Here is a 144179-nt window from a genome sequence, read left to right as displayed (position 1 = left end):
ACAGAGGATGAGATGGTTAGATGGAATCATCAACTCAATGGACATGAGTTTGGGTAAACTCCAGGAACTGGTGATGGTCAGGGAGGCCTGGCATGCTGCAGTTCATGGGTTGCAAAGAGTCGGACACACCTGAGCGACTGAACTGAAATGAACTGAATACATGTTGATGGAGCTTCCCAGGTGGTGTAGTCATAAAGCCAATGTAGGAGACATAAGAGATGCAGGTTCGATCCCTGGGTCAGGAAGATCCCCTGGAGGTGGATATGGCAACCCATTCCAGTATCGTTGCCTGGAGAATCCCATGGACAGAGGAGCCTGGTGGGCTACAGTCCAAACGGTCACAAAGAGTTGGACCCGACTGAAGCAACCTAGCATAGCACAGCATACATGTTGATAATACACATTATTTAGCTTGTGTCTATGTGTGCCTCCAACTGATGGACAATCCTAATTCTCATCAGGTTCCCTTTTTCTATGCTTGTAGGTAGCCAATCCATTTTGCAACTTGTACCAGGAAAGTGTGAAGTTCTGACAACCTTTCAAAACCAGCTTTTTAGCTTCCCAAAAACATAGTAACAAAAAAAATTATACAAGATGCATACTCAGACAACAAAAATAAGAATTTTCATGCAGGTTCTCATTTAAAGAATTTTTTATATCGTCTTTATAAGAAAAAGCTACATTAAAGAGAAAGTCTCTCTTTAGAGACAGAGAAATAGATGTTTGCTGGCATATCTATTTTTTTTTGTTGTTGTAAATATAATACTTTGCATTATAGTACTTGAAGTGAAGAACTGAGTTCCTGAATTCCAAATCAAAATTTAACATAGTAATGAGACATTATATTAGCTTCAAAGTATTGAGTATAAAAATGGGGGAGGAACCAAGGACACTCAAAAGATTATAAAGCAGTTCAGAAGACCAATAAATAATTAAAAATGAATAAACAAACAAGAAGAGTAAACAAATGAGGCATATGCAGCCCTAAAGCTTTGAATTTTCGAAAGTAAACCTAGTCCCCAAAATAAAATACACGAAGAAGCCGACTACCCACAGAAGGTGGTCTCTTCCTCTGGAAGGCAACTTCACTGAGTGATTTTCAAAGTTATTTTTTAATGAATGATGCTACAGTTAAGTCAGGAATTAGTAGTTATTTATAGCAATTTACTAGAAAGAATAAATAATCCTTGGAATAAAGAAGATTCTATGGTCTTAAATGGGCTTCCCTGGTAGCTTAGCAGTAAAGATAAGATGGAGATGCAGGAGACTTGGGTTCCATCCCTGGACTGGGAAGATTCCCCTGGAGAAGGAAATGGCAACCCATTCCAGTATTCTTGCCTGGAAAATCTCATAGACAGAAGGGGCTGACAGACTCAATGCATGGGGTCACAAAGAGTCAGACACAACTTAGTGATTAAACAACAACAAAAGGTTTTAAATATACAATAGCACTTGAGTATCTCAATTCTAGAAATTAAGAAGAACTAAGCAAATGAAACATTTTCAATGAAATATTTCATTTCAGTGAAACATTACAGAAGAGAAATGGTATTGAAAATGATTTACTGGCTCTGGTTTAGTCAAGCAAGACTAGATAATATATGGTTGTAATAACATATTATCTAGCATTATATCTTTTCAAGATGAATTATATAATAATTACAAAACCTATGATTTTTAATATATGGTAAAATTCTTAAGGTATAATATGTTTTAACGGTATGTTAGTGGTGAATATAAAAAGAGAATGTGAAGTAATTGATTTAGAACCTCCAAATAATCCTTTCAAACTTCTGATATGTAAGTACATCTGTGTCCTGCCTTTTCTGAAATAGTTTCATTAATTCTCTTTCCTCAAGATAGAACTTGTTCATATAAAATCTATTTCAGAGACAAAGCTCCTTTTGTTGGGGATTTGGAGGGAGGACATTTCTTATGCCACTAATCATGATTTTTTTCAAATGTCTATAAGCTTCTATTTCTTCTCCTTAAGGTGCTTGGCTAGGATAAGTCTTTTAAAGCTATAGAGTAGCACCAGTGGGAAGACTATTGAACATGAATTCAAATAATCTAAAGCTTTGGGCACTTATACAACTTTTTAAAAGTTTAACAAGACCTCAATTTCTAATTGATAACATTTGCCTTCCAGAATTTTCACAAGGTTTAACATTTTTTAAATAAATGAGAAAGTGCTTAATAAAATACCACATGACACATGTGTCTTAACATTAGTATCATCATGATCAATAATAGATATTGATGTCAATGATGATATATAAATAGCTTGTTGTAGTGAAAGGGACCAGGGAGATGAGGAAGATGATATTTTCCATAAACTACTAAAAGCTGAAGGTCAAAGGAACTGAGAAACAGACATGGAATAATAACAATGTTCTACAACCTTGTCCTTGTTGTTAGCACAGTCAAAAATGAGTTCATTGTCAGACTTAAAATCTGCAGAAATTAACAACTTTTCACTTAGTATTAAGGCTCCTAGGGCTTCCTTGATAGCTCAGTTGGTAAAGAATCTGCCTGCAATGCACGAGACTGGGGTTTGATCCCTGGGTTGGGAAGATCCCTTAAAGAAGGGAAGGGCTACCCACTCCAGTATTCTGGCTTGGAAAATTCCATGGAGTGTATAAGCCATGGGGTTGCAGAGTCCGAGGCACCTGAGCAACTTTCACTTTCCTTTCAGTTCAGTTCAGTTCAGTTCAGTTCAGTCGCTCAGTCGTGTCCAACTCTTTGTGACCCCATGAATCGCAGCACGCCAGGCCTCCCTGTCCATCACCAACTCCCAGAGTTCACTCAGGCTCACGTCCATTGAGTCGGTGATGCCATCCAACCATCTTATCCTTTGCTGTCCCCTCTTCCTCCTGCCCCCAATCCCTCCCAGCATCAGAGTCTTTCCCAGTGAGTCAACTCTTCACATGAGGTGGCCAAAATACTGGAGTTTCAGCTTTAGCATCATTCCTTCCAAAGAACACGCAGGGCTGATCTCCTTCAGAATGGACTGGTTGGATCTCCTTGCAGTCCAAGGGACTCTCAAGAGTCTTCTCCAACACCACAGTTCAAAAGCATCAATTCTTCGGCACTCAGCCTTCTTCACAGTCCAACTCTCACATCCATAATGATCACAGGAAAAACCATAGCCTTGACTAGACGGACCTTGAAAGACTAGCGATCTCTTCAAGAAAATTAGAGATACCACGGTAATATTTCATGCGAAGATGGGCTCGATAAAGGACAGAAATGGTCTGGACCTAACAGAAGCAGAAGATATTAAGAAGAGGTGGCAAGAATACACTTTCCTTTAAGGCCCATAAACTCCCAAAGGCAAAATCTAAATTTTCTGTACCATAGAATAAATGATGTAGGCAATCTCAGTGACCCAGTGAGATTTCTTGTTGTGGTTTGAAGTAGATAGAGAGGACAGTAGAAGCCATGAATCCAGAACCTCTGTCTCTACAGACAAGTTTTACTGAATTTTTTACTTTAATGAGCACTGTTTAGATTGGATGCCTTAGCAACAACAGTGAAAATAAAAATGTAGGGAATGTAGTAAATGGTTTTCTTTTGTTGTTGTTGCTGTTGTTTTTGTCTCCCAATGTTGATTTTTGACACCCACCATTCCCCTAGTTTTAGCCCATGAACGCAGATAAGACTGAGCCAGTCCTCAGTTCCTGGAGCATGTGACTTAAGATTTAAGCCAACTGGAATATCATTCCAATCCATGATCATCAGTTCAGAGGTGGACTTACTCCCAGTCGAACTAACAGTAGGCAATGAAATTTGATCAGAAACTTCTAGGGAAGACTAACTTAACTGCTGGTATTTAGTGCAGAACTACAAAGGCTGTCTTGCTTCCAAAGGAAGATATTTTATCCAAATGATAATAGAGCCGGGTCAACAAGATGAATGTCAGGAAGAGGAAAAGAGAGAAACTAAATTCTGCAGCAAACTGTTCCTAAGACTTGTCATTACCCCTGAAATTTTCAAGTAAGCTCACCTTTGTATAAGCCAGAGTACATCAAGTTTTCTTTGGCTTGCAATGAGAAAAAAGGCATAAGTGATAGAGAAATACAAAATTTGATTATGAGAGCCAGAAAGTTGTGAATAATCAAAATTAACAGATTTAATAGAGATTGAAATTAATCAAATGCCATCAAAAGTCTCTCATGTACTCTCAGGCAAAGCCACAGTAAGAAATTAAACTAACCATGGAAACTGAGAGAAGAAATCAGATGCTACCAAGAATCCAAATTTGCAGATGATCAAAAACTAAGCAAGCAAGCAGATGAAAACCAGATAGATTTAGTTAATCAAGGGCAAGACCAAATCAGAGTAGCAGTTTAACATATATTTGTTTGATGATTTTTATTAAGAGTAATTAAGTGATCAAGAATCTATTGATTCATGTGAATCAAAAAGGACATGAAAGAGCTAATAATATAAAAATAATAAATGTGCAACATGACAAACGATAATAAAAGCCACCATTGATTGTTCATAATGCCAGATATTATTCTCTGCAGTATATAGATAAATTATCTCATTTTATCTTCACTGCATCTCCATGAGATAAATGCTGTCACCCACATTTTAGATAGATAAAGCCATGCCATAAGAATGTGGGCTTTGGAGTAAATCCTTGGCTTATAAAAACTGTTTCCCCATCATTCTCATTTATTCATTCCCTATGTTAGAATAATATATCATGCCTTTGACATGGAGGTTTGCAGTGTCTCTACTACGATGGGGAATACATTCCCATGCCACTGACAGCAGTCTGCTTTGCTCTGTGGAATGTGGGTAGAAGTGACAGTGGGCCGATTCTGGACTGAGCATGTATGAGCATCCCGTGTCACTGTTCTCCCTCTTACACTCCTGAGAAGATCCACCATGAGAAGAATATGTCCCGGGTAGTGAAGACACAGACTTGAATGCAGTCAAAAGTAGAGAGTCCAGCCAGGGCCAGCTGAGTCCTGCCTTGGTCAACCAAACCACATGCACATCCCAAGAATCAAGTAAATGTTTATTGTTGGAAGCCACCAAGATGTTGAGATTATTTTTATCACAGGACAATAAAAAAGACATTGAAGCACATAACTGCTCACAGCAGAAAGTGTCTTAAGGACGTAACCATTAATCCAAAGGCAAATCAGATGTAACTGACAGGTGAGATCAAGAAAGTCTTTGCATATGGTTGGGAAGAATGCTGGTTCTAAACCACTGACCCTCTTCATGTCACCAATAAACTGTGAATAGATCTGCTATCAGGCATATTTGAAAAGTGATTCAGATTGCTGTTGGGAAGCATTAGAGTAAAACCTGGGTCTTATTACCCATGGAAATTCAAAATGAAATCCAGAATCTGCCCCTTCTTGGTTAGACTATCCTGTCATACTTTTTTTTTGCACCTTCAGAATATGACAAATAACATCTAACTCTTTGGGCTGCTGTGAGGCTCTGTTCATACAACATTTATCAAAATCTGTCGGACCCAGAGCTAACACTTAGCAAAAACAGACTCTTTCTAGGATAGTTGTGTCTGTCAGTGTTGTTTGTCCAAATCCTTCCCAAACAATCAAACTGACCTATTTTGGCAATGGGGACCATCAGTGTAGTAAAGTGTATTTGAGCTGGAAAATACATTTGGCAAACATAAATCAGTTCAGAGATTTTGTTATTAGGTAAAAATTACATTTCTGCCTTTTCTTTATTCCTTTCTTTAGATATCAGCATCACTCCTAATTACCAAGCCAAATTTCCACTGCTTTCTACAAGCATAACCTGACCACAAAGGTTGAAAGAGAAAGTCTTTAATTGTAGTTAATAGAACTTTAAGTCTTTAATTACGAGGATATATGAACTAAAGATATTTTTAACTGCTTTATATTGAGGTATAGCCGATTAACAATGTTGTGATAACTTCAGGTGAACAGCAAAGGTACTCAACCATTCATATACATGTATCCATCCTCCCCTAAACTCACCTCTCATCCAGGCTGCCACATAACATTGAACAGAGTTCCCTGTGCTATACAGTAAATCCTTGTTGGTCATCCACTTTAAATATAGCTGTGTGTACAGAAAACCATAAGTTCCTTCTCTACGTCTGTGAAGATTGTTCTGTGTTTTCTTTGCAAAGAAAGATGCAAAATAAAGAGGCCATTACTCATCTGGCAGCAGTAGTAAATTTCTTCATTTCAAAAACTCAAGTTTCTTCTTGAAGACGTTGACTTTAAATGGATTTAAAAGATTTATTTTCTTTTAGTTTTATTCATTCCTTGATTTGCTTTCAGTGGCAAAAAAGCCAACAAGGTCAGGCTATATCTTTGATAATTTTAATCAATGGCTTAGTAAATTGGGATATGCATCACAGAGGTAAAATATCTCACAACAGTTTGGCTATTAAAAAAATAAACAAACACTACATTATGAGCCCAGATGACAGGTGGTTATGTCATTAAAATGTCCTTGGAGAAGGGAGCGTGGGTGACAGTGTGCCCTTCTCTGCTGAGAGGAGGGGTCAGTGCCCTGATGCTCTTGAAGTAAAGATGCAGATCCTAAATGCAGCAAGCGGAGCAGCAGTAGCATCACTGTGTGAGCATTTGTTACTAGTAAACGCTTTGATACACTCTTTATCTTATAAATCATTGAATGCCTACAACTGGCCTATGAAATCAGCATTATTGAATTCTCTTGCAGAGAAATGCTTTTCCCATGATTACATGGCTACTTGATCCACATATTTACACCAAAGACGATGTTTTCAAACACGTCACTAACATCTTTACTTTTATTTGTTTATTTATTCTTTCAATAATTACTTATTACACTCCTATGTGCTAAACAAAAATTCTTGCTCTCATGGAATTTATATTCTAAGAGGCATGAGGGAGACAGATAGTAGATGAATAAATAGGTAAATTCAGGTCATAAATGCTACAGACAGGGAGCACAGCAGAGGGTGGTGCTATTTAAGGAGGTGATCACCTTAATGAAGGCTTCATTGATAACCTGACAGGGGAGCAGCTGCTAAGGAAGATGTTCCCTCCAGTCATGCAAAACAAAAGCATTAGTCACCCCATGGACTACAGCCCGCCAGACTTCCCTGTCTCCAGGCAAGAATACTGGAGTGGCCATTCCCTTCTCTAGAGGATCTTCCTGACCCAGGGATCAAATCCCAGTCTCCTGCACTGCAGGCAGATTCTTTACCAGCTGACCCACCAGGGGAAAAGATCATCCCAGCCAGAGAAAGTAACATGTGGAAAGGATCTAAAGCAGGGCTCTATGTTTGACATCTAAGGAACAGCAGAAAATCCAGAGGGGCAAATGCGGTATGAAAGTGTTAGTTTCTTAGTTGTGTCTGACTCTTTGTGACCCCATGAACTGCAGTCCGCCAGGCTCCTCTGTCCATAGGATTTCCCAGGCAAGAATACTAGTGTAGGTAGCCATTCACTTCTTCAGGGGATATTCCCAACCCAGGGATTGAACCCAGCTCTCCTGCATTGCAGGTGGATACTTTACCACCAGTGGCAGGGGATAAGATTAGAGAAATAGTGGGAAAGCATAGTACATGAGGACCTATACACCACTGTCCTCTGAGTGATATGAGAGGTCACTGACAAGTCTACAGAAAAGCCATGGCATGAGCTGATTTACATCCTAAAAGGTTTGTTTGGGACTCTATACTAACAATAGTGAGTAAGTATAGTGGCAGGGACATCAATTTGGAGACTATTGTGATAATCCAGGTGAGAAATAACAATATCTTGTATCACTGTGATTGCCATGGAAAAATGCGAACATAAAATTTAGTGATGGGCTGGATGTGAGATACAATAAAAGGAGAGGATTTGAGGATTATGCTAAGTTGTATGGTTTAAACAACTGAATTGAGTACATTAAACCTGGTATAGAGCATGGAATTCTCCAGGCAAGAATACTGGCATGGGTAGCCATTCCCTTTTTCAGGGAATCTCCCCAACCCAGGGATTAAACCTGGGTCTTCCACATTTCAGGCAGATTCTTTACCATTTGAGCCACCAGGGAAGCCCACAGTGTTAAGAGATGGATTTAATATAGAAGCACCTAAACAGCCTAAGAGGTGGAAAGAATAAAGAGATAAGGAGATGGTGGATGAAGATGGTGGATGGACAAAAAGAGAGAAGGATACTGAAACACCAAGGTAAATATATCTTAACACTGAGTTTGAAGATAAGGTGGTAATATTTTTCGGGGCAACACAAAAATTCTGAAAACATTCTATTTACCTGGAACTTTGACAATTATTACCAAGAGCAACTTTAGAGCTAGAAATAAATAAAATGGCATTATTCCATTCAAAAGGTGAATAGAATAGAGTGTGAGTGAAGATTTTCATTTATTTTTTGCCTTTCTCCCAAGTGCACTTAAGCCGATGGTGTTCAGTTGTTTCCTAAAGACATGGTTCCACAGATGTCTGCCATGGTGAAGCATATGTGTCTTTAGGACTTATAAACAATTACCTATGACAAATTTCATTACGGATCATCACTGTTACTGCAGATTGTAAAACTTTTTTCTCATTGTTGCATGTATTTTAACTTTTACCAACATTCCAAGCTGATTTGGAGGCTGCCTTCATGTCAAGGTCATTCAGATCATGATGGGGGATGAGAATCGAAAAACGAGATGCCTATTAAACAATAGAACTCCTTGTGTGGCTCAGAAATTATTTTCATGCACATCTTAAGCAACAAAATATCAAGACAATCAGCCAGTCTCACAGTATGATCTCTTTAGATGATACTGCTACTCAGTATATCAATTAATGTGTTATTTAATAGGCTTGACAAGATAGTTATAAGTTTAATGAAGTATTGGCAATAAAAGGTGGTAAATTAATTGGTATGAACTCTTAATTTTATTTCTTGATTTATTTTGATGAGTCTCTTGTGTAGTATTTTTAAGTGGATAGAGGCAATAATAAAGCATCCTTTAGTAGCTAGGAAATGTCTGAGAATTCTGGTTTAATCTTGGATTCAGGAAATTACTCTTCACTTAGCCTAAAAAAGATTTACAAAAGAAAATGAAGAAAAAGAAGACCCAGTGCCAGCCAAACTCAGATTGGCTTTTCACTCCTTTTTAAAAAGGATGTTTTCTTCCTCTGTCTTGTGTTTCCTCTTTATTTCCCTGGAAGAAATAGTATGAGAAAAACACATTACTCACAATAAGCCTGTGACTGAAAGAAAATAATAAAATCGAGTGATAGGTTACAAATGAGAAAAAAGTCCAGCAAATGAAATATCTAATGACAATGAAGATAAAGAGAATGTGTAGGAGCAGACAAAAAGAAAAGGTGGTGGGAGGGAAGACATATAGATTCAATCACAGACAGGGCCTGAAAATTAAATGCCCCTAACAAAAATCAGCTTGCTGACAGATAAAAAGAAAACGGGGATTGCAGACAGGAGGAATAAGTAATGAAGTCTTTTCCTTCACAGAGTAAAATCTGGCTTAGAGGGAAGAGGCCATTAATAAAGCTTATCCACTCACACAGCATTGAGAGAAATCAATCCAACATGGTCCTTCAGGGAAAGCAAAGCCCAGTGTTTACACAGCTGGCCATGTGTCCCACTATAAAGCCAACATGTGGAAAGAGCTCTGGATTGACAAACAGGAAACCTAGAATCTAATTCCAGGTCACAACTCACTAGTGTCCTGTAGGAAATCCCTGGCCCTCAGCATCATCATCTATAAAATGGGAAAATCAAACTAAATGGTTTCTAAGACTGCTTCTGGCTCTAGTATTTAATGATTTAGGCAATGTGTTCCATTAAATGCCTGAAATTTGAATCAAAAATGGTAGAAGTATAAACTAATCAAAGCCAGACCTCTTAATCTTTTTTTTTTTTTTAATTTCTCTTCACTTTTATTCCTGGAAATCAATCTTTAAAAGCTTTTCTAAAAAATTCTCGCTACCTTACTAACTTTTCCATTTTTCATGTCTCATGATTTATTAAATCCCATCAGCCTGGAAATACCCATAATGAAAAGATAATGATTCTCCCTTGTGACTCTCTAGAATGGGATCACAAGATGTACAGAATTATCACTTACTAGAGCAGTATCTGGTGTTGAAGCTGAAGCTCCAATACTTTGGCCACCTGATAGGAAGAACTGACTCATTGGAAAAGACCCCGATGCTGGGAAAGATTGAAGGCAGAAGGAGAAGAGGGCAACAGAGGATGAGATAGTTGAATGGCATCACCGACTCAATGGACATGAGTTTGAGTAAGCTCTGGGAGTTGGTGATGGACAGGGAAGTCTGGAGTGCTACAATCCATGAGGTCTCAAAGAGTCCAACACGACTGAGCAACTGAACTGAGAGCAATATCTATGAAATTCCAGAGTTCTCTACATCGGGAACTTTTTTTATTCCATAAGATGTCAGTACTAAAACAGATCTGAGAAAACTGATCACTTGGCAAAGGAAGGATCAAATAATCTTTTGTAAAGAGCCACTTTCTTTAGTACATTTAAGACATGCTGCATTTTACAGATTAAAAGTGACTTTTTAAAAACAATCCTTAAAAATTCAGTTTATCTGTAACTTTTCTATTTCATCAGTTACTTAAAAAAAATTTACACTTTCTACTCACATATTTCACCAAAATTACTTATACTTGTCACTTAAAGCCATTTACTGTTAAAAAGATGATGATTTGTTTATGCGTATAGAACTCTAGTGGTTATAAGAAAATGCAGTAGTACAGTGAAGAGAGTCTAGAAATATATTGGTCATTAGTCAGCTTTATTTTCATTTGGTGGACTTTTTTAAACACAAAATATCGAAAACCCAAGCACCCACAGAGGTAAATTTTTCCCTTGTCATACACACTAACCATCGTGCTATAATTTATTGAGGTGTCAGATGCGTGTGTATACAATGTGCTATATACAAAATGTAAAGAACAATAAGAATAACTGAAAGAAGCTGAATGTTTATATGGATAACTTTAAACCAGAAAGTGTTTTACAAAATGTCAGAACTTAGAAAATAGTTTCTGTTACCTGGAAAATTCACCTATTACCATGTCTCATTCTGACATGAGACCCACCCTGACCCTGCTCCCAAGGTCCCACCAAAGTAAGCAAGAAAAATGATGTTTTGTGCAGTACTTCCTTTAAACTTCGAGGAAAGTTCTCTACTTTTCATAATTGTGGTTTGATGATTACATGGATCTTAAAGAAATTATTGACACTGAAGTTCTTATCAGAAATGCAGTCTATAGAAAATTGTTCTAAAGAAACAATCATAGTTTGCTGCAAATACTAACACATAGTGATATATACACCTTATGTATAATTTAAAAGTTTTAAGTAACTATATATCAAAAGAGAATAAACTTAGATATAGAAATAGATATAATTTATATCATGTAACAGTATGTAAGGAAATGGTCTCGGATTTTAATGAAGATGCTCATAAATCAAAAAGTGCCCAGAAAATACTGTTTAAGGGGATTAGCAAATTGCAATTGGAACAGTATCAATCCATTGTTTTGTTTTTAACTGCATATGGACTAAATACATAGCACCCTGTTAGCAGAGGATATCATACTGTGTCTGCTTGAATATTCCTCTTCCACAGATCTCATCTGGAGATGGAAATGGCAACCCACTCCAGTATTCTTGCATGGAGAATCTCATGGACAGAGGAGCCTGGCAGGCTAGAGTCCATGGGGTTGCACGAGTTGGACACGACTTAGCAACTAAACCACCACCACCACCACAGATCTCATCATCTGATTCAGCTGGCCTTTCTGTTCTCCAAGCCAGGTCAAGCATTTCAAACACATTATCTGGCTACAGCAAAAGTATACCTGTCCATTTTAGTGTCAATATTTTTTTTATCTTTCTATAAGAAAACAAATTCAACTTCAAATAGATTGAAGAAATTGAGGTCACATACCACTCATTTGATCAGTCCTCTTTTTCTCAAACTGTCCATTGATTTTAAATATTTAAAACCTCAAGCACTTACTTCATAAGATCAGACTAACATAAGGACAGTCATTTCAGGCCCAGTGCCAATCAATTTGGAAGATACCCTGACATAGGTCAGAAAAAGACAGGACAGAACACTTTAGTATTCCAATAGTCATAAACATTCATAACATTTAAAGCCACCAACATTTCTGAACATGGAAAATTTAAACATAAGTAACTTCTAGAAAAGGAGGAAAAACATTAAAAAGAAATAGCATGGAAAGTTTAAGTGTGACATTATGTGGAAAGAGTAATGGCATTTGCATTGATACCCATGATGCTTAAATACCAGCGGACTTTAATTTTTCAAAGTCAAAATTTCCTCAACTCGATAGAAATAATACTGCCAGTTTCATAGGATTATGGTAAACTGTAAATATGCTAATGGTTCTATAGCACCTAACAAGTACAAGAGAAGAGCAAACACTTAGATGGTAGGTAAAGGTGACAGTACCTGGAATGATGATGTTAAAGGAATGGCAGTAATCCCAGTGCTATTTTCTGTAGTCATGGTGGTGTTGTTTAGTCACTAAGTCATGTCTGACTCTTTCTGACCCCCAAGGATCATAGTCCACCAGGTTCTTTTGCCCATGGGATTTCCCAGGCAAGAATACTGGAGTAGATTGCTACTCTCTCCAGGAAACCCAACCCAGGGATCAAACTGCATCGGCAGGAGGATTCTTTACCACTGAGTCACCACAGAAGCCCAATAAATTATTAAGTTATAAATATTAGAAAATACAGAAGGAATATATATTTAGAAACACGATACTAACTCTATCATTTAGAGAAGTGATTATAAACATTTTGGTATGTTTTCAGTTCAGTTCAGTTCAGTCACTCAGTCATGTCCAACTCTTTGCGACCCCATGAATCGCAGCACACCAGGCCTCCCTGTCCATCACCAAATCCCAGAGTTCACTCAGACTCATGTTCATCGAGTCTGTGATGCCATCCAGCCATCTCATCCTCTGTCGTCCCCTTCTCCTCCTGCCCCCAATCCCTCCCAGCATCAGAGTCTTTTCCAATGAGTCAACTCTTCACACGAGGTGGCCAAAGTACTGGAGTTTCAGCTTCAGCATCATTCCTTCCAAAGAATACCCAGGGCTGATCTCCTTCAGAATGGACTGGTTGGATCTCCTTGCAGTCCAAGGGACTCTCAAGAGTCTTCTCCAACACCACACTTCAAAAGCATCAGTTCTTCAGCTCTCAGCTTTCTTCAGAGTCCAACTCTCATATCCATACATGACCACTGGAAAAACCATAGCCTTGACTAGATGGACCTTTGTTGGCAAAGTAGTGTCTCTGCTTTTCAACAGGCTATCTAGGTTGGTCAAACTTTCCTTCCAAGGAGTAAGTGTCTTTTAATTTCATGGCTGCAATCACCATCTGCAGTGATTTTGGAGCCCCCCAAAATAAAGTCTGACACTGTTTCCACTGTTTCCCCATCTATTTCCCATGAAGTGATGGGACCGGATGCCATGATCTTCGTTTTCTGAATGTTGAGCTTTAAGCCAACTTTTTCACTCTCCTCTTTCACTTTCATCAAGAGGCTTTTTAGTTCCTCTTCACTTTCTGCCACAAGGGTGGTGTCATCTCCATATCTGAGGTTATTGATATTTCTCCCGGCAATCTTGATTCCAGCTTGTGCTTCTTCCAGCCCAGCGTTTCTCATGATGTACTCTGCGTGTAAGTTAAATAAGCAGGGTGAAAATATACAGCCTTGATGTACTGCTTTTCCTATTTGGAACCAGTCTGTTGTTACATGTCCAGTTCTAACTGTTGCCTCCTGACCTGCATATAGGTTTCTCAAGAGATAGGTCAGGTGGTCTGGTATTCCCATCTCTTTCAGAATTTCCCACAGTTTATTGTAATCCACACAGTCAAAGGCTTTGTCATAGTCAATAAAGCAAAAATAGATGTTTTTCTGGAACTCTCTTGCTTTTTCAATGATCCAACGTATGTTGCCACTTTGATCTCTGGTTCCTCTGCCTTTTCTAAAACCAGCTTAAACATCTGGAAGTTCACAGTTCACGTATTGCTGAAGCCGTATGTTTTATTATCCTCCATTTAATTATAAATATATGTGTGTATATATACACAAAATTGAGGCTTTTACATATACAATATTCTGTCCTGACTTTCTATCTCACATTTTATCATAAGAATTTTATAAAAAATGTTTAACTGCCATATAATAATTCTGTTTTATAAGCACCATAACTTATTTTACCATTCTCTTACTGTTAGATATTCAAGACAGCTATTTCTAAATTTTCACAACTTCAAAAATATCTAAAAACTCCTTTCACATAATACTATGGTTGTTTATTTATGACAAATCACAGTATATTGAAGCTTTTGATATATACAATCAAATTAACCTTTATAAAATTTGTGGTAATTAATATTCCTTTAAAAAAAATCTGAAAATTTAGATTTCAGTACACCTTTGGTGGTCCAAACCTCTTCATTTGTTTAAAATAATTCCAAATAATATAGATGAAAAATTCTATCTCATTATTGTTTTAAAGAAAATATTTTTATTAAGAATGAAATTGATCAGTTGTCCACATGTTTTGAGACCAATTCTTAAGTCCATGCTTTGCCCAACACTTTTAACTCTTGGGCAAAGCATCTGTCCTGGAAGCATGAATTCTGCCTCTACAGTAAGCAAGAAATCACTTTAATTTTATTCATTAGAACTGATCTCTTACTAAGCAACTCTTCATCATTCTTTTTCTAATTTTGACCTGACCCAGTGCTGTCTTGCAATTGATCCAGTCAACACTTAATTAAGGAGGTGTGTATTGATGGTAAACAGCCACACTATAATTTATAATGACTTTATTTCAAGAATTGTTTACCTCTGGGAAAGTGAGGTTCCTTCTCTGTGAATTCAAACAGTGTCTATCAGAATCTCCCAATCAACCTAAATGAATTTGCCACAAGTGTTTTACATCTCATATTTCCTCAAGGCAACAGACCAAAAGCACAATTTATGCGTAGGCATAATAAACTGTTACTTGTTTCAGTGTGATTTGCAGGCCACTGTTAAATCTTTCCTAACCAAAATAATTTATTTAACTTACCTTCTACAGTGTCTTAAATTTTACCATTATAGAGACCCTTTGGCTAATGAATTTCAGCACTATCAAGTGTAAATTTATGATGCCAAGAACAAGCGTTAAAACATGAGGTTATTTTTAACTCACCGCCAGCCCAAGCCTTTTTGATCCATCTCTGAAGAAACTGTGTGACTGAAGAAACTGTAAGTTGTAAGAAAGGATACCTCAGAATACAAAGCATTATTCTAGAGAAAGTAAGTTTCAGTGAGATTCCAAAGTTAAGGATGAAAAATTGGAAGTATACTCTGATATTAACACTCTACTAGGAAATACATTTGTAGTGCCTGCTAAAGAGCTATAATAAAACATATGCCTGGACTAGACCTAAATATAGTAGGAAATACTATGGAAATGGAAATAGTAACCCACTCCAGTACTCTTGCCTGGAAAATTCCATGGCTGGAGGAGCCTGGTGGGCTACAGTCCTGCTACTGCTAAGTCGCTTCATTCGTGTCCGACTCTGTGCGACCCCATAGATGGCCTCCTACCAGGCTCCCCTGTCCCTGAGATTCTCCAGGCAAGAACACTGGAGTGGGTTGCCATGTCTTTCTCCAATGCATGAAAGTGAAAAGTGAAAGTGAAGTCGCTCAGTCGTGTCCGACTTTTAGCAACCCCATGGACTGCAGCCTACCAGGCTCCTCTGTCCACGGGATTTTCCAGGCAAGAGTACTGGAGTGGGGTGCCATTGCCTTCTCCAGGGCTACAGTCCATGGGGTCGCAAATTGTCGGACATGACTGAGCGGCTTCACTTTCACTTTCACTATAGTCATAAATGAAACTTCCGGCATGGGTGGAGAATAGGAAGTAACATTATGGGTGTTCTATATTTTGCTACAATAGGGCATTGGTTCTCAAACTCCAGCGTGCACTAGAAATTCCTGGAGGGTTTGTTAAAACATATTTCTTAACCCAGAAGGTCTGAGTAGGGCTTGAATATTTTTATTTCCAACAAGTTTCCAGGTAGTGCTGATGCTGCTAGGCAGGGACCACACTTTTAGAGCCATTGGTCTAGAGTGTAAGGTGTCATTCCCTTATCATTGGATTGAAGAAACCTTGCATACAAACATGGAATTTCAGAAGTCTATTATCTTTCATATCTTTAATGTTTGGAAGATTACATGCATTCAAACTGTTCTTAGACCTCTACAGCATAAGGCCTCATATAATACTGCTGTAGCACAAGAAGTTCTTAGAGAAACTCTCCTGAACTCCTCAGACTAGAGTTGTCAGATTTAGCAAAATAAAAATCATATATATAGACATATGTATGCATACATAAACATATGTGTGTACATATACACATACTCCCTTATGCATTTATATTCTTATATATCCAAGACACAATTAAATTTGAATTTCATATAAGTAATAATATTTTTAATATTAGGCCCCATGCAATATTTACCTGAAATTCAAATTTGACTAGATATTCTGTGTATTTTCTGGCAAACCTATTCCTGAAAAGCCAATGTGGGAAAGCTTCTAGAAAAGTAAAATGCAGTAATTCCATCTCCTAAACCAGAGACATAGAGAAAATTTAAAAGATGATTCCAGAAACACCATAGTACTGATTATGAGTACTTTGTGTTTTAAGTATTTATTTATTCCTTTATTTATTTTTGGCTGTGCTGGGTCTTCATTGTTGCATGTAGGCTTTCTCTAGTTGCACTATTAGAGAAACTGCATGCATTATTTTCTCTAGTAGTGAGCAGGGACTACTCTGTAGCTATGGTGCACAGGCTTCTCACTGCAGTGGAGCACAGGGTCTTGGGCATACATGCTCAGTAGGTGTGTGCACAGGTTTAGTTGCTTCATGGCATGTGGAATCTTCCTAGACCATGGATAGAACCCATGTCCCCACATTGGCAGGTGAATTCTTAACCACTGGACTACCAGGGAAGTCTCTGATTATGAATACTTTGAGTTAGTGATCCATCTCTCAAAGGGATGGTGCTTGGTACTTAGCAAGCTGCAGAAGTAACATGGCAAAAGGAATAGAGGCCTAGAATTGAGTAGAAAAAAGCCCAGAAAATGAGTTGGATGAGACTAAATCTGTGCAACACTCCCCACTCTATCATTTGACCTTGTTCTCTCATAGTCTTAAGTACTCCAAACAGCACAAGGAGGGAAAGCTGAAAGCAGTGTGAGGCTAAGTCAGTCCATACCCAATAAGGAATACTCCAGGGGCTTTTAAAAACTGAACTTAATGAAAAGATTTTGTTAAAAGTATATAGAAGATCTGGAGGAGTAAAAGAAGAAGACAAGTATATCCCAAAATTCATAATGGAAAGTGGCTGCTAAACGCTGAAGAAACAAGGGTCTACTCCCACCCTGAGCCCATGATCTCTGTTCCTTGAAACTGCTGTGTATTAAATCTAGAAAAATGGCATAGATAATCTTATCTGCAAAACAGAGATAGAGACATAGAGGTGCAGAACAAACATATGAACACCAGGGGTAGGGGGAGGGGAGGATGAGTTGTTGACATATATATACTATTGATGCTATGCATAAAATAGATAACTAATGAGAACCTACTATATAGCTCAGGGAACTCTATTCAATACTCTGTAGTGACCCAAATAGGAAGGAAATCCAAAAAAGAGGGGATGTATGTATATGTATGGCTGATTCACTTTCCTGTATAGTAGAAACTAACAAATATTGTAAAGCAACTGTACACCAACAAAATTTTTAAAAATAAAATAAAATAGAAACTGCTGTGATTGGATGTGAGTTACCTTATCTGAAATCAATACACACAGCCCACCAGTAACCATTGCTAATATCTCCACTTTTTCTGACAATGCAGAAACTAGGAGAAAGAAAATGTCTTTCCCTTTCTCTTGACTTCCATTCTCACTCCAAGATTTCCCATTGGCTGAACGTAACAGGAGGTCAGCTGGCAAGAGAATCTGGAAAGAAATGGTTTATTCTTCTAGCCCTCTCAGGCAAGGGAAGAGACTAGACAGGTTAATACGTAGCTGAGAGAATGGTGTCTAGGCACCATTTGGCATGGCCCACTCCTAGCAGCACGTTTTCATGCCCACCAATCTTCCCTCATTTCAACTTCCATACAACTTCCTTCAAAATATCAGTTTTCCACACAAAAAGCAGTTAACACTTATAAATATGAATATACACTCATTCCTTTCATTTCCCCATTAAGGCAAGCAATAAGTACATATTAGTAGATTAATCATTTCTCTCTGCAAAGGTGTGCAATGTGCCCACCATGGTAGATGCAAAATAAGCCCACTCTTATCTATGTACTATTTAAGAAACTTCAAATGTGAGGTATTAGGCAACTTTCTCTTCTGCTCTGTACCAAAGAAAGAGCTATCAGAATCCAAGTTCTGTATTTTAGAAGGGAGAAGGAAGAAACTTACCAACTCTCTTAAGGAAACTAGACAAGGTTACCAGGCTACAAAGCCCGAAAGATATTATACTGACATTTTGTGAGGTCAGACACCATGGAAGCAATATATCAGGGAGTCCTAAGCAAGGGTTTGACTTTTGGTGCCCTCTCTAAAGTCTTGAACACACTTTAATTATCTTTGAGTTATGAATAATATTGAAGCCAATTAGAATAAGGTTATAGTTTCAAGGGTGGACCCATAAAAAGGAGCCTCTTATTCTTACAGCAAACACCAAGAGAGTCTTTAGACATAAGATTTCCTGGTCCAGGACCTATATATAATCGAGAGCCCTGCTTCTCCTTGTCCTTAGCTAATAGAAATTGAAATTATAATGTGGGCATTATTATCCCTCCATGAAAAAAATTAATGGATGTCCTCATTGTCCTTCATCCTAGAAATGTATCTGGGCCAAAATAAAAGACAAAGGAGTCCTCTGATAAAATTGGTAAGATGGAATCAATGTCCCAAAGGGTCCCATCTTCAAGTTATTATTTTTTTGTTGTTTTCTGCCATTCTTCTTTTCTGCAACTCCCATTCCCCCTTTATGCTCCCACTCATTCACTGCAAGACCACTTTACTCCTGCCATTAGTAAGAAGTTGTTGAGGATACATCCTTAACTATGACTTTGGTCCCATTTTCTACCATGCCTCATCAAAAACCTTCGTGCACTGGTCCTGTGCTCCTCATCCCCAACCCTAATGGAGACAGGTGGGTCCTTGTGGAATTCTCTTGGAAAATGACTTTTAATATGCCACCAAATCCCTCTTTCACTATTCTTTCTCTGTTCCTTAAGATACAAAAAATTCAGACTGAGTGTCTAGTCTTACTCCTTTCATCTGCAGAAACCCTTACTTTGTTGACCAGTAATCCAGGTGGTGATCTTCTGATTTATTCCCTGAAATATCCATGTTTTGATATTTTTTAATGAAATCTGAAGATACACCCTTCACACCTAAACTACCAGCTGCATCCCCACAGCAGGCATCTCCTTAATGTGACAGGCAAGCACATTATGCTAAGTAGATAATCACAACAATTAACTGAAAAGGTTATAATTTCATCCTGTTGGGTACAGTAGGCCTGTCAAAAATAATTAGGTTAAAATAGATCTCAAGGCTCCCTCTGCAAAACTGAGAGGAAAAAAAAAGGAAAGAAAAAGAAGACAGTTAAGAACTTTTAAGTTGGCCAAATTAAATGTTCTGTAATTTCACTGCTGGCTGATGCTAGAGAGATATTTAATAGAAGAGTCCAACTCAGTTGGAAGTGTTTTATTTCTGTTTCAGTGATTCACAACATAAATATTGGGGAAAAAAGCTATATGGCAGAATTTCAAGGCAGAGGGCTGGACAAAAAGATAATCTCTCAACATTCACAAGCAAATGAGAAAAGAATATAAAAAATAGTTTTCTGAACAGTTCTGAATTCTACCTTCAATTTTGTTTGCCCTTATAGTTGCCATTTAAATTGATCAAGAGCCAGCTGTTTATATCCCGGCCTCTTGCCTCCTCTGACAGTCTAATTATCTGTGGGATTTGGAGCTCTTTAATTTGTCTCTTTAGTCTCTACTTTCAATACTAATAAAATTAAAAGCTCAAACTGAAGTGCAAAAGTATTACCTAGATTCATTATTCTTTAGTTCTACTAAAAGTCTCTACACCAAAGATGAATGAACAAACTTTAGTGACAGAAATTTGATGCAATCACAGCAGGATCACTGCCACAAGAAGAGAGGTTTTCTATTGATGCCATTTCTTTTCATTTCCTTCAATTCCTACTTTATTTCCTACTATTACAGGTAGAATATAGATCATCATTATCTTCAAACACTTGCCCTCAGAAAACTCTCAATATAGTTAATGAAGCAAAATTGAAACACATGATACATTTAGGGAAATAAAATAGAGTAGACAAGATATGTGAAAGTAAATACTACTATATCTAATTCTGAATAGTCTAGAAAATGGAAGATCACTGTGACATCATTGACCACTTGGAAATTTCATTAAATGTTTTTTATATCCTAAAACAAACCATGTACATTGCATTTAAATAATTTGGACCCTTACATAGTGAAAGATCACAGAATTTCAAGAAGAAAAGTATAGAAACAAATTTATAAATGATGCTTCTTTTCACAGATGCTATTTTTACATGTTTTCTTCTTTTATGTTTTTTTAATATTGATAAAATGTCCATCCCAATTTTTCTTCCAGAATGAATCTGAGGATGTGCTCTCTATCTTTTGAATTTACTTCTCTTGAAAAATTTCTCCATCAAAATTTTTATCTTTTGCCAAGTCATGATGACCAAAACATGATAAATTTCCTATTTTCAACTTCTAAATCTATGTTTTTGACCTTTCTTTTTTTCAACTGTTATTCATGCTTACTATCAAAGAAATCTATTGTAAGTCTGAGACATACCAAGTCACTCTGCATGATATGTTCTTTATTCATGGGCCCTGCCTGCCAGTAAACTAGGACTGCCATAAACACAAGAATTCTGCCATATTCATCTTTAAACCCAAGTACCTATCCAGTGTTTGCCAGATAGTAAATATTAACAGCAGACACTATTGGTTTCCTACCTAAGAAATATTCTTCCCGCTTTGGCACTTTTAACAGAACTTAGACTTGATTTAAGCACCCACCCTTTTCTACATTATCATAGGCTTTGAGAAGTGAGCCATCACCCCAGTCCCAGTGAGTAAATCACATTCAAAAAGGAACAATGGTCTTGTTCCTTTTTCTGATAATTGAGGTCAGATGATAATTGGAAAGGACCTTTTATCTCACATGATAATAATTTTCAAGGTATGCTATTTCTAAGGCCAGTTAACTGAGCAATGCAGTGAGGTCATCAAGGACTCAGGTTCTTTCTATTTTCCTCTACTGTCCTCAGCAGGTCGACTTTATCCTCAAACTAGATTTGTCTCTTTGTAAGATGTCAGCTCCCAGTTCCTGATCTCCCCTACAAACAGGAAAATGAAGGAAAGAAATTTTAACTAAAGTGTTGTTAGGAAAAGTCTTTTGGCATATTGTTAAAAGATTTTTCTTGCCAATCAAAATAGACACAGAAAGCTAAGGTCATTCTCCTCAGTTAGGTATTTGTGTTCTTCTTCTGGACTTTGGAACCATGGCTGCCATTTTGCAACCCCAAGCAGATCTAACTTGAAGACAAATCCCACATGTTGAGAAAAACAGAGTAGAAAGATCTTATAATCCGTGCTGATTTAATCAAGCTTGGCAACTGCCAACCACAGGACCTAACTGTGTAAGATAAATATTCTTTTTATTTCATTGTCTAATATTTTTATCTTAGTTACTGTCAAAATCGCCAGAAGAAAGATAATATTTTATTAATGAATGAATAATTTCAGTACTGTAAAAGTCATTGGCATGTATAAAGGAATCCAGATATTTGATCTAAACCAGAGTTTCTCAACTGCAGCACTATTAGCATTTGGAGCCAGAAATCCTTTGTCATGGGGTGATGGGATGCATTGTATGATGTTTACCAGCATCACTGGCCTCTACCTATAGAGGCCAGTAGCTACCCACCACTTGAGTGTGATAATCAAAATGTTTCGAGAAATTGCCAATAGTCCTCAAGGGGGAATATTTGACCTCAGTACAGAACCACTGGGGCTTCCCAGGTAGCAATGCAGGAAACATAAGAGATGCAGGTTTGACCCCTCGGTTGGGAAGATCCCCTGAAGGAGGGTGTGACAACCCACTCCAATATTTTTGCCTTGGGAATCCCATGAACAGTGGAGCCTGGCAGTCTATAGTCTATAGTGTCACCAAGAGTTGGATACAACTGAAGTGACTTGCAAGCAAGCAGAGAACCATTGGTCTAACCCTGTTATTTTATATATATATATATACATATATATATATATATATATATATATATATAAACTTAGATTTGTAGGATGAAGTTTCTTTCTTCAAGAAACTCTTTCAAGATTACACAACTATAAAGTAACAGGAATAGAAACCCACATGGACTAATTTTCAATGGATAGTCATCAAGTGGCTACTCCTTTCATTTGTGGGTCACTATGTTTAATGAATTTAGCAATAGTGTGTGAATGAAATAGTAGAGTTGTATTAGTATTAGCTTTGGATAAGGCAATGGCAACCCACTCCAGTGTTCTTGCCTGGAGAATCCCAGGGATGGGGAAGCCTGGTGGGCTGCCATCTATGGGGTCGCACAGAGTTGGACACTACTGAAGCGACTTAGCAGCCACAGCAGCAGTATTAGCTTTATTGTTGGTGACCAGAATAAGACTTTCAAACAAGATGTTTTTTTTTTATCATATAGACTCAGGTCTGTTAGGAAGAATCTGTTACAAGTATCCTGGTTTCTTCTATCTTCTTGTCTTACTAACCTAAAAATACAGCTTCTGGTTCAAACACCAGAAGTTCAAGATAGTTGTTCTAGCACTGACCATACTATCCTCATTTGAGTCAGTAGGAAATCAAACCTGTATATTCACTGGAAGGACTGATGCTGAAGCTGAAGCTCCAATACTTTGGCCACCTGATGTGAAGAGCTGACTCATTGGAAAAGACCCTGATGCTGAGAAAGATTGAAAGCAGGAGGAGAAGGGGAGGACAGAGGATGAGATGGTTGGATGGCATCACCGGCTTGATGGACATGAATTTGAACAAGCTCTGGGAGTTGGTGATGGACTGGGAAGCATGGTGTGCTAAGTCCTGCCTAAAACCTAGTAGATTCTCAATAAATGAGTTCTCTTTCTGCTTCCAATCCTCATTTTAAATTAATTAAGAACTATAGCTAGCTGTTCTGTTAATAATAGGAAGAATTCAATTATTCAAAATGTAGCAAATCCTAAATGCAACTAAACTAAGTTATAATTGAATGCAATGTTTCTGGTATTTTTATTAACAGAACTAGGGGTTTTATCTTTTTATCCTATTTCTGACAGCACTTCCATGTGACATGTCATTATTATTAATTTGTTTAATTCTAGAGTTGTATCCTGCTGCTTTCTGACACTAATCCATCATATCTGCTGTGCTTACAGCCTTTACTTCTAAGCTGGTTCCCCCTCAAAGCTGTAGGAACACAATACATTATTATTTTTTTAACCTCATGCTTATTTCATAGCAGATGGGGTAGGAAATATGTTTCATGACAGATGGTTATTAAAGAAGCTTGCTGGTCAATCACAATCCATGTGGACTTTTTGCTTATAAGTCTGATCATGCACTGGAAGGTTACATTTAGGGAATTCTCAGAATAATTTACATCATTTTCAACAACTAAAACTTGAGGCTGAATTACTTTTTAGTTTCATATTTCTAATGAATAATGTCATTTAAGTTTTTGGTGCTTAGGAAACTATGTTATCAAGAAAAAATACTTCATTATTCTATTTATTCAGAAAGTTTTCACTTAGTATCAGATGTTGTTCTAAATGCTCAGGAATATTGCATCTTATTGGGCCAAATGAAAGGTAAGGCTATCAGATATGCATCATCTCCTACAGAAGGTCTTTCAGACACATAGTCTGAGGTCGGCACCCTTCCTCTGCACTCCCACAGCAATCTGCCCAAAACACTCTCATGAAACTCTCCACGCAGAATCATAGTGCTCTTGCTTGTCCTCTTCTTAGTTTGCAAGCTCCTTAAACAGAGGAATCATCTTAGTCACCTCTCAATACTTGTACTTAGCAAGTTAGTTGGATGAATAAAGAAAAAAATCACAAACAAAATTTACAACTCATATCTTTTAAAGTCTTTCTTGAATTTATTTCAGTATTGCTTCTGTTTTTTACATTTTGGTATTTTGGCCTTGAGTCATGTGGGATCTTAGCTCCCCAAACAGGGATTGAACCCATACCTCCTGCATTGGAAGGTAAAGTCAACCACTGGACTACCAGGGAAGTCCTGGCAACTCATATTTTATTTAATTCAACAAAAATGCAAACTATAGGAATATACACTCAAAATTATACAAAGAAACAAGGAATGATGTAGATTAGAAAAGCCAGGAAAGGCTTCAAGAAAAAAAGTAATGAAAATCTTTATCCAAATAAAAGCATTGGCTCTGTCTCACAAGGAATCATTCTCACTACTCAAATAAGCTTCAACTCTGTAACTTGTACTGTCAAAGGAAGAAACAGCTCTGAGATAGTCAACTCCATTTTCAGCTAGTGAAATTCTACCACATTTGCAACTCTTGAGAGCTACTTCTTGAAAAGTTGCCATTTTCTAAAGAAATGGCCATGTAAGAGATATTTGTTTGAGTGGCTAATGCTTTCTCTTTACTCTTTTGGCTACATTGTCCTGGGATGGCTGGATTCACACTGGCTGACAGGCTGGCAGCTCTGCAACTGCAAATGTCACCAAGAGACAGATCTGGTCAGGTGAGACTTCACAGTGCCCTGGTAGGAGATGAATGAAGAATGATGGAATGATAAACTACTTTGTTTTATAACAAAAAATTTAAACCAAGTGAACTATTATGCAACTTAGCACATTTTGCAGACATTAAATTTTGATATTGTAAATAACTAAAATGACTTCAAAAACTTGGTGATTTTTCTCTAGAATTCCATATTATGTTCTACTCAACATTTATTTCTAATATAATGCTATGAAAAACACCCAGAATTTGGGAAACAGTATTGTGCACTGTGATTGCACTGATAGATTGTGGAGTGCTTTATAGGCAGGTGGCAGAGCACTAGAGCAACCAGTAAAAATGTGTGCCTCCTTTCCTTCTCTCCATCATATCCTTCATTACTTTATTTGCAATTGACTGTAAGATGTACTTTGTAGTTTTACGCATCTAACTTTAAGTGACACTTTGGAAGAAAATTATTTTGCATTTTTCTATAAAACAATATGACCAAAGCACAGACCTATGTTTCCTTCATTTCCTTTCCCTCTTTCTTTCCTACCAGTCATTTTTTATTCAGTGGGCGTTTATGACACTTACCCTGTGTACAACACCAGGATGAGTCATGCAAAAGGCAAAGTAAACATATACATTCCTTTTAGGTCAATCTCACTTGAAATGTTAACTGAAGGATTTCCTGTTGCTCCAAAATTGGTGACTAAAAACCAACGGTGAAGAAAGGCATGAAATGTTCATTATTCCAAAGAGAAACCCAAACAACCAGTGGGAAATGCCATGTTTTAAGTATTTGGAAAGGCCGTTAAATAAATTGTGCTGCTCCATCTCAGTTACTGCCCATCTTCTATCTCATTTTGTATTTGAAGATTGGGAGAGCTAGAGAGAGGATAGGAGCATTATTGCTATGGGATATTGCCTATTTGTGACTGCTCTTTCTTGCCTTCCCACATAGGACAGGAAAAGGTGCTTCCTTTGCAGGAAAGTGGAGGAACAAATCTCTTAAGAAAAGAAGACTGAGCAAATCTCTAAGGTTTGAGGTGCTAAAGAGATGACCGTTAAATGCAATGTAGGGTTTTGGATTGAATCCTAGAACTGAAAAAGACATTGATGGAAAAGTGGTAAAATTTGAATACAGAATGTATGATTAAAAGTAATGTACAAACTTCCTACTTTGACCATTTCATTATTCTTATAAAACATATTAAGATTAGGGGGACTGGGATAGCATGTATACCAAAGTTCTCTGTGTTAATGTTCATCTTCTCTGAAGTCTAAAATTAAGTCTAATGTCAATTGAAAATGAAAATAATTTATTTCAATTCAGCTCAGTCGCTCATTCATGTACGACTCTTTGTGACCCCATGGACTGCAGCATGTCAGGCCTCCTTGTCCATCACCAACCCCCTGGGAGTTTACTCAAACTCATATCCACTGAGTCTATGATGCCATCCAACAATCCCATCCTCTGTCATGCCCTTCTCCTTCCACCTTCAATCTTTCCCATAATGAGGGTCTTTTCAAAATGAGTCAGTTCTTCTCGTAGGTGGCCAAAATATTGTAGTTTCAGCTTCAACATCAGTCCTTCTAAAGAACACTCAGGACTGATCTCCTTTAGGATGGACCGGTTGGATCTCTTTGCAGTCCATGGGACTCTCAAGAGTCTTCTCCGACACCACAGTTCAAAAGCATCAGTTCTTTAGCACTCAGATTTCTTTATAGTCCAACACTCACATCTATACATAACTGCTGGAAAAACCATAGACTTGATGAGATGGGCCTTTGTTAACAAAGTAATGTCTCTGCTTTTGAATATGCTGTCTATCTAGGTTGGTCATAACTTTCCTTCTAAAGAGAAAGTGTCTTTTAATTTAATGGCTTCAGTCACCATCTGCAGTGATTTTGAAGCCCAAAAACATAAAGTCAGCCACTGTTTCCCCTTCTATTTGCCATGAAGTGATGGGACCGGATGCCATAATCTTCGTTTTCTGAATGTTGAGCTTTAAGCCAACTTTTTCACTCTCTTCTTTCACTTTCATCAAGAGGCTCTTTAGTTCTTCTTCACTTTCTGCCATAAAGGTGGTGTCATCTGCATATCTGAGGTTATTGATATTTCTCCTGGCAATCTTGATTCCATCTTGTGCTTCTTCCAGCCCAACATTTCTCATGATGTACTCTGCATATAAGTTAAATAAGCAGGGTGACAATAGACAGCCTTGACATACTCCTTTCCCAATTTGGAACCAGTCTGTTCCATGTCCAGTTCTAACTGTTGCTTCCTGACCTGCATACAGGTTTCTCAAGAGGCAAGTCAGGTAGTCTGGTATTCCCATCTCTTCCAGAATTGTCCACATTTTGTTGTGAGCCACACAGTCAAAGGCTTTGGCATAGTCAATAAAGCATAAATAGATATTTTTCTGGAATTTTCTGCTTTTTCAATGATCCAGCAGTGGTTCACAATTTAACCTCTGGTTCCTCTGCCTTTGTAAAACCAGCTTGAACATCTAAAAGTTCATGGTTCATGTATTGCTGAAGCCAGGCTTGGAGAATTTTGAGCATTACTTTGCTAATGTGTGAGCCAATTGTATGGTAGTTTGAGCATTCTTTGGCATTGCCTTTCTTTGGGACTAGAATAAAAACTGAGCTTTTCCAGTCCTGTGGCCACTGTTGAGTTTTCCATATTTGCTGGCATATTGAGTGCAGCACTTTCTTAGCATCATCTTTTAGGATTTGAAATAGCTCAACTGGAATTCCATCACCTCCACTAGCTTTGTCTATAGTGATGCTTCCTAAGGCCCACTTGACTTCACATTCCAGGATGTCTGGCTCTAGGTGAGTGATCACAACATCATGATTATCTTGGTCGTGAAGATCTTTTTTGTATAGTTCTGTGTATTCTTGCCACCTTGTCTTAATATCTTCTACTTCTGTTAGGTACATACCATTTCTGTCCTTTATCGAGCCCATCTTTGCATGAAATGATCCCTTGGTATCTCTAATTTTCTTGAAGAGATCTCTAGTCTTTCCATTTGATTGTTTTCTTCTATGTCTTCCCATTGATCATTGAAGAAGGCTTTCTTATCTCTCCTTGCTATTCTTTGGAACTCTGCATTCAAATGGGTATATCTTTCCTTTTCTCCTTTGCTTTTTGCTTCTCTTCTTTTCACAGCTCTTTGTAAGGCCTCCTCAGACAGCCATTTTGCTTTTTCGAATTTCTTTTTCCTGGAGATGATCTTGTTCCCTGTTTCATGTACAGTGTCACAAACCTCTGTCCATAGTTCATCAGATACTCTATCAGATCTAGTCTCTTAAATCTATTTCTTACTTCCACTGTATAATCATAATGGATTTAATTTAAGTCATACCTGAATGGTCTAGCGGTTTTCCCTACTTTATTCAATTTAAGTCTGAATTTGGCAATAAGGAGTTCACGATCTGAGTCACAATCAGCTCCCAGTCTTGTTTTTGCTGACTGTATAGATCTTCTCCATCTTTGGCTGCAAAGAATATAATCAATCTTATTTCGGCACTGGCCATCTGGTAATGTCCATGTGTAGAGTCTTCTCTTATGTTGTTGGAAGAGGGTCTTTGCTATGACCACTGCATTTTCTTGGCAAAACTCTGAGCCTTTGTCCTGCTTCATTCTGTACCCCAAGGCCAAATTTACCTGTTACTCCAGGTGTTTCTTGAATTCTTACTTTTTCATTCCAGTCCCCAAAATTAAAATGATATCTTTTTGTGTGTTAGTTCTAAAACGTCTTGTAGGTCTTCATAGAACCATTCAATTTCAGCTTCTTCAGCATTACTGGTTGGAGCATAGACTTGAATTACTGTGATATTGAATGGTTTGCCTTGGAAATGAAGAGAGATCATTCTGTCATTTTTGAGATTGTATCCAAGTACTGCATTTCAGACTCTTCTGTTAACTTTTATGGCTAATCCATTGCTTCTAAGGGGAAATAGATGGGAAAACAGTGGAAACAGTGTCAGACTTTATTTTGGGGGCTCCAAAATCACTGCAGATGGTGACTGCAGCCATGAAATTAAAAGACGTTTACTCCTTGGAAGGAAAGTTATGACCAACCTAGTCAGCATATTAAAAAGCAGAGACATTTTGTCAACAAAAGTCTATCTAGTCAGGGCTATGGTTTTTCCAGTGGTCATGTATGGATGTGAGAATTAGACTGTGAAGACGGCTGAGCGCCAAAGAATTGATGCTTTTGAACTGTGGTGTTGGAGAAGACTCTTGTGAGTCCCTTGGACTGCAAGGAGATCCAAACAGTCCATTCTAAAGGAGATCAGTCCTGAGTGTTCATTGGAAGGACTGATGCTGAAGCCAAAACTCCAATACTTTGGCCACCTCATGCAAAGACTTGACTCATTGGAAAAGTCTCTGATGATGGAAGGGATTGGGGGCAGGAGGAGAAGGGGACTACAGAAGATGAGATGGCTGGATGGCATCACCGACTTAATGGACATGAGTTTGGGTGAACTCCGGGAGTAGGTGATGGACAAGTAGGCCTGGCATGCTGCAGTTCAGGAGGTTGCAAAGAGTTAGACACGAATGAGCGACTGAATGACTGAACTGAGCTTAACTGAACTGAATTGAAGGGGTTTTTGCCCACAGTAGTAGATATGATGATCATCTGAGTTAAATTCACCCATTCCAGTCCATGTTAGTTCACTGATTCCTAAAACGTTGACATTCACTCTTGCCATCTCCTGTTTGACCACTTCCAATTTTCCTTGATTCATGGACCTAACATTCCAGGTTCCTATGCAGTATAGCTCTTTACAGCATTAGACCTTTCTTGCATCACCAGTCATATCCACAACTGGGTGTTGTTTTTCTTTGGCTCCGTCTCTTCATTCTTTCTGGAGTTATTTCTCCACTGATCTCCAGTAGCATATTGGGCACCTAACAACCTGGGGAGTTCATCTTTCAGTGTCCTATCTTTTTGCCTTTTCATACTGTTCATGGAGTTCTCAAGGCAAGAATACTGAAGTGGTTTGCCATTCCCTTCTCCAGTGGACCACATTTTGTCAGAACTCTCCACCATTACCCATCTGTTTTGGGTGGCCCTACACAGCATAGCTCATAGTTTCATTGAGTTAGACAAGGCTGTGGGCCATGTGATTAGATTATGTAGAAAACTATTTTTAAAATAATTAAAAATAGGTAATACAATAAGGATATATAATATTGAAATATATAAGTATGTACTTCTATACAGTAAATTCTTTTTCTAAGACACACGCACATGCATGTACCATGCTGAATACAATTTTGCTACAAATCACATCAAAAATCGATATAAAATGCAACATCATTTCTCTAAGAAGAAGCTGAAAATCAGAATGATAAGCGTGAAGTATACTGATAGGCCAGCTTTTCTAAGAGAATTTGCTGATCTCTATCATCAAGAGCAGTAGTTCTCAAACATCAGCGTGCATCAGAATCACCTGGAGAATGTTGATTAAGACATGGCTGGCACTCATCGTCAAGGTGTCTGACTCACAAGTCTCGGCGAGGCCCCAGAAATGTGTATTTGTAACAAGTTCCATGGGGACACAGATGCTGCCAATCCAGAAGAGACCCACCGAGAGCCAGTGAGTTGAGAAATAAGGAACTTAGAGAGGGAGTTGCCACAAGGCTTATAACCTACAACTTGACCAACACAGTCTTGTCAAGGTTACTATGATCTCTACACTTAAAAAAAATGAAACCAAAGGATCAATTCTATTCCTTACCTTACTTGAGCTATCAGTAATTGATAGATCAAAACTACCTTCTTCATCACACACACACACACACACAATGAAGACATCAAAGATGAAACCAACACATAAGCCCTCTATATCTTTGCATACTGTATTTTCTTATTTCATTTGCCTTTATGCTTGCAATGGCTCTAGGCCATTTCTTCTGCCCTTCTGCACCCAATTTGTGTTGTTGCATCATTTCTTTATTGTCAGATCAAATTATACCTTTATTCTGTTCTGCATTCTAATCCTTACATTTGTCTTGCTCTTATTTTCAATATTTTCAATGCTCCTTAGCTGTTCTTTTTCTCTAGTTCCCCTGTTTACTTAGCATAAAAGCTTATTTAAATTTATTTCTGTCTCTTTTCTGATCTGCATTTATCTCAACTCTCATTTCCAATTTACCCATATTAAATTTAATACACTATTTTATTTATTTCAAACCAAACTGCCTATTTAAGTGTTATGTTTTTAAAGCTTTTAAAAACTAAAACTGTAACCAAATCATATTTAAGCAAGTCCCAAAATAATGTTCATAACAGTTGACCCATAAAATACAAGTCACTTTATTTGACGCTTTTGGGAGAACAAATGTATAATAATAAAAGATTAAATAGATAAAACTCACCCAGTGATTGTTTAAAAAATACAATAAATTTAACATTTGGTTTTTATATTTAGTTAAATTTAGTTTTATAATATTTTATTAGTTAAATTTAGTTTTATAATATTTTATTCTACATGATATTCTCTGTTGATAGTATTTAAATAAAGTTATTTGAAAAGAAAGTGCTAGTTATTTGAAAAGAATTTAGTTTTATAATATTTAAATTTAGTTTTATAATATTTTATTCTACATGATATTCTCTGTTGATAGTGTTTAAATAAAGTTATTTGAAAAGAAAGTGCTAGTTATTTGAAAAGAAAACAAGTTTCAATCTACAGTTAGGAGAACTCTGGAAGGAAACCTGTATCTAGACAAATACTATATAAGTAATAAGTTAGAAACCATTCACAGAAACATGTTTTTCAGATTTTTCTACTCTTTTTACCTTTTAAACATTATATTCAAATACAAACCTAGATTTTTTAATATAAACATATATTGGCTAAGTGGCTGGGTGTGCTGCAGCACTCTGAATTCTAACAAGCCCCCTGGATAATTCTGAGACACTGGAGTAGATTACACATTCTCAACAGGGGGATATGGTCTAGAAAGATGTAAAAATTGCTTCTTGGGAGAGATAAAAACCTTTGATATTAAAATGTGTATGCCAAACCTTTCCCCTACTGAACAAAATCTTATTTCTTAGTATTTAACTTTGTGGGAAAAAAAAATTGCAAAAATGTTTCCTATGAGAGCCTAAGAAAACAAGTTAAGAAATACAATGGTTAATCAATGAAGATAAGGGAGCCATGAAAACTTTTAGATGAAAAGAATCCTGATCTGAGCCCTTAAAAAATGAGTAGCACTGAGAAAAGCAATGCAAAAGAGGAGGGGAGGTCCAATCAAGATCTACACCCACTTCTCAAATGAACTGACCAGAGCAACTCTAATACGAAAACAGGGTCAGGACAAACCCAAGAGCAAAACCTTTAATTCAAAATTTATTAAATTGGATCATTATCTCAAATGTGAAGAAGTTATTGGTATCTCAAGAGTGAGTAAGGTAAAACCCTAGTTAAAACCGCCAGATGTCAAGAACATTCAGAATCAGATGGCATTCAGAATCAGATCCAAAAGGGTTTGTGAATCCCACTATTGGAATCAAGACATTAATAGTTTAGAATCAAGGAAATCAAAACAAATTTTAGAAATGAGGTCCAAGATATATAAAGAGAAAAGATTTAGAACTTATAAGGTGAATAATAAAGAGGGAAAGAGGTTTACTTTAGGTACTAGTTGCCTGGTAAAATGAGAGAGTGTGTGTGTGTGTGTGTGTGTGTGTGTGTGAGTGATATATGCAGTGATTGCATAAATGAATATGCAATCTGTTATTATCAGTCTATTCCCTTTATTAGTGTAGAAATCACATTTTACTGATTTACTACTATATCTCCATCATCAGCACATAATACATGTTCAGTAAATATGTGTTGAAGGGATAAATCTAGGACTCGGTAGGACTGTAACTGCTGTCCTTGAAAATCTAGCTTTGTGTTTTAAGACTATATATAGAAACTTTATGAGACAGGGAACATTTCAGAATCTAATGAAATCTGTGCCTGTGCATGTACACCTGTTTGTGCACAATTTCTAGGGCCCCCTAGTTGCCTGGTATCCTTCTATAAAAGAGCATCTATGGCAAGCACTCAGGGACTTTGACAGTATTTGAATAATGATTTCTAGTTGAGAAACATGAAAATTTCTTTTAACAAGGTGGAAAAATCACAAGGCATTTAAACTTGGTGTTCTTCAAGACATTTCCTTGCCTTTCCGTTGGCACGGTGTTTCCTATACTACCCAAAATCTTACACTCAGAATTTCACACTAAGAATCCAGGAGGAAGTCAGAGTTTTTTTTCCAATTAGTGATCACTCTCAAACTAGATCAATTTTATAATCATGACCAAAATCTAAAATCAAGCCTATCTCTCCTCTAAAATTAATATGAAAATCTCAGATCCTTCCCTGTGAAATTTCTATTCTGGAGTTTTTACACCATGTGTTTTTAAATAATTTAAAACAGATGAAATAATAGAAATTTCCATCAAAGCCAAAGAAAATTTTCTCTAGAAATCACAATAAAACTTCTCTAGGTACACAATATTTTCACTAATTACAACCACCTAATAGGATTTAGTAGCATTTCTGACTGGATAGCATGTCAAAATGATGCATATCAGGCTCAACAATCTTTTCAGATAACTCTTGAAAGAGCCACCACAAGATGAGAATGGAAAGCACATATCACAAAGCTTTCCTTCTCCTTCACTTTCTTCTCTTGTTTAGTTACCTTTCATACTGGCTAAATCTTTTCAGAAAGAGTAACTTAAGGACTTAGAGCTGCAGAGGTGTAAAGCCAACTGCACTCTGTTTAAAGAAAGAGTGAGTCTAAGTACTGCACTCCACACACGTGGGCACCAGGGCAGGACAGAAGTTCGTAAATTTCATGCTGGTCTAAGGACTTAAGGCTCTGGTGCATGATGGATGTGTAACAAGCTACTCCTGAAGCCCTTTCTGGAGGCACGTGTCTATTTATAAGAGCAAGAGGCCCAGGGCTGTGCGATACAGCACTTGGTCATGCGTTCAACAAGCTTATTTAGCATCATCTGTATGCAAGTCACTTTGTGTAATCTGGATGATTTAGAACATAGAGTTACTAAGGGCTGCTCCTGAATTGATCCTATGTGTAGACAGAGGCAGTGGCTGTTAATATATCATGATTTAAAAGATACTAGATGGTCTCCTTTATCTAAAACTACCACTTCTCAGGGCCTGGTATGGTTTGAATGAAAAACAGGGAACTCTGATTTTGACCAGGGAAATTTCTAACTCTGTACAAAGCTGAGGACCTTAACCTTAGCAGCACCTCCTTTAGAAACCAAGGGATGGATAACAGACCACCACATAGATTTCATGTGTATTCTCTTGCATTATTTTTTTGATGATTAAGTTAAACAAATGAAAATAATTTCAGTTAAGACTGAGTCATCGTTCTCCTAGATTTTGAAAAGGGTAAGCATTCTAGTCTAGCCTAACTCAGTACAGGAAATGTGAAATTCCACCTTAGAAGCCTGCCCTCTTAGTCAGAGTGTAGTACCTGGATTCTTTCCAGGAAGCTATGGAGCACAATCCCCCAAGCTGTTTTCAAATGGTGCATTGTCCCCAGAGCAGAACCACTGTTGGATACATGAAACAGGGTGCTCAGGGTTGGTGCACTGGGATGACCCTGAAGGATGGGATGAGGAGGGAGAAGGGAGGGGGCTCAGGATGGGGAACACATGTACACCCATGGCTGATTCATGTCAATGTATGGCAAAAACCACTAAAATATTGTAAAGTAATTAGCCTCCAATTGAAATAAATACATTTAAAAGAAAGAAAATTCAAATCACTATAGATAGATGACTTTGTCACAAAGAGAAGAAGAGTGAGATTCACTAAAGGATAGAAGAAGCAGGCCAAGATATTTAATATATGATTTTATGGAAATTAAAGGAAAAAAATTAACTGTAATCGAAAACTTCAGGCAGATATTTCCAGGGTTTTATTGTATAGAATGTCAATTCCCAAGGCTTAAATTTTGGCAGAATACTATAGTAAAAAGAACATGAGCTCTGATAACTGGCAGATCCAGTTTGAAGCTTAGTAATGTAACTTATTCTCTTATTTTCTCATTCATGCTACATCTATTTATTAGTTTACATGGATCTGTGAGAAGTACAGATTTAAATAAAACAAACACAGCCCCTCTCTTAAGGGAACACACTATCTAGTTGGTAGAGAAAACAACAGATGTTTTTAAATAAGGCCCAAATACATAAATATAATGCAGAGTACATCATGCAAAATGCTGGGTGGTTGAAGCACAAGCTGGAATGAAGTTTGCCAGGAGAAACATCAATAACCTCAGATATGCAGATGATACCACCCTTATGGCAGAAAGTGAAGAGGAACTAAACAGCCTCTTGATGAAGGTGAAAGAGGAGAGTGAAAAAGCTGGCTTAAAGCTCAACATTCAGAAAACTAAGATCTTGGCATCTGGTCCCATCACTTCGTGGCAAATAGATGGGGAAACAATGGAAACAGTGAGAGACTTTATTTTGGGGGTGCTCCAAAATCACTTCAGATGGTGACTGCAACCATTAAGTTAAAAGATGCTTATTTCTTGGAAGAAAAGCTATGATCAACCTAGACAGCATATTCAAAGGCAGAGACATTATTTTGCCAACAAAGGTCCATCTAGTCAAAGCTATGGTTTTTCCAGTAGTCATGTATGGATATGAGAGTTGGACTATAAAGAAAGCTGAGTGCTGAAGAATTGATGCTTTTGAAATGTGGTGTTGGAGAAGACTCTTGAGAGTCTCTTGGACTGCAAGGAGATCCAACCAGTCAATCCTAAAGGACTGATGCTTCAGCATCAGTCCTGAATATTCATCAGAAGGACTGATGCTGAAGCTGAAACTCCAATACTTTGGCCACCTGATGCAAAGAACTGACTCACCAGAAAGGACCCTGATGCTGGGAAAGATGGAAGGCAGGAGGAGAAGGGAATGACAGAGGATGAGATGGCTGGATGGCATCACTGACTCGATGGACATGAGTTTGAGTAAGCTCCAGAGTTGGTGACAGATGGGGAAGCCTGATGTGCTGCAGTCCATAGAGTGGGAAAAAGTTGGACATGACTGAGTGACTGAACTGAACTGAACATAAATATAAACATTTGTGACACATAATAAAGAAAATACATTATGCCCTATGTGTGTTAATGGGGGATCACCTGATTTAGAGATTTAAAGAATCTCTGAGACTGGAAGGATAACAAATTAATTAAGCAAGTCTTGGTGTGTGGAAAAGAACTCCAGACAGAGAGAACTATCTTTGCAAAATACTCTGGATATTTTTCATCTGATTAGTAAATATTGCAAAAGTTTGATGATATCCACTTCAACGAAGTCATAGAGAAGAATTTATCTTCTACATTGCTCATGTAAATTGATAAAACACCTTTAAAAAGAAATTTGGGGAAATCAATGTAAATTATTAACTTTTTTTTCAACATACTTTTTGATTCGTTAACTTAGTGTCTATGACTGTGGTCTATTCATGTGTACACATGGAAATATGACAAATGTATTCATAATAACATTTTGGGTTGATAATTCAAAAATATTGGAAACTGGAGACTTCCTTGTGATTCAGTGGTTAAGAATCTGCTGACCAATGCAGGAGACACAGATTTGATCCCTGGTCCAGGAGGATTCCACATGCCATGGACAAACTAAGCCTGTGTGCTGCAATTACTGAAGCCTGGGCACCTAGAGCCTGTGCTCCATAACAAGAGAAACCACTGTAATGAGAAACCCATGCACTGGAATGAAGGCCCATTAGAGCCATAAATAAATAAATAAAATATTGGAAATCACCCAATATTTACCAGTTGGGGCCCTATCAATACCAAAAATATGTGCACTGCAGTCCATGGGGTCACAAAGAGTTGGACACAACTTAGCAACTAAACAACAATACATTTATTATGTGTATAAATATGCATATAATACATTTATTCAAAGGAATACCATGATTAAACAAAAATCACATTATTATAAAAAAGAATGATATAGTGTTAAGGTATCAATCAATCGTTTCTTGCCTGGGTCCTGCCCAGAGCCTCTTCATTGGGCTTGTGAACATACTAATTATGATGAGAGCCACCTGCTAACCAATCACAAATGCAACCTTCCTGGAGAAACTCCTTCTGCCAATGAGAGGTTCCACTTCAAACAGAGATGCCTGGGAGATTACACACTCTCTGAGAGCCTGAGGGATAGTTGTCTACAGCCAACATCTGAGTGATACAAGGGCATAAAATCCAGCTCTCTTTCCTCAAGGTATTGAATAAAAGAATTTGTGGTGTGATTACTACTTGGAGCTTCTTGTGGAAACAAACTGAAGCATGACTTCAGGAGAAGCCCAGTGGTATCCATCTTCTCCTGCTCTACCCCATCCCTCACTTATATGTTTCCCACTTGAGAGAACTTACTCAATAACTCACTAGAACAAAAATAACCATTTCAGCATCAGCTTAAAAAGAACCTGACCTAAGAGAATTTTATTTTTGCTTTGCTTTGTTTTGCTTTCAAGATCTCCCCAACCATGAAATATATAAAACCACATTTCATAAGATCAAAAGTAATTGAGAAAGAGGAGGTAGTGGTTTGATCTGTGAATGGCTGAATGAAGAAAAAAAAATCTATCCACTTTTCCTAAAGTGTCAAAAGCAATTCAGTTTATCCTTCAAGCTAAAAAAAACTATTTTAATACTTAAATGCTCAAATCAACTGATCTCTACTACCTCAAAACTATGATCAAATTTTCTATAGCAGTTCTTAACAACCTGACACCCACTTTGGGGAAAATGTATTCCTAGAGCCTCTTAAAGGATATAAATAGATCTACATGCTCCCTAACAGAGTACACAACTGGGATTGATGAGAAAACAATCCAAAATTAACTGAAACAGAAGCAAACAAACCAAAATCTCACCCCTGAAATAATCACCACTGACTATACTCAGAAACAAGTAGCTAGAGATACACTGTATACTTTTTCCCATCAATTCTCTTCTGATTCCCATTCCATTGTGAAGTCATCTTTCATCCATCATTATAAGCCTCCAAGTCATGTTGTTCTGGAATGGTTACTTCAAGCTTAACATGAAACATGAATTATTCATTCTTTCCCATTGGGAACCTATAACTGAAATGATCATCTCAACAGCTCCCTTTAGTTTGCATTTATCTAATGAAATTGAGTCATCATATGTATAGTTCATCATTTCTGGTGCAAATTTGACAATTACAAACCATACTGGAAGGTATTGGAAGGTCTATTCTCTTATCTGTGTTTGAAAAACATACTTTGTAAAAAGTTCAGAAATAGCCTCTCATAACCATTTAATATTTTGGGTCTCTAAACAATGGAGATTGATTTTCTTTGGTCTGGCAAACACAAATTATCCCAAAATCATTTTAGCCTGCCAGCCATGCTTATGTTGACTTGTTCATGCTTTAGAGAAGAAAAAATGCAGTGACTGTCATGAAAAATGGAAAGGATTAGAGGCAAATAAAATATTTCTCTATGCTGAGGAAAAATGCAGGTACTTTAATTTTCTACACCAAATGGATTTCGTTTTACATCAAAATAAAGTGAATTTGAAAATAGAAAAGGGCACTTCAGTTTTCAAGTAAACTGGTCCTTTAGGCATCCATTATGAATTTTTGTTTCACATGCTCACTCCATGCAAAAAATAAAAACCAGACACTAAATTGCATGACAGTTTCTACTTTTCCCATTCCAAAAGTACTGCTGCTTATAATGACACCACAAAAATTCAATAATGGGTTTATATTATATAAAATAATATTATATGGATATATATTCATATATATTATATATATATTCATATATATATATCAGAGGGAAGAGAAAAAAAGGGAGAAGAAAGGAACAGAGGGAAAAAAGAAAAGAGGAAAAGAAGGAAAGAAAAAAATAATCTTTGTGTTTGCATAGCTGACTCAATGTCATTCTACATTACATAAAGGATAGTGAAATACAGTGAAAACAGTAGGCTTCCTTAAACCACTAAATACCTCTAAGACATTGTGAAAGTCAATAACCTTTTCTAGGTATCAGTTTCCCTAACTGAAAAGGAGCAAGCAAGACTACTTCTTCTCTAAGTCTCCTCCTATTGTTGACCCTCTATGATTTTAAAGTAAGTTCTGCAACAGCAGGCATTTGATAAATCTCCTCAAAGTACCAGCTGGAAGGTTGATAAAAGTCAAAAGGAACCAGGTTTCCAGATAACTGTGCAAAGTTCAAAAAGTAAGAGTCACTGAAATGTTCCAACAAAGAAAAGTGTCAAGTCAGCAATGTGGAAATACCCTTTTGGGTAAAATAAGAAACAATTATCCTCCATCAGGCATTTCTGAGCAGTCACCTTGAAGGTCTTTGCCATTTCAGGTTTGTCTCTGAAGCATACACCTCCCATATTAGATCTAATTGCTCTTCACTTTGGATACCCTAAGTTCCTCTGATTTAGCTTAAATGCAGAGTATCGTCTACTGTCACAATGTTCATTTTCACTGGACTCATCCTTCATTTAGAGATGGGGATAGTATGGCTAATTATTCAGGTCGTTACTAACTCTTTATAATAAAGTAAAACCAACAAAGCAAAAATACTAATGCATTCCAGATTCTTTTAGTGTTGGCTGCTGTTGAGATCATTTCAGAAACTGAATCTGGGTAGACATGGGGTCGCGACTGAGAGACTTTACTTTCACTTTCCACTTTCATGTATTGGAGAAGGAAATGGCAACCCACTCCAGTGTTCTTGCCTGGAGAATCCCAGGGATGGCAGAGCCTGGTGGGCTGCCGTGTATGGGGTCGCACAGAGTCGGACACTACTGAAGCGACTTAGCAGCAGCAGCAGCAACATCATTCCCTATAGCCCTTTAAAGGTATATAAATATTATTGTAAGTATTATGCAAGCATTATTATCCCTAATAACATAAAAGACAGTAAACCCCATCTGAATCTCCTTCAGGTCTGTGTGTCCATTCAAATTAATTCAACACTTATTAAGCACTTCATTTGCAACTAAGACCCTTTTATATGTATAAGGATCTCACAGAGAAATTATGGAATAGAATGATGTGGAGGATAGCAAAAACCAATGTATAGGATTCAAATTTCAATGCAATTATAATTTTCCACACTTTACTCTCAAAGGTAAGCCATGCTGCTGCTAAGTCGCTTCAGTCGTGTTCGACTCTGTGCGACCCCATAAACGGCAGCCCAACAGGCTCCCCCGTCCCTGGGATTCTCCAGGCAAGAACACTGGAAAGGGTTGCCATTTCCTTCTCCAATGCATGAAAGTGAAAAGTGAAAGTGAAGTCGCTCAGTCATGTCCGACTCTTCGCAACCCCATGGACTGCAGCCTACCAGGCTCCTCCGACGGTGGGATTTTCCAGGCGAGAGTACTGGAGTGGGGTGCCATCACCTTCTCCGAAGGTAAGCCATATACATCATCTATTTTGGTCCTGTGGTCTTAAAGGTCCTTTGGATCTTTCATGGTAAGAAGGGCAGGGATTCTCTCTTTCCATAAACATAAAAAAACTAGATGATTAATGACTTTCCGAAGTTGCTTCAAACTTGGGAAAAAATCAGCATTAACACACAATGTTTTTTGTTTAAAAAAAAAAAAAAAACCTCTATTTTACACATCAGATTAAACCCATAGACTACCAAAATTGAGTTCAAACAGACAAGCACAAAACAATACTATTAAAGACAATAAAATATTTCATACATGTGGCAAACAAAACAATTCTACAAATATTCATTGGGAATATAATATGTGTCAATTCCTATGCTAGGCATTGGGAATAAAATGATGAATAAAAAGTAATCTACACCCTCAGGAATCTTCAGGCCATTTCTATTATAAAAGTCAGAATAAACCACAAATTAGAAAGCAAAACAGCATAATTTTATAGTAACATTTTAAAAATAAACACATTTGTAGCCTTAATGAAGTAATCAGATTTACCCTATGGTCATAAAAAATAAATAGAAAATTGTACAGAATGTACAAAGCATCTGCTTTCTGGTTTTTTTTAAACATTAGACCACAGCTAATATAAGGCTATGATCCCTGAGACAAGCGAAACAAATAAGGAAAATCCTACAATGATGGCTCCATCTTTCTTCCAGGAGGTGCTTTCTGGACCACAGTGTAGGATGGAAAACAAAACATACACTGGCAATCACACTGAGTTAAAAAAAAAGAAAAAAATGGATGTCAAGTTCAGGGAGGTGGAACCAGCTGATAATAGGTTCCTGGAAAAGAGATAATTATATAGGACAAACATCTCAAAAAGGACAGGAATATCCATAGAGTTTATTCTGAATCTTTAAGTCTGAGGATGGAGCAAATACTAAAGAGCAATAAGCTAAAAAAAATTTCTAGAGATCTATAGATTCCCATGCAATCTTGATCAAAATTCCAAAGGTCTTTTGTAAAGAAATAGGAAAGACAGTCTTCACATTTGTATGGAACTGAAAAGAGTCCTAAAGAGCCGAATTGATGCTTTTGAACTGTGGTGTTGGAGAAGACTCTTGAGAGTCCCTTGGACTGCAAGGAGATCCAACAAGTCCATCCTAAAGGAAATCAGCTCTGAATATTCATTGGAAGGACTGATGTTGACGCTGAAACTCGAAGAACTGATTCACTAGAAAAGACCCTGATGCTGGGAAAGATTGACGGCAGGAAGAGAAGGGGAGGACAGAAGATGAGATGGTTGGATGGCATCACCAACTCGATGGACACTAGTTTTAGTAAGCTCCAAGAGTTGGTGATGGACAGGAAAGCCTGACATGCTGCAGTCCATGGGGTCGCAGAGTCAGACATGACTGAGTGACTGAAGTGAACTGAGAGTGATCCAAACAGTGTGGTTATGATAGATACAAGGTCCTCCCTGATAGCTCAATTGGTAAAGAATCTTCCTGGAATGCAGGAGACCCCGGTTTGATTTCTGGGTCAGGAAGATCCTCTGGAGAAGGGATAGGCTACCCACTCCAGTATTCTTGGGTTTCCCTTGTCACTCAGCAGGTAAAGAATCCACCAGCAATGTGGGAGACCTGAGTTCGATCCATGTTTCCTGGGTTGGGAAGATCCCCTGGAGAAAGGAAAGGCTACCTACTCCAGTATTCTGGCCTGGAGACTTACATGGACTGTATAGTCCATGGAGTCACAAAGAGTCGGACAGACTGAGTGACTTTCACTTTCATGATAGGCACATATACCAATAGAATAAAATTGAGAATTCAGAAATAAATCTGGAACTAGTTAACTATTTTACCAGGGTTCCAAGTCCATTCAATAGGAAAAGAATAGACCCTTTAAAAGATGTCCCTGAGACAGCTGGATTCTCACAATCAGCAAAATAAAGTTTGGTCCCTATTTCACATCATATACAAATATGAACTGAAAATAATCAATGACCTAAATATAAGAGCTAAAGCCAGAAAATTCTTAGAATAAAGTATAGGATAAACTCTTCACAACTGTGGATTTGGTAATGGATTCTTAACAGAATTAAAAAGAACAATAAAACAAGAAAAGTATTATGTATCAAGGGATACTATCAAGAAAGTGAAAAGACAACCCACATAATAGGATAAAACATATATTTTCTTCCAATTTTCTAAGTCTTTGTGCATATTCATAATACCTGTTTTAAAGTCTTTGTCTGCTAATTCCATCCTATCTGTCATTTCTGGGTTTGTTTCCATTGTTCAAGTCTTTCCCTGATTATGGGTCACAATTTTCTACTTGTTGCACATATCTCAACTTTTTTTATTGGATGTTGAATATTGTGAATATTACAACATTGAGCTTTCTGCATCTTGTTGTGTGCTTTTATATTTTATCAGATTTTGTTTCAGTAAACAAATTATTTATATATCAGCTTAATCTTTTCACATCTTGTTTTTTAAGCCTTGGTAGGTAAGATCTATAGCAGACCTCACTCAATGGCTTGTTTAACACTACTAATAAGGTGTGACATTTCTGGTGTCCTTGTTGAATGTCCTGAGTCCTCACTAAAATCTTGCTCCTCTAGTTGGTGTGAATTGTTTTGTCTGTTTTGTTTTAGGGTCAATAATTTGTTCATAGGGACATTGCACAATTGGTCATTTTCTTATCTCTAAATGAAGGATGAGTCAAACAATGGAAATGAACATTTCTAACTTTAGTTATTTGAATCTTCTTTCTTTTTTTGTCACTTTAGCTAAAGATTTGCCAATTTTGTTAGTCTTTTGAAACAATGAACTTTTGGTTGTATTGATTTTCTCTATTGTATTTTTATTATGTATATTATTTATCCCCACTCTAATCTTTTATCATGTTCTTCCTTCTGCTATATTTAGGCCTACTTTGCTCTGTTTCCTAGTTCCTTAAGGTGGAAAGTGGGTTATTGATTTGAAACCTTTCTCCTTTGGAGAAAAATTCAAATTCTGATTAAGAGGGGAATTCTGACTGAAGATGTTCTACTTCATCTACTCAATAAATCATAATTTCCAATATAATTAGATAAATGTAAATTTTTAAAAATTAAATAAATCCTTATCTGTATCTAGAAGTGTAAGTAAGATTTATGGACACTCTACTCCTAACTTTCATAATCTAATGTAAGAAAAAAATTCAAATTAGAATGTATCATTTAATGAGTATTCTGCCCTACAAAACAACTCTGAAGAAGAACAACATTGTAAAATGGGACTCCAAACTGAATTAAATAGCCTCAAACATTTGGAGAGATATATTTATTTAAAAGAAAGACAGAACTAGAATCAGAAATTCAAAAACTGAGGACAAAAAATGATCCATACCAAAAGCAAACAAATGTAATGAAATTTGTTAAACTCAGAAAAGAAACCGAGAAAAAGACAAACTCATCTGAGAAATAAAGAATAAATTACAAATTGACAAGAATAATAAATCTGAATTAAAACTTGATAGTGGATTAAAGAAAAGCAACACACACAAGAAAATGAAAATAAGAAAAAGAAATTATGTGGATCACAGAGAAAGTTGTTAAAATGGAAGACAAGCAAAAAATGTCCAATATACATATAATTATAGTTTCTTAAAAAGTGCACAATAGCAAAAGATGATTAAAAAAAGAAAAAACATAATTCAAGCAGATGTTACAGAAATAAGAGAAAATATAAATCCTTATATTGAAATGTTCCACCATGTACCTGTCAATACTAACCTGAAAGGATCAATTCTCAGTCATTTAGGTCAAACAAAATAATTCTCAGGGCCACCAGACAAAAAAAGATCTAATTTCTTATAAGTGTAAGAGAAGTAGGCTATCATGTCACTTCATAAAAGCAATAATGGAGCATAATTTTCAATAACCTTGGAAGATAAAGCACAAGACAAGGATTTTATATCTAGCCAAACAGTTGAGAAACTGTTTCTCAAGTAGCAAGACTTATTTCAAAAGCCAGCTTTTAATTGCAAAATGTCATATTTCTGAAGCATCTACTAGAGGGTAGACTTCATTTACCCAAAAGATAACTGGAGAAATTTTAGGAAACAAATTGATGCTGAGAATTTAATATACTTAATTTTAGATATAAGATTATATAAAGATGAAGATATGAGAGGAAAAGGATGGTATCTAAAGTCAATATTCTGTAAGTAGAAAGACCACAAGTCAAAAATAGGAGGAACGGGAAGAAGGAAAAATGGAGGGAAAAAGTGGCATCAAAGATTACCAACTTCCAAAACAAAGTTTTAGACAATAGTAAAAGATACATCATATAGAAAAAGAAATATAGTAAGTTTAGTGTAACTAACACATTAATTATAAAATTAGAGTTGGCACCAACCATATCAATCATATCCCAAAAATATGATTACACTTAATCTTTTAAAGAAAAATTATTTTAAAATTGACTTACAAAGGAAAACCTATTTATTTGCTAGTTTCAATAAACATACCTTAAACAGTAATTTAGTAAGACTCCTTAAAGCATGGAACAGTGATGGCTCATTCCAAGTGAAGCTGAAATGCCAGAACTGTTTTGGCAGACACTAAAGAAAGGCAGTAAAAGGCTCAAGTAGGTTGACATGAAATGAGTACATTATGTATGCATGGATGGAAGACCCACCAGATTATTATATTCTAGAAAGGACCAAGTTCCCACATTTATCAAGACTATAAGTATTTCACTGGCAGAAAGAAATTAGTGCCATCCTAGGAATCTTGAGAAACCTGTATGCAGGTCAGGAAGCAACAGTTAGAACTGGACATGGAACAACAGACTGGTTCCAAATAGGAAAAGGAGTACATCAAGGCTGTATATTGTCACCCTGCTTATTTAACTTATATGCAGAGTACATCATGAGAAATGCTAGGCTGGAGGAAGTGCAAGCTGGAATCCAGATTGCCAGGAGAAATACCAATAACCTCAGATATGCAGATGACACAACCCTTATGGCAGAAAGTGAAGAGGTACTAAAGAGCCTCTTGATGAAAGTGAAAGAGGAGAGTGAAAAAGTTGGCTTAAAGCTCAACATTCAGAAAATGAAGATCATGACATCTGGTCCCATCACTTGATGGGAAATAAATGGGGAAAGAGTGGGAACAGTGGCTGGCTTTATTTGGGGTGGGGAGACTCCAAAATCACTGCAGATGGTGACTGCAGCCATGAAATTAAAAGACGCTTGCTCCTTGGAAGGAAAGTTATGACCAACCTAGACAGCATATCAAAAAGCAGAGACATTACTTTGCCAACAAAGGTCCGTCTAGTCAAGGCTATGATTTTTCCAGTAGTCATGTATGGATGTGAGAGTTGGAACATAAAGAAATCTGAGTCCCAAAGAATTGATGCTTTTGAACTGTGGTGTTGGAGAAGACTCTTGAGAGTCCCATGGACTGCAAGGAGATCCAACCAGTCCATTCTAAAGGAGATCAGTCCTGGGTGTTCAATGGAAGGACTGATGCTGAAGCTGGAACTCCAATACTTTGGCCACCTGATGCGAAGAACTGACTCAGTTGAAAAGACCCTGATGCTGGGAAAGATTGAGGGCAGGCATAGAAGGGCATGGCAGAGGATGAGAGGGTTGGATGGCATCACTAACTCAATGGACATGAGTTTGAGTAAATTCCAGGAGTTGGTGATAGACAGGGAGGCCCTGCGTGCTGCAGTCCGTGGTGTCACAAAGAGTCAGACACAACTGAGCAACTGAACTGAACTGAACTGAAGAATCTAAAGAGTGATGAAGAGGTACCTATTATATCTCCATTTGTTTCACAAGGCTGGCCCCTTTAAGAACCCATATATGTGCATACATGCTCAGTCATGTCCAACTCTTTACAACTGCATGAACTATAGCCTGCCAGGCTCCTCTGTCCATGGAATTTTTCCGACAAGAATACTGGAGTGGATTGCCATTTCCTACTCCAGAGTATCTTCCTGACACAGGGATCAAACCTGTGTCTCTTACATCTGCTTCACTGGCAGGTGGATTCTTTACCACTGTACCACTTGGGAAGCCCCAGATCCTTTAGGGTCTTCCTGAAATGCAGACCCAAGCTACCTCATCCAAGGTCAAGGACTTCCCAGGAAAGTCCACTTCTGGTAACAAAGCAAAATAGAAGTTAATTCTCAGCCATTTTTGCTTGTTACAGGACAGCTCTGACAAGCAAAACAGAATCTATCCCAGCCTTTTCTAAGAATCAAAGTTGTGCCACTAGGATATTTCTAAAGGCAAATAACAAAGCATTTATTAGACAATGGTCTTCGTGCTTTAACACTATTATCATGGAACAAGCTTTAAAATGATCTCATATGTTGGTCCTATCGCATCAGAATTTTCGGAGTGTGGCATCTTGTATGGTAAAAACGTTATGAATTCATTTAATAGCATTCAGCAGCATGTGTAATTTCTTTATTTTAGTGAGCTGAATTATAACAGAGTTGATTTTTACACTCCAGGATGATGTCAAAATTGAGACAATCATCTTTCTCAAAGAACTTTCTCTCTTAGCTACTCAATTTCATATTGTTTCCTTTCTTTCTCAGCTTCCCTATAATGCTATGCTGTGCTGTGCTTAGTCGTTCAGTTGTGTCTGACCCTTTGAGACCCCGTAAACTGTAGTCCACCAGGCTCCTCTGTCCATGGGGATTCTGCAGGCAAGAATACTGGAGTGGGTTGCCATGCCTCTCTCCAGGAGATCTTCCCAAATCAGGGATCAAACCCCAGTCTCCAGCATTGCAGACAGATTCTTTACCATCTGAGCCCCCAGGGAAGACCAAGAATACTGGAGTGGGATTTTCCTGACCCAGGAATCAAACTGGGGTCTCCTGCATTGCAGGCAGATTCTTTAACAACTGAGATACCAGGGAAGCCCTTCCCTAAAGTACATACTTCCTATTATAAGGATGAAAAGCAGTGTCCTTCATATATTATACAAAAGTAATCCTTAAGCAGACATTTTTGCTGCCAGTGGGTTAGAGGATCTTTCCTTTGTAAAGTCAGCCTGGTGACATTGATTCATGGCAATGATTCCAAACAGAACTCTGAACTAGACTTAAGAAGCCCAAAATTCTTACTCTATATATATCTCAAGTTTATTTAATCTCCCTGACCCATAATAACTTTATCTTTTCTACAGATATAATATTATCTGCCCTATATCATCATATTATCATTGTAAGATATGAAAAATTCTGAGAAAGTGCATGGAAACATTGATGATAATATAGTATAGAGTAATTTTAATACCTTAGACACAATCTTGAAAGAGTCTAAGATATTAAACTCATAATTTGAACTTAAATAAAATAATATTTTGAGTTAATTTTAGTCTAAGCAATAGAACTGTTGATTTGACTAAAAATGGGGAATAATTAAAGACAAATAAAAATAAGAAACAGTGCAAAGGATGCTATGGGAATTAGCTCATCTTTATGCTGAAATGTGTGGGATTATTTAACTAAGACAAAATAGAAAAATAATGATAACAATCAAAGATTTTCCAAAATAAAACAAGTATTCAAGAAATCAGTACTTAAAAATACCAAGATGGTATGAACTTTCTTTTACATCATAATTAAAAAGGAAATAAATAAATCAACAAAACCAGAAAAGACTGAGGAATCATTAGATATAAATCACATAGGATTACTCTAAAAAATTATATTCAATAAACTTTATGGCTATATAACTATCATTTCCAAACTAATGAAGAAAAGGCATCATGGACTGTGTTTTGGGATCTTAGTGAAATATTTGATTGTCATGGCTAATAAAATTTTACTGGAAAAAAATTAGTAAAATTAATTTTATATGAACAGAGAACAGTGGCCTGAAACCTTGGAAGAAAATACAGGAAGTCAGAGAGGAGAGTAAGTTGAGATTTTTTCAAAAAAAAATGTTTTAATTGAATATTTTTGACTTGCTAGCCATCATTCACACAGAACCTTCTATTATTGCTGTTTCATACATCTAATCTATGTTGTAGATTAGATAAGGATTTGAGAGACTGCTTATAGGGCATGCTTCCCCACTTGCCAGAAAAATACCCTGAGTCAGGTAAGAGAATCTCAGGATTGGAAAAGATGATAAGGTCATATTTAGGGCTCAAATATTCATTAGTAAACAACCTATTCATTAGTAAACAATCTAATCCTCTCTACTACAACCCTATGTGTGGTCGCGTGCATGCTAAGTCGCTTCAGTTGTGTCCAACTCTTTGCTACCCTATGGACTGTAGCCTGCCAGGCTCTTCTATCCATGGGATTCTCCAGGCAAGAACACTGGAGTGGGCTGCCATGCCCTCCTCCAGGGCATCTTCCCCATTCAGGGATAGAAACCGCATCTCTTAAGTCACTTGCATTGACAGGTAGATTCTTTACTGCTAGTGCCACTTGAGAAGCCCCATTTGTGGCTAAACTTATTGTTGAATATGTCTTATGATAAGAAACTCAATACTACTTAACAGACCCAATGAGTGAGTGAGTGAGTGAAGTCGCTCACTCGTATCCGACTCTTTGCGACCCCATGGACTGTAGCCCACCAGGCTCCTCCCCCATGGGATTCTCCAAGCAAGAGTACTGGAGTGGGTTGCCATTTCCATCTCCAGGGGATCTGGAAATTGATCCCTCAGGGATCGAAGCTGGGTCTCCTGCATTCCAGGCAGACGCTTTAACCTCTGAGCCACCAGGGAAGCACAACAGACCCAATTCTGAGTGTGAAAAATTATTTTTTTAAGGCACATTCTACCAATGTGAGATTTAGTTTCCCCCCAGAGAATAATGGAGTAATAATAATTGAAACCAACTTTGACTACTTACTATACATCAAGTGTGGAATTAAGCTCTTTATATAGTTAAATTCTACTCATCAAAAAACCCTTGCAAGGTAAGTATAGCTACCTTCCTTTGACAGGTGAGGAAACAAAATCAGATTTAAGTAGCTTGCCTAACGCCAGTTCAGTTCAGTTCAGTCACTCAGTCTTGTCCTACTCTTTGCGACCCCATGAATCGCAGCACGCCAGGCCTCCCTGTCCATCACCAACTGCCAGAGTTCACTCAGACTCACGTGCATCGACTCTGTGATGCCATCCAGCCATCTCATCCTCGGTTGTCCCCTTTTTCTCCTGCCCCCAATCCCTCCCAGCATCAAAGTCTTTTCCAATGAGTCAACTCTTCACATGAGGTAGCCAAAGTACTGGAGTTTCAGCTTTAGCATCATTCCTTCCAAAGAAATCCCAGGGCCGATCTCCTTCAGAATGGACTGGTTGGATCTCCTAGCAGTCCAGGGGACTCTCAAGAGTCTTCTCCAACACCACAGTTCAAAAGCATCAATTATTCGGCGCTCAGCCTTCTTCACAGTCCAACTCTCACATCCATAATGACCACAGGAAAAACCATAGCCTTGACTAGACGGACCTTTGTTGGCAAAGTAATGTCTCTGCTTTTCAATATGCTATCCAGGTTGGTCATAACTTTTCTTGCAAGGAGTAAGCATCTTTTAATTTCATGTCTGCAGTCACCATCTGCAGTGATTTTGGAGACCCAAAAAATAAAGTCTGACACTGTTTCCACTGTTTCTCCATCTATTTCCCATGGAGTGATGGGACCGGATGCCATGATCTTTGTTTTCTGAATGTTGAGCTTTAAGCCAACTTTTTCACTCTCCTCTTTCACTTTCATCAAGAGGCTTTTTAGTTCCTCTTCACTTTCTGCCATAAGGGTGGTGTCATCTGCATATCTGAGGTTATTGATATTTCTCCCGGCAATCTTGATTCCAGCTTGTGTTTCTTCCAGTCCAGCATTTCTCATGATGTACTCTAAATAGAAGTTAAATAAGCAGGGTGACAATATACAGCCTTGATGTACTCCTTTTCCTATTTGGAACCAGTCTGTTGTTCCATGTGCAGTTCTAACTGCTGCTTCCTGACCTGCATACAGATTTCCCAAGAGGCAGGTTAGGTGGTCTGGTATTCCCATCTCTTTCAGAATTTTCCACAGTTTATTGTGATCCACACAGTCAAAGGCTTTGGCATAGCAAACAAAGCAGAAATACTTTGGAACGCTCCTCCTTTTTCCATGATCCAGCGGATGTTGGCAATTTGATCTCTGGTTCCTCTGCCTTTTCCAAAACCAGCCTGAACAGCAGGAAGTTCACGATTTACATATTGCTGAAGCCTGGCTTGGAGAATCTTGAGCATTACTTTACTAGCATGTGAGATGAGTACAATTGTGCGGTAGTTTGAGCATTCTTTGGCATTGCCCTTCTTTGGGATTGGAATGAAAACTGACCTTTTCCAGTCCTGTGGCCACTGCTGAGTTCTCCAAACTTGCTGGCATATTGAGCACAGCACTTTCACAGCATCATCCTCCAGGATCTGAAACAGCTCCACTGGAATTCCATCACATCCACTAGCTTTACTCATAGTGATGCTTTCCAAGGCCCACTTACCTTCACATTCCAGGATGTCTGGCTCTAGATGAGTGATCACACCATTGTGATTATCCAGGTCATGAAGATCCTCTTTGTACAGTTCTTCTGTGTATTCTTGCCACCTCTTCTTAATATCTTCTGCTTCTGTTAGGTCCATACCATTTCTGTCCTTTATCGAGCTCATCTTTGCATGAAATGTTCCCTTGGTATCTCTAATTTTCTTGAAGAGATCTCTAGTCTTTCCCATTCTGTTCTTTTCCTCTATTTCTTTGCATTGATCACTGAAGAAGGCTTTCTTTTCTCTTCTTGCTATTCTTTGGAACTCTGCATTCAGATGCTTATTTCTTTCCTTTTCTCCATGGCTTTTCACTTCTCTTCTTTTCACAGCTCTTTGTAAGGCCTCCCCAGACAGCCATTTTGCTTTTTTGCATTTCTTTTCCATGGGGATGGTCTTGATCCCTGTCTCCTGTACAATATCACGAACCTCATTCCATAGTTCATCAGGAACTCTATAGATCAGATCTAGGCCCTTAAATCTATTTCTCACTTCCACTGTATAATCATAAGGGATTTGATTGAGGTCATACCTGAATGGTCTAGAGGTATTCCCTACTTTCTTCAATTTCAGTCTGAATTTGGTAATAAGGAGTTCATGATTTGAGCCACAGTCAGCTCCTGATCTTGTTTTTGTTGACTGTAAAGAGCTTCTCCATCATTGGCTGCAAAGAATATAATCAGTCTGATTTCAGTGTTGACCATCTGGTGATGTCCATGTGTAGAGTCTTCTCTTATGTTGTTGGAAGTGGGTGTTTGCTATGACCAGTGCATTTTCTTGGCAAAACTCTATTAGTCTTTGCCCTGCTTCATTCCATATTCCAAGGCCAAATTTCCCTGTTATTCCAGGTGTTTCTTGACTTCCTCCTTTTGCATTCCAGTCCCCTGTAATGAAAAGGACATCTGTTTTGGATGTTAGTTCTAAAAGGTCTTGTAGGTCTTCATAGAACCTTTCAACTTCAGTTTCTTCAGCATTACTGGTTGGGGCATAGACTTGGATTACTGTGATATTGAATGGTTTGCCTTGGAATTGAACAGAGATCATTCTGTCGTTTTTGAGATTGCATCCAAGTACTGCATTTTGCACTCTTCTGTTGACCATGATGGCTACTCCATTTCTTCTGAGGGATTCCTGCCCGAAGTAGTAGATATAATGGTCATCTGAGTTAAATTCACCCATTCCAGTCCATTTTAGGTCGCTGATTCCTAGAATGTCGACGTTCACTCTTGCCATCTCCTGTTTGACCACTTCCAATTTGCCTTGATTCATGGACCTGACATTCCAGGTTCCTATGCAATATTGCTCTTTACAGCATCGGACCTTGCTTCTATCACCAGTCACATCCACAGCTGGGTATTGTTTTTGCTTTGGCTCCATCCCTTCATTCTTTCTGGAGTTATTTCTCCACTGATCTCAGTAGCATATTGGACACCTACTGCCCTGCGGAGTACCTCTTTCAGTATCCCATCATTTTGCCTTTTCATACTGTTCATGGGGTTTTCAAGGCAAGAATACTGAAGTGGTTTGCCATTCCCTTCTCCAGTGGACCACATTCTGTCAGATCTCTCCACCAAGACCCACCCATCTTGGGTTGCCCTGCGGGCATGGCTTAGTTTCATTGAGTTAGACAAGGCTGTGGTCCTAGTGTGATTAGATTGACTAGATTTCTGTGAGTATGGTTTCAGTGTGTCTGCCCTCTGATGCCCTCTTGCAACACCTACCATCATACTTGGGTTTCTCTTACCTTGGGTGTGGAGTATCTCTTCATGGCTGCTCCAGCAAAGCACAGCCACTGCTCCTTACCTTGGATGAGGGGTATCCCCTCCCGCCGCCCTTCCTGACCTTCAATGTGGGATGGCTCCTCTAGGCCCTCCTGTGCCCACACAGCCATCACTCCTTGAACATGGGGTTGCTCTTCCCAGCTGCCGCCCCTCGCCTTGGGTGTGGGGTTGCTTCTTCCTGCTGCTGCCCCTCGCCTTGGGCACCGCCCCTGGCCTCAGACACAGGGTGGCTCCTCCAGGCCACCGTCCCTGGCCTCGGACGCAGGGTGGATCCTCTTGGCCATCTCCCCGACCTTGGACGCGGGTTGGCTCCTCTCGGCCGCCTCCCCTGACCTCGGATGTGGGGTAGCTCTTGGCAGCGCTTAGCGCACCGGCCACCGCCACCGCCTGAGCTACTAATTCAGTTCAATTCAGTTCAGTCGCTCAGTTGTGTCCGACTCTTTGTGACCCCATGAATCACAACACGTCAGGCCTCCCATCAATCATCAACTCCCGGAGTTCACTCAAACTCATGTCCATCGAGTCGGTGATATCATCCAGCCATCTCATCCTCTGTCATCCCCTTTTCCTCCTACCTCCTATCCCTCCCAGCATCAGAGTCTTTTCCAATGAGTCAACTCTTCACATGAAGTGGCTCAAGTACTGGAGTTCTAAAGTATCAGGATTCAAAAATTATGAGAATGTCAAGAAGGTAGCTTTTAAAGACTTTGACTTAAAATAATTTTATTGTAATGTTCCCTATCTGCTATAAAGTTGAATTAATAACAATTCAAAAAAAAGCTGTAAAATTGTACACTACTGAAAGGTATAAAATTTAAAATTCCTCAGAGAAAATACCAGAAAGGAAGTAAAAGAGAGCTCTCATCCTGACTTTATTCTCCCAGGGACTCCAGATGCACCACCAAACATGAAGGTGGACTGAGAGCTTCCTGACATTGGCAGGTACACCCCAGGTTGCTCAGGCTCCTCTTCATTCTTACCCAGATATTCACCTTGATATTGTAATCTCTCATTTTATAGAATTTTTAGTCCATAATTTCCTACCATATTCTTGCACACTTGATCTTAGCTGAATTTGCCATCCAAGTTGTCCATATTTGGCGATTAATTTTAACAAATATTTGTTGCAGGCTTACTGTTCCTCTGACTCTTTGCTAAATTCTGAAGATAAAATGATGAAAAGATGCACTGGGTCCTGACCCTCTTGGCGTCCAAAGTCTGCTGAGAAATAATTACATTAATAAACAAACTGTCAGCACTTCAATAGTGCTTTCAGTGAGAGGATCATGATGCCATTTTCCCTTTCAACAGGGGGAATTGACCATTCAAAGGGGTCAGGAAAAGGTAACCCTTTTCTGAGATCAAAGCCAAGTCAGTAAATAAGTGAAAAAAAATCTAAATCTATAGTGATTTAAAAAAAAAAAACAGAGAGATATATTTATACAATTTTGTCCACAGTTCCCTATTTATGTCTTTCTCAATGTATTGGCTTCCCTGATAGCTCAGATGGTAAAGAATCTGCCAGCAATGCAGGAGATCCTGGTTGGATTCCTGGGTCAGGAAGATCCCCTGGAGAAGGGATAGGCTACCCAATCCAGTATTCTTGGACCTTCCTGATGGCTCACGTGATCATCAAACTAACAATGTATTAGTTTCCTATTGCATTGTAACAAGTTGCCATAAACTTGATGACTTACGAAAACACCTACTTATTCTTCTTGGCTTCCCAGGTGGCACTAGGGATAAAGAACCTGCATGCTAATGCAGGAGTCACAGGTTCAATCCCTGGGTTGGGAGGATACCCTGGAGGAGGAAATGGCAACCCAGCCCAGTATTCTTGCCTGGAGAATCCCAGGGACAGAGGAGCCTGGCAGGCATGTTCCATCGGGTCACAAAGAGTCAGACATGACTAAAATGACATAGCATGCACACACTTATTCTACAATTCTGGAAGTCAGGCAGCTTACTACAGAGAGTAGACTCTTTCTATTTTTAAAAAAGAGGCTCTAAGCTCTTTAAAGTTTGGCTAAAGCTAGTAGTTCTCCGTTTCATCTGCACATCACTGTCACTGGGCAGTGGGGAGACTTTAAAATTGAATTATGCATCAGTTACATACTATAAATTAAATTAGAATGACAGGAGATTTGGCTGAGGTATCTCGACTTTATAAAATCCCACACATGCTTGTAACATGCACCCCCTCAGTAGAGTTAGTCTACAAATAATGAAGTCACTAAACAAATAAACTCTACACATGGGCATCACCAGATGGTCAATACCAAAATCAGATTGATCATATTCTTTGCAGCCAAAGATGGAGAAGCTCTATACAGTCAGCAGAAACAAGACTGGGAGTTGACTGTGGCTCAGAAGATGAACTCCTTATTGCCAAATTTAGACTTAAATTGAAGAAAGTAGGGAAAACTACTAAACTATTCAGGTATGACCTAAATCACATCCCTTATGATTATACAATGGAAGTGACAAATAGATTCAAGGGATGAGATCTGATAGAGTATCTGAAGAACTATGGACAGAGGTTCATGACATTGTACAGGAGGCAGGAATCAAGCCCATCTCCAAGAGAAAGAAATTCAAAAAAAGCAAAATGGTTGTCTGAGGAGGCCTTACAAATAGCTGAGAAAAGAAGAGAAGCTAAAGGAAAGGAGAAAAGGGAAGATATACCCATTTAAATGCAGAGTTCCAAAGACTAGCATGGAGAGATAAGATAGCCTTCCTCAGTGATCAGTGCAAAGAAATAGAGGGAAAAATAGAATGGGAAAGACTAGAGATGTCTTCAAGAAAATTAGAGATACCAAGGGAATATTTAATGCAAAGATGGGCACAATAAAGGACAGAAATGGTATGGACCTAACAGAAGCAGAAGATATTAAGAAGAGGTGGCAAGAATACACAGAAGAACTATACAAACAAGATCTTCATGACCCAGATCTTAGTGAATGGTGTGATTATTCATTCAGAGCCAGACATCTGGAATTCAAAGTTGAGCCAGGCTTAGGAAGCATGGTTACAAACAGAGCTAGTGGAGGTGATGGAATTCCAATTGAGCTATTTCAAATCTTAAAAGATAATGGGCCCGGGATTAGAAGATGTCAGTTTTCATTCCAATCCCAAAGAAAGGCAATACCAAAGAATGTTCAAACTACTGCACACTTGCACTCATCTCACACCAGCAAAGTAATGCTCAAAATTCTCCAAGTCAGGCTTCAACAATATGTGAACCGTGAACTTCCAGATGTTCAAGCTGGATTTAGAAAAGGCAGAGGAACCAGAAATCAAATTGCCAACATCTGTTGGATCATCAAAAAATCAAGAGAGTTCCAGAAAAACATCTACTTCTGCTTTATTGACTATACCAAAGCCTTTGACTGTTTGGATCACAATAAACTGTGGAAAATTCTGAAAGAGATGGGAATATCAGGCCACCTAACCTGCCTCTTGAGAAACCTATATGCAGGTCAGGAAGCAACAGTTAGAACTGGACATGGAACAACAGAATGGTTCCAAATTGGGAAAGGAGTACATCGAGGCTGTATATTGTCATCCTGCTTATTTAATTTATATTCAGAGTACATTATGCGAAATGCTGAGCTGGTTGAAGCACAAACTGGAATCAAGATTGCCAGAAGAAATATGAATAACCTCAGATATGCAGATGACACCATCCTTATGGCAGAAAGTGAAGAGGAACTAAAGTCTCTTGATGAAAGTGAAAGAAGAGAGTGAAAAAGTTGTCTTAAAACTCAACACTTTATGCAAATAGATGGGGCAACAATGGAAACTGACAGACTTTATTTTGGGGGGCTCCAAAATTACTGTAGATGGTGATTGCAGCAATGAAATTAAAAAGCACTTGCTCATTGGAAGAAAAGCTATAACCAACCTAGACAGCGTATTAAAAAGCAGAGACATTACTTTGCCAACAAAGGTCCATCTAATCAAAGCTATAGTTTTTCCAGTAGTTATGTATGGATGTGAGAGTTGGACTATAAAGAAAGATGAGTGCTGAAGAATTGATGCTTTTAACTGTGGTGTTGGAGAAGACTCTTGAGAGTCCCTTGGACTGCAAGGAGATCCAACCAGTCAATCCTAAAGGAAATCAGTTCTCAATATTCATTGGAAGAACTGATGCTGAAGCTGAAACTCCAATCCTTTGGCTCATTGGAAAAGAAATCCTTTGGCTCATTGGAAAAGAAATCTTTTGGCTCATTGGAAAAGACCATGATGCTGGGAGAGATTGAAGGCAGGAGGAGCAGGGGATGACAGAGGATAAAGTGATTGGATGGCATCACCAGCTCAATGTACATGAGTTTGAGCAAGCCCCAAAAGCTGTGATGGACAAGGAAGCCTAGTGTGCTGCATTCCATAGGGTTGCAAAGAGTTGGACAAGACTGAGCAACTGAACAGAACTGAACTGAACTGAAAAGACAAAAGGAGTAGAAAGCAGAGGTCCTGTAGGCTGATGAAAATGTAAAGAAACTAAACATCAGGAAAATCCAGGATCAAAGCCAAGTTATGGATCTTGTCAACCACTGTGTGCTGTGCACTTTCACTATGCACATGATTATCTGGAATATGCATTTACATCATTATTTGCTTGATATACCTATGTTCCAGTGAGTAAGTGTGGTAGGCAGAACATAGTACCCCAAAGATTTCTATGCCTTAGTCCCAGGTTCTATATAGTGTACTATCTTGCATGGAAAAGGGATTTTGCATATGTGATTAGTTAAGGATCTTGAGATATGGAGATTAATTTTTGTGTGCAAGTATACTCAGTAGTGTTCAACTTTTTGCATCCCTATGGACTGTAGCCCACCAGGCTCTTCTGTCCATGGAATTTCCCAAGCAAGAATAGTGGAGTGGGTTGCCAGTTCCTACTCCAGGGGATTTTCCTGACCCAGAGATTGAACCTGCATCTCTAGTGTCTTCTGCTTTGGCAGGTAGATTCTTTACCACTGTGCCACCAGGAAAACCCTGGATATTACTTGAACAGTACTTATAGACACAAGCAGAAATATCAGTTGCATCTTCCCACCACTCTGGCCCCATTCTTCCTGCTGCATAGGATACTAGGAATCCAAAACTTTCATTCCCAACAAGAAGTGAAAGCTTGACTGTGTCTTAAATTATAAATGGGAGTAGATCAGGTGGGGATTGAAGAAGGCAGTGGCATCCCACTCCAGTACTCTTGCCTGGAAAATCCCATGGACTGAAAAGCATGGTAGGCTACAGTCTGTGGGATTGCAAAGAGTTGGACACGACTGAGCGACCTCACTTTCACTTTTCATTTTCATGCATTGGAGAAAGAAATGGCAACCCACTCCAGCGTTCTTGCCTGGAGAATCCCAGGGACGGCGGAGCCTAGTGGGCTGTCATCTATGGGGTCGCACAGAGTCGGACACGACTGAAGCGACTTAGCAGCAGCAGTACAGTAGGTGGGGAAGGTAAGGGAGTGGTTGAAGAAGGCTTAAAGGTGAAGTGGGATTAGAACGGACAGGTGGAGACAAGCAGAAAGGGAAACAAAAGGAGAAATGAGAAAAGTTTAAAATCACTTTATAAATAGTGATGAGATGAACAGTAAAACAGAAGAAAAAAATGAGGATGACTCGAACAAAGAATACATTGGTGAAAAGAAAACTTGGAATGATACTGTTTAAAAAAATTACTGGAAAAAATGTTGATTGAAAGGTTTAATGAGCTTAGATTTGTTTTAATAGAGATGTTTCAGATCACTGAGAAAGGAAAATAATATATCACCAAGAATACAATTCCAAAACTGTCCCCTGACTAACATAACCACTGAACAGTATAGATGTGTATGCATTTATTCTTTTTTAACAGACAACCAAATTCATGCACGAGTGTATGTCCTATAGGATATAGCAAGAGCCAGCTCCAAATCCATGCTCTCCATGTGATGTCCACACTTTCTCTAACTCAGTCTGAATCAGGTCCAGATATGACTTATGGAAATTCCATGTGTTTGGGCTAAATGCTAAATTCAATCATTCTGGCACCAATGACTGAAGAGAAAGAAGGAATATATTCCTAGGTAGACACCTTGCTTTCAAAGGACCTGTGGGGAAACCAGTGTGTCAACAGTGTGTCCAGACATTTCTGGAATGGAATTTGACACCAATATACTCAAGTGTTAGTCTTATTCTCTGTAATTAGATTGCAGCTTCTGTGAAGTTGCACCTTACTCTCTCCTAGCAAAAAGAGAAGAGGGCGGCAGAGGATGAGATGGTTAGATAGTATCACCAACCCAACACACATGAATCTGAGCAAACGCCAGGAGATAGTGAGGGACAGAGAAGCCTGGTGTAAGTCCGTGGGGTTGCAAAGATCTGGACACCACTGAGTGACTGAACAGCTACAAAGCATTTAGATTCAAGCTGATAATCAGCCATTAAATACTTATTGAATGCACAGACAGAAAACCAAAAAAAGTTTCAATGCAAGTATTAAATCAATGCAACTTATCTTAAAGAAAACCAACTGCCCATTTTTTAAGTAAAATGATAAGACTCTGCTCACTAATGCAGAAAAGCAAATTCAAATATATCAAAATGTTTTTCCTTCAAAGGTGATTTAAAAGGGATCTGCTTATGCTTTTTACCCATAAAATTCAATATTCTGTCTTCTCCTCCTCTCAAAACAAGCTTTGTGGATTTTCTTCAGTAGAATCCCCTGAGACACTTAGGGGAAATGTAGATTCCTGGATCCCATAGTGGTCAACATTCTCTCTCCATGGGATTTCCCATGCAAGAATACTGGGATGGGTTGCCATTTCCTACTCCAGAGGATCTTCCTGACTCAGGGATCAAACCTGTGTCTCTTGGATAGTAGCGCTCCTGCATGAGATTTCCCAGAGAGCAGGAGAGCAGGCTTTTATATTTCAAAACCACCTTAAGTGACTGTGGTGCATACAGAAGTGTGAGAACCACTGCTGAGCATTCTATTTAATTAGTGTTTGTCTATATTTGTCCAACTGGTAGACAACTGTAGCACACTCTGAACTGAAAGGAGATAGCCTTTCCCATCTAAAGCAGATTGAGTTATTAAGTTATTTTTGTTTGTTTTTGCTTGAAGACTTAGTTAGTATTTACATCTAAGATATTTTTCCCAACTAAAAGTGTTAGAAGTAACTAATTGATCAGACAATGAATGCTAAATGTATTAAATAACTGATAAGTGCAAGGACTATGCTAAGACTTTCATCATTTATGATTTCTCACAAGAACCATATGGTATGTATAACATTACTTCTCTCTTTACATATGAGAAAACAGATGTTCATATAGTTTAAGTGCATGCCTAGTATCACACTATACATTTAATAAGTGGAACCCTATTCAAACACAGTTCCAACATCTTATATATTCTCTCCTTATATCATCTAGGGAGTCAGACTCAAATTGAAAAAAAGAAAAAAACAGAAGATGGAAGAAAGGAAGGGAGAGAAGGAGGGAAAGGGAGGAGAAGCAAAGAAAGGAAAACCTCTAACAATTTTATAGAATCTTTGTGTATTAAGAACCAGAACACAGGTCAATTAAAACTCTTCTGCTCCTGGATGTTCCTCCTTTGATGACCACGTCATCTCTAGAACATGATTTTTCTTACCTGTTATAATCATGAATGTCCGTTCTATATTTGGAAATTCATGTCAGTTAAGATGAAGCCTTCCTGAGCTAATAGGCTAAGAAAGATTTGTAAAGAGACTTTTAAACCAAAGGGTCCAAGAATCTCCTAAACAACTACCTTAATAATTTGTTGTGTTGGGCTCAACCACTGAATTTCAACATGACAGGTTAGATTTTTTTGCTTTTAATTTGTGCATTTTCTTAAAGAAGAGGAATAAAGAAAAGTTACCACCTAGGCTGACCTGACCTGACCTGAACTGAACTGAGGCAGTATGTGGGAAAAGAAAGTCTGCTTCTGTAACAAAGAAGACTAGCATTAAAAAACCACGAATAGCCAAAGCAATCTTGAGAAAGAAGAATGGAACTGGAGGAATCAATTTGCCTGACTTCAGGCTCTACTACAAAGCCACAGTAATCAAGACAGTATGGTATTGGCACAAAGACTGACATATAGATCAATGGAACAAAATAGAAAGCCCAGAGATAAATCCACATACATATGGACACCTTATCTTTGACAAAGGAGGCAAGAATATACAATGGAGTAAAGACAATCTCTTTAACAAGTGGTGCTGGGAAAACTGGTCAACCACTTGTAAAAGAATGAAACTAGATCACTTTCTAACACCGCACACAAAGATAAACTCAAAATGGATTAAAGATCTAAATGTAAGACCAGAAACTATAAAACTCTTAGAGGAGAACATAGGCAAAACACTCTCCGACATAAACCACAGCAGGATCCTCTATGATCCACCTCCCAGAATTCTGGAAATAAAAGCAAAAATAAACAAATGGGATCTAATTAAAATTAAAAGCTTCTGCACAACAAAGGAAAACATAAGCAAAGTGAAAAGACAGCCTTCCGAATGGGAGAAAATAATAGCAAATGAAGCAACTGACAAACAACTAATCTCAAAAATATACAAGCAACTCCTGCAGCTCAATTCCAGAAAAATAAACGACCCAATAAAAAAATGGGCCAAAGAACTAAATAGACATTTCTCCAAAGAAGACATACGGATGGCTAACAAACACATGAAAAGATGCTCAACATCACTCATTATTAGAGAAATGCAAATCAAAACCACAATGAGGTACCACTTCACACCAGTCAGAATGTCTGCGATCCAAAAATCTGCAAGCAATAAATGCTGGAGAGGATGTGGAGAGAAGGGAACCCTCCTACACTGTTGGTGGGAATGCAAACTAGTACAGCCACTATGGAGAACAGTGTGGAGATTCCTTAAAAAATTGCAAATAGAACTGCCTTATGACCCAGCAATCCCACTGTTGGGCATACACACAGAGGAAACCAGAATTGAAAGAGACACATGTACCCCAATGTTCATTGCAGCACTGTTTATAATAGCCAGGACATGGAAACAACCTAGATGTCCATCAGTAGATGAATGGATAAGAAAGCTGTGGTACATATACACAATGGAATATTACTCAGCCATTAAAAAGAATACATTTGAATCAGTTCTGCTGAGATGGATGAAACTGGAGCCGATTATACAGAGTGAAGTGAGCCAGAAAGAAAAACACCAATACAGTATACTAACACATATATATGGAATTTAGGAAGATGGCAATGATGACCCTGTGTGCAGGACAGCAAAAAAGACACAGATGTGTATAGCGGACTTTTGGACTCAGAGGGAGAGGGAGAGGGTGTGATGATTTGGGAGAATGGCATTGAAACATGTATAATATCATGTAAGAATCGAAATGCCAGTCTATGTCTGATGCAGGATATGACACGCTTGGGGCTGACGCGCGGGGATGACCCAGAGAGATGTTGTGGGGACCGCGGCCGGACGGGGGCTCATGTTTGGGAACGCATGTACACCTGTGGTGGATTCATGTCAATCTATGCCAAAACCAATACAGAATTGTAAAATAAAAATTAAAAAAAAAAAACAAAAAACAAAAAAACAAAACCCCATAATAAAACTACAAAGGCAGTTATTTAGATAAAAAAAATCTGAGAGAAGTTTTAGAAAAGTATGAAATTGCAGAAAAGAAGCCAAGAACAAAGAACAGGTTAAATATTTGAATAAATAGAACTGAAACCATGAAAAAAAAAAAAAAAAAAAGACGGATGCTCTTTTCTGCAATCTGAAAAGTAAAGTCCACACATAAATCAATAGAGAAGAAACACATCAAGGGAAGCAAACTGTATTTTAAAACAGGTCAGTTTCTAGTCAGCAGTTTTGAATGTCATTGTTTAAAGGCTTGATTTCCTTATATGTTAATAAAATTCATTGTATATTGTTTTATTTATCCCAAAAGAAATTATATGTTAGCCCTTCGTTTACATGCTAAATCAATACCAAACGTTCACCCAGAAATCATTGCAGCTATCAGCCATTTCTGTGGCTCCATCCCTCGATCTCTTATCTTCAGGTCTGATCCAGCAAGAATCTGCTCTTATCAATGAGTGCTTCCCCTATGGGAGACTACAGACTATATCTCTATGAGACTGAGTTTCCTCCTTAATCATTCTTTTATTAATGATTAACAATGTACTTGAAGTAATAGAATATAATGATAATTGATTTTTATTCAATCCAAAAACACTAGAATTTACACATTCAAGATTCACAGCAAGGGAATCAGCAGTATTTTTAACCCATCAAATGTTATAAGAAGACGCTTTCAGAATTGGATTTAGAACTACTTCTAAGTCCCACAAGAAAATTATCTTACTATTTTCAGCCTCACTATTTGGACCTAAATTTGTTTGTCCACATAGAACTACTTCTAAAATCACAAAGAATGAAAACTCACTACCATTTTAGCTACTCAAAACAAACACTGAGGGCAACTCCAAAATCAGAGTTCTCCAAAATGCTGGGAACAACTTGTTGTAAGTACACAGCCAGGAAGTCTCAGTTTGGAAAGTAGTGATGTTTATTTGGAAATAGTATTTCTCTTAACTCCTGTTTACAAAAATAAAAACAAAAATGAATAACCTAGTTTGGCTTTAAAGACTAGTAATATCTTGATTCATAAGAATGGTGCCCATATGAAATACAGAAAGAAGACATTTAGACAATGGACAGGGCAATGGGAATTGAAACCGAAAATGGCATTATACATAACTGGTAATGGCATTTGGAATGAGTTAAAAGTCATATTCCTGTCTGCAGGGGTGCTATGGGGAGGTTGTAGCTGCAGTGGCTTGACAAGGGATCTTGGTTCCCTGATCAGAGATTAAACCCCGGGGCCACAGTGCTGCCCTGGCTTTTGTTCCCTCTGGAAAGGAATTCCACTATAGAAATAGAAAATAATTAAGTAAATAGAATGTTTATTAAGAGAGGAATCGGTACAGAAAGACACACAGGTGGATTCAGTAAGAAAGAGACACAAGTTTTAGGGGTGGATTAAATCACTTACATGAGAGCAGTTCTTCCAGGTTTTTGTCTTCCTCTTGCTTTGTTCTTGGACTCATAATCCTCTCACTATGCATGTGCATGCGTGTGAGCTTGCTGTAGCTTCAGTTGTGTCTTACTCTTTGCGACCCTATGGACTGTAGCCTGCCAGCCTTCTCTGTCCCTGGGATTCTCCAGGCAAGAATACTGGAGTGGGTTGCCATACCCTTCTCTAGGAGATCTTCCTCACCCACTGATCAAACCCATGTCTCTTACATCTCCTGCATAGGCAGCCAGGTTCTTTACCATTAATGCCAACTGGGAAGCCTGCTAAATATGCCCACACATCTTTAATGGAGATGGATTTCAGTGCAAGGGCCTTTGGGGGGAAGGGGTTTGTATGACTTATTATGGTTTGGTGTCCCCTCCCTTTTTGACCCCTGAGGAGCTGTTCTGTGCACATGCAGTCAAGGTCTTCCTGACTCCAAAGATGAGGAATATGTGACCTCTTTATCTTTTACCCAAGCAGGGCTTAGCCCCTCTCTGCCCCTGCCATTACTGTTATTTTAGAGTGTCCACCAGAGACAAAGTCCAGCTTTTTACCCCGTTTCTATTATTATTTATATCTCAAAGTATAACCAGAGGCTGATTGTAAGTGTCTACCCTGGAGCTCATCTCCCTCCTGCCTCACTCCCATGGTGAGAAACAAACCAATTAAGCCAGTTGTGAATCTGCTATAATATTTCCCAATTTCAACATTACATTTAGGGTTTAAAGAATTTTTAAAGCCAAGAAGTGATCTTAATAACTAAAAAAGTATTTTTACTTCAAAAAACAGGCTAGAAAATAGTTATAGAAATTCAGAGGAGGGACAGCAGACTCAGGTTTGAGAACTCAAAATGCTTTTCTGAAGGACTTGAGGACATACGAACCACTGGACAAGCATGGGTTTTGAATTCCAGTGGACCTGAATCTTGCCTCAGTTCTTCCATCTGTGATAATTTGAGTCATTTAACTTGTATAGACCTTAGATTCCTAACCTGTACAATGAATATAATAAAGTCTCTCATGTAGGGTTCTTGAGAAGACTAAAAGAGGAAATGTAGTAAGTTAATAAGATATGGATTATGTGCTGACCCTGTCACCAATCTATAAAATGCTAATATAAAAGTTAGTAGGTGTTGCAAGAGGGCATCAGAAGGCAGACACACTGAAACCATACTCACAGAAATCTAGTCAATCTAATCACACTAGGACCACAGCCTTGTCTAACTCAATGAAACTAAGCCATGCCCATGGGGCCACCAACGATGGGCCAGTCATGGTGGAGAGGTCTGACAGAATGTGGTCCACTGGAGAAGCGAATGGCAAACCACTTCAGTATTCTTGCCTTGAAAACCCCATGAACAGTATGAAAAGGCAAAATGATAGGATACTGAAAGAGGTACTCCCTAGGTCAGTAGGTGTCCAATATGCTACTGGAGATCAGTGGAGAAATAACTCCAGAAAGAATGAAGGGATGGAGCCAAAGCAAAAACAATACCCAGTTGTGGATGTGACTGGTGATAGAAGCAAGGTCCAATGCTGTAAAGAGCAATATTGCATAGGGACCTGGAATGTCAGGTCCATGAATCAAGGCAAATTGCAAGTGGTCAAACAGGAGATGACAAGAGTGAACGTCGACATTCTAGGAATCAGCGACCTAAAATGGACTGGAATGGGTGAATTTAACTCAGATGACCATTATATCTACTACTGCAGGCAGGAATCCCTCAGAAGAAATGGAGTAGCCATCATGGTCAACAGAAGAGTGCAAAATGCAGTACTTGGATGCAATCTCAAGAACGACAGAATGATCTCTGTTCAATTCCAAGGCAAACCATTCAATATCACAGTAATCCAAGTCTATGCCCCAACCAGTAATGCTGAAAAAACTGAAGTTGAAAGGTTCTATGAAGACCTACAAGACCTTTTAGAACTAACATCCAAAACAGATGTCCTTTTCATTACAGGGGACTGGAATGCAAAAGTAGGAAGTCAAGAAACACCTGGAATAACAGGGAAATTTGGCCTTGGAATATGGAATGAAGCAGGGCAAAGACTAATAGAGTTTTGCCAAGAAAATGCACTGGTCATAGCAAACACCCACTTCCAACAACACAAGAGAAGACTCTACACATGGACATCACCAGATGGTCAACACTGAAATCAGACTGATTATATTCTTTGCAGCCAATGATGGAGAAGCTCTATACAGTCAACAAAAACAAGATCAGGAGCTGACTGTGGCTCAAATCATGAACTTCTTATTACCAAATTCAGACTGAAATTGAAGAAAGTAGGGAATACCGCTAGACCATTCAGGTATGACCTCAATCAAATCCCTTATGATTATACAGTGGAAGTGAGAAATAGATTTAAGGGCCTAGATCTGATCTATAGAGTTCCTGATGAACTATGAAATGAGGTTCGTGACATTGTACAGGAGACAGGGATCAAGACCATCCCCATGGAAAAGAAATGCAAAAAAGCAAAATGGCTGTCTGGGGAGGCCTTACAAATAGCTGTGAAAAGAAGAGAAGAGAAAAGCAAAGGAGAAAAGGAAAGATATAAGCATCTGAATGCAGAGTTCCAAAGAATAGCAAGAAAAGAAAAGAAAGCCTTCTTCAGTGATCAATGCAAAGAAATAGAGGAAAAGAACAGAATGGGAAAGACTAGAGATCTCTTCAAGAAAATTAGAGATACCAAGGGAACATTTCATGCAAAGATGGGCTCAATAAAGGACAGAAATCGTATGGACCTAACAGAAGCAGAAGATATTAAGAAGAGGTGGCAAGAATACACAGAAGAACTGTACAAAAAAGATCTTCATGACCTGGATAATCACAATGGTGTGATCACTCATCTAGAGCCAGACATCCTGGAATGTGAAGTCAAGTGGGCCTTAGAAAGCATCACTATGAACAAACCTAGTGGAGGTGATGGAATACCAGTTGAGCTCTTTCAATCCTGAAAGATGATGCTGTGAAAGTGCTGCACTCAATATGCCAGCAAATTTGGAAAACTCAGCAGTGGCCACAGGACTGGAAAAGGTCAGTTTTTCATCCCAATCTCAAAGAAAGGCAATGCCAAAGAATGCTCAAACTACCGCACAATTGCACTCATCTCACACGCTATTAAAGTAATGCTCAAAATTCTCCAAGCCAGGCTTCAGCAATACATGAACCGTGAACTTCCTGACGTTCAAGCTGGTTTTAGAAAAGGCAGAGGAACCAGAGATCAAATTGCCAACATCTGCTGGATCATGGAAAAAGGAAGAGACTTCCAGAAAACATCTATTTCTGCTTTATTAACTATGCCAAAGCCTTTGACTGTGTGGATCACAATAAACTGTGGAAAATTCTGAAAGAGATGGGAATACCAGACCACCTAACCTGCCTCTTGAGAAACCTATATGCAGGTCAGGGAGCAACAGTTAGAACTGGACATGGAACAACAGACGGGTTCCAAATAGGAAAAGGAGTACGTCAAGGCTGTATATTGTCACCCTGCTTATCTAACTTATATGCAGAGTACATCATGAGAAATGCTGGACTGGAAGAAGCACAAGCTGGAATCAAGCTTGCTGGGAGAAATATCAATAACCTCAGATATGGAGATGACACCACCCTTATGGCAGAAAGTGAAGAGGAACTGAAAAGCCTCTTGATGAAAGTGAAAGTGGAGAGTTAAAAAGTTGGCTTAAAGCTCAACATTCAGAAAATGAAGATCATGGCATCTGGTCCCATCACTTCATGGGAAATAGATGGGGAAACACTGGAAACGGTGTCAGACTTTATTTTTTTGGGCTCCAAAATCACTGCAGATGTTGACTGCAGCCATGAAATTAAAAGACACTCCTTGGAAGAAAAGTTATGACCAACCTAGATAGCATGTTGAAAAACAGAGCTATTACTTTGCCAACAAAGGTCCGTCTAGTCAAGGCTATGGTTTTTCCTGTGGTCAAGTATGAATGTGAGAGTTGGACTGTGAAGAAGGCTGAGCACCAAAGAATTGATGCTTTTGAACTGTGTTGTTGGAGAAGACTCTTGAGAGTCCCTTGGACTGCAAGAAGATCCAACTTGTCCATTCTGAAGGAGATCAGCCCTGGGATTTCTCTGGAAGGAATGATGCTAAAGCTGAAACTCCAGTACTTTGGCAACTTCATTGAACAGTTGACTCATTGGAAAAGACTCTGATGCTGGGAGGGATTGGGGGCAGGAGAAGAAGGGGACAACCGAGGATGAGATGGCTGGATGGCATCACTACTCGATGGACATGAGTCTGAGTGAACTCCAGGAGTTGGTGATGGACAGGGAGGCCTGGCGTGCTGTGATTCATGGGGCCGCAAAGAGCAGGACAAGACTGAGTGGCTGAACTGAACTGAACTAAACTGTCACATATAAATATCCAAGTAAATTATTCTCTCAATATGTTGGAGAACGTTGCCTAAACTGAAAACTCACAGGAAACCAAAGTCATTTCCACTCTTAGTCTATCAATGCTGAATGTGAGAGGAAATACATTTTGAAATCAAAACTTATTGAAGAGGAAAAGGAAACATTCTGAATCGAAAAAACATGGATTGCTGATTGCAGTTCAGTAAACTGTATGTTGGCCCTCACACCACTTATATCCTTAAAAGAAATAATTAGGTGATAAAAGAAAGCTTAGAGTGGTTCTAACCTTGAGAGATACTCATATAATTTTCTCCCCCTCTTCCATCAAGTTTGTCCTCAAACACCACCCCCATGAAACTTAATACCCTGCCTAAAATTATGCCCTCTACTTCCTCAATCTGCATTCATTTTCTCTGTAGTTTCTGTCCCTCCCTGGGTTTATAGTTTACATTTCTCTATTTTCATCATCTGTTTCCCACTCTAGAATATAAGCTTTATGAGGACAGATAGTAGTCACTCAATCACTTTGTTGACCAAATGAATGAATAAACCAAAATGTGAATCCCAAAGATTTATAAAGTATTATTAAAGGAAGAGGAATGATGTTTGAAATACATCTCCAAACTTTTACTGAGGCAGCATACATAGGGAAGACCACTAGATGGAGAGAAGTGAAACTCAAACCAGCTCAGTTCCTACCACTAATTAGCTGAATGCTTTGGGGCAAATTTCTCTTGAGCTTAATTCCCTCACTTGATTAATTAAGAGATGGACTAGGCATGCCCTTATATGCCTTTTATTGATGCCACATTCTTATTTAGGGATTTCATGAGGGGAAGAAGGAATAACATGTATATGGCCTACAGGTGGCCCAGACTGAGCAAGGATGTTTCCTAAAGCAAGAGAGTAAATTGACACTCATCAGAGATTTTTTCCTGAGCATTACCTTCCACAGAGAGACTGATTCCAAGAGTCGGAATTCTCACACAAGCCTGATTACAGTTTGAAATATTGACATTTGGCTACATCACCCAACTGCAGCTTACCTAAGATTTTTGCTGGGAAAAAAAAAAAAAAAGCAGCCTCTTTCAAATATAAGTCAAACCCATATCTTCAGAGCCCATGCTGTTGCTTCTTGTCTCAACTAACAACCAGCAAATGGGTGTTAAATGTACAATCCATCCAGCCTAGATTTGTTTCCTCTGGTGTCGCGTGTATTTTATAATTAGCATATCCATTAAGCACTCTCCAACAAATTCATTAACTCTCTCTCACCTTCCAGAAGCTTCTCATCACCTTCTCTTACTAAAATCATATTCCTATCTGTGTCTTTGACTCAACAATTGTATACAAATATGTTTCATTTGTTCCTAACTTGAAGGCACACATTTCCCTGTGACTTTCACCACCTCTTAATATCAGCTTATTTCTTTCTTCTTTCTCTCTGCACCTTCCTCCACTTTAATTTCTCTCCCACAGCTCTCACTGATGAGTTGATGAAGCTTCAGGTCACACTGAATGTGTGTTAACTGGTTCGTTCCATAGCTGCCTGGCCCAGAATTGCTCTTGATCAGAGCATTTGTGCACTCAACGAGCCAGAGTAGGGACTTCAGCAGGCAGTCAGCAGCTCATTCATGCTGTCAAATTAATGTGGCTGAACCAGCACAAGGGGAGCCAAGTCTTTCCTCCTGTGGTGGTATTCCGATATGGAGGTAACACGCTGCATCCTAGCCTTTTTTATTTTTCTTGTAGGACATTTGAAGAGCTCCTTGAGGAATTTCTTAGCATTCCTGAAATTTGTTCTCAGCCTACCTTCCTATCATTTCTAAACTGTCTCCTCAAAAACTCAACATCCTTCTAAGATATTCACACAATATAGCCTAGAGTTAGAGGATAGATAAACCAGAAGAGACCTGAGGAATTTCAGGCCAAGACACTTGGTTTATCAGAAGGAAACCAATGCTCACAGAAGACAGCTTACTTAGCCAAAGGCACCACCTCAATCAATACTTCCCCCACCCTCAGTAGGCATTAAGCCAAAAAGAAATGTTTAATAGTTGATCTAACTCAGTAAAGTGTTGACAAAATAAGGTTAAAATTTATATGAAGCTGGCAGAGTTGCAGGCCTCTTGCTTACCCATCAGAGCAACTCAGTATGCATTAATGCAAATAGCAGAAGCATGTGCCCAGAGGTAAGGAAGAGAGATTCCCATGGGAAGTGCTGTTGGCCTCCCAGTTGGACCTAGCCTGTGTTCTGAGTAGAACCAGACTGACCAGAAGGCTATTAATAATTTAATGAGAATTGGTAGACTTTCTGAGAACGACTTGGTTCAAAGTTTTCACCTTTGAGCTTAATTTTTTTTCTTATCCAACATATTTGTATTGGTATGAAATATGCTAATATACACATATTCTCATAGGCATTGCTTTCACACACTGGAAATAGGCTGTTCTCTTCTGCAACTGCTTCTTTCACAACACAGTATACAGATGCTGTCTGTTCCTACCAGGCTGCATATCTAGATCTACTACATTTATTTATTTATTTATTTTGCTGTGTAGTATTTCAGTGCTTACACAGCCATAATTAATATATCTACTTTTTTAAACTAGTCTTTTCGTAAAAAAAGAAATAATGCAGGATCTTATTAAACAAAAATAACTTGAATGAGGGGATAAAGTAATCTTCCTTTTCCTCAATCTTGTTCCCACTCCCCAGAGAGAACTCTGCAAGACTTTCTATTGTCCGTTAACATTTATGGCTTTGGGCTTCCCTGGTAGCTAAGACTGTAAAGAATCTGCCTGCAATATAAGAGAACCAGGTTTGATCCCTTGGTCAGGAAGATTCCCCTGGAGAAGGAAATGGCAACCCACTCCAGTATTCTTGCCTAAAGAATCCCATGGAGGGAGGAACATGGTGGGTTACAGTCTATGGGGTTACAAAGAGTTGGATATCACCAAGCAACTAAGCACGCACACTTAAGCTTGTTTGAGGACTTTCCTAGAAATAGAATTCTAGGTTCAACTTTTTATATCAGATTTTAAAGATATTGAAATATTATATTCTAGTATTCAGTCTGTTATGGATCTGATTCTTAATTCTTTGTGATTAACATAAAGTTTCTCTTTATCCTTCACTTATTAAAATTATGAACAGTCAGAATTTGTATGACTGATTCATCATGATTAGATTCAGGAAAAATTCATAGTCTTTCTTTTCCTTTTTTCAAAAATTATACTGAGTAAGCTATTTGCAGACTTTAAACTTATGGATACATTCCTTTCTCCAACAGAATTTTACCTTTGATGACCTATGCCTGAAGCAATTTCCATACTGGGGAATCACAAAGTAGCAATTTTCTAAATTGTTCATTCCTTCTATTTAAAATTAAAGGCTTTTGAAAAATCTTTTGCTTTCTTTCTCTCTCATACATGTGAATTCGTATATACATATATATACATATATGCATGTATATCTTGACTATTAATAAGAACTCATAAAATTATCTTCATTTGATATGTTACAATTCAAGTTCTGGTTTTAGTAAAGGAGAAGTAACTTGTTTTGTACTAACACTTCCAGAAATAACAACCATAAACAATGGGAAATACAACAATAATTGTTTGAAATTCCTGAAGGTAGAATTTAGAAGGAATCTGCACCTTGAAGAGCAAGAATAATACTAAGACCCAAATGTATCCAACTTTTCCCAGAGGGCATCCCAGAGCATAAGGCATTGCATATCTAGAATTCAAAAAGAGAACCTCAGTATCATTGGTCTGAGGAATATCAGAATTGCACAAAATTGAGGGGGAAATACTAGAAAGAAGAAAAACTCAAGGAATCCCAAAATCTACATATAAACTCTCATTAAATCCTTGGCTGACCTCTTAACTTACATCTTTGGAAGAGACCAGAGAGATCAAGGAACAACAACAAAAAAAAAAGAACAGCTAAAAAGCTAAGATAGCTAAATGGAAGAATCAGCAGATGGACACAGAATTCAGAGTTCCAGCCCTGCTATGCCAGAGAGTCTTGGTACCCTCAAGTGTCCCACCGAAACCTTGAAAGGTCCACACCTTAAAGACACATAATAATTAAAACAGATTTGCTTTAGGAGTAAGGAAAAATCCAAATTAGACTCACATGAACAATGCATAACCCTAAAGATAAAGAAAAGTATCTTAAAAATTGCTTAAAAAATATGACACATGATTTACGAAGGAATGACAATAAAAATGATCAAGATACTTCATGTAGAGAATTACCCTCCACATTTCATTTCTTTATCCATATGTGATTATCAATTCTTTTCATACTACATTTCAAACCAACATGATATATATATATATATGTATATATATATAATATACATATATATGGAGAGACAGAGAGATGTATTTATGTGCATTTTACATGCACATATACCATATGCAGAATCCCTATGATGTTTAAGCTGTTAATTCTATATGTTAAAATTAAAAAAACTCTAATGTATAAAACAGAATTTCAATAAGCAAGAAAAGCCCAGGGAGTTATTGTAACCGATACACCCTTAAATCAACTTGATTCCTCCATCCTATCATGTTATCTGTCATTATTTATTCTATGTATTGAACTCTGGAACCTGTATGATTTTCTTAAGTGGTCTGACTTAGCTGCTGCTAAGTCACTTCAGTCGTGTCCGACTCTGTGCGACCCCATAGACGGCAGCCCACCAGGCTCCCCCGTCCCTGGGATTCTCCAGGCAAGAACACTGAAGTGGGTTGCCATTTCCTTCTCCAATGCATGAAGGTGAAAAGCGAAAGTGAAGTCGCTCAGTCGTGTCCGACCCTTGGCGACCCCATGGACTGCAGCCTTCCAGGCTCCTCCATCCACGGGATTTTCCAGGCAAGAGTACTGGAGTGGGGTGCCATTGCCTTCTCCGCTGACATATCACAGAGAATAACAAAACTCTCTCTCCATCTTCATGCATCTAAACTGAGAGACAGATCTTAAAACACCTTGTAAAAGGTCCAGAGCACCAAGACAGGCAGCTTTATAGATACTTTTTTAAACCAAGCTATAAGAGAATAAAATGATTTCTCTTGAGTTTAAAAGAAAAAAAAATTTGCAAAAATTGTAAAACGATCAATCAAAATGAATTAAAGGGTAGAAAATAAGAAGTGTTAATAAATCTCATGTAAATATATGAAGTGAAAGTCACTCAGTCGTATCCCACTCTTTGTGACCCCATGGACTGTAGCTCACCAGGTTCCTATGTTCATAGTATTCTCTAGGGCAGAATACTAGAGTAGGTAGGCTATCCCTTCTCTAGGAATCATACCGGAGTCTCCTGCATTGCAGGCAGATTCTTTACCAGCTGAACTACTAGGGAAGCCCCATGTAAATATACTCATCCCTTATAACATTAGATTTCATATCTATTCAAGTATTATTTTATGTCGTGCAAAAACATTTTGTATTTTCTTCATAGATGGCTTAAAAAATCTGTAAAACTTATTTTAAAGAACTATGTATTTTTAATGGTATATTGGAATAAAATCAAAGATTAAAATCCTAACAGTAAAACACTATTAAATATAAGTAAACATAGTAAAATTAAAATTTATTTGTGTTTTCATCAGAAAAATCTGCTAGCACCACATTAAAAGAGTAAAGGAGAAGATCATATAATCCTCTCAATAGGTACAGGAAAAGTATTTGATAGAATATATAAAACTCTAAGCAACTAAGAATGGAAAAGAAATTCTTTAGCCTGACACAGGACATCAACATCCTTTAGGAGATAGACACATAATAGTGAAATGGAATATTAAAACATCCCCATTAAATTTAGAAAAGAATTTAATGTGCCCTCTTTTCCCACTGAGAATCAGTATCACACCAGCAATGTGATGCTGAGTCAATAGAAAGAAAATGCTCTGAGTCAATAGAAAGAAAAAGGAAGGCATAAGAATTTTAAAAGAGCAAAAGTTTCAGCCTTTTCAAATTTATGATTATTGCTATAACAAGTCCAAGAGAACATTTAGATATATTGACATTAATAGCAATTAGCAAGATTGCCGGCTGCACAAACCCTATTATATCTTTGTACCCTTGTAGCTCAGCTGGTAAAATATTCATCTACAATACAGGAGACCCCAGTTTGATTCCTGGATTGGGAAGTTCCCCTGAAGAAGGGATAGGCTACCCACTCCAGCTTCTGTGGTGGCTCAGACAGTAAAAAATCCACCTGCAATGCAGGACACCTGGGTTCGATTCCTGGGTTGGGAAAATCCACTGGAGGAGGGCATGGCAACCCACTCCAGTATTCTTGCCTGGAGAATCCCCATGGACAGAAGAGAGTGGGGGGCTACAGTCCTTGGGGTCAGACGGACTGGCCAGACTCTGCAAAGAATCGGACATAACTGAGCAACTAAGTACCCACACACAGCACATACCAACTCCAATCAAATATAATCAGTGATATGTAATTGACAATAAATAGCTATCAAAAGCACAATATTAAACAAAACCTTAAGTTACAGAGTGGTTTGTATAATATTTTATTATTTAAAAAACTAAAAATATGTGTACCATTTGGGAGTGTATACATAAGTAGATAAAAGTATAAAAGCTTCATTAATTTGACTGACCAACAAATCAGGCAAACATGGGGCTGTAGGAGAGAAGAAGGAAAAAAAATGGGAGTGGGGAGGGGACTATGAGGGCAACTGCTCCTATTAAATATTATTTGAACAAACTAAGCAAGTGGGACAAAAATGCTAAGATTTAATAAAGCTGGGGGCAAAACCGAGTTCATTTTATTGATTTCTATATTTCTCATATATTTGTAATACTTCAGGATGCTTTTACCATTCCTCCCTCACTCAAAAAAAAGAAAAAGAAAAGAAAGTAGTACAATAAGGGAAAAGATGTGTTAACAAAATTTTAAATAGCATTAGCCTATCTACACAAATGGGGCTAGTGAAAGCTCCTGCTAGAAGGAGGGGTCTTCATATCTAGCTTTGTCCAGGCAATAACAACCTGTGGCTTTAGAAACTGGTGAAAAATGTCATTTGCAGCAATGTGAATGGACTTAGAAATCATCATATGGAGTGAAGTAAGTCAGGCAGAGAAAGAGAAATATCATATAATACCACTTATGTCTAGAATCTTAAAAAGTGGGGCAGGGGATACAAATGAACCTATTTACAAAACAGAAATAGAGTTACAGAGGTAGAAAATAAACTTATTGTTACCAAGAGTGAGGGAGTAGAGAGAAGGATAAATTTGGCTTCCCTGGTGGCTCAGTGGTAAAGAATCTGCCTGCAATGCAGGAGACACGTGTTCAATCCCTGGGTGAAGATCCCCTGAAGAAGGAAATGGCAACTCATTCCGGTATTCTTGCTTGGGAAATCACAATGACAGAGGGGCCTGGCAGGCTATAGTCCATGGGTTGCAAAAGAGTCAGACAGTACTTAGCAACTAAAAAACAACTATATATGTATATATATATATATATATATATATATACACATATATATACACACACACACACATACACACACACGCGCGCGTATATATATATAACTGATTCTCTTTACTTGTACAACTGAAGCTAGCACAACACTATAAATCAACTCTACCCCTATAATTTTTTTTAAGTACAGAGGTGTCTCTACTTTTGCCTGTAATTTATTTTCCAAGGCTGCTGATGAAACCCACAGGCCAGTACACCTGCCAGAGCAAGTGAGATCTTCCATGCCTCTGGGGTCCTTTCACCTCTGGTGATAGGTTATTTCTTCTCTTTTTTCCTCAGGGGGAAACAAGAGATCAATAGATATATTGCTGGATGGAGACAAATGACTTCATTGCTTGGAAAACAGAGGACTTCCTTTGCATGTTTTTTGCTTCTCTCATTTTACGTTGTTGTCATTCTTCCTGTCCCTAGAACTTGTCTGTGTCATTAAATCCTAGGAGTTTCCAAATATTTGGAGAAGATGGAGTACAGTCCTTTATCTCCCATCATTTAATAGAAATCCTGTGTATAAATCCATTTTGTCTTTGTGATTATCTGTCATGAAGACATGAAGTTATCTTTTCACAGTCTTCCCTGTGTGAACCTCTTCTAGACACAAAGTGTCTCTGCCCTTCAGGTATAAAACAGCCCAAGCAAGGACCCTGAGACAAACTAGGATGTAATCTGATGTTATCCTCAAGACAGCTCAGAAAATACCCACTGGATGAAACAAGTTATACAAGCAGGATCAAAGGTCCACTCCTGAGGAGCTGCACACAGAAATACAAAATTTCAAGCCCCTAAAAGCAGGGCTCAGAATGATTATAACATTTTAAAATCAATTCAACACTGAGAGCTCACTAGTCAAGATAACAGTAAATCCATCTGTCATGTTAGGGGTCCTCACCTCTTGGTTCACTTAAATACCCAGGGGGCTTCGGTGGGGTGAGGAGGAATCTAGTTCTTAATCCTTGGCTCTTGGCATCATTAGTGCTCTTTCTGCCTCTTGGGGATCCTGCACTGCATGGTGGGCCCTGATGCTCTTGGCCGACTCAGAGATAGCCTCATAGTGGTCTTTCTGCTGACTTCAGACCAAGCCATCCAGAGGTCCATGCTTCTCTGTCACACACCTACACCATGCAATCCTTCCATTTCTGAGCAGAAACCCTAAAACCACAGTCCCAGGAAATGCTCTCTATCCATCCCATATTGTGCCACTTGTATCACCTGACTCTTTTCTTTCTCAAAGTTTAGGTCTCCACTACTGAAACAAAGCAGAGGCTGGTAGAAAGGGTTGGTTATAGTGAGTGCCTGGCAAATTCTAGTGTTGGTCCTGAAGCAGTAGGCACATGACAAAGTTAGAAACACAAAGCCAGTGTTGGTCCTCTGGATGTCTTAGGAGCTTTCTCAGGAGCTTTGAATACTTTAATTAAAGTGGCTTATAAATTGTGATTCTTGTGGCACTAGTGTTTCTTTTTTTAACTTTTTATTTTATATTGGATATAGCCAATTAACAATGTTGTGATATTAATAGTCTCAGGCGCATAGCAAAACAACTCAGCCATATATATGCATGTGGTGTTGGAGAAGACTCTTGAGAGTCCCTTGGACTGCAAGGGGATCCAACCAGTCCATTCTAAAGGAAATCAGTCCTGGGTATTCACTGGAAGGACTGATGCTAAAGTTGAAACTCCAGTACTTTGGCCACCTCATGCAAAGAGTTGACTCATTGGAAAAGACTCTGATGCTGGGAGGGATTGAGGGCAGGAGGAGAAGGGGACGACAGAGGATGAGATGGCTGGATGGTATCACCGACTTGATGGGCATGAGTTTGAGTGAACTCCGGGAATTAGTGATGGACAGGGAGGCTTGGCGTGCCGCAATTCATGGGGTCACAGAGAGTCGGACATGACTGAGCGACTGAACTGAACTGAACCATTCTCTGCAAAGCTCCTTTCCCATCCATGCTGCCACATAACACTGAGCAGTGTTCTCTGTGCTATACAGAGAGTCTTTGTTGGTTACCCATTTTAAATGTAGTGGTGTGTACTGTCCATCCCAAACTCCTTAACTATCCCTTCCTCCCATCCTTCCCCACTGGTAACTATAAGTTCATTCTCGAAGTCTGCGAGTCTGTTTTGTAAATAAGTTTACGTGTGTCATTTCTGTTTAGTTTCTGCTCATAAGGGATGTCATGTTATTTCTCTTTCTCTGGCTGACTAACTTCACACAGTATGACAACCTCTAGGATCTCTGGGTGTCTTAGGCACCTCCTCAGTAAAATGGGATGCTTTAAGCCAGTGGTTTTATAAACTGTGATGCTTGGGACATTAGTCTTTCTTGAAGTGCCTTGCTCCTGCTTCAGAGGTCAAACATGGCCAAGTCGGAAGGGATCCAAGGACTCCTGCCCTGTTAATTTCCAAGTTTTCTCTTTGAACCAGAGAAGTTTTGTTCTATGCAAATAATTTATATAAACATCACTTAATGAATGGAGTATATTACCTTTAGCTTCCGTTGTTTAACAGATGGGACAGATTTGCAGACAAATCTAGATTAATTGCTCTCCTTGTGTCCTGGATGTACGAAGGAGCTCTGTGCTGTTAAAACCTACCAGACACTATAACATCTGTAAATCTGTGTAGGATCTTGATTCTTATCTTTACCATATCTCCAAGTTTCCATGCCAATGCCACTGTACAGCATACTACTTTTAACTATAGTATTTTTTCTTTATAGACACTGCCAAGTTTATTTGAATAAGAATTGTGTCGCAGAAGATTATCCAATGCATTTTTCTTAGAGTAGTGAATTAAGGTGAGAGAAAAGTATAAGTATTGCCCTGCTTTCACTTACAACACAGTCAGGAGCCAAACACTATCGAAACAAAATGTAAAAACATAAGGAGCTGTGACATTTTGTCTGACTCCTACATTTATCCTGTCAAGTGAACTCATGGAGTGATTATTTGCTAAAGAGTCTCTGTAGCCAACCACAGCCATCCTCATCTGTTAAATTTGATCTGCCTTTACCTGATTCTTCACTTGGTTGCCCGATTTTTAGGAAACCCCATTAAGAAGAAAAAATTCCTAGTGATAATGTCAGCCAAGTGTCTCTGACTGACGGTTTGTGTAGAACTTCTCCAGTTTCTATAGCCACATTCCCTGAGAAAGAGTCTCCTTTCTGAGAGTTCTAATTCTATCATTTGTCATGGACATTGGAAGGTAATTTTTATAGTTTTGCATTAAGCAGTGGTCTGTAGATTACTCCATTGTAAAGCCCTTAAGTATTTTTTAATAAAGGTAGTAGCTGGAGAATCCCAGGGACTGGGGAGCCTGGTGGGCAGTCTATGGGGTCGCACAGAGTTGGACATGACTGAAGTGACTTAGCAGCAGCAGCAGCAGCAGCATAGCAACAGCTTAGATCATGCCAGAACATCAGTCACTACATTATTATCACCCAGGTGCTCCCAGAGAAAGCCTAAATGGACTAGAAAGAGATCTGGAAATGGAAAATGTTGCATATTACAGATCTGGACTTCAGAAAGCACAAATGTAGGAATGTTCTTTTTCCTATTGTGCTGATAATGTTATCTAGTTTACATGCACATGTGGTTTATATGCCTCTGGAAAGCAAGCACTTCTCTGGTCTGTGGACCGAAAGCAGACACATCCGTGTACAGGGTAATGAGGGAAAACCTGTCAATTTGGAATTGCTCCAAATTGTTGCCTCAAGGCCATTTCCATTAGCTTCACTTAAAATACACAGAGACCTGATGGGACTGAACAAATATGAGAGTGGTTATATGAGCATCTTAAGACCTGTCAAAATGAGGAGAAGGGAAATCACACTCACACTCATTCCTTCTTCAAGGAAATCATACTCAAACTCACTGAATGGCAAATAGCGGATATTTCAGAACATTGTGAGAGAAATATAGTTGAAAAGTATTGTGTATTGTTTCTTGTTTTATTTTTCACTGGCTAAATATTCCCTGCAAATTAAGATTGCTATACAGTATTTAAACTTTCATTATGCCTGGAAAAGGTACTTATTTAAGTATCCAAAAAGTTATTCTATCAGGAGTATATCTGAAAGTGTTAGTCCCTCAGTTGTGTCCAACTCTTTATGCCCCCATGCACTATAGCCTGCCAGGCTCCTTGGTCCATGGGATTCTCCAGGCAAGAGTGCTGGAGCGAGTTACCATTTCCTCCTCAAGGAGATCTTCCTGACCCAGTGATCTAACCTGGGTCTCCTGCATTGCAGACAGGTTCTTTACCATCTGAGCCACCAGGAAAGCCCCAGGATTATATCTACCTCTGTGTAAAAGAAACCTGACAACACTGCCTCAAACAAATAGGGGTTTCTGTTTCTGACATGACAAATAGTCAAGAACTAAGCAATTAGCACAGGTGCACTGGCTTTACCACATTACCAGGAATACATGTTCTTCTAACTGTCTTTTCTACAACCTTCATTTTGCTATGCCCCTCATCCTACTGTGACAAGATGGTAGCCTGCATCTGTGTTCCAGGAAAGAAGCTAGGAGTAAGAATGAAAGTTCATAACCACATCATTCTTTTCATCACTCAAAAAATAAAAGATGTCCTGCAATCTCCACCAGGGGCTTCCCCGATAGCTCAGTTGGTAAAGAATCTATCTGCAATGGAGGAGACCCCGGTTCAATCCCTGGGTCAGGAAGATCTGCTGGAGAAGGTATAGCTACCCACTCCAGTATTCTTGGGTTTCCTTTGAGGCTCAGCTGGTAAAGAATCTGCCAGCAATATGGGATACCTGGGTTTAGTTCCTGGGTTGGGAAGATCCCCTGGAGAAGGGAAAGGCTACCCACTTCAGTATTCTGGCCTGGAGAATTCCATGGACTCTATAGTCCGTGGGTTTGCAAAGAGTCAGACAGGATTGAATGACTTTCACTTCAAAATCTCTGCTGAGACATTACACCTTAGTTGCTAAAACTAGAACACAAGGCCATGCCTAGCTCCAAGGAGTCCAAAGTGGTGTGTTTTTAATATTAAATTGAGACATTGCCATCCCCAACAATATCAGGGAATTTTTGTTAATGAATACAAATTCCAATGTTGGGTAAGAAAATAGCAATATCTGACATACTTTGGATTTTCTTTGGTTCTGTAGGGTGTGAGTTGGACTGTGAAGACGGCTGAGTGCCAAAGAATTGATACTTTTGATCGGTGGTGTTGGAGAAGACTCTTGAGAGTCCCTTGGACTGCAAAGTGATCCAAATAGTCCATCCTAAAGGAGACCAGTCCTGGGTATTCATTAGAAGGACTGATGCTGAGGCTGAAACTCCAATACTTTGGCCACCTCATGAGAAGAGTTGACTCATTGGAAAAACCCTGATGCTGGGAGGGATTGGGGGCAGGAGGAGAAGGGGACAACAGAGGATGAGATGGCTGGATGGCATCACTGACTCGATGGACATGAGTCTGAGTGAACTCCAGGAGTTGATGATGGACAGGGAGGCCTGGTGTGCTGCAATTCATGGGGTTGCGGAGAGTCAGACACGACTGAGCGACTGAACTGAAAACTTAGTAAATTCCATGCTATCTGCAACATAACATTCTGAACTCTCTATTAACCCAAAAACATATCTTATCAACTGACTTCGAGATTCTGCTCATCTCCCTAACCCTTGACTTAGAAACCAGTAGTTACCTTGAGGCAATCCAAAATAAGCTTCATTCAGAAACAACCCCTTTGTCTGTCAACTCACCTCTTAGCAGAAAATATTTAATGGAAGACGTATGAGAAAGTCTAGGGGCCACAGCCTAATCTACTAAGGCCCACTACCTCATAGCAGTGCTTATATTAGTGTATATTTGATACACAGCAGTAAATATTTCTAATGTTGCAAGTCTTCATAAGACTTTTGTCAATTTATACTGCAAGGCACACGCAGAAAGCATCTACATTAGCAAAGCTATATTTTCTTCATATCTACTTGCAGACTGGCTAGCTTTACCCTAATTTATTCCACTTTTGAAGAGTTTTGCTACAATAGAAAAGATGTAACAAGTATATGCCAATGATCTGATTTTTTTCTCTCAATATCCTTCAAGGCTATAACTTTGGGTAACATGTGGTCTATATCTCATTAACTTCACGTAACAATTTGACCAGAGGTTTTTTGACTATATAGCAACGATCACCAGCTTGCGCTGTCTAGACTGCTTATAGCCTACCTCCTTCACTCAGTCAATTACATTCTACATTCTATAACTATTGGACCCCTATCTAATCAAATTCTCTATTAGTTAAAATTGTATATAGCTGCCTATGACAGAACATTGGTAACAGTGTTTTAATCAAAATGTCTCTCATGAGACAAGAGAGCAATATAGAGCATTCATGATGCCATAAAGCTTCTTCTGTTGTTCTGCTCAGCTGTCTTCAGCTAGTGACTTTCATCCTTGTGATCCAAAGTTGGCTGTTTTATAGAACTGTGTCTTAAGGAATGTAGGGAAGTATTTTTAACATGGGACATTTTCACTTCAAGCAACATTGGAGTTCACTTTGAAAGAAAGGAGAATGAATATTTATTAAGACAGACAGCAGTGTTTGCCACAGATTCCGAATGCCAAGTTGGTGCAACACAGTTGGTAGGGTGGATGGAGAGAGTTTGCCTTTGGACTACAGCCAACTACTGCAGGAGCATTTGAGTTCAAGTGAAGTATGATGGGAAAACTTCATCTGATACCATTTACTATATACTTCACTAGAAAAATATGGAACTATGATGACATCTAGTTTATTCTATTAATATTTTGATGAATTCACCTATTTCCAGGACTTCCCTGGTGGCTCAGATGGTAAAGCATCTGTCTACAATGTGGGAGACCCAGGTTCAAGCCCTGGGTTGAGAAGATCCCCTGGAGAAGGGACTGGCAATCCACTCCAGTACTATTGCCTGGAAAATCCCATGGACAGAGGAGCCTAGTAGGCTACAGTCTATGGGATCGCAGAGTCAGTCACGACTGGGCAACTTCACTTCACTGTATAATACAACTCCATGGCATTAAATAACCATCATTTGTTTTCTTCCTATATCTGTGGATTGTTTGGGACTTGGATGATCTAGGATGGGCTCAGTTAGTCTTGGTTCCAGACTGAAAGGACCTTGTGAGTCCCATATTCCTGTCATCCTCCTGGAATCACTGGAATAGTGATATCTGTTCTTCCCATCAAAGAGGGAGGGGCACTAAAGGGCACGCCCATCCATTCAAGCATATTTCAAGCTTCTACCAGTATTATATCTGACCTGCCTCTTGAGAAATCTGTATCCAGGTCAGGAATCAACAGTTAGAACTGCACATGAAACAACAGACTGGTTCCAAATAGGAAAAGGAGTACGTCAAGGCTGTCTATTGTCACCCTGCTTATTTAACTTCTATGCAGAGTACATCATGAGAAATGCTGGACTGGAAGAAACACAAGCTGGAATCAAGATTGCCGGGAGAATATCAATAAGCTCAGATATGCAGATGACACCACCCTTATGGCAGAAAGTGAAGAGGAACTAAAAAGCTCTTGATGAAAGTGAAAAGAGGAGAGTGAAAAAGTTGGCTTAAAGCTCAGCATTCAGAAAACGAAGATCATGGCATCCGGTCCCATCACTTCATGGGAAATAGATGGGGAAACAGTGGAAACAGTCCAAAATCACTGCAGATGGTGACTGCAGCCATGAAATTAAAAGACACTTACTCCTTGGAAGAAAAGTTATGATCAACCTAGATAGTATATTCAAAAGCAGAGACATTACTTTGCCGACCAAGGTCCATCTAGTCAAGGCTATGGTTTTTCCGGTGGTCGTGTATGGATGTGAGAGTTGGACTGTGAAGAAGGCTGAGGGCCAAAGAATTGATGCTTTTCAACTGTGGTGATGGAGAAGACTCTTGAGAGTCCCTTGGACTGCAAGGAGATCCATCCAGTGCATTCTGAAGATCAGCTCTAGGATTTCTTTGGAAGGAATGATGCTAAAGCTGAAACTCCAGTACTTGGGCCACCTCATGCAAAGAGTTGACTCATTGGAAAAGACTCTGATGCTGGGAGGGATTGGGGGCAGGAGGAAAAGGGGATGACCGAGGATGAGATGGTTGGATGGCATCACTGACTCAATAGACGTGAGTCTGAGTGAACTCCGGGAGTTGGTGATGGACAGGGAGGCCTGGCGTGCTGCGATTCATAGGGTCACAAAGAGTTGGACACGACTGAGCGACTGAACTGAACTGAACTGAAAGTCCTATAGACAAATCACACAGCTAAGCCTAAACTCATTCTGCTTCCTCAAGCAGAAACTCCAAAGACACACAGCAAAATGTGTAGAAACAGAGGATAAAGAATTGAGGCTATTAATCAAATGTACTAGAAACTGGTACAGTGATAATATCTAACAAAGTACTCATTTCCCATTTAAGGAAGGAGAGACAATTTTTATATATTCTATAATAGGAACATTAAAAAAACATAATTTCTGGACAAAAAGATTTGTTTGTAAGAATGCTTGATATCATTTTTCACTTTTTATAAGAGACAATGATGGTAATAGCTGCAAAAATCTTATATGCTTCCTACAAGAAAGGAAAATTGCTCCTTAGTTTATGTCAGAGAACTTCAGACTAATAAAAATATCAATCAAGGAATTCTACCTATTTGCAAATACTTTCGAAAAGTTGTGGTTTATAATTTTTAAAGATAAATTTAGAGATAATATATTTATGTCATAGAATGTTACTCCTGGAAGAATTCTATGAAACTGTTCATTCCAAAATCCCATCAAGTCTAGGAATTATTTTGCTACAGTCTTTATCAATGACCTATCTATCTACACCATACTTCCAGCGGTGGGATGATCACATTTTGAGAAGAGAGCTCATTCTATGAGCCTAGTTGGCAACGTTATAGAATCTTTCTCCCCTTGCCCTTAATTCCTCAAACCTAAAAAATGAATTGCAAGTTTTATTCCAAAATATTATTCATTGCTAAGGCTGTCATAGTAAATTACCACAAACTGAATATCTTAAAATAACAGAAATTTATTATCTGAGAGTTTTGGAGAGTAGAAGCTTAAAAATCAAGGTATTGGCAGGACTATGCTTTCTCCAAAGAGTTTCTCTCTAAATAAGATTATGTTCTCTCTAGCAAAGAATCCTTCCTGCTTCTGGTAGCTCCTAGCATCAGGTGGTTCTTGGCCATCCTTAGCATTCCTCAGCTTATAGCTAAATGACTTCAATCTCTGCTTCTGTCTTCATATGACCTTCTTCCCTTGTGTATTTATGTGTGTTCTTCTCTTCTTATAAGGACACCATTCATTGGATTTAAATCCCATCTTAACCAGTATTATTCATCTTAATTTAATTGCATCTGGAAAGACCCTATTTCCAAAGAGAGTCATATCCTGAGATTCCAGGTACACATGAATTTTGAGGGGACATTATTCAACCACTGAAAAGACCACTTCTAACACTGAAACAGAGATACTATGCTCCCACTTTGGCATTATCCTCCTTAACCTAAAATCTGATTACCTTCAAGCATCCTTAAAGATTTTGCCCCAAACCTTTACCACTTAGGCCAACTTATTTCAATGATATTCAAAGGCATCCATAAAATGATATTGTAAATGGTTAATAGGTAATTTTATTTATTTCAAGGATAACCACTTTAAAAAATCTTTTTGAAAAATTATTTGTAAGTTTTCATGCCCAAGAATTAGTATGTAATTTTGTCCAACTAATAATTGAGCCTGATGAACAAAATACCTGTCCCTTGGATCCTGTACTTGGTGATCCAAGATGAGAAAGATATTACATCAGAAATCTTCTGCACTGTCCTGATGCTGACTTTTATACTCCGTTGGGTGCTTTTTAGATAGTATTTTACTACCTATGTCAAAGACCAATACTGGTCAAGACTTATTACCCACCAATGAGCTGTAAAGAGAATGCTGAAAAGGGCATCAGAGGCTACTGAAAATATAGATCATACTCTACGAGGGCAAAAATGCCCCTGGCCCAGGACTTTATTAGCATTAGAGTTTCATTACTATACTTTCAAGTCTGTTTCAGAGCTGCCTGTTGAAATCTAGGCTTTGGAGAGTCAAAGATTACAAAAGGATGAGAATATTGAAAATACACCTGGTCCTACCCTAAAATGCCACAGCAGGGACCACATCTCAATTAACTCAATCCAAAGTTGTTGTAACTGGGCACCTAACTTTGTTCCAAACACTGTGGGAGAATTAAACAATCATCCCTTGTGGCTCAAATAGTAAAGAACTGCCTGCAATGCAGGAGATCTGGGTTCAATCCCTCAGTTGGAAAGATACCCTGGAGAAGGGAATGGCAACCCACTCCAGTATTCTTACCTGGAGAATCCCATGAACAGAGGAGCCTGATGGGTTAAACTCCATGGGGTCACAAAGAGTCAGACGCGACTGAGTGACTAACACACACACAAAACAAAACATTTATTTCAGTTCAGTTCCATCACTCAGTCGTGTCCAACTCTTTGTGACCTCATGGACTGCAGCACACCAGGCCTCCCTGTCCATCACCAACTCCTGGAGTTTACTCAAACTCATGTTCATTGAGTTGGTGATGCCATCCAACCATCTCATCTTCTGTTGTCCCCTTCTCCGCCTGCCTTCAATCTTTCCCCGCATCAGGGTCTTTTCAAATGAGTCAGCTCTTCGCATCAGGTGGATAATGTATTGGAATTTCAGTTTCCTGAGTCAGAAGTCTAATGGTGGATGGGGGGAAAAAAAAGAAATGTGATTAAAATCAATAAGAGGTAGGAGAATTGTGTGGAGAAGGCAATGGCACCCCACTCCAATACTCTTGCCTGGAAAATCCCATGGACAGAGGAGCCTGGTGGGCTGCAGTCCATGGGGTCGCTAAGACTCGGACACAACTTAGCGATTTCACTTTCACTTTTTACTTTCATGCATTGAAGAAGGAAATGGCAACCCACTGCAGTATTCTTGCCTGGAGAATCCCAGGGACGGAGGAGCCTAGTGGGCTGCCGTCTCTGGGGTCTCACAGAGTCGGACACGACTGAAGCAACTTAGCAGCAGCAGTAGCAGTAGCAGAATTGTGCAATTTTATAGGTGAATGTTCAGCCTCTAAACAGCTATGGACTTGCATTCATATCCTGGATTAGCTAATTACTCATTAAATGTGAACTTACTCAATTTACTAATCTCTCTAAGCCTCAAATTCTTCATCTGGAAAATGGAAATGATAATCATGTCATACTATTTATAATGTATGTTATAGTGTTGTTCTGAGGACCAAATGAACAAATGCATGCAATATACTTAGCAGAATGTCTGGCACTCAGTTTAAAGTTAGTTGCTTTATCACAATAGTGGGAAATAGGAAAATGATTTCAAAAAAGGAAGAACAAAGTGGAAAACACACACTACCTAGTTGAAACAATTACAATGAAACCACATTAATCAAGAGAGTGAGGCATTGGTACAGGACAGCAATAATTTGATTTGAAAATAAAAGGCAAAATACTTGAACGTATACTTCACTAAAGAAAACATACACATGGCAAATAGGCACATAAAGATAGCTAACATGATTATTCATTGTGTGTGTTAGTCGCTCAGTCCTGTCCAACTAGCCACTTTGGAAAACAGTTTGGCAATTTCTTACACAGTGAAACATACTTTTTATTTTCATACTTTTTATTTCCCAGGTATTTTCTAAGAAATATGTGCCTACACAAAGACCTGCCCATGAATATTTACTGTTGCTTTATTTATAATCACCCAAAACTAGAAACTACCTAAATGTCTATCAGCTTGTGAATAGATAAAAAATTATAGTATATTCATATAACGAATTCATGCTCAGCAATGGAAAGATGCAGATTACCAACACATGCAACAACATGGATGTATCTCAAAAGCATTGTGCAAAGTGAAAGAAGGTAGACATGGAACACTGCATACTATATGATTCCATTTTATAACATTCTAAAAAATGGAAACACATAGGGACAGAACATAGATCAGTGCTTGCAATGCCAATAGCTCAATGAGCTGCCTTGTGGGGAAGGGATTGTAAAGGGACCTGAGGGATATTCTGGGCATAATGAAAATGTTCTATATTCCAATTGTGATGTTGGTTACATAACTACACACATCTGTCAAATCTCACCAGATTCCATGCTTCAAAAGGATAAATTTTATTTTATGTAAAGGATACTTGAATAAAAATAGCTTATTATAGTAATATTTCAGATATTATATGGTAATGTTTGATTTGCCATCAAAGGAGACAGAAAACTAGAGAATCATTAATCATCAGAATATTAATACATCTTGTTCAATAAATGTATGCATAATTACATTTATTAGAGCATAATTGCCTTACAATGTTGTTAGTTTCTGCTGTACAATAAAGTGAATCAGTTAGATTGACATATATACACTACTATGTATAAAATAGATAACTAATGAGAACATACCATATAGCACAGGGAACTCTACTCGATACTCTGTGGTGACCTAAATGAGAAAGAAATCTAGAAAAGAAGAGATATATGTATATGTAAATTCATTTTTTAAAGGAGGACAAAAAGTCCAGAAAGTAAAATGGATTATCAATTGGTTATATACAAATTGACCTTGATCATCTAGGAAGGCTTTTAAAGCTAATGCAGTTGCCATAGTAATGCATTGCTAAACCCCCATTAAATAAATAAAATGCATTACCTTACTTCCTATTACTGCTCAGTTTTAAAAAAGTGTTTTGGCTAAGTGACTAGTGTTGGGGAGGAAAAGATTTTCCTCTACCTTTCTAAGCTTTTCTGGCATTTCTAAGAAATAAATTGACAGTAGACAGATTAACAAAAGAAAATCAAACAAAAGTTTCATAACATGTGCATATGGGACAGACCCAAGAATATCAAATAACTCACAAAAATGACCTTGAACACTATATTCAGCTAAAGACAAAAAAGAATGTTGAGGGGTAGGGAGTTGGGAATTCAAAAGGGGAAGGTGATTGACATGAAGACTGAAAAGCAAATGTTTAGTAAATAAACATTGCCGGGCCCCTCAGAGACAACAGGGCATAGAATAGGTAGACTCTGATCTCTAAGAGTTTCCTCCACCATGCCTAGCTCATTTTTTTAAATTTATTTATTTTTTTAATAGAAAAATAATTGCTTTACGGAATTTTGTTGTTTTCTGTCAAAAATCAACATTTTTTCCAGATATCTCAGGTTGATTCTGAGAACAGGCTTTCTATCTATTGATAAATTATTTTAGGCAATAAGGGGAAAGAACAAAGTTTCTTCCTGAGTCTTTTGGGCCTTGGTTGTTTTCAGCTTGAAGCAATCTACATGGCAGAGACATTTTGGGGAGAAAAGTTTTGCTTCCCTACACTGAAAAGGAAATGTAGAGGAGACAGGTAGACAGGGAATTGGTAAGAGGAATTCCTACCTAATCGAGAAAGACAGTGATTTGAGGAGCCACTCTGTAAAGGGTCAGCATATTGACTTGGGAAGTCAATAATACACACCTGGATGGCTGGGGGAAAACAGAAGAATGGATAGAGTTTATGAAAAAATAGAGGCTCTTGAGAGAAGAGCAGTATGTGAGTAGGAAAACAAAGGAAAGTGACTTTGAAGATAAAGGTGTGGATCTTGGTCCTGTTCTGGATCAATAGGAAGATAGCTTGTCAGTTTAGTCTCCAGGTTCTCTCTCTTGAGGGAGCTGAAATCTGTCTGGCCTAGTGAGCCACTTGGCAGAGTGCTTTCTTGATTGGAAAAATAAGAAAATTGAAAAAAATTGAAAAAATAACAATTGAAAAAATTGTTTGAGACCTGAGACAAATTACTGAACCCTCTCTGAATGGAAGGGCTGCAGAATAAAGTGGACATCAAAGAACTGGATTTTAGACCTGGCTCTGCCAGTTTAACCCATGTGGACTTTTGAACCTCATCTAAAATTTCTCTTTAGTAAAGAAAAATAAAAGATAATTCTGGGGAGGGTGTGATACTAGAGACATATAATAATTGATGGGTTATTTTGGTGAGACAGTCTTATATAAATGGAATGGTATAGGCTGTGTCTCTCTATCTAAATACTTTTAATCTATTCTCTTTGAGAAGAATAAGCAATATCCCAGGGAGTTCATATTTGAATCGGTCTCTTATTTAGTTCAAATGAGGAATGATTACAACAGGTGATCAAAAATTAATGTGTGTGCACAGATAATTCTCCAATGGGCCCTGAGGTTAAAATGCAGTGAATGTACAAAAGGAGGAAATGAGATCATATAACTAGAAATCAATAGGAGATCATAGCAGGATCTATAAATACAGTGCCCAAGGGGGAATCTCAAATTGAGGGTATAAGGGTAAACACAACCATATGTCACATTCCTAGTAGAAAAAATCAGAGAAATCAGAAATAAGTGTGTTGGAGCCTTTGGAGTAAGGTCAACGTATGGCATAGACGAAATCAAACTACTCACTTCCCAAGTGGCGCCTATACTTCTTCACAGGGAAAAAGACAATAGAGTGAGCAGCCATAATAAGAATGTAATTTCAGGATGGTCAGAAAGAGTTCTTTTCATCTGGAAGTCAAAACCCTTCAACAGTGCAGGAATCATCATTCTCATCATTGAAGCAGAAGGAAAATAGAAATCTAAGGCCAAAAGGAATGCCACATTCAAGAAAGTGGTGTCCTAAACCCACTGGGGGAATCACATCAAGGGGAAGACTTCTGCAGAGAACAGCAGATAAAGGGTCTCCTCCAGTTGTGTGTCTAATTTTTGTTATCACTTCATGGAATGTAACCAAATTACCTGAACCTAATACCAAAATTTAAGAATGTATTTTCAAGGGAGGCACTAAAGGACTCAGAGCATGTTCCCAAAATTGAAGGTTAGCTTGGTAATTATCTTTCTAATTTGAGTAATAATAATGAAAATTATAATAATTTACATTTAATAAAGTGAGAAATTTCTCCATGGTAACTAATCCTATGCCATGACCTTTAAATGAATACAGTTTCCTATAAAATCCATCAGGATAACAGGAATTTAATACTTAAACTGTATATAGCCTGAGGACCTGTATATAGCCAGGGAACCATATTCAGTATCCAGTAATAAGCCATAGTGGAAAAGAATATGAAAAAGAAACTATATATTATATATTTTATACTATACACTTATATTGAAATATATATTTTATACTATATACTTTTATTATATATTACTAAATATTGTTATAATCACATAGTATTATAAGTTATTATATAATATATATTTTATACTATATATTTTTATTGAAGTATAGTCAATTTACCATATTGTGTTAGCTTTGCTGTATAGGAGAAATTAACATAACATGGTAAATCAACTATACTTCAATAAAACAATTTTTAAAAAAAAGAAAAATTAACTTGAATTGGAAGCAAGCACATAATGACACATGGAAAGAGGGAGTAACATAAAGCTCATCTCACAGATTCTAGAATAAATGTGATCAAGGAGTACAAATTTACCAGATGAGATTTTTTCCAACAGGTCAGCAACAGAGCACCTTAAGTGCAAAATATGAGAATGGCTTTGTGCAAATGTCAGCTGTGTTCAAATATAAAGTACTCTTTTCCATGATTTTCCTGGCTTAATGACAGTCTGCTTGTCAATTATATTTTTCTATAGAAATGTATAGTGTTCTTATTGGCCAGTCAGTATCTCATGATTATGATCAATTGAAGTTTGGATCAATTTCTTGACCTGCCATAGTCGAAGAACTAAAAAAAAAAAAAAAAAAGTTTTATTTTGTGTACAATATGCTGGCAAACCCTGAAACTAAACAACTCAATGGGGTAAAAATGCTGCATAAGCTTAATATAAACTATCTGCCAATTTTTACTAATATTTCACCATGACACCTCATCCTTATTCATATTATCCCCAAACTATTTGCCATCTGTCTTAGACTCTTTGTGAAAGTCGCTCACTAGTGTCCAACTCTTTGTGACCCTGTGGACTACAGTCCATGGAATTCTCCAGGCTATAATACTGGAGTGGGTTGCCTTTACCTTCTCCAGGTGATCTTCCTAACCCAGTGATCTAGCCCAGGTTGTCCACATTGCAGGCTGATTCTTTACCAGCTGAGCCAAAAGGGAAGCCCAAGAATACTGGAGTCGGTAGCCTATCCCTTCTCCAGTGGATCTTCCCAACCCAGGAATTGAACTGGGGTCTCTTGCATTGCAGGTGGATTCTTTACCAACTGAGCTATCAGGGAAGCCCTCTTGGACTCTTTGGTTACAAATAATAAAAACTGAGTTGGTCAAATAATTAAAAGAAACAAACAAAACAAGTAAAGTAAGGCCACATAATCTATTTACAAACTGACTTTCTCTACTTCTAAGCACATATGGTAGAATATGTGTTAACCTATTTGCACACTCAGTCATCTCCAACTCCTTGGGACCCTATGGTCTATAAATAGCCAGGCTCCTCTGTACATGGGATTTTCCAGGCAAGAATACTGTAATAGGTTGCCATTTCCTCTTCCAGAGGCCCTTCCTGACTCAGGAATTGAACTCATGTCTCTTGCGTCTCCTGCATTGCAGGTCAATTCTTTTCCACTTGAGCCATTGAAGAAGCTTCATAGTAGAATGTGGTGGCTCCCTAGTGCCTAAGGTTGCATCATTTCAATTCAAGCTCAGTATATGATAAACTGAAATCTCTCATCCACATTTCCAAAAAAAAATTAGGGTCAGGGTTAGGATTTCTAAATACTGAAATTAGAGAACTTGATTCTGCCACCTCTGATCCAGGACCTGCCCCCAGGCCAAATAACTATAGCTACAGAGGAATCCACAAAAAATTGACAAGGCACATAAGAGAATGAGAGGAGATAAACCCTGCAGGTAGATGGGTACAGTCTCCAGGAAAAAGTCTTCATGTCTTTAGGAGTTAACGAAGAATCCTGTTTATCAGTGCTTCACTAGCTGTAACATACCTATGAATCACCCGAGAGGCCTTGCTATACACTCGTTCCGATCCAGTAGTTTGTGTGGGGTCTGAGAGTTTGCATATCAAGCAAATGATGTTGATACTCTGATCTGAAGATTACATTTGCCTTTCAACCAAAATTGATGGGTTTCCTATTTACAGGATGATTTCTGTTTACACAATGTTTATCATTGTGTGGCAAGGATGAGGAACTACTCAGATCCTGATTCAAAACTGAGCCTGCCTGGAGGAACACATCTAGCTGATAGACTCCCTCTGAGAGTGTCTTCAGGATCTGTCTAGGCTTCCAAACTGAAGCCATATACTGTCTGGGCAAGTCCCCCAACAAGAGAGCACAGTCATGTTACAAGGACTTGTCATTTCTAAGGCAGATAATGGAGCTTGGGTGATGAAGTTCATAAAATCAGCCTCCTGGGGCAAGGAGCAGGGCAGAAAGTCTAGAAAATGCATCTGAGAGTTGGAATGAAAAATAAGCAGTCCAGCAGGGTAAATGTTAAATTTAAGGTCTGAACAGTACTGAAAAAGGAGGAGAATGGTTGTGGGGAAAGATCACTTTCCTTAAATAAAGGAAGAATCAAAACATGTGCTTGATGTCTGTCTTTAAACACACATGTGTTGCCTGTGTTGCTTCGGAGAACAAGACAATGTTTCTAATGGAAAACATATCCCACTTCAATAGAAGGAAAATGTTTTTTGCAGTGAAGCTATCCTACCATTATATGGCTTACGAGAGAGTGAGTTTTTCATTGCTGGAGGGATCCATGGAAGGATTGTTGGAATGGGAACTTGACTGAGGATATGATCAGATTAAATATTATTGACTGATACCAGAAACCAGACAGGCCTGAGGGAACATATAAGTTTCTGGAGTGAGATTCAAGGTCCTGGCATTAGGAGGAGTTTGGTCAGTCATTATTTCCCAGGTCTAGCTATGACATCATAACAGATGCTGGTGATCAAAGTTCTCTCCTTGACCAAACTTTATCAGTTCAGTTCAGTTCAGTTCAGTCGCTCAGTTGTGTCCGACTCTTTGTGACCCCATGAATCGCAGCCCGCCAGGCCTCTCTGTCCATCACCATCTCTTGGAGTTCACCCAGACTCATGTCCATCGAGTCCATGATGCCATCCAGCCATCTCATCCTCGGTCGTCCCCTTCTCCTCCTGCCCCCAATCCCTCCCAGCATCAGAGTTTTTCCCAATGAGTCAACACTTCGCATGAGGTGGCCAAAGTACTGGAGTTTCAGCTTTAGCATCATTCCCTCCAAAGAAATCCCAGGGCTGATCTCCTTCAGAATGGACTGGTTGGATCTGCTTGCAGTCCAAGGGACTCTCAAGAGTCTTCTCCAACACCACAGATCAAAAGCATCATTCTTCGGCGCTCAGCCTTCTTCACAGCCCAACTCTCACATCCATACATGACCACAGGAAAAACCATAGCCTTGACTAGACAGACCTTATTCGGCAAAGTAATGTCTCTGCTTTTGAATACGCTATCTTACCAGGTTCCTCTAAACCCTCTTCTCAATTAGGGCTCCATCTTTGAACTTCTGTGTCCCACATGATTTCAGCAAAAATTCTGCCAAGTCAGTTTAGCATCAATCCCCACCCTGAATATCTGATATTTGATGATAATGCATCAAATTTTCATCCCCAAAATTCCCCAAGGCATATATGATCACCTCAGCCTCTCTTCAGCAAGAATCCTATCAAGTTGATTTAGCCAGATTTCTCCCTGACTCCTAATTCTTTCTCTCAATAATTTCCTGTCTCCTGACCTCCACCCTGATCCTTGGCTACAAACCCCATTTTTCCAAACCATATTCCAAATTGAATCCAGTTTTAGGCATACTGAGGTGTCTTTTTCCTATTGCATTAGTTCCTGAGTAAAGTATCTTTTTACTGCTTTATCTTCTGTCCTGATCTGTTTTTTCTTATACACTGGGTATATCATGGTTAGCAATATTCATCTGCTTTCAAGGATGAAATACACTAGTAGAAGGAGACAACCATTAATGAAATAATTATAAAATGAATGAATACTTATAAACTAAAATAAAGACCATGAAGAAAAGATATTTTTCTAGGCAAAAAAGATCAGAGATAATTTTCCTGAACATATGACATTTAAGCTAAGATATTGAGTGAGAGGGGTTGACAAGGCATGTGGGTATGGGTGTATGTGAGTGTGTGTGTGTGTGTGTGTGTGTGTGTGTGTGTGTGTGTGTTGGAGTCAAGGGGGTGTATCCCACAAGGCATGGATGGAAGGATACAGGATATGCAAAATGTTGAATCAAAGAGAGTTTATTGAAGAGAATATTTCCAGAGGTGTGGGCAGGCTGAACAGGCTTTCCCAGTAGCTCAGCGGTAAAGAATCTGCCTGCAATGCAGGAGACGCAGGTTTGATCCCTGGGTCAGGAAGATCCCCTGGAAGGGGAAGTGGCATACCACCGCAGTATTCTTTCATGGACAGAGGAGCCTTGCGGGCTACCATCCGTGGGGTCACAAAGAGTCAGACAGACCGAGCAACAGTAAAGCACACATGCTCAGGGAGGCTAAACAATAAGAGGTGAGCAAGCACACAGCAGCAGAGGGAGCCTGCAGGGCCAAGATAGAGGCTGTTCCTGTAAGCCAGGGAGACACAGATGTGGGGGAAGCCTTACTTGATAGAGCTATTATGGCAAGTAGGGAAACACAACCACTCAACACCTAAGAGAATCCAAGTGAAACAGTCTGTGGAGGACAGTATCTCAGAGCACAGTACTATGTAGGTACAGATGGAGGGTCAAATGAATAACCACAACAAGGGAAAGAGTGGTGCAGGTTGAGAATGGAATGTAGTCTGGGGCTTAGACCATGTTAAAGAATATGGAAATCAACATGCTAGTGTCAACCAGCAGCTCGGGGAAGTGTTTGGGGTCAGGAGGTCTCAGCTGGTATCAGGAACCTTGCTGTGGAAACTAGACACTTGATCAAGACTTTGGTCTTTGGGTTCCTGTAATAGTGGGAGGTTAGGTTATAGTGAATTGTGTAAGAATTTTCACCTCTAATGGTAACTGCCTGGAATGCCTTGTTGAAGAAGATGCTAAGGCACTCTCTGAGATGAGTAGGAGGAGCGCCACAGTTGATTAGTAATGTGCAATCCCATTCATTTGTTTTAGCAAAAAGTGAATGGATCACATCCTTGGACATGTTCAAAGATCTTGATGTTATAGAGCAAGATCAGTGATCACAAATTTCAAGGTCTATTTTTATTAGCTTAGCAATTTTAGAATTAATTTGACTCTAGAAATTCTAATGCTTCTAACAACTTGATAGGATAAGGCTGCTGCTGCTAAGTTGCTTCAGTCGTGTCCGACTCTGTGCAACCCCATAGACAGAAGCCCACCAGGCCCCCCAGTCCCTGGGATTCTCCAGGCAAGAACACTGGAGTGGGTTGCCATTTCCTTCTCCAATGCGTGAAAGTGAAAAGTGAAAGGGAAGTCACTCAGTCGTGTCCGACTCTTCGCCATCCCATGCACTGCAGCCTACCAGGCCCTGCTGTCCATGGGATTTTCCAGGCAACAGTACTAGAGTGGGGTGCCATTGCCTTCTCCTAGGATAAGGCAATTGTACCTAAAACTTCATTGAAAGTTTCATTGAATTTCATTGAAAGCTCTTCAAGACTTGAAAATACTTAAGAGAAAAAAAGTTTAAAAATCTGAGGAAAAATTTTTTTTCTCTCTACTTGTCAATATTTAAAGATCATTTTGGTATAAAATTTCTTCTAGTATGTATTTTTAAATCTTCTTTATGCGAAAAGAAAAATGACTTTGTTTAATAAGTTGTTAATCAGTTCTGAAAATTACAAAGGAAATAAAAGCTTGGTATGGGACTCACTTGCTATGGGACTCACTTGCTCATTATACCCAGGATGAGTGAAAGAGAATATGGCATCCTCAGCATTTGTTTTCCACGAAGAAGATCTGTGTAATTCGAGGAAAGAACATAAGATATTAATGGTTTTTCTTTGAATATGAATTAATGAATTAGTCTCCATTTTAATTTATCTATTGACAATAATAATCTAACTATTTATTGAGCATTTACTAGATACTCATCACTCTTTCACACATTTATGTGAATTATTTCACTAAAGCCTCATCCCCAGGAGTTCTCAGGTGGCACTAGTGGTAAAGAACCTGCCTGCCAATCCGGGAGACATAAAGTGATGTGAGTTTGATCCCTGGGTTGAGAAGATCCCCAGGAGAAGAGCATGGCAACCCACTCCAGTATTCTTGGAATGGAATGGAGAATCCCATGGACAGAGGAGCCTGGTGGGCTACAGTCCATAGGGTCACAAAGAGTTGGACAGAACTGAAGCGATTTAGCACACACACAACCAGGTTTATGCTAGTAAACCAGCTCTTTAAAATTAAATTATATTTTAAAATAGCCCTGATGTGACATTTGCCAATTTTCATGAACTATCATGAACAATCTAGCAGCCAGCTAAAACATGGGTGTGTTCTCTGGGAGTAGACTGGGCCCCCGTGAGAGTTTGTCATGCCTGCCACACAGCCCTGCACAGAAAGCCCGTGAAGCAGAAGGACCTGGGGAAGAGTTCAGGACGCCGTTTGAGTCCCTGGCCATTTTATCAGCTATCTGATTTTCAGGTGAGTTGTCTCAGTTTCCTTGCCTATAAAATAGAGACAATAACAGTATTTACCACATGGAGGTTTTGTAAGGAATAAGTTAATAACATTGTGACCTTGGAAGAGTTCATGGTACATTGCAAGCCTTAAATTTAAAGTAGCTGTGATATTCTCAGATATAATTTAGTAGACATGGGAACAGGCATATGAACATGATACAATTGAAAACAAAGATGAGAACTTGAGTTTTCTCACTCCTCCTTAATTCTAGATGTTTTTGACAAATTATATTGCCTGCTTTGCATCCCTATCACACTTGTATCTGAAACTAAATAAACAAAAAGACTTCCAAGGGAAAAATAAATCTGGATATAGCAGAGGCCAGAAGATGTATAATCATACTTGCAATCCTGAGTATTTTTCAGGGTAAAATTTAAATGACAGTTGAAACCTGTGAAAATGAAATTCTTCGTTATGTGGTTTTGGCTAAATCCCATATCAAATAGTCGAAGAACAAAAGTGCCAAAAGCAACCTGCAGTGACAATCTTTTTCTTTTTTTTAAGCAGATTTCTTTTCTTTCTTTTTTAAAAATTATTCTTTTATTTAGCTGTGTAGGTCTTCATTGCAGCACAAAGGATCTTCATTGCATGTTGTGGCACACGGACCCTCTAGTTGTGGTGTGAGGGCTTAGTTGTTTTGCAGTATGTAGGATCTTAGCTCCCCAGCTAAGGATCAAACCCATGTCCCTTATGTAGGATCTTAGTTCCCCAGCTAAGGATCGAACCCATGTCCCTTGCATTGCACAGTAGATTCTCAACCACTGGACCACCAGGGAAGTCCCTGCAGTGACAATCTTAACACTGGGGTGAGGTGGTGAGCAGATTGACACAGCTTTGCCAAAAGCTACTGAAATACAGTGTTTTGAATTACTCACTGTTATCTGAAATTTAGGATTTTGTTCTCTTCAATGAGTATGAGTAACTCAAAATTAGTTGAACGTATATATCAAAAGTAGTTTTTAAAGCTAGTGGCAATTTTTTTTTTTTTAATTCAAAGAATGGTATGCACCTTCAAGTGAATTCCCTACAGACTGATCTTTGAGATCATTTTCTTATGACACCACTCATTTCCTGAGGTGGCAGGTACTCTGCCACAATTCTGAAACTTTGTCAATCAAAATTCAATTTCACTGACAAAAAAGCACTCATTTTTTCCTGGCGGATTCTATATTTTTTCCTTGAACTCAGTTGCTCTGTTTGACAGTATTAATGATTCCATCAAATGTCCTGATGGAAATAAAGAAAAGACATAGACAGATATCTGGGGTTTCTCTGAAACACTGTCCCCAAACTCTTATCATGGGATTAAGAGCAGGCTAGGAAGATTGCCTAGTGCCCTGAATAAATTCAAATCACTCAACTCCTCTCTCTGCCTGAATGATTTTTGTTTGCTGTATTGGAGCTATTTGAGTAGTCATGATACTGTACTGAGGAGTGAGCATAAGTAAGAAGGTGTTTTTCCCCAAGATGTTGTAAGGTAAGGGTTTCCCTGGTAGCTCAGCTGGTAAGGAATCCGCCTACAATGCAGGAGACCCCAGTTCAATTCCTGGGTTGGGAAGATCCCCTGGAGAAGGGATAAGCTACCCACTCTAGTATTCTTGGGCTTCCCTGGTGGCTCAGATGGTAAAGAATCTGCCTGCAGTGGAGGAGACTTGTGTTCAATCCCTGGGTTGGGAAGATCCCCTAGAGAAGGGAATGGCAACCCACTCCAGTATTCTTGCCTGGAGAATCACCATGGCAGTGGAGCCTGGCAGGCTACAGACCATGGAGTTGCAAAGAGTAGGACATGACTGAGTGACTAAGCACACATTGTGAGGTAGCGCAACACAGAGAGAAGCTAAATCAGGGAGGAAGAGAACCACAACAGGTGATCGTACACCCAGTCTTGTTTGCATCGTTATGTGATCTGAAAATGAGAGCTTGAAGTTTCCCTTCCTCTGCAATTTTCTGGAAGAGTTTGAGTAGGATAGGTGTTAACTCTTCTCGAAATTTTTGGTAGAATTCAGCTGTGAAGCCGTCTGGACCTGGGCTTTTGTTTGCTGGAAGATTTCTGATTACAGTTTCAATTTCCGTGCTTGTGATGGGTCTGTTAAGATTGTCTATTTCTTCCTGGTTTAGTTTTGGGAAATTGTATTTTTCTAAGAATTTGTCCATTTCTTCCAGGTTGTCCATTTTATTGGCATATAATTGCTGATAGTAGTCTCTTATGATCCTTTGTATTTCTGTGTTGTCTGTTGTGATCTCTCCATTTTCATTTCTAATTTTATTGATTTGATTTTTCTCTCTTTGCTTCTTGATGAGTCTGGCTAATGGTCTGTCAATTTTATTTATCCTTTCAAAGAACCAGCTTTTGGCTTTGTTGATTTTTGCTATGGTCTCTTTTGTTTCTTTTGCATTTATTTCTGCCCTAATTTTTAAGATTTCTTTCCTTCTGCTAACTCTGGGGTTCTCTAATTCTTCCTTTTCTAGTTGCTTTAGGTGTAGAGTTAGGTTATTTATTTGACTTTTTTCTTGTTTCTTGAGGTATGCCTGTATTGCTATGAACTTTCCTCTTAGCACTGCTTTTATAGTGTCCCACAGGTTTTGGGTTGTTGTGTTTTCATTTTCATTAGTTTCTATGCATATTTTGATTTCTTTTTTGATTTCTTCTGTGATTTGTTGGTTATTCAGAAGCGTGTTGTTCAGCCTCCATATGTTGGAATTTTTAATAGGTTTCCTCCTGTAATTGAGATCTAATCTTAGTGCATTATGGTCAGAAAAGATGCTTGGAATGATTTCGATTTTTTTGAATTTATCAAGGTTATATTTATGGCCCAGGATGTGATCTATCCTGGAGAAGGTTCCATGAGCACTTGAGAAAAAGGTGAAATTCATTGTTTTGGGGTGAAATGTCCTATAGATATCAATTAGGTCTAACTGGTCTAATGTATCATTTAAAGTTTGCGTTTCTTTGTTAATTTTCTGTTTAGTTGATCTGTCCATATGTGTGAGTGGGGTATTAAAGTCTCCCACTATTATTGTGTTGTTGTTAATTTCCCCTTTCATACTTGTTAGCATTTGTCCTACATATTGCGGTGCTCCTATATTGGGTGCATATATATTTATAATTGTTATATCTTCTTCTTGGATTGATCCTTTGATCATTATGTAGTGGCCTTCTTTGTCTCTTTTCACAGCCTTTGTTTTAAAGTCTATTTTATCGGATATGAGTATTGCCACTCCTGCTTTCTTTTGGTCTCTATTTGCATGGAATATCTTTTTCCAACCCTTCACTTTCAGTCTGTATGTGTCCCTTGTTTTGAGGTGGGTCTCTTGTAAGCAGCATATAGAGGGTTCTTGTTTTTGTATCCAATCAGCCAGTCTTTGCCTTTTGGTTGGGGCATTCAATCCATTTACGTTTAAGGTGATTATTGATAAGTATGATCCCGTTGCCATTTGTTTTATTATTTTGGGTTCGGGTTTATACTCCCTTTTTGTGTTTCCTGTCTAGAGAATATCCTTTAGAATTTGTTGGAGAGCTGGTTTGGTGGTGCTGAATTCTCTCAGCTTTTGCTTGTCTGTAAAGCTTTTGATTTCTCCTTCGTATTTGAATGAGATCCTTGCTGGGTATAGTAATCTGGGCTGTAGGTTATTTTCTTTCATCACTTTAAGTATGTCTTGCCATTCCCTCCTGGCCTGAAGAGTTTCTATTGAGAGATCAGCTGTTATCCTTATGGGAATCCCCTTGTGTGTTATTTGTTGTTTTTCCCTTGCTGCTTTTAATAGTTGTTCTTTGTGTTTGATCTTTGTTAATTTGATTAATATGTGTCTTGGGGTGTTTCGCCTTGGGTTTATCCTATTTGGGACTCTCTGGGTTTCTTGGACTTGGGTGATTATTTCCTTCCCCATTTTAGGGAAGTTTTCAACTATTATCTCCTCAAGGATTTTCTCATGGTCTTTCTTTTTGTCTTCTTCTTCTGGGACTCCTATAATTCGAATGTTGGAGCGTTTCATATTGTCCTGGAGGTCTCTGAGATTGTCCTCATTTCTTTTAATTTGTTTTTCTTTTTTCCTCTCTGATTCATTTATTTCTACCATTCTGTCTTCTATTTCACTAATCCTATCTTCTGCCTCCGTTATTCTATTATTTGTTGCCTCCAGAGTTTTTCTGATCTCATTTATTGCATTATTCATTGTATATTGACTCTTTTTTATTTCTTCTAGGTCCTTGTTGAACCTTTCTTGCATCTTCTCAATCCTTGTCTCTAGGGTATTTATCTGTGTTTCCATTTTGACTTCAAGATTTTGGATCATTTTCACTATCAATATTCGGAATTCTTTCTCAGGTAGATTCCCTATCTCTTCCTCTTTTATCTGGTTTGGTGGGCATTTCTCCTGCTCCTTTACCTGTTGGGTATTCCTCTGTCTCTTCATCTTGGTTATATTGCTGCGTTTGGAATGGCCTTTTTATATTCTGGTAATTTGTGGAGTTCTCTTTATTGTGGAGCTTCCTCACTGTGGGTGGGGTTGTATCAGTGGCTTGTCAAGGTTTCCTGGTTAGGGAGGCTTGTGTTGGAGGTCTGGTGGGTGGAGCTGGGCTTCTTCTCTCTGGAGTGCAGTGGAGTGACCAGTAATGGGTTATGAGACGTCTAAAGTTTTGGAGTAACTTTGAACTGCCTGTATATTGAGGCTCAGGGGTGTGTTCCTGTGTTGCTGGAGAATTTGTGTGATATGTCTTGCTCTGGAACTTGTTGGCCCTTGGGTGGAGCTTTGTTTCAATGTAGGTTTGGAGGCATTTGATGAGCTCCTATTGCTTAATGTTCCCTGAATTCAGGAGTTCTCTGATGTTCTCAAGCTTTGGACTTAAGCCTCCTGCTTCTGGTTTTCGGTTTTATTTTTACAGTGGTCTCTAGACTTCTCCATCTATACAGCACCAATGATATAGTATCTAGGCTAAAGATGAAAGGTTTCTCCACATTGAGGGGCACCCAGAGAGGTTCACTGGGTTACATGGAGAAGAGAAGAGGGAGGGGGTGGTTAGAGGTGACTGGAATGAGATGCGGTGAGAACAAAAGAGGAGAGAGCAAGCTAGTCAATAGTCACTTCCTTATGTGCGCTCCTTAGTCTGGACCTCTCAGCGGTATTTACGGAGTTATACAGGGGAGAGGAGAGAGAGGAAGTAGACAGAGGTGGCCAGGAGGGTAAGAGAGAGGAATGAAAAGGAGAGAGACAGGTCCAGCCAGTAATCAGTTCCTTAGGTGCTCTCCACCATCTAGAACACACAGAGAATCACAGAGTTGGATATAGAAGAGATGGGGGGGGGGGGGGGAGAGACAGAGGCCACCCGGTGGAGAAAAAGGAGAGTCCAAGAGGAGGAGAGAGTGGTCAAGCCAGTAATCTCACTGTCAGGTAAGATTGGGTTATGAAATGTAAGAGTTAACACCTATCCTACTCAAACTCTTCCAGAAAATTGCAGAGGAAGGGAAACTTCCAAACTCATTCTATGAGGCCACCATCACCCTAATACCAAAACCTGACAAAGATACTACAAAAAAGGAAAACTACAGGCCAATATCACTGATGAACATAGATGCAAAAATCCTCAACAAAATTCTAGCAATCAGAATCCAACAACACATTAAAAAGATCATACACCATGACCAAGTGGGCTTTATCCCAGGGATGCAAGGATTCTTCAACATCCGCAAATCAATCAATGTAATTCACCACATTAACAAATTGAAAAATAAAAACCATATGATTATCTCAATAGATGCAGAGAAGGCCTTTGACAAAATTCAACATCCATTTATGATAAAAACTCTCCAGAAAGCAGGAATAGAAGGAACATACCTCAACATAATAAAAGCTATATATGACAAACCCACAGCAAACATTATCCTCAATGGTGAAAAATTGAAAGCATTTCCCCTAAAGTCAGGAACAAGACAAGGGTGCCCACTTTCACCACTACTATTCAACATAGTTCTGGAAGTTTTAGCCACAGCAATCAGAGCAGAAAAAGAAATAAAAGGAATCCAAATTGGAAAAGAAGAAGTAAAACTCTCACTGTTTGCAGATGACATGATCCTCTACATAGAAAACACTAAAGACTCTACCAGAAAATTACTAGAGCTAATTAATGAATATAGTAAAGTTGCAGGATATAAAATCAACACACAGAAATCCCTTGCATTCGTATACACTAATAATGAGAAAGTAGAAGAAGAAATTAAGAAAACAATTCCATTCACCATTGCAACAAAAAGAATAAAATACTTAGGAATATATCTACCTAAAGAAACTAAAGACCTATATACAGAAAACTTTAAAACACTGATGAAAGAAATCAAAGAGGACACTAATAGATGGAGAAATATACCATGCTCATGGATCGGAAGAATCAATATAGTGAAAATGAGTATATTACCCAAAGCAATCTACAAATTCAATGCAATCCCTATCAAGATACCGGCGATATTTTTCACAGAACTAGAACAAATAATTTCAAGATTTGTATGGAAATACAAAAAACCACGAATAGCCAAAGCAATCTTGAGAAAGAAGGATGGAACTGGAGGAATCAATTTGCCTGACTTCAGGCTCTACTACAAAGCCACAGTCATCAAGACAGTATGGTATTGGCACAAAGACAGACATATAGATCAATGGAACAAAATAGAAAGCCCAGAGATAAATCCACATACATATGGACACCTTATCTTTGACAAAGGAGGCAAGAATATACAATGGAGTAAAGACAATCTCTTTAACAAGTGGTGCTGGGAAAACTGGTCAACCACTTGTAAAAGAATGAAGCTAGATCACTTTCTAACACCACACACAAAGATAAACTCAAAATGGATTAAAGATCTAAATGTAAGACCAGAAACTATAAAACTCTTAGAGGAGAACATAGGCAAAACACTCTCGGACATAAACCACAGCAGGATCCTCTATGATCCACCTCCCAGAATTCTGGAAATAAAAGCAAAAATAAACAAATGGGATCTAATTAAAATTAAAAGCTTCTGCACAACAAAGGAAAACATAAGCAAAGTGAAAAGACAGCCTTCCGAATGGGAGAAAATAATAGCAAATGAAGCAACTGACAAACAACTAATCTCAAAAATATACAAGCAACTCCTGCAGCTCAATTCCAGAAAAATAAACGACCCAATCAAAAAATGGGCCAAAGAACTAAATAGACATTTCTCCAAAGAAGACATACGGATGGCCAACAAACACATGAAAAGATGCTCAACATCACTCATTATTAGAGAAATGCAAATCAAAACCACAATGAGGTACCACTTCACACCAGTCAGAATGTCTGCGATCCAAAAATCTGCAAGCAATAAATGCTGGAGAGGATGTGGAGAGAAGGGAACCCTCCTACACTGTTGGTGGGAATGCAAACTAGTACAGCCACTATGGAGAACAGTGTGGAGATTCCTTAAAAAATTGCAAATAGAACTGCCTTATGACCCAGCAATCCCACTGTTGGGCATACACACAGAGGAAACCAGAATTGAAAGAAACACATGTACCCCAATGTTCATCGCAGCACTGTTTATAATAGCTAGGACATGGAAACAACCTAGATGTCCATCAGTAGATGAATGGATAAGAAAGCTGTGGTACATATACACAATGGAGTATTACTCAGCCATTAAAAAGAATACATTTGAATCAGTTCTGATGAGATGGATGAAACTGGAGCCGATTATACAGAGTGAAGTGAGCCAGAAAGAAAAACACCAATACAGTATACTAACACATATATATGGAATTTAGGAAGATGGCAATGATGACCCTGTATGCAGGACAGCAAAAGAGACACAGATGTGTATAGCGGACTTTTGGACTCAGAGGGAGAGGGAGAAGGTGTGATGATTTGGGAGAATGGCATTGAAACATGTATAATAACATGTAAGAATCGAAATACCAGTCTATGTCTGATGCAGGATATGACACGCTTGGGGCTGACGCGCGGGGATGACCCAGAGAGATGTTGTGGGGAGGGGGGTGGGAGGGGGGTTCATGTTTGGGAACGCATGTACACCTGTGGTGGATTCATGTCAATCTATGCCAAAACCAATACAGAATTGTAAAGTAAAAATTAAAAATAAATAAATTAATTAAAAAAAAAAAAAAAAATGAAAATGAGAGCTTGAGCATCATGGCCAAAAAACAAAATGGCGTGAGGAAGAGAAATAGATCAGGACTATTTACTCCACCGTCACCAGACTGAGAGCTCAGATCTGTTTTTATTTGGTGCCAGTTTATGGTACATTGGTCCAGGTGACTACAGGGTTCGGAAGGAGAAAACTTGCTTCTAAAGTCAAAACTCTTTTCTCAAATCTGTGTCTGAGAAAGGAGACCCTTTTCCCACTCCAGATCAAATGAAGATCAGTTTCCCATTCTCCCCACATTTCTGGCAGCCCAGCACCTCCACGTTTTTGCCCAGCCTTCTCCAGTTTCCCTCTGCAGCTGCTGTGACATCACTTTCCACACTATGGCCAACTTTACCTGTCTACACTTCTATACACTCAGCTCCTGAAGTCTGTCTTTCACGACTGTCATTTTGATATCAGCAAATTGTCAAGGAAACAAGTTAAATGCAACATTTGCCTGCAGTGTCTGTTTTCTGTGAGGGACAATTGCGTTCTCAACAGCACGGCCACACCATAGATCTAAACGTGAAGCAACATGCCGCATGGGTCATATGCGCTGCCTGTGACTTCCATCGCTTTGTTTGTATTTTTAATACACACAAGTCACACCACATCTTCAATTTGTATGTGGTTTTTGGATGAACATAATCTTGATAATTATAACTTTTAACAGAAAAGAGCATATGTACCACCACGTGTCCATCCTTCAGCTTCAAAAATGTTCAATATTCTGCTGATCTGTTACTAATGTCAAATGTTTACCTTGTTTTCCATATTTTGCAATTATGAATATGTTGCAAAAAAATGATGCTTGAGGTAGATTTTATATTTAGATAATCTCCTTGGCACAGATACCCAGTGGCAGAATTTGAGAGTAGTACTTCCTGTAAGTACTTTGAATATCAGGGGGTTAAACAATGGTCAACTTGTTCTGTTTACACTCTTGCTTTGTCCACTAAAGACAAGCTCTACTCTTTGGGGTTGCTTTGTGGATGAATGACCCAAAGTGGGCTCCAAGCTCAGGGTTAAGGTCCTCTTTACACTGTGGCTGGGTCTTTGGGGACCATCTATGAATGTCATAGAAGCTGTTGCTATAATTGGAGAGAAATGTGAGGCACACGGATCAGAGTCACGGTCAAAGGTGTAAATAAGTTCTTTGTGCATTTTAATCAAAGAACAGTTTGCACACCGGTGTTTTTTTCTCACTTCCCCAAGCCCTTCTTGACAACACAACAAATGATAATCTGAAATCAAACACGACACTCTACCTGCAGGACCCGACGCTGACAGATGGAGCTGTGTTTAAATAGCTTCATGTTGCCAGTTCCAATAATGAAAAAGTACACAAAAGCCCAAGTCTGATGGGAAAAAGGAAAGTGCTCTGAATTTGAAAGGGAATCAGGTAAGCATTCTGGTGATGAGGATCATCCAATCTGTCAGCACACGGGGCAGCATTTCCTCTGATTGGCTGGAGGAGCCACCACTGTGGCCCAGGGCCAACTCGACACGGGTGGGTGAAGTGGTGGAAAGTTTGGGGATGCTAAGGGCCTTTGTTTAGCTTAGATGGGGCGTGAGGGAACCCTGCCAGATTTTTGATCCGTGTTAGGCTGGTGGGTGTGCAACAGCTGCTTTTGTTATCTGAGAATGAGGCATCCTGGAGCTGTGGGACTGCTCTAAGCATAACGATTCTGGGGTTTTGTTAAATAAAAGCACTCAGATGACAGTCTAGTGAAGGGTAAGGCCTCAGAAGGCTCCAGAAAGGAAAACAACCTTTACCTTGAATTTTGGGGGTTGATTCTGAGGGAATGCAGTTATGCATCAATTTGAAAAACCTGCAAAATAATTTGTGGGGGGTAAAAATAGTCTTTTTGTCCTCAACCAGATTTGAATTTGTTTCAGCACCATCTGGAGAGAATATTAAATTTTGTCTCTCTGATCATATATGGCAAGGAAACTTGCTTCACTATTTATGGCTTTTTTAAAAAAAAAAAATTTCAGCTGACTCACAATGTTATGTTAGTTTCAGGTAATAGCAAAGTGATCCAGTTGTGTATTTTTCAGATTATTTTCCATTACAGATTATTACAAGATACTGAATAGTTTCTTGTTCTATACAGGAAGACTTTGTTGTTTATTTTATATATAGCAGTGTGTGTATGTTAATCTCAAACTCCTAATTTACCTCTCTTCCCTTCTCTCTCTGCTATTCCCTGTGGTAACTATAAGTTTGTTTTCTTTGTGAGTTTATTTCCATTTTATAAATGTTCATTTATATCATATTTTAGATTCCACATATAAGTATTATCATATGTTACTGATAGCTCAGTTGGTAAAGAATCCACCTGCATTCCAGGAGAGCCTGATTCAATTCCTGGGTTGGGAAGATCCACTGGAGAAGGGATAGGCTACCCTCTCCAGTACTCGGGCTTCCCTTGTGGCTCACGTAGTAAAGAATCCACTTGTAATGCAGGTCACCTGGGATCGATCCCTGGGTTGGGAAGATCCTCTGGAGAAGTGAAACGCTACCCACTCCAGTATTCTGGCCTGGAGAATTCCACAGGCTGTATAGTCCATGGGGTCTCAAAGAGTCAGACACGACTGAGTGACTTTCACTTTCACTTTGTTACTTGTTTCTCTGACCTACTTCACTTGGTATAATCATTTCTAGGTCCATCCATGTTGCTCAAAATGGCATGATTTCATTCTTTTATATGGCTGAATAATATTGTATGTTTGTGGTTTTTTTAATCCTCACCTTTTAGGAACTGGCCTATATCTGCTCCACAGCACTCTAGGGGTCTTGCCAGAGATGTCCTGGGTGCTTCATTGGTTTGAAGTTGATTTCATCCTAATGTGTCTTCAATCGTACTGCAAAGTCATCCTGCAGCTCTGTCACCAGCTTTAAAACCCACTGATACACTGAGTCCACCAGCATGCATTGGTGAATTGTTTATACAAGTCCTGTACAGAGGTTGCAAAGATAAATATGACAGTCACCAAATTTAAGGAGTTCATAGGAGGGGCAAGAGATAGACATTAAGTACATCATTATGGGCTTCTCTGTCAGTTCAGTGGTTAAGAATCTGCCTGCCAATAATACAAGGGACACAAGTTTGATCCCTGCTTCAAGAATGTCCCACATGCCATGTGGCAACTAAGCCCATGTGCCACAGCTACTGAAGTTGGTGCACCTAGAGCCCATGCTCTGCAATAAGAGAAGCAACTGCAATGAGAAGTCTGTGCAACACAACTAGAGAGAAGCCTCCACTGGCCACACAACTGGAGAAAGCTCATGCATAGCAACAAAGACCCAGCACAGCCAAAACTAAATAAATAACTAAATCTTTAAAAAGAAAAAAAGACATCATTATAAAACAATGTGCAATAACCAGGGCAACCTCCAGAAAGGTTATGAGGATACCTGGGTTTGTTGGTAAGAGCTGTCCAGGAAGACCTGGGGAGAGTCACCAGCTGCTCTTTAAGATAAAGGTAATCAACAAAGGCTTCCTCAGTGGCTCAGTGGTAAAGAATCTACCTGCCAATGCAAGAGACACAGGTTCAATCCCTGGGTTGAGAAGATCTCCTGGAGAAGAAAATGGCAACCCACTCCAATATTCACTCTTGCCTGGGAAATCCCATGGACAGAGGAGCCTGATATGCTACAATCCACAGGGTTGCTAAAGAGTCAGACACTACTGAGTGACTAAACAACAACAACAATAAATCAACAAATAGCTACTATTTATGGAGTGCCCCAAATGTGCCGGGTTTAAAATTAGGCAATTTAATTTAATAAAGTAAATATAACAACCCCATGCATTAGATATTGTGAACCTCAAAGTACAGCTAAGAAAACTAACTGAAAGAGGTAATGAACTGAGGCACACCCAGCCAGAAAGGGTCAAAAAGCAGACACAAACTGAATATTTTTTCTGACTTGCTCCTGTGCTCCTTGCTCAATACAACACAGCTTTTGGACAAAGAGAAGTGACGGAGGTGTATACTCAGGCAGAGAGGTAGAGTTACTGCTACCAAATTTCCCATCTGTTCCTTCACCTCTTTCCTGCAGAAAAGACTCAGTATCATGACATTTTAACCTCCCTTCTCAGTCACCTGGTTATGACATACCACTGCATTCCCCTATTCGCTTCTTCAAAACATATTCCTTAGCAGACACCCTAAGACAAAACTCAAAAATGCAGATTCCTGTAAGAACAAACCAAAAAAGTGAAAATGCCAACAAAAGCTTCTAAAAATGTCTGATGCTTTCTAGCTTCCTCAACAGTCTAGATGATTTTGCCATATCCATGGTCAGGGCAGGCAGGTATAAAACCATGATTTGTGCATTTTTTGGATACCCCTCTGTTCATCTCAATTTACTAAAAGAACATCTCTACTGATTTGGTACCATTTCTGAAAAATAAAATGACCTAGGACATTAGCAATCTGCAACAGGTACACTAAATACAATACCCCCCTCCTAACCTCCAATACTTTGGTCTCCTGATGTGAAGAGTAACCTCACTGGAAAAGAGCCTGATGCTGGGAAAGACTGAGGGCAGGAGGGAAAAGGGACAGCAAGGATGAGATGGTTTGATGGCATCATTGACTCAATGGACATGAGTTTGAGCAAACTCTGGGAGATAGCAAAGGACAGGGAGGCCTGGCTTGCTGCAGTCCATGGGGTCACAAAGAGTCGGACATGACTGACAAACTGAACAACAACAGCCTCCCAGTCAAATAGAAGCCAAGAGGATAGAAACTCTGACTCAAAACTAGCTAACCAGAGACCAAAGCTTTTGACTAGTTATTGATCAGCCAAAGTGAGCCTCTTTATCTTTGGACATATCTTATGTGCCTTGATTTGTGTAGAGAAATGAATTATTGGTCAAATTTCACTTCACGAGAGCACATGGGAATGCACTTTAGTTTGACCTAGCTTCTGAAGTAGCTCACAGGTTTAGTGATAGTTACTCAAAATGTAGGTGCAATGGCCATGTGTGACTGTATTGTGTGGTTATGTCAAACAATGTCTCATCACTTACTTTGCAGTTAACCTTGAGATCAAAATGGGTAACCCTGGCCCTTCTGACTAGAGATGGGATGGTTTTCTCACTAGTCACATGAGGTTTAGTGATATTTACTCAAAGTGTAGGTGCAATGGCATGTGCAACTGTATTGTGTGGTTATGTCAAACAATGTCTCATCACTTACTTTGCAGTTAACCTTGAGATCAAAATGGGTAATAGTGGCCCTTCTGACTAGTGATGGGATGGCTTTCTCACTAGTCACATGCCCTTATTAGATGCCTCAATTTTCACAAGTGATTGACAGCCTAAACCTAGTCCATCTGACTATTAAAGCATGTGTTTTTATTCTTAACTGGTATAATAGCTCAATGTCATCTGAATCTCCTTAGAGGATCCCCATGCATATTCTGATTTCACAGGTCTAGGGTGGGTCAAGATTTGGTATTTCTAGCAATCTCTTATAAACATTGCTGACTCTTTGACTGCACTGAGAAGCAAGGTGAAAGACTATGGTCTGGGTCCTTATCACAGAGTAATTTCTAACACATGGTTTCTCAACCATTTTTGAGAATCTAGACAAATGAATAAATTATGTATACTTTGGAAAACTCTCAGTAAATATTATTCATCTCTCCTCAGTAAATGTTATTCATCTCAGTTGAGCTTTTGAGGGTTTCAGTAAACCACTAAATAATACTTCAGTGCATGTTAATATGATTTCTTGTTTAACCCTCAAACAGAGTTAAGAAATAGCTACAGTTACTGCATTTATAGATGGGAACCTGAAGTTCAAATAGTTTCAGAAAATTACCCACAGCCACTCAACTCTTAAATGACAAGAGCCAAACTCAGACAGAAATTAACTATGATTTATTTGGTCTTTTACTTCTGATTTCATTTCATTTTCTTACTGTTAGTTCCCTTTTCTATTGTTTTTCTTAGTTACTTTAAATATGTCCTTATTACTATATTGTATGGACTCTTATGATGTCTAAAACACTGTTTTGTTTTTCTTATTCTTTAAGCTCTTTTATTAAATAATTCAAGTACAAAAAATTGCAATGCAGAGCAAGTCATAATTGAGAAAACACAAAAGTTCTAACTCCAACTCTTAGAGATAATTCTTAAAATCTTAGTGACTCTCTTTCTAGACTTTCCTCGCTAAAATTTGCTTACCTTCTTTCTTGAAATAATGAAATAGGATTCCATGTATATGCTTTGTAATTACCTTTCTTCATTTACTGATATATTAATAGTCCAGCCATATTTTACAGGGCTTCCCAGGTGGCACTGGTGGTAAAGAACACACCTGCCAGTTCAGGAGACATCAGAGACTCAGGTTCGATCCCTGGGTCAGGAAGATCCCCTGAGGGGGGCATGGCAACCCACTCCAGTATTCTTGCCTGGAGAATCCCATGGCCCAAGGAGCCTGGCAAGCTACAGTCCGTAGGGTCGCAAAGAGTCAGACACAACTAAAGCAACTTAGCACTCACCAACACTTAAAAATGCTACTCATAATTAGTATAGGATATTTGTTTAAATGAGTAAAGACTAATTCATAGGTTCTATCTCTGGTTCTTGGACATTAACATTGTTTCATTTTTGTTTGTTTCATGAGTTTAAGTAACATCACAGTCAATAACATACTTCATATTTGTGTCTGTGTGCATTTTTAACTTATTTTTTCCCAGTTATTTTAGTGACACATAATGTTATTTTTAAACTGTTAATATCTTTATCTAAAGCTAATAAAGAGAAATTTCCTTTGGTTCTGAATCCCACTTCTCTCCCTAGAGTCCTTTCAACTGAAATGTTTCCTTCAAGGCTTTTCTACTTTCTTACACAGATGTACATAGTAAATGGTTCTAGGATTTTTTTGGAGCACACCATAGGTCTCCTGAAATCACATTTCATAGGAAATATTTCCCAAAAGACACACTGCTTTGTATGTCAGAGCAGCCTTTAATTCCATCTTGCCATCATGGCCCATTTTCATCTGTTCATTTTTGTCAAGTTGACAAGTGGTAATTAGTACCCTTCAGGAGTAACCTCACTTAAGAATTTTTATGCATTGTTTTAGACCTTTTCCCAAACTTGCATTTGCAAACAGCTAAGTACACACACTTAGGATATATCCTACCCTTTATGTGTGTATATGTGTATGTGCTAATAAATGATATAACCTACAGGCCTTGTGAAATGGACAATATCTCTTGGAGAACAATTCATGTAAGTGGTGTAAATCAGTTTCTCAAACTGGTCACTTTATTGAGATTTGGGGCCAGATAGTTCTGTGTGGTGAGAGGCTTCCCTGTTTATTACACAATGTTTAGCAGCATCCCTGGCCTCTCTACCCACCAGATAACATTAGTATTTCTTCACATCCTCTTGCAACTGTGACAATTGAAACTATACACTGCCAAATATTCCCTGGGAAGAAAATTTCTCCAAGTTAAGAACCAATATATAAATGTACCTCATTCCTTTGTCATACTTCCTTACATTCCAAATTACTTAGCAATGTTTTCCTGTTTCAAGGTTGTAATGAATATCTTTTTAAAAGAGAACAATCTTCTTGAGTAATATTGATAATATGGCATAATGGGAAAAGACAGTTTATGGAACTGGACTACCTGGGTTCAAATTTTAAATTTTAAATTTGTAAAATGGGGATACTAATGGGAACTGAGCATTAAAGGTATTTAAGTATGCAAAGCACTTAAAACAGTGGAAGCAATTTATCGATAAATGATATCTCTACAGGCATGTGTGCAAGTGTTTCTCCAGGGTAGAAATTGAGCAGTTATATAGCTGGATTGTATAAGAGATGCATGTTTTTAATTTGAAGAAATGATACAAAATCTCTTCCCAGAGAAATATAGTAATTTATACAATCATTAATAATATATTATATAGTTAGTTCCTAATGTACTTATCAGCATTTTCATATCATATTCTAATACTTTTTCTAACCTTATGGAGGATAAATAGTATTTCATTTTTAGTGTGATTTGCATATTCCTGTTAGAGTTTGAAATTTTTTTCATACTTTTATTTGCAATTCATATTTCCTGTTCTGTGACTTGTCTGTTCATATCTTTTGCCAATTTCTACTTTTTTGCTTCTCTTTTTCTTACTGGTGTGTGATACTTCAACTGTTTTGCTTAATAACCTTTGTTTCATATATTACAAATATTTTTCACAGATTTAGCACTTGATTTTTAACTTTGTATACTTTGATTATTGCAATACAGAGATTTTAAGTTTCAGTGCAGTTGAATTTATTGATCTTTTCACTTGGGTTTTTGCTTTTGGGGATCCTATTTGAAAGAAGGCAGGTTATGAACTAACTGTCAATTGATTGGGAATTTTCTATTTTACCAATTCAGAGAAAAACAGGAGCAGAAAATAAGATGATAGAAAAGGGAATAAGAAAAATCACACTATTAATAATATCATGAATGAAGTAAACGAATATTGATGGATTATCAACATGCACTAGGGCTTCCATATATTAAATCAATCTCACTGACAGTTGATTGTCTCACACTTCAGAAGGAGACAAGTCTAAATGAAGATGTCATCCTGATAAGCTCATGGTAATTGTGGACAGTCAGTGTCGGAGCCAAGTTTAGTAATAACTCCTGCACCATTATGGTACAGTTTAATCATCGCATTTGGCAAGAAACTCTGACATATTTTGAACATTCTGCTTGAGTATAGCATTCCCTTGAATTATATTTACATCAAAAGTGGCTGAAAGAAACGTGTATTTGTTTTAAATTTTAAAACCGAAATATTTAGAAAACTTTGCATTTCTATGAAGTTAAATAAAGTGCTACTATTTCTGAGTAATAGTAATGTGGCATGAAAGTTTTTATACCCACCTTACTTTTTCTGGTTCGATGAATATCATCTCTCTGACTGGATCCTGCCTCTACAAGCTAGCAATAAGTATGATTAGGAAAACAAAGCAAAATGAGGAAAGTGACAGGACTCTGCACATAAAAATGCACAGCAGCTCTGTCGAGTGCTGTTCAACCCCACCAGTTCAATTTGTTAATTTAACCATAAAGCTGAGTCTGAAAGGGAAACTTTCTTCAACCCCTCAGACCAGGGGTAAAACCTGGTTTTATCCACAGTCCCTCACAACAAAACTACCTTCTCTGAAAAAAAAAAAAAAACAAAAACAAAAACAAAAACAAAGGCTATGTGTAACCATCTAACTTTAGTCAGGTTAGAGGGTAACAGGAAGAAGAACAAGACATTGTGAGGAAGTTAGGGGATTAGAAGACCAAGAAGATGTGAGAAAAGTGAGAGAAATCATAGAATACAGCTTGTTATGCCTCTCTGAGGTGAACCAAGTGTAGATTGACAGGAGATGGAAGAAGGGAAGTTAAGAACGGTCTCCATTCTCAGGATCTGGTGCACAACAGTCTAATGATAAGACCATTCTGGGGATGGACTTCCTGCCTAGCTCAGGTTGCAATATCTTGTAGAATACTTCCAAATATAGTGAGGTATCTGCAGAGGCTAAGGAAGAAGTAGTAGCTGGATATATAAGCAACTCTGTCCTTTAGAGTCTGTTAGGAGGCACAGCCAGCAGTAAGTGAAGGCGTAGCCTTACCACACAGCAGATATGTTTCAGAAAAGCCCTTCATTTCAAGTCTACATTTGACTGGGTTTGTGGAACTGACAGATGGGTCTTGGGAGAGGGCAATCAGACTGATGGAGGGCAGCAAAGCAGCCTTTTTCGTGAGCAGTATTAACCTTATACATTAGAGACAACTCTGAAACTGAGGCAAAACTAGAACTTCAGTGAAATGACCTTTAATAAAAAGATAAGGATGACATGAAAGCAAGACATGTCTTACTTTTATATAATCCCTGTACTCCTGTAAAGCTGGATGTTCACCTGTGGTGGATTCATGTTGATGTATGGCAAAACCAATACAATATTGTAAAGTAAAAAATAAATAAATAAATAACAAAATTTTAAAAAACAAAAACAAACAAAAAAATACATTTTCAAAATATAAAAGTATTTTTGCACTATTTTACATGTAAACTTTACTGAAGTATACATGTATGTTTCAGAAAAAAATATACCAGTAATTAGTTTTCAGCTTGATGAATCTCTCAAACTAAGTATCTGTGCCTGTGTAACTAGAACCTAGGTCATGGCCTGTTCCCAGGAAACCCCCTCATGCCTCCACCAGTCACTACTCACCTACCTGAAAAGAAACTCACCTATCTCAATATCTAACAGCATAGTTTTCCTGGTTTTAACCCTGATAGAAATTTTAAAAATGATTTTTCACAAAAAATTACATTTTGTTCAAAAATGATATTTTCATATTTTATATTTAGGTCTGTAATCCATTTTGAATTAATTTTAATGTAAGATGTAAATTATAGGCTGAGATTCTCTTACTTTAATATATAAATGTCTAATTGTTCCAACAAGTTCAGTTCAGTCACTCATTCATGTCCGACTCTTTGCAGCCTCATGAACCACAGCATGCCAGGCCTCCCCTGTCCATCACCAACTCCCAGAGTTTACCCAAACTCATGTCCATTGAGTCCGTGATGCCATCCAACCATCTCATCCTCTGCCGTCCCCTTCTCCTCCTGCCCTGAATCTTTCCCAGCATCAGGGTCTCTTCCAGTGAGTCAGCTCATTGCATCAGGTGGCCAAAGATTTGGAGTTTCAGCTTCAACATCACTCCTTCCAATGAACACCCAGGACTGATCTCCTTTAGGATGGACTGGCTGGATCTCCTTGCAGTCCATGGCACTCTCAAGAGTCTTCTCCAACACTACAGTTCAAAAGCATCAATTCTTCGGCACTCAGCTTTCCTTATAGTCCAGCTCTCAAATCCATACATGACCACTGGAAAAACCATAGCCTTGACTAGGCAGACCTTTGTTGGCAAAGTAATGTCTCTGCTTTTTGATATGCTGTCTAGGTTGGCCCTAAATTTCCATCCAAAAATAAGCATCTTTTAATTTCATGGCTGCAATCACCATCTGCAGTGATTTTGGAGCCCAAAAAAATAAAATCTGACACTGCTTCCACTGTTTGACTGTCTACTCGCCGTAAAGTGATGGGACCGGATGCCATGATCTTAATGTTGAGCTTTAAGCCAACTTTTTCACTCACCTCTTTCACTTTCATCAAGAGGCTTTTTAGTTCTTCTTCACTTTCTGCCATAAGGGTGGCATCATCTGCATATCTGAGGTTATTGATATTTCTCCTGGCAATCTTGATTCCAGCTTGTGCTTATTCCAGCCTAGCATTTCTCATGATGTACTCTGCATAGAAGTTAAATAAGCAGGGTGACAGTATACAGCCTTGACGTACTCCTTTTCCTATTGGAACCAGTCTGTTGTTCCATGTCCAGTTCTAACTGTTGCTTCCTGACCTGCATATAGGTTTCTCAAGAGGCAGGTCAGGTGCTCTGGTATTCCCATCTCTTTCAGAATTTTCCACAGTTTATTGTGATCCACACAGTCAAAGGCTTTGGCATAGTCAGGAAAGCAGAAATAGATGTTTTTCTGGAACTCTCTTGCTTTTTCGATGATCCAGCAGATGTTGGCAATTTGATCTCTGGTTCCTCTGCCTTTTCTAAAACCAGCTTGAACATCTGGAAGTTCATGGTTCACATATTGCTGAAGCCTGGCTTGGACAATTTTGAGCATTACTTTACTAGCATGTGAGATGAGTGCAATTGTGCAGTAGTTTGAGCATTCTTTGGCATTGCCTTTCTTTGGGATTGGAAGGAACACTGACCTTTCCCTCAGTCCTGTGGCCACTGCTGAGTTTTCCAAATTTGCTAACATATTGAGTGCAGCACTTTCACAGCATCATCTTTTAGAATTTGAAATTGCTCAACTGGAATTCCATCACCTCCACTAATTTTGTTTGTACCGATACTTTCTAAGGCCCTCTTGACTTCACATTCCAGGATGTCTGGCTCTGTATGAATGATCATACCATCATGTTTATCTGGGTCATGAAGATCTTTTTTGTACAGTTCTTCTGTGTATTCTTGCCACCTCTTCTTAATATCGTCTACTTCTGTTAGAACCATAACACTTCTGTCCTTTATTGAGCCCATCTTTACATGAAATGTTTCCTTGGTATCTCTAATTTTCTTGAAGACATCTTGTCTTTCCCATTCTATTGTTTTCCTCTATTTCTTTGCATTGATCACTGAGAAAGGCTTTCTTATCTCTCCTTGCTATTCTTTGGAACTCTGCATTCAAATGGGTATATCTTTCCTTTTCTCCTTTGCTTTTTGCTTCTCTTCTTTTCACAGCTATTCATAAAGCCTCCTCAGACAGCCATTTCACTTTTTTGCATCTTTTTTGGGGGGGATGGTCTTGATCCCTATCTCCTGTACAATGTCACAAATTTCTGTCCATAGTTCATCAGGCACTGTGTATCAGATCTAGTCCCTTAAAACTATCTCTCACTTCCACTGTATAATCTTAAGGGATTTGATTTAGGTCATACCTGAATGGTCTAGCGGTTTTCCCTACTTTCTTCAATTTAAGTCTGAATTTGGCAATTGGCAATAAGGAGTTCATGAGCTGAACCACAGTCAGCTCCCAGTCTTGTTTTTGCTGACTGTATAGAGCTTCTCCATCTTTGGCTGCAAAGAATATAATCAACCTGATTTCAGTGTTGGCCATCTGGTGATGTCCATGTGTAGAGTCTTCTCTTGTGTTGTTGGAAGAGGGTTTGCTATGACCAGTGCATCCTCTTCACAAAACTCTATGAGCCTTTATGCCACTTCATTCTGTAGTTTAAGGGAAAATGTGTCTGTTATTCCAGGTGTTTCTTGACTTTCTACTTTTGCATTCCAGTCCCCTATAATGAAAAGAACATCATTTTGGGTGTTAGTTCTAAAAGGTCTTTTAGGTCTTCACAGAACTGTTCAACTTCAGCTTCTTCAGCATTACTGGTCAGGGCATAGACTTGGATTATCGTGATATTGAATGGTTTGCCTTGGAAATGAACAGAGATCAATCTGTCATTCTTGAGATTGCATCCAAGTACTGCATTTCAGACTCTTTTGTTGACTGTCATGGCTACTCCACTTCTTCTAAGGGATTCCTGCCCACAGTAGTAGATATAATGGTCATCTGAGTTAAGTGCACCCATTCCAGTCCATTTTAGTTCGCTGATTCCTAGAATGTCGACGTTCATTCTTGCCATCTCCTGTTTGACATATACTGGTCATGAATTTGCCTTGATTCATGAACCTAACATTCCTGGTTGCCATGCAATATTGCTTTTTACAGCATCAGTCATTGCTTCTATCACCAGTCACATCCACAACTGGGTGTTGATTTTTCTTTGGCTCCCTCTCTTCATTCTTTCTGGAATTATTCCTCCACTGTTCTCCAGTAGCATATTTGGGCCCCTACCGACCTGGGGAGTTTATCTTTCAGTGTCCTATCTTTTTGCCTTTTCATACTGTTCATGGGGTTCTCAAGGCAAGAATACTGAAGTGGTTTGCCATTCCCTTCTCCAGTGGATCACATTCTGTCACACCTCTCCACTATGACCTGTCCATCTTGGGTGGCCCCACATGGTAATGCTTAGTTTCATTGAGTTAGACAAGGCTGTGGTCCATGTGATCAGATTGGCTAGTTTTCTGTGATTGTGGTTTCAGCCTATCTGCCCTCTTTGTTCCAGCAAAGTTTGTTGTAAAAAACCTATCCTTTCTCCATTGAATTTTCTTGGCACTATTGTTAAAAATCAATTTACTGTTTCAACTAAACTGACTGACTGATGTTTCTACATGTCTATTTCCAGATTCTATACTTTCCATTTCTCTATCTATAGATTCTTTCTCCAGTATTAAACTGTTGTGCTTATTATACCTTTATGCCAAGCCTTAAAATCAGGTAATGTGTTTTTATTCTTTATTTTCAAAGTTGTTCCAGCTGTACAAATCTCTTTCCCTTTTCAAACAATTTAAAAACCAGCTTTTGATAGGTACAAAAAATTCTGACATGATTTTAATTGTATTAAATCTATAGATCAATTTGTGAAAATTAACATCTTAAATATCTTATTTCATTAAATTCATGAACACAATATATCTCACCATTCACTTACATCTTCATTGATGACTTTTGTCAGACTTGTAAGTTTCAGCACAAAGATATTCCACAGATTTCACTGGATTTATGCCAAAATATTTCATTTTCTTTGACATTTTAAATGATACTATTTTTTTTTTACTTTTGATTTCCAGTTGTTCATTGTTAGTATATGGAATTGTAACTGATTTTTGTGTATCATCTGTGCATCCTTCAGTCTTGCTGAATTAATTTATTCATTAGTGCAAGAGAACATAAAAAAGAGAGGGCAAAGAGGCTGAGAAGGGTTGCAAAGTGTTCTTACTTGAAATAGGGAGAAACATAGTAGAGAAGCCCTGAGAGAGACAGAAAAGGGATGGAAATGAAAGGAGGAGTAGGCAGAAGGCAGTATCACTTAATACTCCTCGTACTCAGGCAGCCTTTCTTCAAACTCTTGAAAAGCTCAGAATCTGATACACTCTGTATTACTCAATTATACTTCTATTTCTCTCCAATTTTGCTTTCTATCCTTTCATTTACCTCCTCTACTCACTGCCGTCCCTTCAAAATTTTTAAATGCTTTTTGAAGTCAAGGGACAGGGCTAAACACTGGCTTATGAAATAATCATATCTCATTTTCTCTCTCCCACCTCTAACTCTTTTCTAATACTTTTTGCAATGATGAAGCAAGCTTGGGTTCTTTCATTTAACAAGCAAATATTCAACGACCCAACCAAAAAGTGGGCCAAAGAACTAAACAGACATTTCTCCAAAGAAGACATACAGATGGCTAACAAACACATGAAAAGATCCTCAACATCACTTATTATCAGAGAAATGCAAAACAAAACCACAATGAGGTACCATTTCACACCCATCAGAATGGCTGCTATCCGAAAGTCTACAAGCAATAAATGCTGTAGAGGGTGTGGAGAAAAGGGAACCCTCTTACACTGTTGGTGGGAATGCAAACTAGTACAGCCACTATGGAGAACAGTGTGGACATTCCTTAAAAAACTGGAAATAGAACTGCCATACAACCCAGCAATCCCACTGCTGGGTATACACACCAAGGAAACCAGAATTGAAAGAGACACGTGTATCCCAATGTTCATTGCAGCACTGTTTATAATAGCCAGGACATGGAAGCAACATTGATGTCCATCAGCAGATAAATGGATAAGAAAGTTGTGGTACATATACACAATGGAATATTACTCAGCCATTAAAAAGAATACATTTGAATCAGTTCTAATGAGGTGGATGAAACTGGAGCCGATGAAGTAAGCCAGAAAGAAAAACACCAATACAGTATACTAATGCACATATATGGAATTTAGAAAGAAGGTAATGATAACCCTGTATGAGAGACAGCAAAAGAGACACAGATGTATGGAACAGTCTTTTGGACTCTATGGGAGAGGGCGAGGGTGGGATGATATGGGAGAATGGCATTGAAACATGTAAATTATCACATGTGAAACAAATCGCCAGTCCAGATTTGATGCATGATACAGGGTACTCAGGGCTGTTGCACTGGGATGACTCAGAGGGATGGGATGGGGAGGTAGGTGGGACGGGGATTCAAGATGGGGAACACATGTACACCCATGGCGGATTCATGTCAATGTACAGCAAAACCAATACAACAATGTAAAGTAAAATAAATAATAAAAAACTGAAAAAAAAAAAGCATATGTTCATCATGCACTAGATGTAAGCTACTGTACAGGACACTGTGGGCTTTGAGATACAGAGTAGAGATGACATTCAAAATATTCAACAACTTGAACACATCTAAGTGTTTCCAGGTGGCTCAGTGGGTAAAGAATCTGCCTGCCAAAGCAAGAGACTCAAGAGACACGGGTTTGATCTCGGGGTCAGGAAGATCCCCTGGAGTAGGAAATGGCATCCCACCCCAGGATTCTTGCTTGGACAATTCAATGAATAGAGGGATCTAGCAGGCTACAGTCTGCAGGGTCACAAAGAGTCCAAAAAGATAAGCAACTGACCTTGCACACACACACTACACCTAACCTAAGTGAAAGGACAGAGCCATAACCCTGGCCAGGACCCTACAGATCCTCCTGTATCAGGTGTCAATCTTTTAGTTATATGAATGAGGGGCTATCAGATGTCCTGAGGGAAGGTTGACTGACTATTTGGTGAGTGATTTCAAGAACTGAAGAGTTTACTGCACTTGCTAATCAGAAAGACAATATAAAAATGAATGATGATAATATCATGAGGGAAATTTTATGGAAATTTGGGAGGATAAAGATCAGTTCTTTGGGGGAGGAGAATAAGGACATGTTAAACGACAAAAATTAAACAATTTAGCTTGATGACCTTTATTCAAAGGGAATAACCTGTGGATTAAAGGAGTGCAATGCCTCACAAGAAGTGGAGTACTTTTTCTGAAAGATTTTGGGCAAAAACGAGTTTTACAGAGGTTAGAAGCAGCAACATGAAGATAACAAGACTGACTGGGATTGTATACATGACCTTATTTAGAACCATCATGGAACAAGAAAATAAACATAGAGCACAGGGTGGCTTGGAGTTTGGGGACTTGGCTCTCTGGATATACTGTGTTTCTGGTCAAGTGGAATATTATAAGAATATGAAAATTCTACCTCCTGATGTGGCATTCCAGGCAAGAGTGACTCCATCTTGGGTTTATTAATAGATGTTTATTTTAATGGACACTTGAGTTGAGTCCCAAAGACTGTATTAAATTAATGCAGAAGCAGTGATGGGAGAGAGCACAAATTAGGTGAAAGCAGAGAGGAAAAATTGCACTGGGTTTGCCTGTAACAAAACAGCTTAGGAAAAGAGTAGTGAGAGATACAACTCGAAAATCACTGCAGATGGTGACTGCAGCCATGAAATTAAGAGACGCTTGCCTCTTGGAAGAAAAGTTATGATAAACCTAGACAGCGTATTAAAAAGCAGAGATGTTACTTTGCTGAAGAAGGTCCATATAGTTAAAATTATGGTTTTTCCAGTAGTCGTGTATGGATGTGAAAGTTGGACCATAAAGAAAGCTGAGCACTGAAGAACTGATGCTTTAGAACTGTGGTGTTGGAAAAGACTCTCGAGAGTCTCTTGGACTGCAAGGAGATCCAAACAGTCAATCCTAAAGGAAATCAAGCCTGAATATTCATTGGAAGAACTGATGCTGAAACTGAAGCTCCAATACTTTGGCCATCTGATGTGAAGAACTGAGTCATTTGAAAAGACTCTGATGCTGGGAAAGATTGAAGGCAGGAGGAGAAGGGGACGACAGAGGATGAGATGGTTAGATGGCATCACCAACTCAACGGGCATGAGTTTGAGTAAGCTCCAGGAGTTGGTGATGGAAAGGGAAGCATGGCGTGCTGCAGTCCGTGGGGTCTCAAAGAGTCAGACATGACAGAGTGACTGAACTAAACTGAATTGAACTGAGTGAGAGATAATGTGTGCTGTGTGCTAAGTCACTCTGTCCTGTCTGACTCTTTGCAACCCTATGGACCATATCCCGCCAGGATCCTCTGTCCATGGGATTCTCCAGGCAAGAATACTGGAGTGGTTTGCCATTTTCTCCTCCAGGGGACCTTCCCAATCCAGTGATCGAACCCTGTTCTCTTACATCTCCTGAATTAGCATGCACGTTCTTTACTACTAGCAGCACCTGGATATCAGCTAAAATAACAATAAAATAGCAATGGAGAAGAAAATGAATCAATTATGGGGTTACAGACAGATTTTTTGCACATTGTAATATATATCATAGAATATTTGAATTGAAGAGTGACTTAGAGATCCTGTAAGCCAAACCCTTCAAACTTTTTGTTGTAGAAATGGGGAAACTGGGACCTGGGGGCAGAAGCATAGATTACCATTACTCACCTCAGAAGCACAAGCTTCAGTATTCAGAGCTTTCTCCTCTAGGTCTCATTGCCTCCCTCTTCTCAAGGTTTTTAAAATGCAAAATAAATAAATGTCTGTAAGCAACTGCTGCTGATGAAGAGCCTTTGATTTCTACCCCAGAGGGCTGGCATCCTGCCTCACTTCCTGAGAATGCATTCGAACAGATTCCACTCTTCAAATCTCTGCTTTTCAGATGCTTTAATAAAAGTGAGCACTGTAAGTGGTTGCTCTGGTGTCTCTGCCCCTCTGCACACACAGAGCCAAAATTAGCTCTTTCTTTCCTTCTCCGAGCAACAATAGCACAGCTCAGCTGCCTGCTGAAAGATGGTGATGGAAAACACATTATATAAGCTTCCTCCTCTTTCCCCATCTTGTCAGACAAAAAGCTAGTATCCTGGAGGCTTTTCTCCCTTCCCCTTACTCTCATTCCTACATTAGACGTGCTTGTTATTAAGCTGCATTCTTTTGCAAGGTATTATTGGGCTTCGTTTTATTTCCATTTCTTTCATCTCTTCTATCAGTCAAGAGGGAAACAGATAAAAAGGCTGCTTTGAGAACAAATAGGGAACCTCGCAGTTTTGAGCTCACCCAGTGTTCATCTCTTCCTGTAGATTTTGGGTTTAATGGACAATAATCATATTCCAGGACCCCATAACACAGCTGAATATTTTGCCCAGTCTTTCTTTTCCTTAATATAACTTTACAGTTCTTTCTAAAATTTAACTCTTCTGAGCACAAACTTTTAGCATATTTATGACCCTTCATAATGGAGTTTTATTTCTTAAATGTAACTTCCCATTAGTATTATGAATTTTAGTTAGACTGCAATGTTTTGAATAATTTCCACTGGCATTTATTGAGTACTTTCTGTGGCTACGTAGCAAGATCTACTGATTGCCAAACATGCATCAGCACAGCTAGTGACCACAATTAATCCTCTGAGGTAGACATTTTTATTATCCTCTTATACAGATGGGAAAACTGAAAATTAGAGATATTTAATTACTCATTCCTAGTCTTCTAGCTAATGATTAGGGAACCAGAACCTGACTCCAGACAGCATGTGTTCCATGCTTCCAGATACAACCACATTACTATTCAACCTTATTCCAAGTTGTATTTTATCTTATCCAGCCTCATTACAAGTAGTTAATTACAATACAATTCTCTAGAAGTTCACTCTATAAGTTTCATTTATATCAACCTGATGATTTCAGAGATTAAACATTCACTCCTTACTAAAAAGAAAGAAAGGAAGGAAGAAGAGACAAATATAACAACAGCAATGGAAAACTATCAACTGAGACATTTTTATTCATAAATATAATCAAAATAAAACATTACTTTCTTTACCAGGAGGTCAGTTTTCTTTTCTTTCTTTTTTTTTTTTTTTACTTTATTTTGCTTTACAATACTGTATTGGTTTTGCCATACATTGACATGAATGAGCCACGGGTGGACATGAGTTCCCAATCCTGAACCCCCGTCCCACCTCCCACCCCATATCATCTCTCTGGGTCATCCCCGTGCACTAGCCCCAAGCATCCTGCATCCTGTATTGAACATAGACTGGCGATTCGTTGCTTACCTGATAGTATACATGTTTCAATGCCATTCTCCCAAATCATCCGACCCTCTCCCTCTCCCACAGAGGCTAAAAGTCTGTTCTATCTGTGTCTCTTTTGCTATCTTGCATATAGAGTCGTTGTTACCATTTTTCTAAATTCCATGTATATGTGTTAATATACTGGTGGTGTTTTTCTTTCTGACTTACTTCACTCTGTATAATAGGTCCAGTTTCATCCACTTCATTATAACTGATTCAAATGTATTCTTTTTAATGGCTGAGTAATACTTCATTGTGTATATGTACCACAGCTTTCTTATCCATTCATCTGCTGATGGACATGTAGGTTGTTTCCATGTCCTGGCTATTATAAACAGTGCTGCGATGAACATTGGGGTACACGTGTCTCTTTCAATTCTGGTTTCCTCGGTGTGTATGCCCAGCAGTGGGATTGCTGGGTCATAAGGCAGTTCTATTTCCAGTTTTTTAAGGAATCGCCACACTGTTCTCCATAGTGGCTGACTAGTTTGCATTCCCACCAACAGTGTAAGAGGGTTCCCTTTTCTCCACACCCTCTACAGCATTTATTGCTTGTAGACTTTCGGATAGCAGCCATTCTGATGGGTGTGAAATGGTACCTCATTGTGGTTTTGTTTTGCATTTCTCTGATAATAAGTGACGTTGAGCATCTTTTCCTGTGTTTGTTAGCCATCCATATGTCTTTTTTGGAGAAATGTCTATTTAATTCTTTGGCCCATTTTTTGATTGGGTCTTTTATTTTTCTGGACTTGAGCTGCATAAGTTGCTTGTATATTTTTGAGATTAGTTGTTTGTCAGTTGCTTCATTTGCTATTATTTTCTCCCATTCAGAAGGCTGTCTTTTCACCTTGCTTATAGTTTCCTTTGTTGTGCAGAAGCTTTTAATTTTAATTAGATCCCATTTGTTTATTTTTGCTTTTATTACCAGTATTCTGGGAGGTGGATCATAGAGGATCCTGCTGTGATTTATGTCAGAGAGTGTTTTGCCTATGTTCTCCTCTAGGAGTTTTATAGTTTCTGGTCTTACATTTAGATCTTTAATCCATTTTGAGTTTATTTTTGTGTATGGTGTTAGAAAGTGATCTAGTTTCAATATTTTACAAGTGGTTGACCAGTTTTCCCAGCACCGCTTGTTAAAGAGATTGTCTTTAATCCATTGTATATTCTTGCCTCCTTTGTTGAAGATAATGTGTCCATAGGTGTGTGGATTTATCTCTGGGCTTTCTATTTTGTTCCATTGATCTATATTTCTGTCGTTGTGCCAGTACCATACTGTCTTGATGACTGTGGCTTTGTTGTAGAGCCTGAAGTCAGGCAGGTTGATTCTTCCAGTTCCATTCTTCTTTCTCAAGATTCCTTTGGCTATTTGAGGTTTTTTGTATTTCTATACAAATTGTGAATTTTTTTGTTCTAGCTCTGTGAAAAATTCTGCTGGTAGCTTGATACGGATTGCATTGAATCTGTAGATTGCTTTGGGTAGTATACTCAATTTCACTATATTGATTCTTCTGATCCATGAACATGGTATATTTCTCCATCTATTAGTGTCCTCTTTGATTTCTTTCATCAGTGTTTTATAATTTTCTATATATAGGCCTTTAGTTTCTTTAGGTAGGTATATTCCTAAGTATTTTATTCTTTTCATTGCAATAGTGAATGGAATTGTTTCCTTAATTTCTTTTTCTACTTTCTCATTATTAGTGTATAGGAATGCAAAGGATTTCTGTGTGTTGATTTTATATCTGGCAACTTTACTATATTCATTGATTAGCTCTAGTAATTTTCTGGTGGAGTCTTTAGGGTTTTCTATGTAGAGGATCATGTCATCTGCAAACGGTGAGAGTTTTACTTCTTCTTTTCCAATTTGGATTCCTTTTATTTCTTTTTGTGCTCTGATTGCTGTGGCCAAAACTTCCAGAACTATGTTGAATAGTAGTGGTGAAAGTGGGCACCCTTGTCTTGTTCCTGACTTTAGGGGAAATGCTTTCAATTTTTCACCTTTGAGGATAATGTTTGCTGTGGGTTTGTCATATATAGCTTTTATTATGTTGAGGTATGTTCCTTCTATTCCTACTTTTTGGAGAGTTTTTATAAATGGATATTGAATTTTGTCAAAGGCCTTCTCTGCATCTATTAAGATAATCATATGGCTTTTATTTTTCAATTTGTTAATGTCATGAATTACATTGATTGATTTGCGGATATTGAAGAATCCTTGCATCCCTGGGATAAAGCCCATTTGGTCATGGTGTATTATCTTTTTAATGTGTTGTTGGATTCTGATTGTTAGAATTTTGTTGAGGATTTTTGCATCTATGTTCATCAGTGATATTGGCCTGTAGTTTTCTTTTTTTGTGGCATCTTTGTCAGGTTTTGGTATTAGGGTGATGGTGGCCTCATAGAATGAATTTGGAAGTTTACCTTTCTCTGCAATTTTCTGGAAGAGTTTGAGTAGGATAGGTGTTAGTCTTCTCTAAATTTTTGGCAGAATTCAGCTGTGAAGCCGTCTGGACCTGGGCTTTTGTTTGCTGGAAGATTTCTGATTACAGTTTCAATTTCCGTGCTTGTGATGGGTCTGTTAAGATTTTCTATTTCTTCCTGGTTCAGTTTTGGAAAATTGTACTTTTCTAAGAATTTGTCCATTTCTTCCACGTTGTCCATTTTATTGGCATATAATTGCTGGTAGTAGTCTCTTATGATCCTTTGTATTTCTGTGTTGTCTGTTATGATCTCTCCATTTTCATTTCTAATTTATTGATTTGATTTTTCTCCCTTTGTTTCTTGATGAGTCTGGCTAATGGTTTGTCAATTTTATTTTTCCTTTCAAAGAACCAGCTTTTGGCTTTGTGGATTTTTGCTATGGTCTCTTTTGTTTCTTTTGTATTTATTTCTGCCCTAATTTTTAAGATTTCTTTCCTTCTACTAACCCTGGGGTTCTCCATTTCTTCCTTTTCTAGTTGCTTTAGGTGTAGAGTTAGGTTATTTATTTGACTTTTTTCTTGTTTCTTGAGGTATGCCTGTATTGCTATGAACTTTCCTCTTAGCACTGCTTTTATAGTGTCCCACAGGTTTGGGGTTGTTGTGTTTTCATTTTCATTTGTTTCTATGCATATTTTGATTTCTTCTGTGATTTGTTGGTTATTCAGAAGCATGTTGTTCACCCTCCATATGTTGGAATTTTTAATAGTTTTTCTCATGTAATTGAGATCTAATCTTAATGCATTATGGTCAGAAAAGATGCTTGGAATGATTTCAATTTTTTTTGAATTTATCAAGATTAGATTTATGGCCCAGGATGTGATCTATCCTGGAAAAGCTTCCATGAGCACTTGAGAAAAAGGTGAAATTCATTGTTTGGGGGTGAAATGTCCTATACATATCAATTAGGTCGAACTGGTCTATTGTATCATTTAAAGTTTGTGTTTCTTTGTTAATTTTCTGTTTAGTTGATCTTTCCATAGTTGTGAGTGGGGTATTAAAGTCTCCCACTATTATTGTGTTATTGTTAATTTTCCCTTTCATACTTGTTAGCATTTGTCTTACATATTGCGTGCTCTTATGTTGGGTGCATATATATTTATAATTGTTATATCTTCTTCTTGGATTGATCCTTTAATCATTATATAGTGGCTTTCTTTGTCTCTTTTCACAGCCTTTGTTTTAAAGTCTATTTTATCAGATATGAGTATTGCTACTCCTGCTTTCTTTTGGTCTCTATTTGCGTGGAACATCTTTTTCCAGCCCTTCACTTTCAGTCTGTATGTGTCCCTTGTTTTGAGGTGGGTCTCTTGTAGGCAGCATATATAGGGGTCTTGTTTTTTTATCCATTCAGCCAGTCTTTGTCTTTTGGTTGGGGTATTCAACCCATTTACATTTAAGGTAATTATTGATAAGTATGATCCCGTTGCCATTTACTTTATTGTTTTGGGTTCGGGTTTACACGCCCTTTTTGTGTTTCCTGTGTAGAGAATATCCTTTAGCATTTGTTGGAGAGCTGGTTTGGTGGTGCTGAATTCTCTCAGTTTTTGCTTGTCTGTAAAGCTTTTGATTTCTCCTTCGTATTTGAATGAGATCCTTGCTGGGTACAGTAATCTGGGCTGTAGGTTATTTGCTTTCATCACTTTAAGTATGTCTTGCCATTCCCTCCTGGCCTGAAGCGTTTCTATTGAAAGATCTGTAGTTATCCTTATGGGAATCCCCTTGTGTGTTATTTGTTGTTTTTCCCTTGCTGCTTTTAATATTTATTCTTTGTGTTTGATCTTTGTTAATTTGATTAATATGTGTCTTGGGGTGTTTCACCTTGGGTTTATCCTGTTTGGAACTCTCTGGGTTTCTTGGACTTGGGTGATTATTTCCTTCCCCATTTTAGGTAAATTTTCAACTATTATCTCCTCAAGTATTTTCTCATGGTCTTTCTTTTTGTCTTCTTCTTCTGGGACTCCTATAATTTGAATGTTGGAGCATTTCATATTGTCCTGGATGTCTCTGAGATTGTCCTCATTTCTTTTAATTTGTTTTTCTTTTTTCCTCTCTGATTCATTTATTTCTACAATTCTATCTTCTATTTCACTAATCCTATTTTCTGCCTCTGATATTCTACTGTTTGTTGCTTCCAGAGTGTTTCTGATCTCATTTATTGCATTATTCATTATATATTGACTCTTTTTATTTCTTCTAGGTCCTTGTTAAACCTTTCTTGCATCTTCTCAATCCTTGTCTCCAGGCTATTTATCAGTGATTCCATTTTGATTTCAAGATTTTGGATCATTTTCACTATCATTATTTGGAATTCCTTCTCAGGTAGATTCCCTATCTCTTCCTCTTTTGTTTGGTTTGGTGGGCATTTCTCCTGTTCCTTTATCTGCTGGGTATTCCTCTGTCTCTTCATCTTGGTTATTGGCCTTTCTGTATTCTGGGAATTTGTGTAGTTCTCTTTATTATGGAGTTTCCTCGCTGTGGGTGGGGTTGTATCAGTGGCTTGTTAAGGTTTCTTGGTTAGGGAAGCTTGTGTCAGAGTTCTGGTGGGTAGAGCTGGATTTCTTCTCTCTGGAGTGCAATGAAGTGTCCAGTAATGAGTTATGAGACGTCTATGGTTTTGGAGTAACTTGAGCTCCCTGTATATTGAAGCTCAGGGGTGTGTTCGTGTTGCTGGAGAATTTGTGTGGTATGTCTTGCTCTGGAACTTGTTGGCCCTTGGGTGGTGCTTGGTTTCAGTGTAGGTATGGAGGTGTTTGATAAGCTCCTATCAATTAATGTTCCCTGGATTCAGGAGTTCTCTGATGTTCTCAGGATTTGGACTTAAGCCTCCTGCTTCTGGTTTTCAGTTTTACTTTTACAGTAGCCTCAAGACTTCTCCATCTATACAGCACCGATGATCAAACATCTAGGTTAAAGATGAAAAGTTTCTCCACACTGAGGGACACCCAGAGAGGTTCACTGAGTTACATGGAGAAAAGAAGAGGGAGGGGGTAGTTGGAAGTGACTGGAATGAGATGAGGTGAGATCAAAAGAGGAGAGAGCAAGCTAGCCAATAATCACTTCCTTATGTGCGCTCCACAGTCTGGACCACTCAGAGATGGTCACAGAGTTATACAGGGAAGAGGAGAGGGAGGAAGTAGACAGAGGTGGCCAGAAGGATAAAAGAGGAAAAGAAAAGGAGAGATTCAGATCCAGCCAGTAACCAGTTCCCTAAGTGTTCTCCATCATCTGGAACACACAGAGATTCACAGAGTTGGGTAGAGAAGAGAAAGGGGAGGGAGGAGACAGAGACAACCTGGTGGAGAAAAAGGAGAGTCCAAAGGAGGAGAGAGTGGTCAAACCAGTAATCTCACTCTCAGGTAAAATTGGGTACTGAAGATTGGGTTTTTAAATGTACAAAATTGACAACAAATACCAAAAAACAAAGATTAAAAATCTAGAGTAGAGGTTGGATTTTCAAAAATACAATATTAAAGAAAAGAAGAAGAAGAAAAGAAAAAACAAAGTCACAAGAATTATTTAAAAAACAACAACCATAAAAATATATATATACGGTGTTTGCTTTAAAAATAGGGTCTTTTTTTTGAAAAGTGATAGTAGGTTATAAAAATTAAAATTAAAGGAGAAATAGAGGACTTAAAATTTTTTTAAGTTAAAAAAAGGAGAAGAAAAAGAAAAGAAAAAACAATCAAACAACAACATCAACAAAAAAAAAAAGAGAGAGAGAGAGAGAATGGTCATAAAAATAGTAAAGATATTTCTGGGACTTTCTCTGGTGTTGTGGGCAGTGTGCAGTCACTTCCAAGGTGGTTCCCTCTGTTTAGCTTCTTCTGTTTTCTGGTCTCTTCAGTGTCTGATTTCTGCCCTGACACAAGGGGGGCGGTGGCGGACACTTTTTTTTTTTCTTTTAGGCTCACTTGTTCAGTCGCGCGGTGGGGAGGGAGGGATGCTGCAAACAAATAACACTGGCGTGTGCTCGCAGTGTCTCAGCCACGCTGGTCATGTCCCTGCACATGGTGCATACCGCTCAGGCTCTACGTCACTCTGCTGGAAATGTCTGAGGCCGGCCCTAGGCTGCATGCACCTCCCTGGTCTAAGCCACTCAGGCTCGGCTCTCAGGTAGCCCTCAGAGGCGCAGACTCGGTTGGGCCTGCATTTTGTGCCCTTCCCAGGACCGAGTAGCTCGGGTGTTTGGCGAACGCAGTTGCTGAGACTTATCGCCTTTCCCTGCTGCTCAGTTTTCTGGGTGTACTGCTGGTGCCCCTTGTCAGGCAGATGGTGACTGTCCAGAACCCCAAGAAGTCTTAGTTAGCAAAGAAGCCTGCTTGCAGTTTGGTAGGTAAAGTCTCTCCAGGGCTGTGATTGCCCCCTTCCAGCCCTTATGGCTCTGGCTGCCTGTCACCAGCGGAGGATGGTCTGCAGCCGGCTATTTCTGTTCCGTCCTTTGCTCTGTGCACGGTCCTGGAGGTGTCTTATGTTAGAGCCTTTCATGTGGTAGCTATCCCACAGTCTGGTTTGCTAGCCCAAGTTAGTTTGCTCTGGTTACATTCGGGGCATTCTGGCCTGATTCTTTAAAAGCACTGCAGCCCGCGCCTCCCTGCCCAGCCCCCATTTGCTAGTGGCAGGTGCAGGCGTCTGCGCTGCTTCTCCACTGGGGGGTTTACCGTTGGGCTCGTAATCTGTTGGTTTTAATTATTTATTTATTTTTCTTCCCTGTTATGTTGCCCTCTGTGCTTCCAAGGCTCACCACAGACTCGGCAGTGAGAGTGTTTCGTGGTGTTTGGAAACTTCTCTCTTTTTAAGATTCCCTTCCCAGGACGGGACTCCCTTCCCAGGATGCAGCTCCCTCCCTACCTCCTTTGTCTCTTTTTTTGTCTTTTATATTTTTCCTACCTGTTTTTGAAGACAATGATCTGCTTTTCTGGGTGCCTGATGTCCTCTGCCAGCATTCAGAAGCTGTTTTGTAGAATTTACTCAGTGTTGAAATGTTCTTTTGATGAATTTGAGGGGAAGAAAGTGGTCTCCCCATCCTATTCCTCTGCCATCTTAGGACGCCCCCCCCCAAGGAGGTCAGTTTTCTTGACAGTTCAGCCACCTAGGACATCATCTTAAGCAAAAGGGGCCCCTCAACAGCCCTTTAATGTCACAAATATCACATGGCAACTTTAATGAAATTTAAATAATAAGCTAGGGACTAAGTTATTGCTAAATTGTCATCAACTAGGACTTATTACACAGTGGTTACATTTGGCTATATATGTTATTTTTAACTTATAAAATATTTTAAAAATAATAGATTAGAAAATATGTGGAGAGGACTAGACAAGCAGCAGGTACATAGAAAATAAGAAAATCACAATGTACAATAAGACAATAGGATGGGAAGCAAACCTAAATCAAAGGAGTTAGCAAAAATGTAACACATTTGAACAATCTAGAGAAGAAAAAATCAGCTTAAAATCCCAATAGTCACTGAAGATCTCCTTCCTTACTTCCACAGGACAGTACATGATTTTGCTAATGAAGAACCCAGACCATTCCCTAGAGGATTAAATATATCATGTTTAACACTTTTTATTGTCCAAAAAAAAAAAAAAAATGCTGTGATTCTGACGGCATCTGGTGAGCTTTATTCATTTATTTTTGAAGGGTAGTGGAGGAGGTGGGGCCTTTCCTGGTGGCTCAGACCGTGAAAAATCTGCCTGCAGTGCAGGAAACCTGGGTTTGATTCTTGGGTCAGGAAGATTCCCCTGGAGGAGAAAATGGCAACCCACTCTAAAACTCTTGCCTGGAGAATTCCATGGGAATTAGGAGCCTGGTGGACTACATTCAGTCCTTGGGGTTGCAAAGAGTTGGACAGAAACAAGCAGCTAACACTTTCACTTTTCACCTTCATGAAGATGAAATGCATATCATAGATTTTAATTATTTTGAAATTTGCATTTGTTTTATTTTTCAATGTTAGTTATCTATTCCTTTATCTAATTACAATTTATTTTTTAATATAAATTTATTTATTTTAATTGGAGTTTCCAATTTATCTTAACATTTTTTGTGGAGTTTACTATTTCTTCACGATTTCCCTGAAACTCTACTCCCTCACATTTCAACTGTTTCTGTTGCCAGGGAACATCATCCCTGTGCTCTGGAATCTCTGTCTGGTTCTCCTGCTTTAGAAGGGTGACTGCTTTGCTAAATTCTGTAATTATATGATAAGTTTTGAGGGATCCAATTTTCATCTCATCTGTGAAAATATTATCCCAATGAGTACTTTTCATTCCTCATTTGTTTCCCTTTATTTCTTTGTATTTTTTCTTTTGCACTTTTGTATATTCTCTATTATTCTTTCTGAGGGTTCTGTACTATATTTCAGAAGAGTAAGATTTTTATTTGTAAACATTTTGTGTTAGTATTTCTTCAACCCCTAATGACTCTTAGACAAAGGAGCAAGGCACCACAGGGACTGCTCACAGGGAAAGACCCTCTACATCCTTTCCTGTGATGACAAAACATCCTACCTGTGTGATTTATTAGTTAGCTCCACTTCACCTGCTTCTTGATTCCAAACTATGTATATAAGAGCTCCTGTCACCAGTTTATGCACATCGTTTCCATTATTGCAAACAAGAGATTCAAATTTTGTACTGCTGACTGTGGACGTCCCTTTGGAGAAGTGTACTCAGAGATCTGGAGCCTGGGGCATCCTCACTGTACACTCCCCCTGGGCTCCTATAGTCCTTCCACCTGTTTCATGGTTCAGAGTTTTGGTTCTTTCCTGCTTTCATTGAAGAAGAAATTGCCTCTCCATTTATCATTTTTTTGCATTTGGGTGATTCTGGAGAGAAAAAAAGTTAAAACCAGACTCTGCCATTATCTTTAAGCTGCTAGAGGTGCTAATGGTTTTCTGAAGGTATGGCACTGAATGCATTAAAAACATCTAAAACTTGAGCATTTTCTAAATCAAATCGTATGTTTGCTAGTTTGCATAAGTATAAGACATAGCAGTGGCTGGATCCTTCAGATTATAGAATTTTGCCTGGTTTAAGATGGAAGCCATTTCACCTGAGTTAGTAACTGCCAAGAATTCCATTGCTATGTTTGTCAAAAAAGTATTAAACATTAGCAACATAATTTTTTAAGCTGGGAAGCTTAAATATAGAATATTTAGAATAAATGCTTCAAATTACATGAAAAGAACAGATATGTACTATATGCCAACTATAATTTGTTGCCTTCATATACATTGTTTAACATAATTTTCTAAAGAGCCTTCCCTTATAGGTATTATTTTTCTTGACTTGATAGATGAATAAATTGAGGTTCAAAAAAAGAAGTGATTTTCTGATGGTTGTTTAGGCAGTAAATAGTTTATTGGTGATTTGGATTTCAAAATAGTCATGGCCTCTTCTCTCGTAAATTCTTAAACAATAGAGAGCAGATACCAGGCACAGATTAAGATTTTCATCAATAAGCTGTGCTGAAAAATATGCCTTAGTCCTCCTGCTACATTCCTAATCAAGATTTTGGGACTTGCTGGGCAGAAATCTAAGTCTACAGGACAGACTCAGGGCAAATTCATCCAGCCACCTTCAGTGAAACTTTCAACCTACATTGAGAGAGCAGGTTCAAGAAAGCTGAAAAGAGTTCATTTTCCACCCTGAGCATGTTACTACATGGACTTAGAGTAGAGAGATATTTAACAGGCATATCTGAGAGGAAAAGGAAGTAAATGGGAGCTGAGGCTACCCAACTGCTCCAACCCTATGTTACTCTTCCCCAGTGTGGGCAGACGAAAGGACCAGGGACCCAGAGAATTTGGAATGTTTCTTTCATTATTGTGCTCTCCTGGAGACAGGGAAGTCTCCTTTCCTTTATAAAAACAGAAGGAATGGGTATTAAGTGTCTCAGTCACGTTGTAGGAAAAATATGCAGCTTCCAAAGTCAGTGAGCTCTCTGCCTACCTTCAGGATGCATCAGTAGAGGAGATGAAACGAGAGCAATTGACTCTTGCCTTCAGTTTCCAAGCTTCTTCTCTGATAAAAATGGACAACAGGAGGACAGAATGCCTCACTTTCAGGGAGAGTTTGATTGGGTCTGTCTTTTGACTCCCAAGCCCTCCCACCAGTGCCTTGATTATGGTGTAGCCAGCAGCCTTCTCCAGCTCCATTCTTCTAGTCTGGGAGTTAAGCTGGGTCTCACTTTCTATCTGCTCCTTCACAAGAAGGTCAACACATTACTGTTTTCTCCTCTTCTTCCATCTCTAGGACACTTACATCTGAATCTCTCTCCTGACCACTCTGTTTTTAACTAGCCCTTTTTAATCTGCCCAATTTGCTGTGCTTTCTTTCTCTAGCTTATTGTTTTCCACAAGTGGATTTCCTATTCATGCCTTTGAATTCCTGCCTGTGATCATCTTGAATAAAGGTCAGCTTTCTTACTTAATAAACATCTACATAGCCTGTCCTATTTACAAAGTCCTTTTAACTAGGTCCTCCTAAATAACCTGGGAGGTGGTGTTGTTGTTCCATCACTCAGTCATGTCTGACTCTTTGCAACCATGCCAGTCTTCCCTGTTCTTCACCATCTCCCAGAATTTGCTCAAACTCATGTCCATAGAGTCAATGATGCCATCCAACCATCTAATCCTCTGTCGTCGCCTTCTCCTCCTTCCCCCAATCTTTCCCAGCATCAGGTTCTTTTCCAATGAGTCAGCTCTTCACATCAGGTGGCCAGAGGATTACAGCTTCAGCTTCAGTATCAGTCCTCCCAATGAATATTCAAGGTTGATTTCCTTTAGGATTGACTGGTTGGATCTCCTTGCAGTCCATGGGACTCTCAAGAGTCTTCTTCAGCACCACAGTTCGAAAGCATCAGTTCTTCAGCACTCAGCCTTCTTTATGGTCCAACTTTTACACCTGTAGATGACTACTGGAAAAACCATAACTTTTACTATACAGACCTTTTTTTGGCAAAGTAATATCTCTGCTTTTTAATATGCTGTCTAGGTTTGTCATAGCTTTTTTTCCAAGTAAGCATCTTTTTTTTTTAATTAATTTATTTATTTATAATTTTTACTTTACAATTCTGTATTGGTTTTGGCAAAGATTGACATGAATCCACCACAGGTGTACATGAATTTCATGGCTGCGGTCACCATCTGTGGTGATTTGGAGCCCAGGAAAATAAAATCTGTCACTGTTTCCATTTTTTCCCCATCTCTTTGCCATGAGGTCATTGGATCGGCTTAAATCTTTCTCTTCTGGACCTCCCTTTGTACTTCTTATTCAAATTTCCTCCTCTTTATCCCCCACCCCCACCCCCGATTCACCATTATTTGCCTGTCCCTTTGTTTCTTCCAATAAACCTCCTTTAGCTTTTCAGATAGATCTTCATAGACATCTGCTCTGGGGTCAACTGTGTGGAACAGTAATTTCCAGAAGACTCACCACTCTCTGGGTACATATGTGGGAGCACTAATATTAATACCTAATTTTTCTGGCTCATTTCCCCAAACTGCTGATGCAAGAACCCCAGCTTCCTAAAAATTAGTTTAAAATCTCTAGAGGTATCTGTGACATATGCTGTCCTTTCTTGGAGTCTGTCACTAGGCCGGCCACAGCCACATCCTCCTGCTGCCTTGGCAGGGCTGTTTCTCTGCAACTGCTCTTCATGGTGAAGCCATTTCTGAAAATGTCTCGGTTTGTCACTGTCATGCCATCGTGCTGCCCCTCTGGGTGCCAAGAGCCTCTTGCTGATTCCCAGCTCAGCATTTTTCAGCAGGTGGCACCCTGAACACTCCAAAAGTCACATCTGCTCGGTGGTGTATGGTGAAGTGACAGAGAATCCTGCCTCCGCTCTGGACTCAGGTAAAAGTGTCCCAGGGCAGTTCAGTGGGGGATTGTATCCCTTTGCTCAGACTGCCACAATGGAGTACCATAGACTGATTGGTTTAAACCACAGAAATTTAATTTCTCACAGCTCTAAAAGCTGGAAATCCAAGATCTAGGTTCTGGCAGGGTTGGTCTCTCTTGAGGCCTCCCTCCTTGGCTTAGCTTCTCTTTTTTGTCCCACATGGTCTTTTCTCTGCCTATGCCCATCCCTGGTGTCTCTCTCTAGGTCCTGTTCTCTTCTTATAAAGGAATCAAACTGAACTACTATCCACCCCAGAAGCCTCATTTTAACCTAATTCCCTCTGAATGCCTTGTCTCCAAATATAGTCACATTCTAAGGTACCAGGATTAGAGCTGCAACATATGCATTTTGGGGAGACATGCTTCAGCCTGTGATAGGTACCACTACAATTCAGATCACAGAGAAACAGTTCTTTCTCTCTCCCCATGGTCTAGACTTAGACTCTGAAGAATAGGGTCTAGTAACCCCTTCTACATGTCACTGGGAATTCCTACACATCTTTGGAAGCTGGTTTAGTTGCTAAGTTATGTCCGAACCTTGCAAGCCCATGGACTGGAGCCACCAGACTCCTCAGTCCATGGGATTTCCCAGGCGAGAATACTGGAGTGGGTTACCATTTCCTTCTCCACGGGGTCTTCTCAACCCAGGAATCATACCTGGCACTCCTGCCTTGCTGGTGGTCTCCTGCATTGCAAGTGAGTTATTTACCGACTGAGCACATGTCATCCCTGGGTTGTTCCTATTCCTAGGGATTCCACAGAGCCCATGCTAAGAACCAGACCTGGAGCCAGGTGAGTTCAACACACATACCCAAACACACCAAAAGCCTCAACTATGAAGACTTAAAATGAATTCCTGGTAAACGTGATGCTCAGGACATTGTTGAGACTGTGGGCTCTACAGTTAGACTTGTGTGCATCATCTTAATTCAGCCTAATTTAGCTGTGTGACCTTGGATAATTCACTTAACTTCTCTCTGCCTTAGTTCCTTTATCTCCAACACAGAATTGTCAATTAACAGTACATACCTCAAAGGATTATTAGGAGGATTAAACTTTTCAATATAAATAAAACACATAAAATAGCAGAGTATATAAGAAACATTCAATATATTCTAAATCTTATTACAGTATTTTAGTTGCCATGATGATGTGGTCACTCATCTAGAGTCAAACATCCTGAAGTGTGAAGTCAAGTGGGCTTTAGAAAGCATTACTACAAATGAAGCTAGAGGAGGTGATGGAATTCCACCTGAGCTATTTCAAATTCTAAAAGATGAAGCTGTTTAAGTGTTGCTCTCAGTATACAGCAAATTTGGAAAACTCATTAGTGGCTATAGGACTGGAAAAGATCAGTTTCCATTCCAATCCCAAAGAAAGGCAATGTCAAAGAACATTCAGATTTCTGTACAGCAGCATTCATTTCACATACTAGCTTCAGCAGCTAGATTTAGAAAAGGAAGAGGAATCAGAGCTCAAATTGCCAGTATCCATTGGCTCATAGAAAAAGCAAGAGAATTCCTGAAAACATTTCCTTCTGCTGCACTGACTGTGCTAAAGTCTTTGACTGTGTGGATCATAACAAACCATGGAAAATTCTTAGAGATGGGAATACCAGAGTACCTTACCTGCCTCCTGAGAAACTCCTACGCAAGTCAAGAAGTAACAGTTAGAACTAGACATGAAACAACATATTTGTTTGTTCCAAATCAGGAACTGGTTCCCAACTGGGAAAGGAATAAGTCAAGACTGTATATTGTCACCCTGCTTATTTAACTTATATGCGGAATACATCATGCAAAATGCCAGGCTGGATGGATCACAAGATGTAATCAAGATTGCCGGGAGAAATATCAACAAGCTCAGATATGCAGATGATACCACCCTAATAGGTACTAGATGAAGAACCAAAGAACCTCTAGATGAAGGCGAAAGAGTAGTAAAAAACTTGGCTTAAAATTCAACATTCAAAAAATTAGTCCAGTCCCATCACTTTGTGACAAATAGATGAAGAAATAATGTAAACAGTGACAGACTTTATTTTGGGGGGCTCAAAATCGCTGTGGATGGTGACTGCAACCATGAAATTAAAAAGCACTTGCTCCTTGGGAAAAAAGCTATGACAAACCTAGGCAGCATATTCAAAAGCAGAGACATCACTTTGCAAACAGATGTCAAAGCTGTTTAGTCAAAGCTATGGTTTTTCCAGTAATCACAGAAGTGACAATTGGACCATAAAGAAGGTTGAGTGCCAAAGAATTGATCCTTTTGAAATGTGGTGTTGGAGAAGACTTTTCAGAGTCCCTTGGACAGCAAGGAGATCAAACTAGTCAGTTCAGTTCTGAAGGAAATCAACCCTGAATATTCGTTGGAGGGTCTGATGCTGAAGCTGAAGCTCCAATAGTCTGGCCACCTGATGCGAAGAGCTGATTCATTGGAAAAGACCCTGATGCTAGGAAAGATTGAGGGCAGGAAGAGAAGTGGGTGACAGGGGATGAGATGGTTGGATGGCATCACTGACTCAGTGGACATGAGTTTGAGCAAACTCTTGGAAATAGCGAAGGACAGGCAAGTCTCCCATGCTGCAGCCCATGGGGTCACAAAGAGTCAGACACAACTTGGTCATTGAATAACAACAAAAATTGCCATGGAGGAGAAAGTGGGGCCAGAGATTTTAATCTGAAGTTTCTCTATAAAAAGTAGTCAGTAAACATGTATGAAACAAGAGCATAATTATTACAACATTTACCACATTTCAATACTTATTCAGTTCTTACATAGATTATTTGATTTAATCCACTGAAAGGTAGTATTGTTCACCTCATTTTATAGATAAGAAAACTGATGAACAGTGATTTTTAAGAAATTTGACCAAAATATCACACAAGTAACAGGCAAAAGAGCAAAGATTTGAACCTCTCGCTTTCCCCCATATCTCATTATCTTGCCTTGTAATTAGTACTATTAAGTTCAAAGTCACTATCCCACTCACCTTCTGCTGCCGAGCATAAACAAACCATCTCCACCTCTTGCAGGTAAAATGTGTTTTTATCTGGTTGCCTTTCACTGTGCCCTTTAATTCTGTGCTTAGATCACTATTTGGTCAGTGCCAAATAGTGTTCCAGCAGTTTTGCTGGAACAGCTTTAACAGGCATGGAGGATAATCTCCCAATGTGGATGGGGTGTAGGGGAGCACATCACCCCAAGGGTCAGGTGAACCACAACTATGCACCAGGAGTTTTCTGGAAATGGGCAGATAGTAAATATCTTGGCTATATAGGCCACGTATCCTGAATCTCTATTATGCCTACACAGCTTTACTATTGTAACACAAAAGCAGCCATAGGTAACACATAAATTCAACAGCATGGCAGTGTTCCAATAACATGTCATTTACCAAAGCAGACAATGGGCCACTTTGGATTCAATTGCCAGTCTCTACTTTATACACAGTTCTGAATTTAATTTTCATCACAGTCCTACAAATTTGGTGTGCACATCCTTATTTGACAGTGTGGAAATGAACTTTGGCATGGACTGAGTGCAGGACCTACAAGTTTGAGAGGCAGGACTCCTTGAGAATGTCAGCCCTGGGCCCCTGTGTTCTGTTTCAGCATGCCTCACGCCTGAGTTTTCTACTCCCCATTCCCTATTCATATAGACCTGCGTATTTATGTGGCTGCTTATGTTACAGTCACATCCCTTTGATAGGGGTGTGATATGACTGTCACTTTTCTGATGCTTCCTGGCAGCGCATGATGGTGATGTTATCACTTGTTAGATACACAAGTTCAGAGCTTAAGAATCTGTTCATATCTTTTTTGCTCCTTTATGTGAACCCAGGTAAAGTCTCATAAGATAGGGTGATTTTTCATTCACACCTCTTAGTTTCTAGATAAGAATAAGAGCTTCGGCGGGAGAGTCATATTTGGTTTTCCATAAATCAGAAATTATATTACTTGCTTTGTAGGATTGTTGTGCAGAATCAATGAAATGATGTTGGTTAAATGCTTAATATAGGGCTTCCCAGGTGGTGCTGGTGGTAAAGAGCCCAGTAAAGGAAACAAGAGACGCGGATTCTATCCCTAGGTGAGGAAGATCCCCTGGAGGAGGGCATGGCAACTCACTCCTCTATTCTTGCCTGGAGAATCCCATGGACAGGGGAGCCTGGTGGCTCCAGTCTATAGTCCAAGAGTCAGATGCGACTAAAGTGACTTACCACAGATGCTTAATATGGTGTTTGGAACATAGTAAATGTGGATTAAACATAGCAATTATTACTTATTTCTCTGTCTTCTCTCATGTTCTCCCCCACACCCTTGCCAGTGCTAGGCTAGCACTCATCATTTCTAGTTTGGGAAAAATAGCACAGCTCAGGATTTCTCAGTCTCAGCACTACTGGCTTGTTGGGCCAGCTAATTCTCTGTTGTTGAGGGCTAGTCTGTGGATTCTGGAATGTTTGGCTGCATCTGTGACCTCTACCTACTAGATGAGAATAACATCCCTTCATTTGTAACAGCCAAATATATCTTCAGACATGCCAAATTTTTCCTGAAGGACAAAATTGCCCCTAGTTGAAAACTACAGACACAGCCCATAATAAGCCCCTTTCCTTAATCTCCATTCCAACATCTAGGGAGCCAGAGAGCTAGCTGACCTCTGCTTCAATGCCCTCTGATTGAATCAACAGGGGGAAACTGATCTAAGCCAAACCCATCACAATTTATCTCTTGTGAGTATGAAATTAAAATTGAAAGCCAATTTTGACTTTAAAGAAGGACTTTAAAATTGAACTCCTTCTACTTCAGCAAGAGTCTTGCCCCAAGGAGATGAATACTCCAGGGAGACAGGACAGTTTCTTAGACCAGATTTTGCTCATGAAAGAGAAAGCAAGTTTGCAGAAACAGAGCATGATGCTTAGAGAAGCAGAGAGGAGAGAGGGCAGGCAGAGCCCTGCGTGGGTTTCTGGCCATTTCCACATTCAGGAGAGGACTGATGATATTTCTCTCCTGACTTTGGTGAACTTCTCCTTGTCCCTTTAGTAAAGAACTAAAGGTCTGTTTTTGTTTGTTCTTCACTTCCACAAACTGAAATGAGACTTTTACTAGGTTGTTCCTACTTCTTCAGGCTGGCATTGTGATTTAAAGAAAAAAAATGTGTCTTCACACGTTCTGTAAAATATTCAGGAGGCTGAGGGAACCCGTAAGTGAATATAAAAGCACAATTAGATAGATTGATAAGAACCACCTCCTAGGACAGGACATCACCTTGGGAGCACACCACTTGTGGAAGGCTTGTTGACATTTTATTATCCACTCTGCAAGGTAAGGTGATAATTTAGCTATTCTAATTCCCACCAACTGCAACTTTAGTACACAAAATATTTCAATTTAAGTGTATCACTCCTCCACTCTTTGAAAAGAGAATGTAAATTGTCTTTCTGATTTTTAGATAGAAGAGGTTTTTCTTAGTCTGTATCATTTTTGCTGGCAGCTTAACTGTCAATAATAAATAATGTATGTAAGACACAATTATAGAAATTTACACAAAGCCAGAGTTTAAAGTGGACTATTTTTTATGGTTTCCTACCCATAAAATGGTCTAATTTTTAGCAATTTTCTGCTCATGAAAAACCCTGTTTAAAAATCAACTCATCTTTGAAGCAGAACATGAACAATGGCTGTTTTCACTTACAACAGCACAGAGCTTCTAAATGTTGATTGGTATTTCATGAGAAATCTGATTTTTTCCCCCTCACCTGCTGATGAAAGCAAATCTACTGCAAATTACACAAGTGAAATTCTTTATTATCCTTTGTTACCTAAGTCCTAGATATAAAGACAGAGCTCTTTTAACACATGTGAAATGCATGGATGCTACATAAATGGATGTTTGTTGAATAATCATTCAACAGGGGTTTGAATATTTATAAATATCCATCAGGATTCAGCCTGATTTTAAAATCCCTGTTGCTCGAGGTCTCCAGCTGCCATCAGTGCTTCCTTAACCTGCTCTCCCTAGGCAGCAAGACAACAGTAACACCATTTCCTCATTTGTTGCACAGAGCAAATGTAGCCCTGACCTCAGAGTGAAGAGGCCAGTGTTTTGTACCTGTCCTTGCCACTAACAAACATGCTGTTAGTGACAACCCTTGACCTTTCTGGACTGTAGTATGCTCACCTGCTAAATGAGGAATCTGCATTAGATAACTTCTAAAGACTTTTTAAAGGCAACATTCCACAACTGTAAAAAAAGTGATGAACTGTCTAGCAGCTGACCTTCCCCAGTTTTTTACAGAGCTGAGGTGTCAGGCTGATGGTCTCTTTGGCTTCTGAGAAAAGCACTTTGGAATATTATTTAATTGTATAGTTTTATCAAGATGTCTTCACACAGTTGTTACGAAAGCATCTATATTTTTTGCCAAATAAGTCAATGAACAAGTAAAATAAATGATGCATGATAGGCTTGCATAACA

Source organism: Oryx dammah, unplaced genomic scaffold (assembly GCF_014754425.2).
Source record: "Oryx dammah isolate SB20612 unplaced genomic scaffold, SCBI_Odam_1.1 HiC_scaffold_27, whole genome shotgun sequence".
Taxonomy (NCBI): domain Eukaryota; kingdom Metazoa; phylum Chordata; class Mammalia; order Artiodactyla; family Bovidae; genus Oryx; species Oryx dammah.
Note: the sequence above shows the minus strand (reverse complement) of the source record.